This window comes from Rhinolophus sinicus, linkage group LG02 (assembly GCF_036562045.2).
Source record: "Rhinolophus sinicus isolate RSC01 linkage group LG02, ASM3656204v1, whole genome shotgun sequence".
Classification (NCBI taxonomy): domain Eukaryota; kingdom Metazoa; phylum Chordata; class Mammalia; order Chiroptera; family Rhinolophidae; genus Rhinolophus; species Rhinolophus sinicus.
In genome coordinates, this window is record NC_133752.1 from 33,407,119 (window position 1) to 33,551,297 (window position 144,179).

The 144,179-nt window shown below is 34.0% G+C and overlaps 1 protein-coding gene across 1 annotated transcript; it reads left to right on the top strand.

Moving 5' to 3' along the window:
- The first annotated feature begins 61,913 nt into the window (after positions 1-61,913).
- Positions 61,914-117,274, top strand: TACR3 (tachykinin receptor 3). Its single transcript, XM_019738891.2, has 5 exons — positions 61,914-62,806; positions 83,565-83,753; positions 85,860-86,010; positions 111,509-111,705; positions 113,191-117,274. The coding sequence occupies exons 1-5, from the start codon at positions 62,259-62,261 to the stop codon at positions 113,501-113,503; spliced, it is 1,398 nt and encodes a 465-aa protein (XP_019594450.2). The 5' UTR covers positions 61,914-62,258; the 3' UTR covers positions 113,504-117,274.
- The last annotated feature ends 26,905 nt before the right edge of the window (positions 117,275-144,179 follow it).

A 144,179-nucleotide genomic window follows, 5' to 3' on the forward strand; every position in this document is an offset into this window, starting at 1 on the left:
CAAATTAGATGCACACATATACACATTCATATATAATATTCCTTCTTTGAAGCAGATAGATTTGTAAAATTATCTATAATTATACATATTTAATGCAAGTTGGAAAAAATTGTAAACTTTAGAAAAGGTATTTTTAAAAGATGTACATAAATTAGTAACATTGAAACAAAATATAAAATTTTATCCTCACTTATATTACTTTCACATTTTTTTTCAGTCCAAGCTTTATAAGAACTTTAAAAAATCACCTTTGAAAAAGGTCTTTTAAAAAATTTAGTCACTCCTATCTTAATTCACATCGTAGGGTCAACTAGAATATGAACTGACCTGATTGATAGGTGGCAACTGAAATAAAGAGGAAGAAAAAAAAAAGGAACTGAGAAATCAATCTTTGAGTAATCAATATACACTTGACATTTGTTGGCCTTCCTAGACTGAAAATGAAACTTGATTTCTCTCTCTCTCTCTCTCTCTCTCTCTCTCTCTCTCTCTCTCTTGTTGCCCCTGCCTTCTCTGCTTCTCAGGGAAATTTAGGGATTAGTAGATTACCTACAAAATTTCCCAAACTTCCTTATTTACTTCTGCTGATTGTATTTACATTTACTAATACAATTTCTGAAGAGAAAACACCAACAATCAAAACAAATTATGACTTGTTTCTGAAAAAGACCAAGACAAGCTGTTTTTCTTATATTCACAAAATATGTCACTCAATTTCAGATTTTAAAATCTTACATTTTGATAATAATTCAGTTTTCACAATAGTTTCATTCAATGGTTATGCTCTTTGTATTTGCCTTAATTAAACTAAATTTTAGAGTAAAAATGAGACCTAAAAAGTGTATGTCAGTTAATTCTACAACAGAATAGATAGGTATTATAGACCCAACACAAACTTTTACTGTTGTTTCTTAATTCAGATTATCTCCATGTGAACCCAAATATCCCTATTAATGCACAAGAAGAGCAATTGTGAAATATGGTGTAAGTAAATATATAGATGGTATATAGATAGACCTAGATAATAGAATTGGTTTTCAGCATTATTTCATGTTACTTAAAAAAAATTAAAGTGACTTCCATTTACTGTTGTGATGATGTAGCTTGTAGCATATCAAAGCTCTTTCACAAACAAGAGCAAAAGAAAAAAATATATATATTAATAGTTCAGGGATGTCTGGTTAGCTCACTTGGTTAGAGTACAGTGCTTATAACACCAAGGTCACTGGTTCAATTCCCACATGGGCCAGTGAGCTGTGCCCTCCACAACTAGATTGAAAACAAGGACTTGACTTGGAACTGATGGGTCCTGAAAAAACACACTGTTCCCCAAAATTCCCCAATAAAAATTTAAAAACAGAAAATTAATAGTTCAAGAACTTCTCAAGTAGTCAGAATGTGATTGTGGAGAAAATGCCTAGTAATGTAAGAATCGCAATCAGAAAACTGCCAAAGCAAGCATAGATGAAAGCTGCAAGCTCAAAGGTAGCCAGCAGAGCTTTTGTCAAAGGTATGGGCCCAGAAGACATAAATTAGAAATCAGAGCTAATAAAAGATACCAAGACTGAGAGGAGACATAATCCCTGAGAAAAGAGAGATTCAGGGAAAAGATTCACAGAATTTTCATTCCTTGGTACTTGTAAAATTGTTAACTCAAAGTAAAAAATCAGGAAACCAGGCAAAAAAAAAAAACAACAAAAAACTAAAATAACAGAAGGTAATATTTAATCACCTCATAGTGGTAAGAAGACAAAAACTGGAGAGGAAAAAATGAGAAAGTTTGTGAAGTTTTCAGTTCAGAGGCATAAGCTCACTACAAGACTAAGACCTAACCACAGGAATATAGAACACTTCCACTCCACTTACACCTACCTCACCACAACACTAAAGACCTATTTACAGCAGTTCCTTTTACCCAGTACATCACATCCAGCTATCAAGAAAAAAATTACAAGACATGCCAAAAGGCAAAAACACAAATTGAAGAAACAGAGCAAGCATCAGAACCAGACGTGGCATGAATGGTGAAATTACCAAAATAAAAATTACATTAAATTATGTGATTAAGGGGTCTAATAGAAAACAGACAGCATGCAAGAACAGAAGGGCAAAGTAAGCAGAGAGATTGAAATCCTAAGAAAGAACAAAAATATAAGTACTAGAGATCAAAAACACTATAACAGAGATGAAGAATGTCTTTGATAGATTTATTAGTGTACTGTACACATTTGATGTGAAAAAATCCCTGAGCTCGAGGATAGAATCCTTGAAAAGCAAAGAGAACAAATATTGAAAAACATACAGGAGAATATCCAAGGACTGTGAGAAAACTACCAAAGGTATTACATACGCATAATAGGAATCACATAAAGAGAGGAAAGAGAGAAAGGAACAGAAAAAATCATTTAAAGCAATACTGATTCAGAATTTTCTCAAATTAATTTCAGACAGTAAATCCCAATTCCAGGAAGCTAAGAGAATATGAAGCAGGATAAATTCCAAAAACCCTACACCTAAGCATATCATTTTCAAACTATGTAAAATCAAAGATAAAGACAAAATCCTGAAAGACTAGAAAAATACATACCTTACCTATAGAGGAACAAAGAACAATTACATCCAACTTCTCTTCAGAAACCATAACAAAAATAAGAATTCATCTGACTATTTTCAGAAGCCATGCATGCAGGAAGAAAGTGGAATGAAATAATTAGTATTGAGAGAAAAAAAACACCAGTTCTGCAAAATTATTCTGTACCCTGCAAAATTATCCTTCAAAAGTAAAGGAGAAATAAGACTTTCTCAAATAAAATTTGTGGCAATATGTTGCCAGTAGACTTGCCTTGCAAGAAATTATTTTAAAAAGTTATTTAGAGAGAAGAAAAATAATATAGGTCAGAAATTGAAATCTATCTAAAAAAGGAAGAGCATAGAAGAAAGTAAAGGTAAAATAAAAACTTCTGTCTTCCTTATTCTTAATTGACCTAACAGATAACAGGTTTTTTTCTAAAATATTAATACCAAAATATTTGTATACATATGCTTATGTATAAGGGAAATGAATGACAAAAAGGATACAAGATACAGGAGGGAAAAATTAGGATTATTTTGTCACTACAAGGTACTCATACTACCTGTAAAGTGGTATATTGCTATTTGAAAGAGGACATGGATTAGCCATAAATGTGCATTGCAAAGTCTAGGGTAACCACTAAAAAGGTAAAAAAGAAAAAAATAGTAGTATAACCAATATGCTAAGAAAGAAGAAAACTTAGAATGATATCAAATGCTCAATTAAAACTACAAAAGGTAAAAAAAAGAGTGGAAGACAAAAATAGGAACGTAGAGCAAGGGCAATAAATAAAAAACAGGACTGAATTGGTAGACACGTATTAATTCAACAATATCACTAGTCACTTTGAATGTCAGTGGTCTTAGTGCACCAATTAAAAGACACAGATTGTCAGAGTGGACTAAATCACAAGACCTAATTATGTTTTCCATAAGAAACCTGCTTGAAATATAGAGACACGGGTTAAAAGTAAATGGTGGGGGGCGAAGGGGGGTGAAGTAAATGGATGGAGAAAACAGAAAGTCAAACTACGTGAGGTAAAAACTGATCGAACTGTAAGGAACGAATTAGATGAATCCACTATCGTAGTTGGATACTTCAATACCCCTCTCTCAGAAATGGACAAACCCAGCACACAAAAAATCAATAAGGACATAGTTGAACTCAACAACACTATCAATCAACACTACCAAAGTCTATAACATTTATAGACTACTTCATTCAACAATAGCAGAATGCATATTCTTCTCAAGCCCACATGGAACATTCATCAAGATAGATCACATTCTGGGCCATAAAACACACCTTAGTAAATCTAAAATAATAGAAATCATACAATGTTTGCTCTCAGACCAAAATGGAATTAAGCTAAAAATCAATAACAGAAAGCTAACTAGAAAATACCAAATATACAAAAATTAAACAACACGTTTATTAATAACACATGAGGCAAAAAAGAAATCAAGAAGCATTAAAAATATATTGAATGAAATCAAAATGAAAACACAACTTATCAAAGTTGTATGGGATGCAATGAAAGTAGTCCTCAGAGAGACATGTATAGTATTGAATGGATATATTAAAGAAGTCAAATTTAAAATCAATCATCTGAGTTTCCATCTTAGAAAATCAGAAAAGGAGGAGCAAATTAAATCCAAAGTAAGCAGAAGAAAAGAAAATATAAGAATTAGAGCCGAAATCAATGAAATTGAAAACAGGAAATCAATAGAAAAAAATTAATGACTGTTGTTTTTTTTTGAAAGATCAATAAAATTGGTAAGCCTCTTGCCAGTCTAAGAAAAAGAGAAGACATAAATTAATGAAGAGAAGACATCACTACAGATGCTATAGACATTAAAACAGCTGGTCCCTGGGCCTCCTGGAGGTTTATAGACTAAGAAAACTACATGCTGTATGATTACATTACTCTTCAAAAACAAACCAAGCTAATGGTGTTAGAAGTTATCATAGTGGTTATCCATGAAAGGTGCAGTTACTGAAGGCTGTTAGGAGAGAAGAGACTTCTGGGGTACAAATAATGTTCTTTTCTTATTAATCTGGGTGCTGAACTTTTAAAACTTCATCAACCTATATACTTAGATGCATTTTCTGTATCTGTTATATTGCAGTAAACCATTTTTTCAAATAACAACTGAATCTCAATCATTTAGTTACCTTCTATTGAATTGGAGGATGAAATTCTCTTTTTCAAAGGTTATTATCTAGCTAAAAGCAATTTCTTCAAGGAAAATTAGTATACTAAAAGGTGCACAAGATTTCTGTTCCCAAAACCTAAAAATCTGTAATGTGATTCTCCTATCTCCGAGCAGGGCTTGCCAAGGCTCTTTGCAACATCCTGACCTAGCACAACTACTGCTGTTATTTAAAGGTTAAATAACATAACAGACTGCTTAAGTTGCAGCATGTACCAAAAGATAAGCCAAATCCATATCAGAAAGTTCTGAGTAATACAGTAAATGCTCTGAAGCAAATGGATCATGCATTGCCCTAGAAATATAAAAAACAATGAGTCTTTTTTGTGTTTGTTTGTTTGTTTGTTTGTTTGTTTTTTGGTGGACATCAGGAGAGACTCTGAGCATTGATTTATGAAATATTATTTGTTGTGTGCCAGTCTCAGCCTATTGATAACCAGTGGTGTGGCTGAACTGGACCTTGCAGTTCTTTTGATTGCAAGATGCCCCCAGCAACAACTGTCAGGAAATTTTGGGAGGAAGAAAGGTTTATTATTTATAGGTCCTGGAAATTACATGGTATACCTGGGGTCACACAGCAAGTTTGGGGTTAGAGAGAAAAGGAGAGAGCACAAGGGCCTGGAGTTCTACTTTTGTTGGTGTCTAGTGTGGGGCCTAGGATTTCCCTGGGCTCACTCAGTATTGGTGAATTTAAAACATAAGAACAGGATTTTAAAGGGCGGGAAAAGGTGAAACAAGTGGCCCAAAGGGTAAATTATGGAAATCAACCAAGATCCTTGAAACAAAGGAGCCTCAGTTGGGGGAGGTAGTGAAACAGGTTAGCTGGCCTGTTGTTAGGTAAACAGGGAAGTCCCTGGTAGAATAAACAAAGGCAGCCATATCTTGGAACTCCAGGTTCTGAAATGACTTATTCACTCCATGGCAACAATGTAATTGTGCTCTGGGGATAAATTTTTTTTTTTCGTAAATCCCTTCAGGCTGAACAAACAGAGAAAATCTGATAGACAAAATCCATTAGAAGGTGCCAGCTCCCTCTCCAAGTGTACAAGAAAAAGTATAAAAATAAGAGCCTTTTGCCTTAGCCAGTGGGCATGCCAGTTTCAGGTACACCATCTTGTAAGAGAGTTGTACTTTCGTTTTAATAAAAATCTTTGCTCCTCTACCTCTCCTTCTGAGTCCGCGTTCTCATTCTTCGAATACATGAGACCAAGATCTCCGGCACCAGACACCAGAATACTGTAACATTCCTATATCAGTAGCCTGGCTCCTTATCTATTCCTGTTGCTGGCAATGTGTTTATCTGAGATAGCCATCATTGAAGGGCATGCATCCCTCTTCGAAATGGATGCCTCAGAAATCAAAGCTTACGTCAGGCACCTATATTACAAAAAAGAAAAACCAACTGTTATGGCTGACACTAAAGCATTGCACCCTCAGAGAGCAGTAGGCAACTCATTGCTGACAGAGCCGATGATAAAACTGAGAGTTATGAGACAAATAGACAGATTCCAGTCATAATGGAACGTGGTAACATATTAAGAAATTTATATTTTATTTGATAAGAGATGAGTCCTGTGCTGTTAGGGTTATTCTTATTTCAGAAAAAATTATAAATATACCTGCCTGTCACTGACTGCTAGTCAGCATGTAGCATGTTGATTAACTGGGTTGCTTTGTAGCCATCGGTCTTCAAAGTTCATGGGCAGTTTGTACCAGCTTCTAAATATTGTCTGATAATAATGAGATCCATGATTTTCTTTGTAAGACCCCTGAATTATGTATCAAGAATATGCCTACACAACCAGTAGGGTATAAGGAACCCTGACTGAGACTGAATTTTGGGTCCCCTTATACTGAAGAGTACCATTCACACACTAGTGGTTTCTGGTTCAACAAAGAAAGTTTCACGGTATGGGCCTTACAGAGGAAAGAGAGCTGGAGCTCACGCCTGGCTCTCCAGATATTTTGCTGTGTGACAGCCTTTGTCTGTGAGACATATTCTTGTATTAATTGCTATAACTATATTGTTCCTTTCTCCTGAAATAAACTGGAAATTTGTTAACATTGTCATTTTGGTGCTGTGTGTCTTTGCAGTTATAACACAGTTTGCTAGGTGAACTGAGCAGATCTGAGACGTTTATAAAAAAAAAAATCTTTTCTTAGTCTTTTTTTTTTTTTTTTTTTTTTTTCCTTTCTGGTAAGGGAAAACTACTCTGGCAAGGGAAAACTTCTAAAAAAGGAAAACTACCAATTTGCTAGTAAGAAATTTGCTTCATTAGTAAGACTAGTGAAGAAAGGAGGTAGATGGATTTTTAAAAATCTCCTGTGCCTTTACTGGGGAAGGAAGAAAAGCAATTTCCTGAGTAGAGGTCATACACACACCACCTCAAAATATGCCTCTTTGGCCTAAAGATTCTCTTGAGCTGGTTATTTTTAAGAAAGAGCAAACATAGGAACGTTTTTATAAAGGACATTTACATTTATAAGGAAAAATCTCCATTTGTAAGGGTGTCTTCCTTTCTAAACCAAGAAGAGGAGGAAGACTAAATCTCTAGAAACTCATATCAATGGAGAGGGCAACTGACTTAAACCTGCAGGACAGCCTTACCCTTAATTCGCTGTGCTTTGCCTGATAGCCTCCCATAACTGGCTTCCTTCTCACTTCAGCTTGTGTGTGTGTGTGTGTGTGTGTGTGTGTGTGTGTGTGTGTGTGTGTGTGTCTTTAGCTGGAGATGGTATTTAAGGTGGTTGCTTGGGTTATTTCAGAGAGTTACTCGGTTTTCCTGGCTATCTCTCATGTATATATGCTGTTACAGTTCTCTTTGTTTTTATCCTGTTAATCTGTCTTTTTATTACAGCAGGATTCTCAGCCCAGAACCTAAAAGGGTAGAGAGAAAATTAGTTTTCTTCCCCCACAACACAAAATGAAAAAGTTGGCATGTTCCAGTATACTCCTGGTTTAACAATATGTTTTTCGATACAAAATAACTTGTTAAAAATTAATACTGCCAGTTGGCTGGTTGGCCATAGTATGTGCTCAAGTCAAGTATACACGTAAAGAATAGGATAGCTAACTATGTGAGATGAAAATTAACCTTTTCCTTCATAAGCTCATGTCAAGAAAGATAAAAGTGTGCTTCTAACATAATGTTGATGTAGTAACAGAATATATTTGTTTTATTCAAATGAAAATGTACTGTCCTATTATATCTACAAGCATTTTGTTAAAAGTTTCAGAAAGACATATAAGGTAGAGTTACAACTCTCAAGAGTTTATAATAATGGCAAATGTGGGTTGTCAAGCAGAAAATAAATACTAATATTTACATAATTAAGTCAGAATGCTGAATAAAGTTAGTGCCAGCAGAAATGAGCAGGGATGTTAGGAGGATTTCCAAGAAACCAAAGTTTGCATTTAGTTATAGAATTCAGTAAAAGATAAAATAACATCTGAAGAATGGGTGTAGATCTTAAGGCAGAGATAAAAGAGCATGTAAAAAGCGTATGCTCAGTTGGTTAGAGCATGAGCTCTGATCAACAGAGTTGTCAGTTCAATTCCCACATGGTCCAGTGAGCTGCACCCTCCACAACTAGACTGAAGACAATGAGCTGCTGCTGAGCTGCCAGAGGGGCAGCCGGATGGCTCAGTTGGAGCACGAGCTCTTAACAACAAGTTTGCCAGTTCATGGGATGGTGGGCTGTGCCCCCTACAACTAAGATTGAAAACGATGACTGGACTTGGAGCTGAGCTGCGTTCTCCACAACTAGATTGAAGGACAACGACATGGAGCTGATGGGCCCTGGAGAAATACACTGTTCTCCAGTATTGCCCAATTAAACAAATAAATAAATAGAAACAAAAAAGCACATGCCTATACATAACAATGGGAAAACTTTAAGATCAGTTGAATTATATGTAACATGATTTTATCTTTTCAGAGAAGTGGTCAAACCTGAGGTCAAACGACCAATTAATATTTATGTAGTGGATAGTCTTAAATATGAGAGCTTTAGAATCAGTTCCAAAGGCAATTAGGGGTTAGTAAAATTTCTTAAAATAAGAGATAGCTTGTAAGCTGCTCAGTAGAATAACCCTATCTTATTCACCTCTAGATGAATGTTCCCCTGATCTAGAGCAATGACTCATATGATGTACCTGTGACATAAAACATTTGCTAATCAGTGAATGTGGGACGAGACATGTACTTTGAGAAAATTAATTTACTAGTGGTGTGGTGGATGACTTGGAAGGAGATTATCACACCACTTGTGTCACTATGATCATTGTTACCATAACCTGCTGCTAGCGAACATCTAGTAAGGACTTTACTCTGTGCCCAGCTTTTGTTAAGCACTTTACAAGTCTATCTCAACTAACATTCACATCAATTCTATGAGGTAAAATACGATTTTAATCCCCTTTTATAAAAACAGAAACTAAATTGCAGTGTTAGTAATTTATCTAACGTATTCAGAACCAGGTCACTAATTTTTGGTCCCCAAGCACTTATTCACAATTGTGCTTCATCTCTGAGAAAACTTCCCTGGCTCCTCAAATATAAAAAGTTCAAGGACAGCAAAGTCAGTCTCCCCAGTAAAGCAAGGAATTAAGTCACAGGCTAGAAATGGGGAAGTGGATGTGGCATTAAATTTGTGGAGACAGGTGTTAAAAAGTCTTGATGTGATTCTGTGAGGGTTCAACAAAAGCAAATTAAAATACTGTTATACATTTGGCCCAAATGATGTAAAAGAGTGTGGATCTTAATGGACATCCGCCAGATATTTAAACTTTTAATGCCAATGTTTTCTAAAGCAGAAACTGAATTGCCCTTTGAACAGCAGAACAACTGATGTCAGAAAAGAGGCTATAAACATTTTGTTAACATGACAGTACTTCAAATAAACTCTTTTTCAGCAGAAAAAAAAATAAGCACTTTGGATACTTAGTGGAAGCGCCCTACCAATCTGCATTTTTGACTCTGCAAACAACCTGTAGTTTCATACGTTATACACATGCACACAAAAACTTCCATGTTTTCACAGGAGTTATTACACAGTGCTTCTTCCTCTGTACAGCTGACCTGTGGAACTAGTTGAAAATATTACAAATTATGCCCCTCTCACTTTACAATGAAGATGTCCATACTGCATGATTCTTACTGCTGGAATGCAATCAATAAAACCCAGAATGTGAAAAACTATAGGATAGATGATGCAGTTACTTCAACAACGAAATCACAGGGGAAAAAATAAAATAAAGAAAGAATCTATCGGTTCAAAAGAACTAAGGAAATTTGTCAACCCAACGTAGTGTGAGAATCATTTCCAAACCTTATTCCAAAAATCCCATGTAATACACACACATGCTACAAGCAGAGAAATTTGATGCATGATTAGATATTGTGATATTAAGGAAATAGCATTAATATTTTAGATAAAATAGAGTATTTGAGCTTTCAAAGAAGTTTCCTTATCTTTTAAAGTTTCATTCTAAACATTTAAGGATGAAATATGTGTTGGATTTGATTCAAAATGATCTATGCAAATTAATGTAGATGGTATATAATTAAAATAAGATTGACCATGAGTAAATGATTTATGTAGCTGGATAATGAGATGTGGAAATTCACTGCAATATTCTCTCCATTTCTTTTGTTTAAAATTTATCAGAATGAAATATTTAAACACACATACACACACACACACACACACACACACACAATGTACAAACATGTATTTTAAACTATGTGAGAACTGAAATTCCCTTATAACATTCAAGTTCATTGTTAGTTTATATAATGAAGTAAAATATATCTATAAACACAGAGGGTGCCAAAAAAAATGTATGCACATTTTAAGAAAGAAAAAATCTGTATTAAAATTGCAATACTCAATATATACCGATAACAATAGATGCATACAAGTTATATATGACTTCTGCAAATACAAGAGGTGCTCAAAGTGGTTACCATCAGTGTAATTTTAATAGCTTTTTCCTTTCCTAAAATGTGTATACATTTTTTTGGCACCCTCTGTATACAGTGTTATATGTTAGGATAGAGGTTACTTCTGGGGGATAGTGATGGGGGATGGGGTCTTCCTACAGGACATGGATATTTGCTTTGTAATGATCCACTGAATTGAACATACATATTTTGGGCACTTCTCTGAATGTGCTCTACTTAAATCAAAAAATTATTTTAAAAGCATAGGTCTCATAAATTTAACTCAATATCTAAAATTATGGAGATTATTAGGTATTGTGAAAGCAATGAATCTGGAATTTCAATTAAACAATGGAGTATTTTCTAATTATTCTTCTAAATACTTTACAGGTAATAAAATTTACCATTTTATAAGGTAGTATTATTTTCTCCATTTTACAGTGGGAAACTGAGACATAACAAGGTGTATTATCTTGCCTGAGGCCACAACAATAACAAGTGGTGGAGACAATAAAAACCTCAGACATTCGAGAAGAGATCTTGCATATTTACATGAGTGACCTTGTACTACCACTTATATAGAATAAGACAGGAAAGGAGGGAGGGAAGAAAAACATTTACAATGCAGGAAGTGCATCAATGAATCGTAAATAATGTTTAAAAAGCACAGTATAATTAGGATTTTATCAAGTTAAAATATGCTTTTTAATTATGTGAAAACTAATTCTATTAGTACCATTTTATTATATGCAAATTCTTTGTTCAATTTTTGCACTTAATGCTTTCTTGGACTTTTTATTATGTGTATAAAATAATTCATACAATATTCTAGTCTCTGTTTAATCTTACTATAGTCCAATGGCTGAAATGATTATATTACACACACATCCCAAAAAAACCAAGATGAAATATTATATCAGGTTTCTAATGCCTGAAATCTTGGAAATGTCATATTGCCACCTTTACCAATGTGGATGACTTCCCAGTTGTGTATATTTGCCGACATTCATATTTTCCCCCGGAAAGTATTTACATATAGTCTATGGAGTAAAAAAAGTATTCTGCTGTTAAAGCAAATATCTGTATAATATTATAAACTAAATAGTCTCCAAGAATATATAGAACATAAAATCATTTATCATACAAGTATCCAAAGAATTGCTAACCTTTATCTTATTGTGTACCATGTAGATTCAGCCTCATATATGTCTATATATATGAAATACATATACCGGGGTGACAAAAAAAAATGTATACAAGTGGACATTTCAGTCAACGCTGCTCAAGCAGTCGTTTGCCATAATCAGAAGTGTCTGGACGCTGATGGTAACAACTTTGAGCACCTCTTGTAATTGCAGAAGTCAAATGTGACTTGTATTCATCTTTCATTATCTGTATATATTGAGTATTACAATTTTAATACAGTTTTCCTCTCTTAAAATGTGTATACATTTTTTTGGCACCTCTGTATATGAAATTCACTTGTTTCAATGCACCTCGGTAAATCTAAATAAATACAGGTACTATAGTTTTGACAATTCATATTTTAAACCATCCAAAATTGTATAATTGATAATGGAAATGTGAGACTGAACTATTATTTAAGTCTATTTTCCAAGACAAAATTATGAATCTTTCTCCAAATGAAGTGTGTAATTCAGTTACTTTCTATCATTTATAAATTATTACTTCCTTTTATCTTTTTCTCAAAACATATTTCTCTTTCAGAGAATCTTTAAACCATTGTTCTTTGTTTTTAGTAAGGTTAAACTTAAGTTTGTTTATCAACCATGAGGCAAGCTGGAACCAATTGATGGAGACACACAGGAAAATTAACCAGAGTCACTTTCCTCAAGGAATACTAGGGCAATTTACACATACACACACACACACACACACTCACAAGCACACACACACACTAGGAGCAATGAGAGCTAAAATGAATACATAAATAACAGTTTAAGTCAAAATCCACCTACACTTCTAGAGAAAAAAAAATCCATATATTTCAAATATATACAAAATAAATAGAAATGCTCTAAATAAGACACTATATCTCATAAGGGGATTGTGAGGAGTAAATGTGATACTCTACTCAAGGGAATTTGGCATAGTGCTCAACAGAGAAAGTGTTAAAAAATGTTAGTAATATAAAGAATTTGTTGTAAGACATAGTTCTTGTGTTTGAGAGAAAGACACAAAGAAGAAAAAAATTTGATAGTAAAGAAGTGTTATTTTTGAAGGATTTTCGGGGCCCCCCAGTTTTATGTGACATCCTAAAGGAAGCCAACAGGTTGAGTCAATCTTTTTTGATACAAGCATTTTGTTACCGTGTTTCCCCGAAAATAAGACCTAGCCAGACAATCAGCTCTAATGCGTCTTTTGGAGCAAAAATTAATATAAGATCTGGTCTTATATTATAGTAAAATAAGACCAGGTTATATTACAGTAAAATAAGACTGGGTCTTATATTAATTTTTGCTCCAAAAGATGCATTAGAGCTGATTGTCATGCTAGGTCTTATTTTTGGGGAAACACGATATGAATAAATCGAATCTGCTCCTAACCTCAGTCATTCTCATTTCTACAATTTACTCCACAATTAAGGCAAGGCTCAGAGAGGAGAGAATCAGGACATAATTCTGAAACTGTTTTTCTCCTTCTTCTTTACTTCGTTCTCACATTTCCCTTAGGAATTGAAGAAGAAAATAATTTCCTCATTCATCCTTCCATCTGGATTTCTGTACATAATACCATTTTATCTGGACCACTTTAATTTTGAAAAAATTAAAGGTGAAAAGAATTTAAACAATCCTTTCTTAAAGATATGAAACCAAACAAAACAAAAAGACAGGACTAGACCCACACCTTATATTGCACTCAAATTGATCTCATATATCAGGTCTTAATTAGACTTAATATAAGACCTAAAATAAAATTACACCTAATATAAGAACTAAAACTATAAAAGTCTTGAAAAAAACATAAAAATAATTTCCTATGACCCTGATTTAGGCAAAGATTTTTTTCAGATATGATATCAAAAGCACAAGTGATAAAAGAAAATGTTGATAAATTAGACTTTATCAACATTTAAAACTTTTCTGTTGCAGAAAACACCCTTAGGAAAAAAATTTTAAAAAGCCGCAGCTGAGAGAAAATATTTGCAAACAATATCTGATAAAGGACTTTTATCCAAGATGCATAAAGAACTCATTCAACTCAATAATAAGAAGAAAAATAACCCAATTTAAATCTGGGCAAAAGACTTGAACAGATATTTCACTAAAGACGATATATAAATGGTCAATAAACACATGAAAAAAAAATGCTAACATCATCAGACATTAGAGAAATGCAAAGTAAAACCACATTGTAAATCACTTTACACACACAGAATAGCTACCATCATAAAGGCAGACAATTATAAGCATTGATGAATTACAAGCTAATGAAACTGAAACTCTCATATATTTTTAGTGGGAATGTAAAATGGTGCAGCCATTTTGCAAAATAAATTGGCAGTTTCTTAAAAAGTTAAGCAAAAATTTACCATATACTGAGCAATTCTCCTAGGTAACTATCTGCAGGAAAGGAAAATATAAAGCCACATAAAGACTTGTGCCAAATATTCGCAGCAGTGTTATTCAAAGTACATCCATAAAACAGAATACTACTCAATAATAAAGAGGAACAAAGTACTGATATGTCTACAGAAGAATGAACATGCAATAGATCATGATAAATGAAAAAAGCCAGACACAAAAGATCGCATATTGTATGATTCCATTTATATGAAATATTCAGAAAAGACAAAACCATAGGAACAGAAAATAGGTTAGTGGTTCCCTAGAGCAGTAGACAGTAATTCAGAATGACTGCAAGTGGGCAGGAATGATCATTTAGGGGTAAAAAAATGTTCTAAAATTGGATTATTGTGATCAGCTAATTGTACATTTAAAACAATTGAATTTTATAGTACATAAATGATCTCAGTAAAACTGTTCAAAATAGCTTTATAGCTATAGTTCTACTGCAAAATGTCTTTTGATTACTAAAAAAATTACCTTTTATTTCTCTCTGCATACCTTTCACAAAAATTCCAGTCCTACCACAAGCTATCACTCCAACCAGGCATACCCATGCTTCATCAGGACAGGAGCAAGAACCCCATGCTAAGAAAGACAAATATGAAATACACCTAAGCTTTTAAAATATCATTACTACTATATACATAGATTTAAAAAAGTAATTTTTAATATGCATTTTACTGTACCAAGATGATTGCTTGTAGGAAGAAAATCACATCAGATAAGATTAAGCTCATTGAAACCAATTTAAGGTATGAAGAGATTCTGATTTGTTTTTTAAAGTTTCTATAGTAAATTTAAACACCAATTGTGCATTAAAAGACAGGTTTATTGAATATAAAATTCTCATTCTTGTCTAGAGCTCATAAGACTTCATGTTTGAGTATTGTCGGTAGTATTGATTTAGGTGGTAAAAGGAGAATGTTGTTCTTGATATCTAGTCAGCTGACGAAATGATATGAGGAAAGATCCTTACCCTGGGGTCCACAGATCCCACTATGAATATAGAAAGCAATCCACATTAAGTATTAACAGTGCCAGGGACTTTGTCACAATTAAAATGACTCAAATTTTCAAATCATACTTTAGTCATTGCAGATATCACAAAACATTGTTTATTCTCATCAATATTTTAAAAGTATAATAATTATACCCATTTCAGTAACTTATTAATAATTTATCATGAAATGTATATTGCTATATCATAAAGGTATTCTTTTAAATTTTAACAAGTGGATTTTAATACAATTTGTTTCTTTTATAATTCATGTCATCTATGTATTTAAAAACTTTTTTGCTAGGACTTCATTTTCTGGTTCCATATGTAAAGGCACTTGGGTGTCACCACTCTGTCTTAACAACAAGTAAAAGAGGAACAGACTGAAATAAACTCTTCTTGAATCCATGAGAGAGAGGATGAAACAGGGTAAACTTCTGTACCCACGGTTGGGGAGACAACAGGTGAATACAGGAAGTCACTGATTACCAGAGCAGAGATTCACAAGCAAAAATGCCATTAGAACCAGTGCCAGGCTAGGAAAACTGAACTGTGATTGACAAATTGGTGCAGGCTCAGTGGGGACAACTCTTAACAATTAAAAACTCCAGGGGCCCCATAAGAGGCTTCCACATTATTGTGAGATTTACCTCCAGGAACTTGACTAGATTCTTGACCAGAACATGAGAAAAGCCCCTTCTGCTTCTGGTAGGAGGAGGTGAAAAGGAACCATTCAGAAATACTCCAGAGCATTCTGTTTTTCTTAACAGGGTCTGCCCTCAGGGGAAACTAGTTAACCAGAGCCTAACCTTTGGGGTATTATCAGAGCCAAACAGACCTGGGGAAGAGAAATAGCAACTTTAGCCCACTCTAGCTTTTCACATGGGAGAGGGAAAACACACAACTCCAGCCCACTCTAGCCCTACTGCCCCACTTATGAGGGAGAAAAAAGTGAGAAACGCTTGTGAAATTCACAGTCTTGAGGCATAGGCTCACTAAATGACTAAGACCTAACCATAGGAATGTAGAAAGCTTCCCCTCCCCAAAGGCTCACCACCACATTACTAAAGGCCTATTTACAGTAGTTTCTTTACCCAGTATATCATGGTAGGCTATCCAAAAAAAAAAAAAAAATTACAAGGCATACCAAAAGGTAAAAAATACTGTTTGATGGGAGAGCAAGCATAAGAACCAGACATGCTAGGAATGTTGAAAATATGAGGTCAATAATTTAAAACAACTATGACTAATGTGCTAAGGGCTCTAATAGATAAATAGAAAACAAGCAATAACAGATGGGCAATGTAAGTAGAGAGATGGAAATCTGAAAAAATACCAAAAAGAAATGCTAGAGATTAAAAACCACTGTAATAGAAATAAAGAATGCCTTCGATGGTCTTGTTAGTAGACTGGACACGACTAAGGATAGAATCTCTGATCTAGGGGATATATCGATCTAATCCTAAAAAGCTGAAAAGCAAATAGAACAAACACTGAAAGAAAGAAAAAAGAATACAATAACCAAGGACTACGTAAAAACTACAAAAGATGTAATGGGAATAATAGAAGGAGAAGAAAAAGAGAAAGGAACAGAAGAAACATTTGAAACAACAGTGATTGAAAAATTCCCCAAAATATTGTCAAACAACAAATCTCAGATCCAGAAAGTTAAATATTGAAGAAAAAAAACAAAACAAAACAAAACACCAACTTAAAATTCTGTATCCTGCAAAATTATCCTTCAAAAGTGAAGGACACACTTCTCAGACAAACAAAAATTGCCAGTAGACCTGCCTTGCAAGAAATATTAAAAGAAGTTCTTTAGAGAAGAAATAATATGGGTGAGAAACTGGGATCTATATAAAGAAAGGAAGAGCAATGAAAAAGAATTAAGTAAAGGTAAAATAAAAACTTTTGTATTTATGATTCTTAGTGATCTAAAGATAACAGGTGTTTTGTTTTTTTCAAAATAATAACACCAACAATGTATTCAATTTGTATGCATATACTGGGGGTGCCAAAAAAAATGTACACAAGTGGACACTTTGTTCAACATTGCTCAAGCAGTAGTTTATCATAATCAGAAGTGTCTGGATGCTGGTGGTAACCACTTTGAGCACCACTTGTAATTACAGAAGTCAAACGTGACTTGTATTAATCTTTTATTATTGGTATATATTATTACAATTTTAATACAGTTTTCCTTTCTTAAAATGTGTATACATTTTTTAGCACCCTTTGTATATATAAGCTTATATGTATTTACATATGTAAATGAAATGAATAACAGTAAGAATAAAAGGTGTGATAATGAGGAATTAGGACCATATTGTTACTCAAACTACTTGTCAAATGGTACAGTGTTATTTGAAAGTGAACATGAAATAGCTGTAAATGTATATTGGAAACTCAAAAGCAATCACAAAAAAAAGTTAAAAAATAAATAAAATGGAACCAATATGCTAAGCAAGGAAATAAAAATGGGATCATATAACATACTTAATTAAAACCACAAAATGAAGCTAAGATGGGGAAGACAGAAATAGGACCAAAGAACAAGGGCAATATATAGAACACAAGGACAAATATGGTAGATATTCATTGAACTATATCAATACCACTTTGAACATCAACGACAGAAATTCAATTAAAAGGCAGAGTGTATCAGAGTGAATAAACAAATCAGACCCAACTATTTGTTGTCTACAAGAAAACCACTTTAAATATAAGGACACGTGTAGATCTCAAGTAAATGGATGGAGGAAAACATACCATGTTAACATTAATCCAAAGAAAGCAGGTAAAGCTATTTTCATTTCAGACAGAGCAGACTTTAAAGCAAGCAAAGTTATTAGGGATAAAGAAAGGCATTACTAATGATAAAAGGGTCAATTCTGTAAGAAGACATAACAATTTAATATACAGGCACCTAACAACAGAGTGTCAAACTACATGAGGCAAAATAATAAAAATACAAAGCGAAATAGATACATTCACTATCATAGTTAAAGATTTTAACACTTCTCTCTCTGAAATGGACAGATCCAACAGGCAGAAAATCAGTAAAGACATAGTTGAACTCAACAACATCATCAATTGAATAGAATAGAAATCAATAGACACTTCATCCAACAACAGAATACATATAGACAATATCAAGAGAATTAGAAGACAAGCCACAGATTGCAAGAAAATATTTGCAAAAGTCACATCTGATAAAGGACAGTTATCTAAATGCACAAAGAAGATCAAAACTCAACATTAATAAACAACCCAATTAAAATATGGGCCAAAACATTAATAGACACCTCACCAAGGAAGACACACAAACGGCAAATAAGCATATGAAAAGATGCTGCCCATGATATGTCATGAGAGACATGCATATTAAAACAAGGAGATGCCACCACATAGGTATTAGAATGATGAAATCCAGAACATAGACAACACAAAATGCTGGTGAAGATATGGAGCAATAAGAACTCTCATCCATTGCTGGTTGAATTGTAAAACAGTACAGCCATCTTGGAAGACAGTTTGGCTATTGATTACAAAACTAAACATACTCCTATAACATGCTCCAGTAGAGTGTTCCTTGGAATTTACCAAAAGGAGTTGAAAACTTATGACCACACAAAAACCTGCATATGGATTTTTATAGCATCTTTATTTACAATTGATAAAACTGGAAAACAACCAGGAAATCCTTCAGTAGGTGAACAGATAAACTGTGGTCCATCCAGACCATGGAGTATTGGTCAATGTTAAAAAGAAATGAGCTATCAAGTCATGAAAAGACATGGATGAAACTTAAATGTATATTGATAAGTGAAAGAAACCAATACGACAAGGTTACATACCATATGATTCCAACTATATGATATTCTGAAAAAGGAAAAACAATGCAGACATGAAAAAATTCAGTGGTAAATGGGGGCGATGGGGAGGGATAAACAGGAAGAGCACAGAGGATTTTTAGGGCAGTGAAGCTCCTCTGTATGATACCATAATGATGGATATATATCATTATACATGTGTATGAACCCACAGAATGTACAACACCAAAGTGAATCCTAGTTACTTAGGGTAATTGTGATGTGTCACTGTAGGTTCATCAATTGTAACAAATGTACCACTCTGATAAGGAATGTTGATAATTAGGTTGGCTATAAAAGTGTGGGTGTAGGGAGTATATGGGAAATCTCTGTACCTTTCCCTCAATTTTGCTGTGAACCTAAAACTGCTCTTTAAAAAAATAGTCTTTCATAGACACAGACAATAGTTTAGTGGTTATCAGTGGGTAAGGGAGGTGGGGGGTGGGAGATGAGGGTAAGGGGGATCAAATATATGGTGATGGAAGGAGAACTGACTCTGGGTGGTGAACACACAATGGGATTTATAGATGATGTAATACAGAATTCTATACCTGAAATCTATGTAATTTTACTAACAATTGTCACCCCAATAAATTTAAAAAATAAATTAAAAAAAAAAAAGAAAATAGGGAAATATAATACACAGAAAAAAAAAGTCTTAATATTAAAAAAAAGTATTCTCAAGAAGGATATAGGCTTCCCAGACTGCCAAAGGGATCATAGCACAAGAAAATATTTACAATGCCTGATATAGAATATGTAAGTGTGACAAAAAGATACTTTTCTTAGTAAAAAATAAACATTTTCTTTCATAAGCAATAATGTGAAGAGTAATGAAACTATAAAGTATTACCAAGGAGGTAGAAACCTAAAGAGAAGAGGCAAATCTGATTTGCAGGAACCCCAAGGAGACAGTGCAGAGTATTTTGTAAGACAGTAACAAGGATAAGAGATCATTTTAATAGGGGCAGGTTAGGTGGACTGGGAGATGAAACAATCTCAGGGTGGTTTGTGAAAAACAGGGTTAGACACACATTGCAGGAAAAGAAAAGTCTATTTTGGTTTATTTTTCAGTTAGGACATCAACTATGTTCCTTCATAAAACTTTGTTTATGTGATGGTGTTATTTATTTTTGAAGAGTTGCGATAAAACTATTCCCTGCTTTCAAAGAAATTTGAAATTGAAATGTTACGATTCTCAAAAGCTCAATAACTTGTTCAAAAGATCTGAGATGAAGAAAAAAATTTTCTAACCATATGTTCCCTAGGCATTCAGTATTTCAGCCTCTCTGATTCATGCTTTTATTAGTCCAAATTCTTGCTGTGGAAATAACAATAAAACTAGTCTAATTATTGACAGAGCACATGCAGCCAAGTGGCTAACTACTTTAATAAGGATGTTTGAATAGTACCTATGTCCCATTGGTCACTGAAAGAGAGTTCTTATGGTGTCACTGATTAAACTTCTAAATTAAGTACATTTGTATTTGCTATATTTCTGGAGTAAAGGAAATCTCAAAGGAAGTTATTTTTTCAGAAATATAAGTTCAATGATGCATTTAATAAACAACAAGGAGTGGGAATGGAGTTCATTTTCTTTAAGCTATGATATCTTTGACCTCAGAATTTGAATGATTCAGTCAACTTCTATGGGCAAATGTCCTTCCAAAGTAATTGAGTCCCAAATGCCAAACCAAAATGTTTTTTTGCCATAGCCTCAATGAAAATGTTCTGTTCTAAGGGATGTTCTGACTGATAGCGAATTTAATAAAGTTTAGAAATGTCAAGTTGAGTTTTAATTTCAAGTTTGTATTTACTAGAGTGTAATGTGTTACAAATTCAATATGTCGAGACTACCATTCTCCAGTTTTTTTAGATTTTAGCAATAAGAACTTCAGAGAGCAAAAATAATCAAAACTCTATTCTGCTTATGTTCTTCAGAAATTCAAATAATTAACCTGAATTACAAATCTGTAGGAAACTATTTTAAAATAAAAATAATAACAATAGTTATGTTCATATTCTCCAAATCAGGCTGCTTTTTATGATACCTTATAATTAGAATTAATTTTTACCTTCTAAGCTAGACTAACCATAGGATAAAAATAATTTTCTTAAATGGTAACACTGCAATATATCAATTATATATCTATAAAAGATACTATTTTTCAGTAATATTTAACTATCTTGCTTAAGAACAAAATAATGTATGTGGTAAATACAAGTGAATTAATAAATTGATATTTTAATATCTTAGCTACCAGAACAGTTATTATGTCCACAAATACAATGAGTCATAGCTTCATATAGACAACTGGTCTGGTTAATTAGACAGAAAAAGCAGAGAACCATGTGATTTCACTGATATGTGGTATATAAACCAAAAACAACAAAAGAACAAGACAAACAAATGAGAAACAGAAACTCATAGACACAGACAATAGTTTAGTGGTTGCCAGAGGGTAAGGGGGGCAGGGGGTGGGGGGTGGGAGATGAGGGTAAGGGGGATCAAATATATAGTGATGGAAGGAGAACTGACTCTGGGTGATGAACACACAATGGGATTTATAGATGATGTAATACAGAATTGTACACCTGAAATCTATGTAATTTTACTAACAATTTTCACCCCAATAAATTTAATAAAATAAAATTAAAAAAAAAAATTTAAGGAATTGTTTTGGCATCTATGTTAATATTATTTAGCCTTACTAAAATATCTTACACTTGTGTAGTTATACTCTGTAAAAGATAAGTAAAATCTGAAATTGTCTTTCTGAAATGTCTCTATCAGGCATTATTTACTTGATATATATCAAAAGACACTATTCCATTCGTTCTTGTATAGTGTAACTTTGTACCATCATTTTAGGTTTAGCTTTAGTCTTTTATTTATAATAAAATTTGTAGGCAGCATGTAGTTGGGTCTTGATTTTTATCCTGATTTTTTTATCCTGATAGTTCATACCTTTTAATTGTGTTTTTATATATATTTAACATAATTATTGATAATTTTTCCTGCCCACTTTTGAAATTGAGTTTTTCAATTCATTTTTATCTCTTTTGTTGACTAATTAGTTATAATTCTTCATTTTGTCATTTTGACATTGAAATAGGTATTATAGTATATACATCTTTAAACAATCGCACATATCACTTTATATAGCATCATTTAAGGACATTAATATAGTGTATTTCTCTTTGTCTCTTAGTTTTTATGCTATTGCTAACATTCACTTTACTTCTTCATATATATCGTTATGAAGAATATATGGAGACAGTTGCGAAAATCCTTTATTTTAATCTTTAACAGAAATTATACAATGTTAAATACAGTTTTGAGTTTAGCCAATCTTTAATATCCTTTTCTCTTATTAGTTACTTTTGTGATGGAAAGGCAGTATCTGTTTTTCTTATAATAGTGAGAAGTGCTTATTTGACTTTGCTGGCCCTTTTCCCAACATGAGTTTTGTCTCTCTGCTGGAGGCTTCCAATTAAAAAGAAACATGATGGAAATTCCAAGGCATGCAATAATCATTTCTCAAAATCAGTAATAAAGGAAAAAATTTTTGAACAGCCAGGGAAAAAAACAGATATTTTGTAAGGAACAAAGATAAGGAAAAGAGTAGAATGCTCAGAAAATATGAGTCAGCAAGAATATTTTGGCAACATCATTAAAGCACTGGAGAAAAAAAAACCTGTCAACTTAAAAGTATATATTCAGAAAAAAAATAAATCTTTCCAAAAGAAAAACAAAATAAAGAACTTTTCAGATATACAAAGGCTGAAAAATTCATCAGCAGCAGACTCACACTGCCAGAAATCTTAAAAGGAGTCCTACAGGCAGAAATAAAATAATACCCTGTAGAGATCTGGATTTACACAATGGATAAAGACTATTGGGAATAGTAACAAAATGAGTACACAGAAAAATATTGACCATTTAAACCCAAATAGTAGCAAAGTATTGTGGTGTTTATAGTTTATAAGGATGTAAAATGTAAGACAACGCAAAGATCTTAAGTAAAGAGATAGAAATACAATGTTTTACTTTTCTTATAAATCTGAAGTAGTATAATATCACTTGATAATTAATATGAGAAATTAAAGATATGTAGTATAAACACTAAACCACTAAGCTATAAAAATTTGTACTGAAGCTACAACCACTAAAATAACCACAAAAAAGTATAGCTAATAATATAAAAACAAATGGAAAAAAAAGAAAACAAATAGCAAGATGATAGATTTATAACTACATCAACAACCGCTTTAAAAGCTTAATTAGTCTAAACACTCCAAATAACAGATTGTCAGAGTGAATAAAAAACATAATCCAATTATACACTGCCTAAAATATATTATTTTATAGATAAAAGAGGAAACAAATGAAAGAGGGAACAGAAAACAATAAAGAAAATCAATAAATCCAAAAGTTAGTTATATGAAAAGATTGACAAAATTGACAATCGTTTAGCCAGACTGACTAAGAAGAAAGAGAGAAGACTGAAATTACTAAAATTAAAAATGAAAGAGTGGATATCACTACCACTTTACAGAAATAGAAAAGATTGTAAGGGAAGACTGTGAGCAACTATATACTAATAAAGTCAGATAACCTAGATAAAATGAGCAACTTACTAAAAAAAATAAACTACTGAAACTGACTAAAAAAGAACTGAAAAATCTGAATAGAACTACACAAATAAAGAAATTGAGTTACTAATTTAAAAATCATCATATAAACTTGAGTCCAAACCCAAATGGTGGTGAATTCTACCAAATATCTAATTAAGAATTAATGTCAATTAGTGACAAACTCTTCCAGAAAATACAAGAATAAGATCCACTTAACCAACACATTTGATATGTTGCCGAAACTAGACAAGAATATAACAAGAAAACTGCAGAACAATATCTCTTATGAATATAGACACAAAATCTTCAAAAAACACCAGCAGACAAAATCCAGCAACATATTAAAAGTATTATAAACCATAACTAGTGACATTTTTCCCAGAAATAAGGTTGGCTTGGCTTTTGACCTCCAGAACTATACCGTGATTAAATCTGCATTGCTTTAAGCCACTCTGAAGGGGTTTATTACAGCAGCAACAGGAAACTAATACAGGTTCTCATTGTAACATATTTTTTTATTAATCCTTGGCTTACAGAAACACAATCATGATCGCTCTAGTGCCTAGGCAGTTGAATCACTAATTCTTTTAATTTTAATAATAAATATGAAAGTTTACCTTCTTTTAAAGTATTTGTTAAGATAATTTTACTTAATGGTTTCATATTAATATTTTGTATGTTTAACAGTGTACTTCAGAGTATTACTATATACATACTGTTATAACAAACATTTTCACATGTTATTTTATGGAATTTCTGAGTCCCCTTAGGATAGACTAAAAACTGTCATTGCTGGATCAAAAAAATGCATCATTTAAAGTTTTTCATATGATGCCTACATTAACACTACCACAATCAGAACGAGAGTGCCAACATTCACACACTCTTTAAGACAGTAGCTGTTTTCCTTCCCCACCCCCCGCAATTGTGTAAGTAGTAAATAACTGGTCATCACTGTTTTACTCTACATTTGTCAGACTATTAGTGATAGAATCTTAATATAGATGGAACATAGTGATTTGTTTATTAAAAATTTGCTTTTTCTTCAACGCACCAAATAGTCAATCTCACATATTTGTAGAGCATTTGTTACATTCATAATATATCTGTGTTCAAGTTGAAAAAAACTAGTAAGTTCCTATCTTCACAGGGTTTATAATTTCACTGTGAATCACCAACTAGCTACCATTTAATGACCAACCACTACTAGGTACTATAATGAAGTCTTTTATGTGTATGTTCTCATTCAAACCTTATACCAATTTTATCATTACCTGTTTTATAAAGGACAAAATCAAGACCCAGAGATTTTACAAGACTTATACCATTTGCCTAATATGTACAGGACTAAAAACACTTTAGTGGGGTAAAATATAAATAATTAAATTTCAGTGTAACATAAACTTACATAGTACTGGGTGGCAGTCTGGGGAATGCAGTAGATTTGTAAGCTTAGATTTCAAACTCTAATATTTGATCCTTTCTGAACTCTATGTCATTAGTTCATACTTTCTGAATTCTATGCCATTATCTAAGTCACTTTTTCTCCCAAGTCTCATTTTTTTTCCTTGAAAAAGGGGGAATTAATAATACCTATATTAGTTTGGCCTTGATTATTAGGTTGGTGCAACAGTAATGGCGGTTTTCACAATTATGTTTCAACCTTTTAAACCGCAATTACTTTTGCACCAACCTAATATATATTATGCATGTAAAGTTCTAAAACAGAGCTAATCCCCTATTCATTCCATTGAATAATAAGCTATGAGAGCAAGGATCATATCTTACTGCTAAAGATTTTATCGACTCCGCCTAGGGTACTGCCTCCCAAATAGTAGACACTCTGAATATTTGTTCCAGTTTCCCTTGTTTTAGCTATCACCTAGTATTAGAATACTCTATAACTATCCATTAAAATCTATGTATGCATGTGCTTTTTATTTCAGCCTTCATGTAATTCAGTGTACTCTTAATAGATAGAAATATCTCCCAGTTTCAAAGATGAATCATATCTGAGAGAAGAATAAATTGTGGAAATTGTATATTAATCTGTGATTCATGATGGGATTCAACATGTAATCCATGTTGCTTCTACTTTTTTAAAAAAGTTTTTATTTATCTGTGATCCTTTGAAAAATGTCATAAAGCTCTCTGTATGTAGTTATTGTACTACTAAAAATACGGGTACATTTAAAATAATGAAAATAAATGTCACTTGTGATAATAAATCATAAGTCAATGAACCACTCATTTTTTTAGATCAGGTCCCCTCAGATTTATTTGGCTGGAAACATACAGGGGTTGATCCAAAACACATTATGAAATCCCTCAAACCTCTTCATCTTTGCCTGTCTCTACCATAAAGCTAACAAAGCTAAAACTCATTTTTCAGTCTTCTTTCAAACTTATGATCGTCTACGTGATATAGCTTTGCACACGGAAAGATTCTAATAAGAAGGTTACAACTTTCTTGAGAAAAGTATCAGATGCCACTGGAAGTCTCTTTGTTTGGTTTTGTTTTTTAGATGGTGGCATTTTTTTGTTTGTTCGTTTGTTTTTGCCTTGAATGAGAACAAGAAGTCTATAGCTGTAGCAACCCCCTTGGTACTGAATAGAGATCTTCATAAAAGAATAGCAGAACATAAAGGTGGAGATGATCTGGGTATTCTTATGGAGTATTGAGCAGAGAGATCATCATTAGCAAATGCCCACCTCTAAATTTTTTCATGCGGGAAAAATATAACAGGAAGTACTATTTGGGGATTTTTGTTAGTTGAAGCCATAGTCCTAACTGATACAAGTTGACTTTCCTGACAAGCAAATAGTACAACACTTATTGTTTATTTTTAGGATTAAGATAGTATTTAGAATTTTTAGACTCCTAGGTATTATTTTTATTATGGGAAGGGAAGAGAAAAATAGTTAATATTCAAATAGAACCTGTCCAAATAGAGAAAAGTTTCATCAAAATTCAAGTGATATGTGTGTGTGTGTGTATGTAATATATATGTAAAACATTTCAATAGGCACAAAGCCCAGTCCTTTTCTTCAAACTCTCACAGTAATATCACCTTATATTCTTCAGGTCCATAAAGGGTTTTATATACCATTTCACTTAACCATTAAAAGTCCTGTTACAGTGAATATTTTTACTCCATTTTTTTTTTAACAGATGAAGAAATATAAAAGGCTTTCTAATTCAAGCTAGCCAACAAAAAGAGAAAGTTTTATCTTTGCCTTTGTGAATCCAGAAATATAAAATTACAGAAATGCAAGTAATAAACTTCCTAAAAATGCTAAGATCAAATAACATTCCAAAAAACAAAACTATGAAGTTTTATTTAAAAACATAATAGAAGTCACAAATAAATGTAGGGCTTTCTCGTGTTTCTCTATGGACAAATTTGATATTTTAAAAATACAATTTCCTCCAAAAACAGTCTACTATGAACTCAAAGTAATTCTAAACAACTTCAAAGGATACCTCGTGGAACTTCAAAATTAGTCTAAAGTTTGTTTAGGGGGAAAAAATGTTCATGAACAGGTAATTTAGAAAATTAGGAATAATAGAGCAGTGAAAGAACTACCAGGTTATCAAAAACATATATATGTGGTTTGGGTATATAAATACAAACAGGATCAATAACTCAAAATGATGAACAGAGACACTAATTTTTGTTCATGTGAGAATTTGATATAAGATAAACAGGGCATTTGTTTTTATGAGGGTAAGAAATGACACTATTTACAAATGGTTGTGGGACAAATGGTTGTCCACTTGGGAAAACAATATTAGATTTTTACGTCAAGGAACTTATCACATTCTAGACAGACTACAAATGCACAATAAATGCAAATATACACACACAGAAGCACTCAAGAAAAATGCCTTAAGGCAGGAAATTTCTTCCTTGGACAAAATTCAACACCATCAAAGAAAAGATTGCCTATCTGACTACCAAAACCTTAAAATAATCTTTATAACAAAGATAGCACAAAGTTAATGGACACATAAGCACTTTGGAAAATATTTGCAACATAAATAAATCCTCAAAATCTATAAAAATCCCCATAAAAAATTAAAAGATCAATACCTTGATAGATAAATGCATTAACATCAATAGATAAGTACTTAAAGGTTATGAGACAGGTAATTAATAGTAGAAGAAATATAAGAGAGTATTAAAAGATAAGACACAAAAAATGGGAAGGTATTCTATGTTCATGGATTGGAAGAATCAACATACTTAAAATGGCCATATTACCTAAAGCAATACACAAATTTAAGGCAATCTTCATCAAAATCCCAATGACATTTTTTTGAAAAACTAGAAAAAATCAGATCTGTATGGAACCACAAAAAAATCCAGAATAGCTAAAGCAATCCTGATAAAAAAGAACAAAGCCAGAGTTATCACACTCTGACTTTAAATTATACTACAAAGTGACAATAATCAAAACAGCATGGTATTGCCAGAAAAACACACACACAAACCAGTGGAACAGAATTGAAAGCCCAGGAATAAACCCACATATATATGGACAAATAATTTTTGACAAAAGAGCCAAACACATACGATGGAGAAAAGAAAGACTCTTCAATAAATGGTGCTGGGAAAACTGGAAAGCCACATGCAAAAGAGTGAAACTAGACTATCTGTCACCACATACAAAAATTAACTCAAAATGGAGCAAAGACCTAAGTATAACACCTGAAACAATAAAATACATAGAAGAAAACATAGGTACTAAACTTATGGACCTTGGTCTTAGAAGGGATTTTATGAATATGACCTCAAAGACATGGGAAGTAAAAGTAAAAATAAACGAATGGGACTATATCAAACAAAATGTCTCTGCACAGCCAAATGGAAGAAGATATTTGCAAACAACACCTCTGATAAAAGGTTAACATCCAAAATATATAAATAACTCATACAACTCAACAACATACAAACAAACAATCCAGTTAAAAAACGGACAGAGGACCTGAACAGACACTTCTCCCAATAAGACATATAAATGGCCAACAGATATATGAAAAGATGCTCAGCTTCACTAGCTATTAGGGAAATGCAAACCAAAACCATAATGAGATACTACCTCACACCAATTAGAAAAGCTGTTATCAACAAGACAAATAATAAGGGTTGGAGAGGCTGTGGAGAAAAAGGAACTCTCACACACTGCTGGTAGAATGTAAATTGGTACAGCCACTATGGAAAACAGTATGGAGGTTCCTCAAAAAACTAAGAATAGAGCTACCATATGACCTAACAATCCGTCTTCTGGGTATTTACCCCCAAAATTTGAAAACATTTTCATAAAGATGTATGTACCCCTATGTTCATTGTAGTATTATTCACAGTGGTCAAGACATGGAAACAACCAAAGTGATCTTCGGTAGTTGATTATGCAAAGAAAATATGGTGCATATATAAAATGGAATACTAGTCAGCCATAATAAAAGATGAAATACTGCCCTTTGGAACAACATGGCTGGATCTTGAGAATATCATGTTAAGTGAAATAAGTCAGATGGAAAAAGTAAAAAACCATATGAATTCACTTACATGCAGGATATAAAACTGAAAGTAATAAACAAACAGATAAGACAAACAAAGAAAAACTCATAGATATAGACAACGGTATAAGTATGGTGGTTACCAGAGGGAAAGGGGGATGAGAGGGAAGTACAAAAGGTTAAACGGTGCAAATTTATGGTGATGGACAGAGATTTGACTTGGGTGGTGAACACACCATGCAATATATAGATGATGTATTATAGAATTTTACATTTGAAACCTATATATAATTATTAACCAATGTTATCCCAATAAATTTAATAATTTTTTTAATTTCCATAAGAAAAGAAGTTCAACTTTACTACTTATCAGAAAGATACAAATTAAAAACAACAAGGAAATAATATTCACCCATCAGGCAGGTGAAAAAAATAATAGTTTAATAATATCCAATGTTTGATCACAAAAATTGTTCCTCTCATGCACTATTGTTGAAAGTATAAAATAATAGCCTTTCTAGACAGATGTGACTTTACATAGTCCTAAAAATCATGTATTCCATTTGACCCAGAAAATCGTGGCAGATATACGTATATATCTTCCCAAGAATATTATAAACATAGGTCTATCTAGTTCAACATACAATGATACGTATATTAGTATTATTTGTCATTGAGAAAAAGTAAAAACAATTTAAGCATCCAGCCAAAAAATGTGGTAAAATTAATTGCACCTTCATCTTTGATAGAATCTGACTATACAAGTTGTATTCATTTGTAATAATTGTGAGATCAGAATATTTTAGAGCTTACATGAATCACAGAAATATTCTAAGGGGAGGAAATTAAGGCCTTTAAGAGACTTCTTTTTTCCTAAAATCTCAGAGCAAGTTTATGTCTGAGCTGAGATGAAAACTGACCCCTTTGCTCAATCCAGGAAGCTAGCTTATTTTCTATTACAAAACTACAAAGCTACATTTAAACAAAACTACAATTACTGTTTATGCCATCACACTGTTTATTGATATGTTAATTTGTCATTAAACATTTTCCACATTTTACTTATTTTTTCAATTTATTTATTAGACATCATTGCCAAGATTTTCACCTGGTGATAGCAGTAAAAATAATAAATTGACAGTTCTATTTCCTAAATATTAATTCTTAAATGAACCATTCTAAACACAAATGCCAGCTTAAAACAGTATACATTAGAAGTATTGTATGTTTGATTTCCCCAATCACATTGACACTGACTCCAAATGTATTACGTATGGGGGGAGTTAAGAGTGTTGATATGCAAATTACATGAATCAGCACTGCTTTCTACCATGTCCCTGACATATTTGCATAGAGCTGATAAAATATATTTGATAATTTACGTAACCTACTAACAGTCTCATGAGATCTTAGAGATACAACAGTGAGTTGCATTTAATGAATTCTACAGTTGAGAATGAAGTGAAACAAGCATTTTCACATAGGACTGGTAGATATATAAATTCATGTAAATTTTCTGCAAAGTAATTTAATAATATATATCAAGATTCTTAGAGGTGCTCAGAACTTTGACGAGAATTCTGTGAAAAATAATTAAAACTAAGGTAAAATCAGAAAAAAATTAAGATTTATGTACAAATATGTTCATCTTAATATTATCTGTAATAGGTGAAAATAAGTATTAACTAGTTACAAAACAATTATACAATTTTAGCTACATAAATAATGAAGAAAATAAAACAAGGCAAGGGGACAAAGCTAGGTCCATACCTAGCACAAAAACATATGTGTAAATGAGTGAAGATCTGTAAGAAAACATTACTGTAATTTGTAATGTTAACAAATTCTTAAAATAGAACTACCAAAATAAATATTCAGTGGAGAACTGTTTCAGAACAAAGATTCTGGGGACTTTTTAAAAACAAAACTTAACGTTATAATACATTATAAATGTATCATAGCTATACATTTTATATTAATGTATTATAATTTGTTTTGCGTCTAGTAAAACTACTGATGTTTTTGTTTCCTTGTCCTTGTTCATCATAGAGGCAATAAGGTTTAAAATCTTCCTTTTGTGTCAACTTAGCTGTAGCAGTGATTTCATCATGATGACTAAAAACTTAGGAAGTTAGAATGACTAAGATTTCATGGTTTAGTGCTTGAAAATTGCTGGTGTTTAACTTATGTGATGATAAAAAAGTTAGGTAGCATAATTATTATTAAATATATTGATGTTGTTGTTTTAATGATTTTTAATATTATGAACTTTAAAATGTTTTTTAATTAAAGTTTATTGGGGGACAATTGTTAGTAAAGTTACATAGGTTTCAGGTGTACAATTCTGCAATACTATATATATATATATATATATATATATATATATATATATATATATATATATATATCACATTGTTTATTCACCAAAAATGTTTTATTAAAGCTCTGTTGTTTAATTTAACTTGAAATATAAAAAGTCTCTTAAATACTAAACAAAATTTTCTATTTTCTAAACTGTCTGAAGGCAGGGTTGGAAGGGAGGTCCCAGATATTTCATGAAGTATACAAAAATGTTAAAGTAGTAGTGGAAAGGAAATGCCAAAAGGGAATTATGCCAGAATAATACAGTGAGCTTTCACATCTATTTTGTTTTGCTGACATTATTTTTAAATATATATGAAACCTGACAATTTCTCAGCATCTCCACCTCCATCACCATAGTCCAAGCCACCAATTCTTGCTTAGACTGCGGTTAACAGTTAGGGTCTCCTTATTTTCACTGGGACTCCTGTAATCCTGATAAACTGCAAATCACATTAGGTTCTAATCATATCACTTCCTGAAAACTATCCAATAACTTAAAATTGCCTTAGAAGAAAAGGAAAAGATCTACACAGCCTTTGTTTTCTGGCATCTGACTATATCTCTAATATCAATTTCCACTTTTATCGTATGTTTCACTTCACTTCAGCCAGACTGGCCACCTAGAGATGCTTTAAAAACTCCCAAGCATTTTCCTGCCTCTGGGCCTTTGCCAGTTCCTTTAACTAGAATGCCCTTCATCCAAATATTTTCATGATTCACCGACTCTTTTCCTTTGTTTTTTGCCAAATGTCATCTTCTCAGAAAGATAATCCTCTATCACCTTACTCTGCATCCCTTTTCTTTACTGAGTATCTTATAACCTGACTTTAACTGAATATTTATTTGATTAAAAATGTTTTTCCACTTGGGCAGAGAGAGACTTGTCCATTTATGTTTGTTTTAAACCACTGTATCTAAAGCATATAGAAAGATGCCTAAAACATAATAACAGTTGTGTTAGTTAAATCAATAATTGAATTTTACCCCTACTAGAGAATCATTATACTGACTTTATAGATAAGTGCACTGAGCCTACAGAAGATTTTCCTTGGTGAAGTGGAGAAACCCTGTCTCAAAACCCAGAGCTACGTCACTTCAAATGGTGTGCTCTTTAGCAAAACACTGGGTCGAAATCATTCCTCTTTATAGACCTGAATCATCTGTGGGTCTTTATAAAAAATATTTATACCTGAGTTTGATTTAGTAGCTCTGGATTGAGGCTCCATAGATGAATCTGGTATGCAATCAAGGTTGTAGTTATACTAGAATAATAGAAATATGGTACAGACAATTCATGTTTACTTTGTTTTTCTTATCAAAAAAATTTTACTATTACTGTAATGTACCTAATGTGTTGAGATAATCGGTGCATATATCAAAGCCACATGCTTTCAGGGAGAAAATTGCTCTGTGTCAACATAGCAACTACAAATATATATATATAATTATATATATACACATACATATATATACACTATGACATATTTTGGTTTTTGTATCAATAATATATATATAATATTACATATATTTATATAAGTAATATATGTTATAAATACACTATTACATATATATGTCAACATAGCAACTATAATTTTATATATATGATATTGTGTATATATACAAATACACATATGTAATAGTATATATACAATATATACATATATAAGTGTGTATATATACACTATCATATATAATATATAATTAGATACATAATATGTCACTATGTTGACATTTATATGTAATAGTGTAAATATATGTTACATATATACATACATGTAATAGTGTTACATATATGTAATACTAAATATTACATTCATTATATTATGTATATGATATCACATATGATATTATGTATATTAATTCACTTAATAGTCACAACAATTTCGATTATATATGTTTGTTGTATTCTATTTAAAAGTATGTTTTTACCTGGAAAGAAAGTGGGACATATAAATTTTCAAATAAAGAGAACTCATCTTGAAAATGTTTTTAAAAGCCAACAGCTGGAGATAAGAGAAAATGAACATGGAGTTTTAAAGGGAGTTTCAGAAAAAGTTGTATCTACTGGAGAACGAAGTTAGTAGGATTAATATCTTAATTTCAAGACCAAGTGACTAATCATATTGGAAGTAAGCATAAATTCACTACTGTAGGGAGGCCAGATGTATAGTGGTGGAGACCATGCTGACTACTGGTTCTGAGACTTGCTACTTCTGTGACCTTGGGCAAATTGCTCCATGCCTCTGATATCTGAATTTTGCCTAATTCAGCATTATTCTGAATATTAAATAATTAATACATGCAAAGTGTTGAGAAAATATTTGATGCACAGTGAGTACTACATAGTTTGCTATTTTAATTTTTACAAGCTGCATTGCTTGAGAAGTTATATCCCCAGAATAAAAAAAATGAATGAATGAATGAATGAATGGATGAATAAATATTCTTCCTCAGGGAGTATTAATTTGTGTATATCTGTTTTTTTATATATATCAACTAAGACCTGTTAAAAATATTAGAAGTGTTAGAAACTAAAATGATTATTAAAATTGAGGAAAATATAATAATGGTAATCATAAATTTGTCTTTTCTAACTTTAATATGATATGAATTTTTCACATTAAACATAATGGTGGCATTTTATGTATTAAAGAATAATAAGAATTTACCAAAAAAATACATGGTCAATCAAATGCCTTTTGGTATATGTAAACATGGTTCTGTAAGAGTATATGATTTTTCTCTATTGGCATATTTATATTATGAATTATGGAACTGCCTTTCCACTTCTGGAATAAATCCCACTTGAATGAATTATATTACACTGGATTACATTGCTAAAATATATTCTTAGATTTTTTGTATTAGTATTCATATTGAGTCAGATCTGTAATTTTTTTTTCAACTTTCTTTGTCAGTCTTTTTGTATGAACATTACGCTTCCCAATGAAAATAATGTGGAAGATTTTCTTCTTTTTCTATGCTTTATTATTTCATTCACATTGTAGTTATCATTTTTTAACAGTTTCATCGAATTCCCCTGTAAAGGTTTCTGGGCATACTTATTTTGGGAGGAGAAGAGAAGTCTGGATATTTACTTGATAACTTTCTTTACATTTTAAAATTTCTAAAGTCATTGATAATTGATCCATTTATTTAGTTTGTTTTCTGGAATAAGATTTAATCATTTAAAATCCTCTGATATTTCGTCTATTGAATTCAGTTCTTAACTGTATTTTGATAGAAATAATTTTATTCTCTACAGTCTCTTTTTGTCATACCATTCTCACACTGCTTAGCTCCCATAAGCTTTTTACACACCGCATTATGCACATCATTCAGAAGCTTGAAATCTCCAGAGATGTGCAGCGTGATCTCCATTACTAACTTTTTTTTCTCGGAAGAGCAAACCTGTGGAATCGTATTTTTCATCTATTGCAAATAAATATGAATATGAAATGCTAGAGTGTACAATATTTGTCAGGTTCTCAAAGGATTTCAGGACCTCCAAAAATGAAGAGCTAAGGTACTCAATCTAGTTCTTTAAGGCTTCCCAAATGAGTCAGTGCACGAGTCTATTAAGCAAGGCCTCATGTCCAGCTCATTCTTCACTAATTATCCTCCATTCAGCCACTGGAGTTTCATCATTACACTCCATTTCTTAAAAGTGCTCAATGTTTCTCTATTACTCTGAACTCCTTAGTATAACACACAGACAGATGGGGATCTGATTTATTCCTACATTTTTCTAGCTTTGACTGTTCACATGCAACCTTTTCTCTAAGAGAAACCATCCCATTTCATGGATCCATGACTTCATATACAGTATTGTCTCTCCTTAGATACTTTCCTGTTAAGTCTCTGAATGTTACAGACCTTAAGTTAATGTTAGGTCTCTTGAATGTTAGGTGTCAGAGACGTTGACTTACAGACAGAGCTTTATCTGCAAGAAAACAACAAAATGTCTGTTGGCCTACACCTGCAGACAGAGCCAAATTGCGATAACAGAAAATGCAACAAAACAGCTACTGGTTTGCAGGCAGTCAACATTTTCTGATCAAACAATGCTACCCTGTCAGCACAGTCCCTATAAAACTCTCCTCAGTCCCTCCTTTAGACATGCAGCCCAGGCTGTAGCCATCTTTTGCTCAGCTGGATAAACTTTTGTCTCTTACAATAAAAACTTTCTTAACTTGCCTGACCACGTGCGTTCCTTTATTGGTCGACCTATCACTTCCCCACTAATACATTCCCAAGTTAGTATTACTCATCTTCACATTGTCAGATTCTTTAGGAATGATTTCCTCTTACAAGCCTGAATAAAATTCCCTTCTTTAATGTTTCCAAAGAATCCTCTCCATATCGCAAACACAGCACCTTTCACACAACAAACTAATGTCAATTTGCTGTTCATTCTGTCCATTATACTCTGAGCTCTTCAAGGAATACCATTTTATATATATATATATATATATATATATATATATATATATATATATATATATATATATATATATATAGATATAGATAGATAGATAGATAGATAGATAGATAGATAGATAGATAGATAGATATAGATAGATATATGTAATATATATCTCAAAATTTCTTTCAGGTACATAAAATGGCTTCAAAAGTTTGGTTAAATAAATGAGTAAATTTATTATAAACTATATATCTAATAGGAATTCTGAAGGTGAAGCGAGCTCTGTTAGCTGAGGTGACCTGTGAAGATTTCAAGAGATTAGAAAACACAGTGTAGCAATTTCCAATCGTATCTAAGGGCCTTCCTTAATATATTCCCATTCAGAGGCAATCTGGACCAGTGCTTTAACAATGATAATACTGTTTTCTCCAGAGGCTAACACCTGGCTATAATGCAATAGATAGGAAATGCAGAAACCAGAAAAACTAAGAATATGTCCCGTTTTTATATGTTAAAGAATATTGATGACACATGCTTGTCCTTGATGCCAATCTTCCAAGTAGGAGTTAATTCCAAAATTACCTAACCTGGTGGGACTATATTCATCAAAATAGATGTCATTTTCCTATTGCAGGAAACATTACCACGACCCTATGTAAATCAGGTTGAATATTTCGTATAATTATTTTTCTCTGATGTAATTTTTGCCTATATCAATATTATACTTTGCCTATGAATTGATAATCTATTCATAGAGAAACATTATTATCTCATGATATATAGGAAACATAAGTCTATTATTTAATGTTTAATGCAAATTAATGCAGCTTATTTTTTTTAATTTTTAACTAAAATTTGCAGATGTTAATGAGGCCCCTAAAACTATAGACAGAATTTATGATGCCTCATGGCTCATTTAATAACTACTCATATAAGTAAAATGTTGAAATAATGGCACAGAAGTAGTACTAATGTTAATATACTTGAAGCCTTTTGTAATTTGGGGAGAAAAAATCAAGGAAATAATCATAATTTGCCCACCATTTATCATATTATAGACTTAAAAGATACCACAAGCATATCATGAATTATAGAGACATCATACACTGAAATTAGATTATTTTAATACTTCCCTCTTCATTGCAAGGATACTTGAGGAAGGAAAACATACAAAATCTTCAGTTGATAAAACCAGAAATTCAGATAATAAGCCATGTGTCTTTATCAATTTTAAATAATTCAAGAGCTTTATTTTAAGTGTTCGTAACATTTATATGGATTATAAAAATATTATTTTTCTTATTTTTCTTTCTGTGATATCCATGTGATGTCATTGTTTGTTCATTAGGATTTGTAGAATCCAAATTAGCTTATAATTTTATTTGTATGTGTTAACTAAATGATTTAAAGAAAATATCCTAACTCATCTTTCTCCCTTTAACTTCCGTGTAGCACTTCCTGCAACCAAGTTTACCTCTACTGCAATTATCAGCTTTCTAAAACTATTAAAAAGCACATATTTAATAGTATCATTCTACCTCTTAATCTCCTCCCCAATGGGAATTTAAAATCTAATGATATCTTTGCTTTGGCATTTTAGTTTCATCTATCAGAAATTTAATCAGGGCTCACTGCATTATTGCAGTGGATGACTATACATTTGATATAGTTATCACCTGCCTCTAAGTAACTCATTTCATTTCTCTATTCTGTGTCTAAATTCCCTCAACTCTTTGCTTTGCATATATAATAAATATTCTCTTTAGGATGAGGTTAGGTTGACATTAAATATATTTCGCTAGGTCAGTCAAAGGTATTAATACCAGTGAAGTGAAACATCAGCTCACACACCGCAAGATATAATCAGCTAAAGGATCAAAAAACTAGACTTAACAAATTGGTTTTGTGTTCAGTCTAGTCTAGGTAAACTCCTTTATGTGGTAAAACTCTATATATGCTTTGTACTAAAAATTGTAAATCTGAGCTTTCAGTAATAAAAGTACTTCATATGCAAATTGGTAGTTACAAAAGAGTTACAGGGATGTAAAGTACAGTATGGGGAATATAGTCAATAACATTGTAAGAACTATGTATGGTGTCAGATGGATACTAGACTTACCAGGGGGTCACTTCATAAATTATATAAATGTCTAATCGCTACACTGTGTACCTGAAACTACTGTGAAATAATAGTGACTGTCAAGTATAATTTAAAAAATAGTCACCGGGTTATATAGTACTGCATAGGGAATATAGACAATAATAATCTAATATTTATGTTCAGCGTCTGATGGGTAATAGACTTATATTGATTATTACTTTGTGAGGTATATAAATGTCTAATCACTATGCTGTTTTGTACACCTGAAACTAATAAAAAATAATAAAAAAACAAAAATACTTCATAAATGAAAATATGTTCTTACTCCCAGATTTAGTCTTCCAGTAAGATAAGATTTTCAGTCTCCATGAATGTGCTTGGAGATGTAAATAAAAAATTAAAAAATCAAATTTTCCAAAGCAATATACTTCCAGGTTAAACAAAATGCAGGTTGAGAAAATAATTTATTCTGGTCAAATAGCCTGGGTTTATTCTGATGCTGCTGCTCACTAGCTGTGTGACCTATAACAAATTATTGTTCCTTAATTTTCTCATGTCCAAAACAGAAATATGCCATCTGAAATATAATATCTGATAGCTATCATATCTGATAGCTCGGTTAAGGGAAAGAATACATGCAAAGGGTTTAGAAAGAAGCTGGCACATAGAAAGTTCTCAATAAATGCTGGATATTATTTTTGTCATTTTTATTATTATTACCATTTTTTTTCAAGTAATGTACTTGAAAGGTTAATGGATCATCTCTGCCTACTCTTGGAAATTAGAATTAGTAAGTAGTTTTTGACTAATACTCCTTAGACTTTGGCATATATACTCCTTCCATCAAGAAAGGGAGCGCCTCAAAAGAGTTGAGAGCACAGGATAATGAATAACAAAAGAAAACAAAGCACAATCTAGTCTAGTTGTATTTGAGCATTAAATCCTAATTTTAGGAATAATGTAGAAATGGGCTAGTGTATTGGACTAAATAAGGGATTTAAGAAACTTCTCTCCCTTTTAGGCCTTGACCTGAATTTTTTTTGTTTTTTGAAACTTACCAGAGTCTTGTTAGTAACTTTGAAGAAGAGATAGAGGTAAGTAAAGTGGCTAGGTATTATCGTATGTGGAAGCAGCCTTGGCCCTTACAACAAAAGACAGCGTCCATAACTACCTGTGTGCATAACCGTCTAAGTCAGCAACTCCACCAATTTATAATCATGGCCCAATAAGAGATTTCAAATCTGGACCATCTGTAATAACTCCTCTTTGGTTGGTGGAAGGTCTTGTGAGATGTGTAGAGCAAATTTCCTCCCTCATCATAGTACTACAGAAGACATAGAAATAAAAGCATTGTAATACATTCACCCTTCCCGCCAAAGCTGATTATGTAATTTAAACTTGCTCAAAATAGTATTGCTTCATAAGAAAATTCCTGAAAATTTAGATATTTAAAACAATTATTTTTTATTCTCATGGATTCTGTAGATGAGGAGTTTGAACAGGACACAGCAATTATGACTTGCTTCTGCTGGGAAGACTAGGTAACTGACAGCCTGGGACTGGAATCAACTGAAGGTTTATTTACTCTTATGTCTAACAATTGACTACATTATTTAGACCCATCAGAGAATTGATGTCATAGAATAAATGCCACCCCAGAATCTGGAGAGGTGTATTTGGAGAGATACAGCAATCAAGATTTGTTTACCTGAAGCAGAAGCATATAGAATGATAAAGTTGAAGAAATATATGATAATTTAGATGAATTTTTGAAAATTGAGGCTGGACAAGCATGAGAGTAGGGATACAGTCTTAGAGGAACTCACACTTGCATGGATTTCTCTCCAAGAATCCTACCTGGTATTCCTTGTGAGGATCAAGGAAAGAACCCCTCTGGCCCTGTCAGGGTGAGAGAAAGTGTGAAACACTCCCAGACCCTTTTCCAGACAAAAGCCTACTCTCCAGGAGAAAGAATTTTGCCTGAGCAAAGTTCCTTTCAGGTGGGTGAAAGGAATTCCTGCCCACTGCAACCCTCCTACTTTCCTGTCTCACTTGCAGGAGGAAACTACAGGGGAAAGCACTTTAAGGCTATAAATTAGGAACTTTGCAGACAGGGAAGGGAGTAGAGAACAAGGAAAGAAAGAAAGAAAGAAAGAAAGAAAGAAAGAAAGAAAGAAAGAAAGAAAGGAAGGAAGGAAGGAAGGAAGGAAGGAAGGAAGGAAGGAAGGAAGGAAGGAAGGAAGGAAGGAAGAAAGAAAGAAGAAAGAAAGAAGAAAGAAAGAGAGAGAGAGAAAGAAAGAAAGAGAGAAGAAGAAAGAAAGAAAGAAAGAAAGAAAGAAAGAAAGGAAAGAAAGAAAGAAAGAAAGAAAGAAAGAAAGAAAGAAAGAAAGAAAGAAAGAAAGAAAGAAAGAAAGAAAGAGAGCTATAAACTGAAGGAAGGTCATGAAGTTTTGTGAAGGCCACAGCCTGAAGCAAAGTCCCACTGAAAGACTAAGATTTAATCAAAAGATTATAGAAGGTTTTCCCTTCCCCACCATGGCAAAAGGGCTCCAGTATAATAAAATGATTACGACCAAAAGAGCAGCAAAGCACAGGTTATCTCTGAGGAACAATGTATAGAGAAGCCTCTAGGATAAGAAAGAAGACATAAACCAGGACAGTAAGGGAATTTGTATCCCCTAGTATCTATTACTAAAAAAAAAAAAAAAAGAAACACAGTCCAAGTCAAAGACAGGTGAACATAAATCCTCACATTAAGGCTGATTTACCTTATTTCCAATACAACATGTACAGCTCTCAACAAATAATAACAGGTATGTAAAAAGTCAAAAACAAACAGTTGGGAAAGATAACACAATCATCTAAACCAGATTCAAATATGACGTACATATTGGAGTTATCAGAAAAGAAATACCAAATAATCATGATTAATATGTTAAGACGTTGTGACGGTGTCCCCATGACCACCCTCAGGCTCACTGATTCACTAGAAGGACTCGTAGGCCTCAGAAAAAGCTGTTATACTCATGATTAAGGTTTATTACACTGAAAGGATACAGATTAAAATCAGCAAATGAAAAGGTACATGGGGCAAAGTCCAGGAAAAAATAGAAATATGCTTCCAGGGGTCCTCTCCCAGGAAGTCACAAAGCAATGCACTTAATTCTCCCAGAAATGATATGTGAGAACACATGAGAAGGGTTGCCAACCAGGAAATCTAACCTTAGACTTCATATCTGGGATTTTTATTGGAGATTAGTCACACAGGCGTGCAGTACCCACATGACTTAACTACTCAAATTCCAGACACCCCTCCCCAAAATGAACCACGACATATGTATTAGAATAGCTGCAATACAAAAAGCTAAAAATACAAATTGCTAACAAGGATGCAGAGCAACAAAAACTTCCATTTATTGCTGGGAGGAATGTAAAATGGTGCAGTCATTTTGAAAGAGAGTTGGCAATTTTGTACAAAGCTAAACATAGCATTACCATAATCCATCAATGATACTCCTAGGTACTTACACAACTGATTGAAAACTCATGTCTACATCAAAACCAGCACAGAAAATGTTTATAGCATCTCTATTCAGAATCACCAAATGCTGGAAGCAATCAAGCTGTCCTTTCATAGGAAAATGGATAAACAAATTGTGAGATATCCACACAATGAAATAATATTCAATGATAAAAAGGAATAAGCTATAGGAGAGATCCAAGATGGTGGAGTAGATAAACACTGTGGCTGCATCCTTCTGTGAGCTCATTAAAACTGCAACCAAATTATAGAACAATCAACCTGGAGAACCATCTGAAGTCTAGCCAAACAGAAGTCTTATAACTAAAAATATAAAAAAGCCATGTGAAGACTGGCAGCATGGGCAGAGACACTGAATAGTCCCCAAACCTCCTAGTGGTGGTTGAGAACCAGGAGGGAAATCTCAGCCATGGAGGGTCCCCCCAGAGGAGCGAGAAACTCCAGCTCCCAACACCAGGCTCCCCAGTCCAGTGTACTGGTTCCAGGAAGAGGAGCCCCCATAACATCTGGCTGTGAAAAACAGTGGGGATTCCAACTGTTTGAGTGGAACAGAAGGCTGTAGAAAACCCAGACATCCTCTTAAAGGGCCTGTGCACAGACTCATTCACTCGCAGATACTCACCTTGGGTTCCAGAGGAGGGATGGTAACTCAGGGGGTCCTCAGAGACATTCAGGGGGCAAACTGAGGAGTGTGGTTTCAAGTGGAGCATTGGAGGACAGTCGGCATTTTCCCAGTGAGGGAGCCTTCTTCTGTGCAGCTGGCAGGCAGGCGCCATTTTACCTGTGTTGAGCCCGCCCCCACAGGCGAAATCTGAATCTGATTGGCCTGGTGAGCTCCACTGCTCCACCTTGTTGACTCAGCTGGGACCCATTCAACTCATGCACATCTGGAAGCACTTTCTCCTCAAGCAGCCAGTCCCTCTTGCATCGCACTCTCCCTTGGAAAACTATCAGAGTCCACAGGCCCCAGGTAGGAGGCCACTGGCTTCAGTATGCTCTCAGACTTTTGCTGAGTCACTCCAGGCTCAGCACTGGCACCAGACCAGAGTCTACATTAACCTAGTGACCACAGCCTAGTGACCCCATGACCTCTTCCCACTCTAGTGACTCCCTGCCTCACCCAACTAGCATTTATCAATGGCAGAACCTTAAGGGAGCCAGCAGATGGCAGCAGGCATCCAGGTGTCCTGGGTTTTGGTGGAGCTACCCCAGACCTGGTACTGATGGCAGCCATCCTTGGTTCACAGCGTGTCCTTTCCCACATGCCTCCAGGGTTTGCACAGGCAGCAAACAACTGCAGATTATTTTATAGCTCCTACCCTGTAGGAGCCATTGACAGGCAGTGGCTGACCTGGGCCTGCACTAGAGCCCCTCCCAAGAGACCCCAGAACCAACATACTTGAAGGTTGGCTTCAGAACACAGCAGAGCACCACGCCATTAGCCCCACAAATGACACACACAAAGGATAGTCTCAACAGGCACCAAAGCCAAATGGGGAGAATCCCACTCAGTGTGGTAAGCCTCCCCCACAGCAGCCCATAAACTGTAGATGTGATCAAACCCCACAGCCAGTCAGCATGAGGGTCAATCCTACCAATTAATGTGTCAATAGCAATCAAGCCTCAAATATAAAGGACAGCACAACAACCCACGCAAGGGCTCAGGTGACCAGGGAAATTGTGCCAGGGCCCCACAGCCAAGACTGTGAGACACAGCAGATCTACCTAATACATAGAAACAAACACATAGACAGCAGCCAAAAGGAGGAAACAAAGAAATATGCCTCAAATAAAAGAACAGGAGAAAAATCCAGAAAAATATCCATAAGTCTATACTGATATAAATAATTTTTCTGACTAATGCCATTCCTTATAATATGTGTTGTATTTTTTTGTAAAGTCTTCTGTCCCCCACCATTTTTGTTAGTATTAAAGTGGACTCGTGATTTCTTTGTATTAAATATATCATGCATTAGTGTCATTATTATTTTTGCTGCTGACTTGGTCCAACTTGACCCCTTCAAGCTGGCTGACTCTCCGACATTTTTTTGTTATGATTCTATCAATGTTTGAAAATTTTTTTTCTTTCACCATAATAAGAAAACAATTTCACCTGTACTTTCCTTGTCCCAGTTCTGAAAGCTGTTAATTCTTTAAAAAACGTCTGGTTTCTTTTAAAGGAGAACGATATTTAGAAACCAAGATTTGACCTCTAGTTGTACATATTAACAGTGGGATATCATTTTTTCGAGGCTCCTTCAATGAGCAGAGTTAGGAAATTAAGTCATGAGTTCATACTAATACCACCAATTCTAATCCAACATTCTGAGTCCTCCCTAACTCTATCATTTAATATTTGCACTTCCCATCTCCCATCATGAGAGCCCTACTTCAAAGTATATTTAACATTTGTGTTTTCTCCATTTTACAGTTCTCTTAAAATATAGTTTTATAATTACACAACAATTACCACTACTAAGAGAAAATCTATGATGTAAAATTCAAAATTCTTTGCAGTTCTTTCAGTCCTTATAGTTTATCCCACTAAGGGTTTATAGTCAGAATCCAATATTTTGAATCTTGATATTGATTCAAAGTTATTAGAATAATGCAAAGGAAAAATTGATGGAGTGTGTTTATTATTGCAGCAAAATCTGGAACATCTAGAGCAGCTCTGATGTTCACTTGAGTTTCTTTCTCAAGCTTTTTTATAAATGTTACGAACAACCTGACAGCCTTCCAGAACAAACAAACATACAAAGCAAAACAAAACAAAAAACTCTTGCTTAAGTTAGCAAGAGTTGGTTTTGTTGCAACCGAAGAATCAAAGTCGAGTTGATACAAACCAAGTACACATGGCAGGACCGGTCAATATTCTCTAGTTACTCACATGCTTTTTTGTTGTTGTTGTCCAACTCACACTTGCTGTCCTCTCTATCGTAATTTTCTTTCTCTCAATATCCAGAATTAAACATATGATTGGTAGAGCCAGATCCTTCTTTACCAAATTATATAGCCATGAGTTACGTCACTTAACCTCTTTCGTCCTGAATTTTTTCTCATCTATAAAATAATAATAAAAGTACCTAACTCATAAGGTTGTTACAATGATAATAAGTTAATAAATGTAAAGCCTTAGAATAGCACCTGACAAATACTAAATACTTCTTGAGTGCCACAAATTGTACAGTAAGCAACGAAAACGCATGTGACTTTCCATTTCCCTGATTCCTATTGAGACCTCCCTTGGTATATAATACATTTGGCCTTTTAATATTACATTTCCTAAACAGTGACTGCCACATAGTGTAGATGCTCCAAAAGTATATATTGTAAAAGTGAATTAATTGTGCATTTGTTGACATAGTATTTAATTTTATTTCCTTTTAGGACAGATTCTGTGTAATATGCATAATTACTTTCCACAGTACTCGTGTAACTTAATCTAATTTATAACTAGAGACACAAAAATGCTGCATATTGCTCTGTTGTTAGCAATTAAAATTTTTATCATTTGTAAACAAAAAGTGTCTCATTTTTACCAAAATCTGGGAGTAAATTACTCACATCATTAGAGGCCTGAAATTTTTGACTCTAATAACCACATAAGTTTCACCCAATTCAACATCTGAAAGTCTCCTTTAATGGAGAGTATTAAAAATAACATAAAATTTGTTGAAAATTACTGAATCAAATTATAGTATTTGAGTTCTATATAGTTTTTTATGTGTGCATATAAAATTAATTATGAGTGGGTTTTTTAATCCTTTTTGTAGTATCAGATAATAATCCATTACTTATATGTTTCTATGTGTAATCAATATAAAATTATCAATGAGATATTTTATCTACTTTTTCTTAGCAAGTGTTGAGATCTAGTGCGTATTGTACATTTAACACACATCTCAGTTTTGACTGACTATATTTCCAGGGCTCACTAGCCATGTGTGATTAGTGGCTACTTGGTTGGACAGTGCAGACTTGGGGTCTTAATATTTGCTGAGGTTCTAGCTCAAAATAAAGGCTTTAAATAACTGTATGTTGTTTGTTTGCTTGTTCTGCCTATTGATATCTACTGAAGTTTTGCTTTAAACTAAGCAACTCTCCAATTCAAGATGTTAATTGCTTAGCAGTTAATGAAATCATTTTTGTTTTCCTGAAGCTCTCTGCCTTTCTATATTTGAGAATTCCATCTTATATCTGTACTCTCCAGTGGATTTGTAGTCCCTGTAATTTGTTTTTTACCTACATGTTTTGCAAAGAAATGACAAATAATGTTTAGTGGAAAAAATAATGTCCCAATCGTATAATGATCCTATGAGACACTTGTAAATAATGCTATTAAATATCTTCCTAGAAGAAAGAGTTCACTGGCATCATCTTGTAATAACTTCCCAGGAAGAATAAATTTGATCCAATTTGAGCTCATCTAGCTCTCCAAAATGCAAATTAATAATTTAGCTTTCTAGTATATTCAGAGCAATTAATGTGTATTTTGTTCCATGGGTCTTCTTACTTACTCAATCAGGACATTCTCTTACTGAAACCGGTCATCGTAACCTCTTTCATTTGAGATTACCATGCCTTCCAGAGTAGTTGTTTTTAAACTTTCTAATGATGGATTTTTTTTCTTTAAATAAAGTCTCTAGATATAAAATCTAATTTTACTGAAGAGAGAAAACAAAACCTCAATTCACTTTTTCCTACTATTTGCCTCTGAAGCTTCTGAGAAATTCTCTATGGCATCCCTATGGTAGTTGAAAAACACAGTGAGAAAATAAATAGTTTAGAGCAATTAAGAATATAATTACTCAATTCTGAGTTAGGTTTCTCTCTTACTTCATTAGAAATTCATGTACACAAAGAGATAATGTCTATGTTACCCCCAAACCCCCAATAGCAGTTGTAACTACATATGGAGTCCAATATTAAATCCTAGCCAATTAAATATAATCTGCAGACCTATACTTATTTATCACGCAATGTATCCACAAAAATTCACACTGAAAATCCTGAGTTTGCAGAAATAGAGGAAGTTCACATGGCATTACCACAAGTTTCTTTCTTTTTGCTATCTTGTTTTTGTGGTATAGTTCTTTTTATATTGCTTTTCTATGGTGTGCTTCTGCAAACTAATAAGAAAAACTTCTCCACTAAAGTAAGCTATATTCAGAGTCTTTGGTGGGTACTAACTACAATAAAAGACATCACACACAAATAGTTTTTAAAATACTATACAAAGTGGGGAGATAAAGTTGGCTATAACTAATGCCAAGGGTAGCCTGCATTCTGAGATCATAAACTCTAGCTTCAAAAACACTTACTACTATTTCTTTTCTTCACTATTTGACAGATGACTCCCTTTAGTAGAGCTATTGCAGTAAGTTAGTGGAAATATGATTTTGTTCAAAATATTGTTTAGTTCCAATTCCATGGAGCAAAAATATCTAAACAGAAATATCAGATTTTAAAAAAATCAAATTAGTGAAAAATTCAGCTCATTTTCGTAAGGAAATATTGAAGATTATTTCTTTTTATTCACATTATGGTAAGAATTTAAACACAAAATACACTTAAAATACATTTGTTCATGTAGTTTTTTGTTGTGCTTTGAAGCAAAAAAATCAGAATACAAATACTCAATGTATAGTTGTTTATATATACACATTTCTTTGAAATTGTTAACCTCTATTGTGAAAGTAGAGTGCAACCCATGAGACTTGAAGAAGGAGGAAGATTAAGCAAAAATAGTGGTGAGAAATAAATTTAGCAATGTATCTCAAGATTCAAAATATTGGATTCTAGGAATCCAATACAATTGGCTGTCAGCTTGCTCCAATTGTTTGATGAGATAGTTTAGAAATTTTATTTTAACATCCCCTGAGGTATAGCTCTCTGTTTCAAGAAAAGCAAAAATAAAGGAATATACAGTATATGAAAAATAATTTATATGAGGTAGCAGAGGCCTAATAAACCATTTTTTAAATGATAAAACATAGAATGATGTTTATGGGTGCTGTTTTCAAATACTGGCCTTTTCAATCAATTGAATATTTATTTAGCTCTTACATTGTGAACTGTGTATCTCCTACATTCCTTGCTAAAGAGATTTAAAAATAGTATAAAGGGGCCAGCCTGTTGGAGGGCTCAGGTCGTTGGAGCTCCGTGCTCCTAACTCCGAAGGCTGCCGGTTTGAATTCCACATGGTCCAGTGGGCTCTCAACCACAAGGCTGCCAGTTCGATTCCTCAACTCCCGCAAGGGATGGTGGGCAGCGCCCCCTGCAACTAAGATTGAACAGGACACCTTGAGCTGAGCTGCCACTGAGCTCCTGGATGGCTCAGTTGGTTGGATCATGTCCTCTCAACCACAAGGTTGCCAGTTCGACTCCCGCAAGGGATGGTGGGCTGTGCCCCCTGCAACTAGCAACGGCAACTGGACCTGGAGTTGAGCTGCGCCCTCCACAACTAAGGCTGAAAGGACAACAACTTGAAGCTGAATGGCACCCTCCACAACTGAGATTGAAAGGACAACTTGACTTGAAAAGAAGTCCTGGAAGTACACACTGTTCCCTAATAAAGTCTTGTTCCCTTTTCCAAATAAAAAAAATAAAATAAAATAAAAATAGTATAAAGTTCATTCTCCACCCTCAGAAAGATTATAAGCATATTCTGTGTAGCATGACTGTGGAATTTTCTGTATCTACTAAATAAAGTAACTGATTATGTTTGTGTATGAAGCTAGAAGAAATTGTCCCATACATGTTAAGTGAAAAAACAGCATATTGCAGTGAAGTATATACTGTATTTTTCCATGTATAATGTGCACTTTTTTGACGAAATTTGGAGGGAAAAATAAGTGTGCACATTATTCATGGGTAGTACTAATTCTGTATCTATATAAATGTTTATTCCTTTATTTATGCTTACGAGTTAAAAGTGTAACTCTAGAAATCAATAACAATATCCAGATGCAAAACAATACCTTGGAATTCGATAATCGGTTTTGTTGAACTTATGACAAACTTGCAACAACGAAGAGTTCTTGGCCTTCTATGATGCGTAAATATCATAAATTTGTTACCGGTACATAAAATTTCTTGTACCTTGTATCTGTTCTTGTGTTTTGTAATTATTTGTTACATAAAATTTCTTGTACCATAATATGTTTAAAAATAAATGCTAAGATTCCTTTATAACATAAAAAATGAGTACCAAAATGTAAACAAATAAAAAATTGAATTAATAAATTAAAACGAAAGACTTTTTCACTGAAAGTTTGGGCCCAAAACGTGGGTGCGCTTTATACATGGCAAAATACGGTAAATACCATTTTTTTTATCAAAATTAAAATGTGTGGGGAAGCCACACATTTTAAAAGTGGATATATTCTTGTGATTGGTTGCAGAAAGCTGCGGTATTATCTCACTGATATGAGACTGGAAAAGTGGGGACAAGGATTTATGAATATAATTTCCTTTGATTAATTTGATAAAGTAAAATGACAAACAAAATACATAAAATAATAATACAAATTAACTGGCACCAAGTTTACTAAAATGTTTATTTTCCTGTTATTCTTTTTTTCTGGAGGGTAAGAATAGTTCAATGAAGTAATTATATGTATATGTCTAAATATATGTCTAGTTGAACCAATAGGACATAAAATTATAGTAATTGTCTTTAATTGTCTGGAAAATCAGAAAGTCAAAGAAATATAATAATATAGTCACTAAAATATGGATAAAGAATTAGTTTTAGCAATAATAAAGACAAACACCAGATTATCTTACATATAGCTTTAAAAACTATCCTATCATAGCCGGAAAGAAAATGGCTCTAACTATTTTTTCAGTTAGCTATTTACTGATCTATTTTAGACAAGTATTAGTTAAGTGAGGAAAGAATGGTTTTATATTTAATCAGACCAGAGGCAGTAAATGCATAAATATTATGCTCTACAATATGAACACTTGTATTAAAATACTTCCCCCTTATATGTGCTTATGCTTTCCACGGTTTCAGTTTCCTGTGGTCATGCACAGTCCAAAAATATTAAATGAAAAATTCCAGAAATAAACAATTTGTAAGTATACACTAATCTCTCATTCTTCCCTTAAATGATAACAAATAAATATGTAACACAGAAATTAAATACCAATCGTGAAATTCTATAATTGTGCTGATTAACTTGATTTAATTAACAGATAGGAGCTCTCCAAGGAGCTCTTATTTTGAGGATTAAAAAGAAACTGAACTATCCAACTATTGCCCCCATTCCCAATTCAGCAGTTCTTAAATTTACAATAATGTATGATAATTGCATATATTATTATGTCAGCTTATGTCTCTTAATTATGTCAGCTGCATCTTTTAAATCAACATGGGAAATCCCAGTGTTTGCAGCTAATCAACAGATGTCTGACCTACCACCCCATACTTACTTGAATAGAACGCTTTCTCCTCTTATACAAAAAATAGGTAATCAAACACTAATGTTACTAAAATTATTTTTTAATGAACTTGTATAAATATTTTTTTGTTTGTTTCTTTAGAAAATTGTCTCCATATTTCTTGAGGGTAAAAATGCAGGTGGCAAAATGATCATTACTATATAATTCTATGAAATTACATCATACATGAATTTAATTTTCTAAAATTTCAATAAATATACTTGCTAAATAAAGAAGGAAACAAATAGAATGAGAGGTAGGGAGAAAAGGGCGAAAGGAGGGAAAAAAATAATTTATGTTGTTCGGATAATACATTTCCCATTTTCTTTCTTTTTTTAAATTTTTTATCGGGGAATATTGGGGAAGAGTGTGATTCTCCAGAGCCCATCAGCTCCAAGTCATTGTCCTTCAATCTAGCTGTGGAGGGCGCAGCTCAGCTCCAAGTCCATTCACCTTTTTCAATCTTTAGTTGCAGGGGGCACAGCCCACCATTCCATGCAGGAATTGAACCGACAACCTTGTTGTTGAGACCTCGTGCTCTAACCAACTGAGCCATCTGGCTGCCCCACTTCCCATTTTCTTGTTTTAACATAGCCCCAGGAATCAGGGGAGATGAGAGACATGAATCTTCAATTCAGTCATTCTCAGCTCTCACCATGAAAAAAAATTGCACAAATAAATATAATTCTTGTGTTTAAAATGCACATTTATGCCATCTGGACTCTGAATACAGTTTAATACTTTATCTTGTGCTAAAATGAAGAAGCAGCAATGCATTCCAGTTTAAAGACTAGCTATTTAGTGCTTAGAAAATACAGTGCGTGTGCATTTTATACTTTATAGGTGATATAGACGGTTCTCAAAGGCAACTTTGATAATATAGTCTCTTGCATACAGACTGCAGTATCTGATCTCTGTGACTGTATTGGCATGCTATGTTTAGAAACACTGGTAGTGAGGCTATCAATCACCTCTGTGTCATCAGTGTGGCTCACACCCACCTGTAGTCCATGGTCCCAGTCTTTAAACCATAGCTACTCCAGTCCGCCTTCGTTGGCTGGGTTTTAATTGCAAAGAGATTATCTGTTTGTTCATTTGCTTGCTTGCTTGCTTGCTTGCTTGCTTGCTTGCTTGCTTGCTTGCTTCTTGGTTGGTTTGTTAAAGAATTGTTTGTCTTCTACAAAACATTCATCAGTGCTACATACCTGAGTCCCTGCATGTTTGAAAATGACTTTCTGTTATCTTTATATTTGAAAACAAATTTAATCAATGAGATAAATTTATTGGAACACATTTTTCTTCATTCCCTAAGAATTTTTAAGAATTTCTCAACTCTCTCCCAGCAGGTAATGTTGTTGTATAAAATTTAGAGACCACACTGATTTATTAATCTTAAGGTGATTTGATGTTTTTTGCCTGGTACATGTAATATTATTTCTGTATCCAGAAGTCCAGTGGTCTAGTAACTTCACTTGAATATCTCTTTCTTTTTTTTTTTTTTTTAAGATTTTATTGGGGAAGGGGAACAGGACTTTAATGGGGAACAGTATGTACTTCGAGGACTTTTTTTCCAAGTCAAGTTGTTGTCCTTTCAATCTTAGTTGTGGAGGGTGCCGTTCAGCTTCAAGTTGTTGTCCTTTCAGTCTTGGTTGTGGAGGGCGCAGCTCAGCTCCAGGTCCAGTTGCCATTGCTAGTTGCAGGGGGCACAGCCCACCATCCCTTGCGGGAGTCGAACCGGCAACGTTGTGGTTGAGAGGACGCGCTCCAACCAAGCCATCCAGCAGCTCAGCGGCAGCTCAGCGGCAGCTCAGCGGCAGCTCAGCGGCAGCTCAGCTCAAGGTGCCGTGTTCAATTTTAGTTGCAGGGGGCGCTGCCCACCATCCCTTGTGGGATTCGAGGAATTGAACTGGCAACCTTTTGGTTGAGGGCCCACTGGCCCATGTGGGAATCGAACCAGCAGCCTTCGGAGTTAGGAGCACGGAGCTCTAACCGCCTGAGCCACCAGGCCGGCCCTTGAATATTTCTTGAATTGATTCTTTTGTGTAAACTTTGGTTGTGACATGATGAATCTTTCTGAACTCCTTTCTTTTAGGAATGGTTTCCTGTTTGACATAAAATTTTATGTCAAAATTTTTGGTAAAATTCATATAGAAAAATTCTATAGACTGGTGCACCAAATCCTTTATAATTAATTCCTAATCTTAGAACAGCACCTAGCATATAATAGGTGCTCAATAAATATTTTCTGACTGAGTAAATGCGAGTAGCTTTTCCTCATACCATTGGGAGTTTCTAGTCTTTCAAAGACCCAGAAAAAAAAAAAAAAAAAAGAAAGAAAGAAAAAATCCAATAACCTTATTTTTCAACTAAAGTCTATTAAAAAAAGATTGTTCATAAATATCCAAACTTTTGAGAATTTTTATGTCTTTCTTTTTTAAAAAATAAAAAAAGAAAGAAAAATTACACCAAAGGAATAGGAGTTATGTATTCAAAATACATCCCCATTTTTCAAACATCTCACTGTTCTTTTTACCTAACCTGTATGGGTCACTGTTTCCCATATAGAGGTAGTGGAGAAAGAAGTAACTATATAATAACAGCTCATTCCATATGTTATGAACTGAATTACAAGATAAAATGACAAAAATGAACAAAACAAGAAAGATTAATCTTCGGTTATTGTTTTAGGAAAGTAGTACATTTTAAGGAAAGACAATTGTAATATAAAGTTAACATATTTCTCTGTAGTACATATAAGAAACTTCTGAAGAACTTATTATAGTCTCCCTTCCGCAAGTGATTCATTTGGAGATTCTGGAGAACCAACTATAATTCCAAATGATTTAATTTCTTACATTCCCAGTCAGTACAGTACAGTGGGATTTTATATTTTTTCTTTAATGAGATTTTGCAAAACCTTCCCAGTTAACTGAATTCTGAAAGCTTTTTCAAAGTTACTGGTTGAAATGTAAACTATAAATATCTGAATTGCACTTATTTGCCTGAAATTTGTTAGAGAAAATATACACAAGAATAGGTAATGTTACTAGTAAAACTGGTAAATAAACCAATCATTTTGGGCACATTATATTTTCCATTGATATGTAATAAGAGTGTGTGAGAGAAATAGTTCTAGTGAAGTTACCCAGTAATAGAAAGAAATTGCCATTCCCAATTACATATTTTATATAAAAGAGGAACTAAAATTAAAGTTCTGTCGGGATTTAATATGGCATTTTGTTACAGGAATGAATGTGGTATTCAAATACTCTGTATGTGTGTGTAAATCTAATGAATACACGAAAGTCTATCATTCTATTAAGTACCTAAGAATATGTAAGGATCTTGAAGTAATTATAAACCTACTATCAAAATAAAATCTAATATGACCTTCTGTGAATCTAGTGATAACAGTAGATAGTATTAACCTCAAGATCTCTTGAGTAAAGGAAAAACACTAGAGTATTATTTCTTACATAAAAACAAAGCAGTATATTTTCTTACATAAAACATTAAAACTCTTTCTGACATGATTTAAAACACAAGTTAACTTCTAAAATCACAATTTGCAATACAACATAAATTTCACGTACAAATAACAAACCCAATAAAGTAAACTTTATTTCTGAAAGGTCACACTTTATAAATCATAAAAATGTGTTCTTAAATGATTCAGTGTCCAATTTAAAGTTGTTTATACTATTATATATAGAAAGAAGATCTGGTCTGCCATGCATTTAGTAATTCCTCAAACATGTATTTGTTATAGGCTCTATGCTAAACAGCAGAATAAAGCTCATACGAGGCTCTTAAATGTCTTTCAGTTTAGTGGAGGAGACATAGAGGTAAATCAATAATTACAGAATGGTATGAAATGAACCAAGCTAATGACATAAACAGGGTATTATGATGGCTTGCTCCATCATAGAAAGCTTCTACACAAAAAAAAAAAAAAAAAAATGAAAAGAAAGAAAGAAAGAAAGGAAGGAAGGAAGGAAGGAAGGAAGGAAGGAAGGAAGGAAGGAAGGAAGAAAGAAAAATGGAATAAGTAAGATGAAATAAAGAACACATGAGAAATACAAAGAACTCGGAATGGAAAGGGTATTCCAGGAAGAGGGAACAGAACTGTGAAGACATGGCATATGAAAGAGTAGGATATATTGGAAGAATTGCCAGTAGTTTCAGATAGTTAAAGAAAAGTGCAGTGCTAAGGAGATATGAAAGATAAAGAAGCAAGCAGGGAGCAGTATTGAAGGACCTTGTTGCTTTCCACTGAAAGATTTTTGGAGGGGAATGATTGATCTAATTTATATTTAGAAAGATCTCTCTGAACCATTGTAAAGCATAGTCGACTCCAGTGATGACTAAAATCAGCAGTGATCTATTTATCATGTGGTCCATTGGAGCCTGTCACAGAATCCAAGGGGGAAGTAATAGGGATTTGCCCTAGGGAAGTATCAGTGGGAATAGAAACAAGAAAATTGATATAAGAGCTTCTAAGAAGACTGAATCTATTCTAATGGAGTTGTTAAGTGATTGGATTGGTGGAGTAAGGAGAGAGGGGAATGCAAAGAGCCAGCTTTATTTTCTTACCAGCATGGGAAAAATAGAAAGAACAAGTTTAAGACCTTGAAGAAGAGTTCAAATTGGATCTTGTAAAGTCTGAAGTGACTGTAGGGTATCTGAAGGGAAATGTTCAGTAGGTAGTTGAGAATGTGAACATGGAGATTTGTTTGACGTCATGACTTAAATTTGCATGAAGTAGATCTCTCTGGGAGTGTATATAGAGTAATAAAAGCAAAGGTCAAGACAGGAATCTCTGGAAACACCAAATAGAAATGGTAGTCAGAGGAAGAGAAGTCTCAAAATACATTGTTTGGATGTAGGAAGAAATTAGGGAGCAGAGTAGTTCTACATCCTCACAGAGGGAAAGAAAGTTAGCAATGAAGAAATAAATAATAATGTTGTGGGTCAAATTGTGGGGAAGTAGGGTGCTGCTATAATAAATAATTAAAAATGTGGAATTGGCTTTGGATTTGGGTAATTGATAGAGGCTGGAAGAATTTTGAGGCACATGATAGTAAAAAAAAATCCTAGATTGCCTTGCAGAGACTTAGAAATATGGTCGTTAGAGGAGATTCAGGTGAGACATCAGAACAAAGTAAGGAATAGGTTATGGGAAACTAGACAAAAGATTATCCTTGTTAGAAACTTGTCTGGATTGTATTTTGATTTTGGGTGGAAAGTAAAACTTGTAACTGATGAACTTGAATATTTAGCTGAGGAAATTTCTAGCAAAGTTTGGAGAGGCCTGGTTTCTCCTTGCTGCTTGTAGTAAAATGCAAGAGGAAAGAGATAACTTGAGGAAGGAATCATTAAGCAAAAAGAAGCAGAAAATTCGGAAAAGTTTGTAAAATTATCAGCCTGCCCATATTTCAAGGATGAGAATGCTGTGTTCTGGAGAGAATGCCAAGAGTGTGGCTGAACAAACTATTCTTTGAGAGATTTAGGCACGTGATGCATTGATCCAATCAACCATTTCGGCAGAAACACTGCCATCTGGCCTGAAGGAAACAGAGGTCGGATGAAATGAAGAAACGCTGTTGGACTTCTGGATTTCTGTAGGCAGGAAAAAGAAAATGGCTACTAGAGATAATAGGACGTAAATGTGTTTTGTTGTTGTTGTTGTTGTTTGTTTGTTTGTTTTCAAGAAAAGGGAAGAACAACCCCAAGGATGGCTAAGAGGTCAGCAGGATGCCATGTGCTTGGCTCTAGAGGATGGGACTACCACTTCCTTGGGCCGAAAGGGTGGGACAAACTTGGGCTAAGATGGAGGGACCACCACAAAGGGCCAGAGGCATGGATAAGTGGGCTCTCCACAGAACCAGAGGACAGAGCATCAAGTCACAGAGGATAATTCTCAGGCAATTAAATCTAATGAATTTTATTCTGCTGGGTTGTGAACTTGCTTTAAACCAGTGACTCCTTTATTCCTTCCATCATCTCCCTTTTTGAATGAGAATGTCTGTCCTATGCCTGTCCCACCGTTACATTTTGGAAATGGATACTTTCTTTTCTACTTTCAAAGTTACATGAATAGAGAGGAATTCTGAGGTAGGATGGACTATACCTAGAGACTCACATATACCTGATTTACATGATTTAGACGATGAGATATGGGGCTTTTTGAGTTGATATTTAAATAAGATTTTGAACTCAGAGTTAATGCTGGAATGTGTTAAGACTTTGTGGCATGTTGTGATAAAGTGAATATATTTTGCATGTAGGAAGGACATGAATTTTGGGGTACCAGAGGGCATACTGTTGTTATTTGAATTGTGCCCCCCCCATCCAAAAAAATATGCTCAAGTCTTAATCCCCAGTATCTGTGAATATGACCTTATTTGGAAACAGTCTTTGCAAATGTAGCAAGTAAAAGAGAGATATACTGCTTAGGGGCTGGCCCTAATCCAATGACTGATGTCTTCATAAGAGGGTAATTTGCACACAGAGAAACACACAGAGAAGGTGATGTGAAGACACACAGGGAAAACATCATGTGATGACAGAGGCAGAGTTTGGAGTGATGCATCTACTAGCCAATGAATACCAAAGATTGCCAGCAACCAACAGAAACTGTAAAACAGGCGTGAAACAGATTCTCCTTTACAGCATCCAGAAGGATTAAACCTTGCCCACACCCTGATTTCAGATTTTTAGCCTCCCAAACTATGAGAGAGATTTTCTGTTGTTTTAAGCCACTCAGTTTGTGGTAATGTGTTATGACAGCCTTAGGAAACTAATACAAATGTCAAATGCTAATGCTACAGAGAGGTCATGGAAGTTAAAAATGGAAAGTAACTAAGTGGTTTAACATGCAGGTAATTGATAGGACAGAAGTATTAAGTATTTAACACTAAACGATAATATTATGAAGGAGGAAACGGAAATATTGAATTTAGATATTTTATTAAAGAAGCTCATCTAGGAATAGAAAAAGAGAGGTAAGAGTGGTAACTAAAAGGGAATGTGGTCAGGAAAGGGCTATGTTAATGTGGATTCTCAGAGACGTTTCAGTCCTAAAGATGAAAGAATAAGCTAATGAAGAGAGAAAAGAAAGTAATGGATGAAAGAATCAGTAGCATAGATGAAAGAATGACTTTTAGGAAAAGACAAACCACTTTCACAGAGACAATAACAAATGACTAAAAGATGGATCAAATGCAGAGAAATGTGAAATTCTTGGCTGATGGTCTCAATTTTGTCAGATAAATTGGAGACAAAACAATTTGCTGAGCATGAGAAGGAAGATGGAGAAGGAATAAAACTGAGGAACAGTTGAAATGTGGGGAAATGGTAACTGATCACAGACCCACATGGATAGGGTAAATGGTAGAGAGCAAGAATTTTTAAGGAGCCCCTGTCTACATAATTAAGTGGAGATGTATTGGTTGTTGATTGACTGCCACCTATACTCAGTAGCTATACTGTAGAAGCCCAAAACTCTGACGGTAGAACAGATCCAATGTAATTGCAAAGCAAGTATGATGAAATAACAAATAACAAAGCATGTATAATGAAATAACAAGTATAATGAAATAATAAAAAAAGTATGAAGTAAGAGTAATAGTGCAGACTATCAAGGTCTGAAATTAATAAGAAAGAAACAAACTCAACATAGTAGGAAACAATGAACATACTCAAACTAAAAGTGTGGGGAAACTGTCAAATAGAAGGTTGTTGTCAGAGACAGAAATCTGGAATTTTGACAAGCTCTTCTTTCCAAAAATAACTCCTCCACTAGCCAATAACACTACCTGAAATTCTGCCCTGTGATGCATACGTTAGGGAGGCCTGTGAAAATAAAAATACAAGTATAAAATATGCCATACTGTTTCCTTGAGTTGTCAAAGAAGAAAAACATAATTAAGACATGACCAGTATCTATTTTATTACTCTAAGTTGTGAGTAAATTACTGGGGCACATTACTAGCATGTATTCTAAGCAAAAATATGGACAGCGAATAAAATTTGGAAGAAAGGTAATCTATTAGGTAAAATAAAATAGGTAAAAATTTCTTGGTCATTAGGAATAAATAGCAAGCATTCACATAAATGATTATAATTTGTACTACACTTGTACAGTCAAACCAAGATTTAGTCACTAAAATCTAAATCCTATTAACATCTCGTTGGGTGCTGTGCTTGGTTTACATCCCAGCATCCTTAGACAATTGCATAGGTAAAAGCATACACACACTCCCAGGTTTTTTCCCCTCTCTTTGCCCTCCTACTACAAATATGTTTTGTTGTTGATAATGGTGTTTTCTTTATTGTTGCCATTACAACAACATCAATAAGCTTATATTCTTGGCAATAAACCTACATTATCTGTTAAATATTATCACCAGACATATGTGGATAACCCTCTTCCCTCTCTTTGTGTCCATCATATTACCTATACCTCAATGTGTGGTTCCTTGTACTGATAATCTTAGGTTAAGTTACTACAGCTTAAATAAAAGTTAATCATGAAAAGGCAAAAATTCTCTCTGAATGTTCTTATACTGAAAGAATAGTCCTTGGTTTAAATAGTGAAAATGTATCAAAAGGACAGTCAGAGTATTAGTCTGCAATCAAAAAAATAAAACAATAGCTTCAGTTTTTAAACATAAGATGATAGGATCCTTCCTAAGAGTCACCTGGCCTGTAACTATTTTCTCTGCCCCTTCGCAGACCACAGCTAAGGCTTCTGGATTCTTGGTAAGAGAAAGAGAATGAGGAAGAATGAGGAAGCCAGGGGAGTAGGCTCAGATAAGAGTAGAATTCAGATTCTGGAACTACAATGTCCAGATTATTTCCCAAATTCTCTTAGTCAAGAATCCTCCTTCTTAGCCTTCCCGTGTCTCCTAAACCTTCCCATTTTTTAAAGCATAAGCTTCTGGTAATCCTGTCTGTTTTTTTGGAACTATATTTCATTTCTTACAAAGAAATTTCTTTTTTTTTTTTATTAAATTTATTGGGGTGACAATTGCTAGTAAAGTTACATAGATTTCAGGTGTACAATTCTGTATTACATCATCTATAAATCCCATTGTGTGTTCATCACCCAGAGTCAATTCTCCTTCCATCACCATATATTCGATCCCCCTTACCCTCATCTCCCACCCCCCACCCCCCACCCCCTTACCCTCTGGCAACCACTAAACTATTGTCTGTGTCTGTGAGTTTCTGTTTCTCATTTGTTTGTCTTGTTCTTTTGTTGTTTTTGGTTTATATACCACATAGAAATTTCTGAGAGAAGTTAACAGAATCCAGTAAGCACAACATCCTTCTGTACTCAAACTCTCCTTTTTTTTTTCTGTAACTTCCTGTTTTACTACTCATAATACTCACTTTAATGTCAAAAATACTGTTAGACTGCAGACCCCAGGAGGACAGGGTTCATATCTGGTTGTTTCGTTGCCACATCCCTAGTACTTGGCACAGCTCCTAGAAAGAAGTATACTCAATCCATATCTAAGAAATGACTGAAGCAATGAATGAACAATGGCTACTCAACACTACTCTTCTGGGATACAGGGATATTCTCTCTACGTAAGGCAAATTTAAAAAGAAAGCCATGACCTGAATGAATTCTTCTCTTCCTCTGGGGGAAAAAAAAAAAAACGACCTCTTTAAGCCCTTGTACTATAACTGCTAATTTTATTGTTACCATTTATTTTTTGCCATGTCCCCTCCATTCATGTATAAGTCCATGGAAAACAGAACCACAGACTTATGATACTCTGTATGGGTAAGTAATGCAACAGTGTAAACTGGAGAGATTTCTACACAACTAAGTAATTTTACAACTTAAAATATATGATCAAAATATGCATAATTGCCAAACCACCACAATGACCCACTTCATAATCTTGATAAATGGTGGTATCATACAAAGGACTTTTTAAAAAATTCTGCCTTGATTTCGTTAGGGAAGAAAGAGGTTTTCATTTATAACTGACATAATTTCTAAATGGTAAATTGACATAAAGAAGAAATTTTCTTTCAAAAGAAAATGGTATAATTTAGAATTAATAAGCAGGAGATGGAATCCATATAAACTTTACTTATCATTTATCATATTTATCATATATTTATCATTTATCACAGGCCTCTTTGGGAAGAAATAGGAAATAATAACCTTTGATACATCACTTTCAGCGTGCATTTATTCTGAAGCACGGTTGTGTTGGTGTAATTCTCAGGATGCCTCAAACTTATTTTTATATATTACTGCTTTCATCATAAACACTATACAAAGGAAAACACGATTCATTACCAGTCACCCTATATCCATTTGTGCACTAATCATTGCAGGGTATTTGAAGAATAAGTTCTAAACTGGGAAACTAAATAATACAGTATATTCATAAATTATAAGCTACCATCTCTTGAAGCAAATGGAACTTTCTGTGATTTATTTTACCTGAAAACATTTAGATGAAATGCAGACCAATAACAAGGGGGAAGTAGTGAACGTTTATTGAGGTCTCCCTCTTGCCTGGTGTTGTTGAAGGAATTCTGTTGAAACTATTAGATTTTAAAGTTTTTTGTTTTGTTTTTTTCATTTTCAAATGAGGAAACTGAGAGTCAAAGACCTCAAATGTGTTCAGGAGATTGCTAAATTATGGTTAACACTAAAACCCTGCACACCTGCCCCCAAGAGACTAGTAAAAGAGGACATCATGATAAACTGTGGTATGATCTACCCAAGCACAGACTTTCTCCAGCGTGCACTCCACAGAGCACTCCAGCTCACCTGCTCCAGACAAAGCTCAGAAGTCAGCCCTGCACCTGCCTGGGAAACTAAGGATATTACTGCTCATCCTCATTAGTTTGTCCTCATGGTCAGGACCCAAAAATCGAAGTGCCAAATGTCTGAAACTGTATAACCAAGTTATGTATTTAGATTGCTTGCAGGGTATGTTTATCCCAGAGAAATAAAGAAATCCAAGCAAGTCTCACCGTATTTTAAGAAAACCTACATCTCGCGGTTTCTCACTTAACCTCTGTGCGGTTTGGCATTCCAACCTGAGCCATCTCCTCTAGGAAAAACCATAGTCTCTCAAGGTGATAGAGAGTAGAGGAAGAGGGGAAACAACGGGCTTTGGAAGTGAGAGTGAGAGTGGGAGAAAAGGGGATCTGAGATTGATAACATAAACACACAAACAGAAAGTTGAGTGAAATTCCAAAAGCCAGTGACATCTTACATAGTGTGTGGCTCGCTGTACGCACAGCCCGCAGCAGGCTACACCCACACACACTCTCAGGAAAATCTGCCGTCAATTTATGGGTGAATGGTTTAATTGGTTTAGAAAAGAGCAGCCCTCAGTAAATGTCTGAGAGCAAGGACATCAGCAAAATACCTTGAAGTTAAAAGGGGGGGGGGACAATCTTGGAAAGATTTTAATTACACCTGGGAAGTGCAACCCTTCCCTGGGGCACGTCCACCCGCCAAGCTCCAGCAGCTTGGCGACCAATCGAGAATGAATGAAATCTGAAGGGTGGGTGGAGGAAAGGAGCGCAACAATAGCCTGCGAAGGGGTTGGTCAGTTCCACGGCCCTCACCACGTCACCAACGCTGGGGACTATAAGGGACTATAAAGCGCGCCGCAGCACCCGAGCCTCACTCAGCGCTCCAGCCGGTGTTCCCACCGGGGCGAACCCCGACATCCCTGTGGGTGACAGCCCCTAACTTCTCTTCCGGACCACCTCATCCCGCTTGCCTGCCAGAGTCGCAAACTCCTCGGAGAAAGTGGCGCATTTGCTCCCCATCACCTGCTGGTTCAAAGCATTTCTTTACCAGCAACGGGAGCGGTACCTTCTCTGCCACGCGTCCGGGTCAAGGGACGGGCGCGGTTGCTGAGGACTGACTGCCCAGCAGCAAAGGGACCAGGAGGCAAAGAAGAACTTCAGGGGAGTCGGCTCGGGCTGAGGGCGGGGACTGGGCAGATCCAGGGCTGCAGAGCCGGGGCGATGGTCTCTCTGCCCTCAGCCACCAACTGGACGGCCGGCGTGGGAGGAGCGGGCGTGGACGCCGGGAACCTGAGTGCGGCGCTGGCGTCTGGGGCAACCGTGGGGGCGACTGGGGCTGAATGGCTGCAACAGCTAGTCCGAGCCGGCGATCCCTCCGCCTCGTCCTCCACGCTGGGAATACCCGCGACTTCCCCGGAGCCTTTGCAGCCCCGGGCCAACCTCACCAACCAGTTCGTGCAGCCGTCCTGGCGCATCGCGCTCTGGTCCCTAGCGTATGGCGTGGTGGTGGCCGTGGCGGTCTTAGGGAATCTCATCGTCATCTGGATCATCCTAGCCCACAAGCGCATGAGGACCGTCACCAACTACTTCCTCGTGAACCTCGCTTTCTCCGACGCCTCCATGGCCGCCTTCAACACCTTGGTCAACTTCATCTATGCGCTTCACAGCGAGTGGTACTTCGGCGCCAACTACTGTCGCTTCCAGAATTTCTTTCCTATCACAGCGGTGTTCGCCAGCATCTACTCTATGACGGCCATTGCTGTGGACAGGTGAGAATACTGGGAGGCAGCAGAGATAAAGGGGACAGACTAGCTGAACAAGGGGATAAGGTTGCAGAGGAAATGGTGACCAGACGACAAGACGGGTTTGATAAAAGGAAAGGGACTAGGAAAGCGTTATTGGACAAAGGAGGTCACTAACCCTGCATTGGCTGAACCAGCTTCCGCTTCTATGGCCTCTCCCACTCCCACCCTAACTCCTGATCCCTATTAAGGGCATCTAGACGGACTTAAGAAGGGGAAGGAGGGAAATGGGAAACTGTCATTCCAAGTAGGATAAAGTCAGTTAAAAACACTTAATACTAGCAAACATTCTGAAATGGCTTCAAACAATTGCTGCAAAACTTATATTCTCTGTAAAATGTACTTTTTGGCCTTCTGTCTCTCTGTCACTATTCTCTCAGAGACAAGGACGATGAGTCACCCTTCACCTTTCCCTCCTCTCTCTGATTTGCTGGTGCTCATCTCCACCCGTCACATTACTTATCCTTACCCCAAGGCCAACCCTGGTTTGGCATCCCAAGGAGGGAGCATTCTGTTCATCAGAGGCAACATGTTCCCTCCCAAAGATTGCCTTCAGCTAGCAGTTTCCACAGTGTCTCAGGTTAGATGTCACTTCTGACAATTTGTGGAGGGTCAGAGCTAGGTAGACCCTGTGCCTCCAAGATTGCATCCAAATCTCTCAGATAATGGGCAACAAAAAGCCCAAGGAATAAATGGTTAAGAAATGAAACGCACTACTTTACAGCTGTTTAAGAACTTTTTAGATTCTTCATCTGTAGTAGGGATTCTGAGATAGTCAAGCAACAAAAAAAAGCTGGATTGACCTTCAACATTTGTTCTCATATTTAAGTTTTGAAATTTCTTTATGTATTTGCTTTCTCATATTGAACATGAGAAAATATGCATGTTTGTGTTAAGACAATAGTAAATCACCACCTGTTATTGAAAGCTGATTACACTTTAATTCAACCTTATGCTAAAAATGACCACACCCGTTGATTCAGTTTTGTGGTTGGCAGCTGCATGGGGAACACATGGAGACTTTAATTTCAAGTTTCAATATTCTCACCTGTGGAAAATAAAGAGTACTTTTATTACACTAACAAGCCTGTTTCAAAATAAAATGAAGCTTAATATTAATTCTTACTACATTAAGCCACCACTATTAAAAAAATAAGAAAAAAATTTCTTTCCATAAGTCTATCTATGTTTACTATTTTGAAATAGTGAGTACAGAGGTATTTATCAACAAATCTTGAGAAACTATTTCAAATACCAAACCCAGAGGGTTAAACTGAAGGAGCAGTGGTTACTTGCCACTAACTAGGATATATAAGCACAAAATCACACTTTTTTACAGTCTTTGAAACTGTCAATCATCCCTTACCCCTTTATCTCTGATCTTCCACGTGTGTCTCACGTCTTCATTTTTGTAGGGACAGAAATAAATGAAAAGAAGCAACAAAATCAGCCACAAATTGGGGAACAGGTGAAATTGCTTCTAACCTTGATGTACCAAGATAAAAATGAATGTTCTTTTGGTTTGAACGTCTTCCTTTTTGTTTTGTCTTGTTTTGTTTTGTTTTTTTAGTTTTAGGTTTTATCTTTTTTATTTCTTGTAAGCACATGGTTTTTAATGTGATCAAGAGAAGTATTAGCATATCATGTAAAATTCTCACAATCAAAATGTTAGTGATGCATTATGAAAATTGATGAAAATTTAGTATGTGTGAAATTGGTATTTCAAGTAAGAGGAAAATGGTTATTTTTCCACTTATTTTCTGCCAACATTTATACAAAACCTGAAATGGTCTTGGAATTATTTGAATGGCTAATATACTGTTATTTCATTACACTCACTGGTTTGAAATTAATGAATACTTTACTACCTCTTTACTGGAAAACATTCAGTCACTAAAAGTATACAATATTTATGGAGCATACAATTTGCAACAAAATTTGAAGCATGCTCAGTTCAGTTCTTTTTAAAAACTGTTATTTAAAAGAATACTCTTATTTGAGCAGAAAACTGATAAAAAAAAATACAGAAATAGAGAAAAGCCTGTTTAAGATCATCTTTAGAATGAAATACTATACGAATATAACAGTTATTAGAACTCTCAGTAGTTCACAAGTCCACGGAATCTTTCTGCAGTGGTGTCTTATCAAACATGAAATGGAAAAACTTGTTTCTGCAGTTATTTTATAGACTTAAGTTTGCAAGGTAGACCCTTCTGAGGAAGTTCACATGAGTCATGTGTGCCTTTGGTTATGGTCACATGAACTCCCTGCACCATATAGAACATAGTTAATAGTATCTGCTCATAGAAATTATATTTTCCTATATAACTAATACTTTCTTGAAATAAACATAAAGGTTATATAACCCCTAATTAGTTCTTTTTGATAAAGGAATGCATCATTTAGACAGCATTGTGAACACTTGGCTTATTGAATTACGAAGGTTTTCTATCCCTATTTAATATAAACTAAATTGTATCTTCCCAGTCCACATGGAAAACATATCCAAGTCACTCTGTTCCTCTGCCTAGAATCAGAAGATCCTCTGAGCTTGAAAAGTACTTCTGCTTTGACTCAGGCACATCTGGCTTCCCTTTAGCTGCAGCAAAATGCTTGCAACTGCCTATGACCTTAGGAATTTTAGACCTGAGAAGGATTTTAGATGTTCCCTTCTGAACATCTATATTTTACGAATGGAGAACCTCAAGCAAATAGTCCCATATTCTGTTGAGTAAGAGGCATTGAGTTTTCCTTAAAGTGTTTGGCACTCCATTCTGCACTGGGAAAACAGCTTGCTTTCTATTTCCACTTTTATAGACATATAATATTGGTAATTCTACTAAAGATTTGAATGTGAGGTCACAGGTTCTGGTCTTATCCTGAAACATGTTACCTTCTGCTTTATCGGACACTCCTGCAAAACTGTGGTTTTATTGGCCAAAAGGCCATCTTTCAGTTCTATATAGTCCCTTCTTGCATGGAAGACTACTTCACCACACACACACACACACACACACACACACACACACACACGAATTATTTGTCAATAAGGAGTCACTTTTTCTCTCCACCATCCTCCCCAAATTTGCCATTTTGAAATGTAACATTTAAATGTAATATTTATCTAAAAGATGTGAAGTTTTCCCAAGATCATGCAACAGAGCCAATATTCAAACAACTGCAGTCCACTCTCACGCCCATGCTCTTCTGAACCTGTACATTATCATGGCTGCAAAGAAGTTGTGATGACTCCAGGTATTAATTAGACAGTTATTTCTTCAATTAAATTAGAATTTAGCACGTTTATGCTATATGTCTTACATGTATATTAGCACATTACACATATATTACCTGTACTTTAGTTGAGAATGTACATGCTAGAAAATTATTAATAGAACAGTTAATATAAGACAAATATTGTCATTTTTATTCATTTGTGACATGTACCATTTGATATATGAAGATATTAGAAAATAGAAAATATTTTTTTTCCATTTTCTAAGCACATTTTTCAGATTAAATTAGAAACCCTAGGAAAGTTTATTAACATAGAGTAAAGGATAATTTCAAGACACATAGTCCAATATTTAATTAAAGAATTTTTAAAGTGATATTCACTGTTTCTTACCTGAAAATCTTAAGGAATTAAATATGTTTTATTTAATAATTCAAAAGTGTTAACAAGGATAGCAAAAAAATACTTTACATTATTCAAATCCAGAGACAAAACTAACATGTATAATTATTAAAAGAAATATTTAATCTAACTGAACTAAATTACATTTTTTAGCCAAATAAAAATTGACCTTATATTCTACTCTTTATTTTTTAATTTATTTAGGAAGATTCTTTTACATAAAACTAACTGTCATGCAAAGTACTCATAGAACCTCTATTTCTTTTGAAATTTACTATGGGCAAATAAAAATATACAGTCATAAAAATTGTGAGGCCTCAATCTGGTAACAAATTATCTAAATTTGTTCTGGTAAATTTTATATCACTGCTACAAATATTATGGATATAAACACTTTGGTCAAATTTTTAAACCAGTCTTTAATTCTACTTACTGCCTTAAGCCAATCTCTTCATTTCTCTCTACTTTAGGGAAAGCTACTGCTCATACAGTTAGTATTCTTTATTTGTCTTACAGTAAGACTTAATATTTAACCCAGCTGATGAATAGGATGAGTTTAGCCTAAGATCAACTGCTTTATCTTTACAGTCTTTGCAAAATAGTAGCTAAAACTTATGTTTTGGAAAAGATTACTATTAGGAAATTCATTATCTTTGTCTCTTTATACAACTTGTAGGTCTTATTCAAGGGTTTTAAAATACATCATTTGCATCCACTAAAATTAATACTGTAGTAAGCTGTGAAAGTTCTGTTAAAATAATAGCAAATTCTTATAAAATTAATTATGAGCCCATAGTGAACGCAATAAATATATATATATATATAACTGAATGGATGAAATGCAAGATTATCACAGAGTAAGGTAATCAAAGTGGCTCATATATAACTAGCAGAACTAGAGTTGATATTATTCATCACAATAGGAAACAATATTTAAGAATATTTGGATATATTTGAGAATATTTGATGAATAATTTCCTCTAATAGACTTGTAAATACCATGAAGATAGGCTCATTTTGTTCTTAGTTATCTTTGTGTCCTATGCCTATCATAATCATACTGGCTCACACATAGTAAGCACACAATCCAGATTGCTGAATAAATGAGCCATAAGAGTAATCAAAGAAAATTAAAGTGATGAGACATACTTTTAATTTATTAAAATTGGCAGAGATTGGTAAGTATGTAGTGACCAGGGCATTTTTATATATACTTTTAGATTGAACCTTATGAAATTGCCATTTTTATAGTTTATAATGTCAATTAATATTTTGTATGGCATAACCTAACAGTTGGATATATATTGTCAAAATTGTTTCAGTAGTGCAATTTGCTGACATGTCCAAGGGTATTTTTTGAAACAAAATTTAAAGAACTGAAAACAACTAAAAGTTACAACAAAAGAAAATTATCAAATGAATAATGGGGCATCTAAAAATAAAATTCTATGTAGAAATTAAAAAGTCACATACTTGAATATACCATCAATTCTCCCAAGTCTCCAGGTACATGTGTATAAACGTGGTAACATTAATATGAATAACTATATTTTTTTAGTCTGTAACCTTTACTTATAAACCATTTCCTGCTAGATTCCCAATTATTTCAGAGTCCCTAGGGAGGTCTGATGAGAGTTCACTGGTAGTCCTCTTTAACACTTCCATTCTCCCCACCTCACCTGGCCAAAACGAAAAAACAATGTCAACTCTTTGGTACAGAGCATGACAGTCTGTATTCCAAATAGATTTGGAAGAATGATCTTGTCCCTGATCTTTGCTCCATTAACAATTTCTTAATGACCAGTGTCCTTTCATCTTCTACTTGAAACTCTCTCTCCCTGGGGCTCAGCTCTAAATCATGTGTCCAGGATGATGAATTGTCCATTCCTCTTCTTCCTTATGCCTCATGGCTCTGAGTATAAATTGTTTTTCTTGAAGCTTTGCTCACTGGTACATTAAATACTAAATGCTGCAAAATAGACAACTGGGGAGTGCAGCCCCACCACTTCATTAGACACAGTCAGGGTCTGAATCTCGTTTTAGACTCAGCAGGATCTCTAACACTTGAGGCATTTTCAGACCATGGGTTTAACTGTCTGATATGATTCTATATGTGCAATAGGTAGATATGGATTTGATATGCTCTGAACGGTGAGACATTGGATAATTTTATTTTATTTTATATTTTTGTTTTTTATGATTATCTACAACAAAATGCACTCCTTCAACATGAAACAAAATAAATTATTAATTAATTAAAGCTCTGAAGGTGGATGGTGGTGATGGTTATACCACAATGTGAATTTACTTAATACCATTGAACTTGATACTTAAAATATTTAAAATGGTAAATCTTACATATATTTTACCATACTTAAAAGTTTTAAAATTATTCATTGATTAAATAAATACTTTTTAAAGACCCAATAATGACTCTGAGATACCTGCCCAACAGTGTGGACTCCAGAAGATAACAACTTGATTAAAATTTATCTAATTTTGTAGTAGATGTTTTATGACAACATTTTAAACATATTTTGTAGGCTGAATTAGAAACCATGAAGACATCTCTGACAAGAGAGTACTATTAACATCATAATAGATTGTTTTGTAGGCTGTGACATCTTTTCCCTGGGAATTGTATAAAGATATTTCCCCCTTGTGAAGTAATTTAAAAACCTGCCTAAAAGTACAGGGGGATAAATAGCTCAATGTTTCTATTATTTAGTTTGGTTTGTGACACAGGTCTTTAAGTATTCAGTGAAGTCGCCTATTCTGAGCTTGTGTTATCATCTATGAGATTTTGTGGTTTTTTTACTTCACATCTGTCCATTTATCAAGGTTATTTAAAACTCTCTTTTATGCACTCCTGTAAATAAGAAAAATATGTATATGATTATATAACTAAGCAATAGTGGGCTGGAGCTGGTTTAGACTTACTAGGGGGAATCAGTTGTGTACATTTTTTCCCAATTTTGTATCCAGTGATGTTACTTTGGTGGCTTGAAATCATGGTAGGAGTATTTACATCACAGAAATCTGCAAACACTAAAAATCAGGAGTTTTCTCTTTTTTTCCTCAGAATGCTTATTTACCAACAAACGATTGTAGTCACTCACTCAATAGTTATTTATTGAGTACCTTTCAAGTACTAAACATTGTATAGATATGGAGCGCACTGGAATAAACAAAGTAGATATGGCTCATACCCTAGTGATACTGTAATTAATATCTCTAGCTTGAACGCCTCAAGCTGGAGTCCTGAATCCAAACACCTTCACAACTTCACCCTTCAGAATCATTAGGCATCTCAGACTTTACATGTCCCAAACTGAATTCCTGACATTTCTCTGAAACTTACTCCTCCTGCAGCCTTCTGAGCCTAAGGTCAAAACTCTTGGAAGTACTCTTGACTCATCTCTTCTTTTGTACTCCATATCCAATCCATCAGCAAATTAATGACTCCTACTTTCAACATACAAGTATATGCAAAATCTAACTTCTTAAGATGTCTACTGCTGCCTCCCTGGTCCAAGTCAACATCATCTCTCACCTAAATGGTTCCCATACTCCTACTCTTCTTCCCCTTTAGTTTATTCTCAATGCCACAACCAGAACGATCCTGTTAATAATGATCATATCATATATTCCCTCTACAAGTCTTCCAATGGCTCCACAGTTCTCTCGGGGTAGAAATCAAAGTCCTTACAATAGTCTAGAAGAATTTCTAATAAGCAGTCATTTATTACTCTGACCTCATCTCCTTCTCACCACTCTGAGACTACTCAGCTCCACATTGCTGATCTCTTATTTCATCAATATACAAGGCGTGTTTCCACCTCAGGATCTTCCGCTTTGTGTGAAACACTCCCCCTCCAGATGCCACAGCACCCAGTCCCTGCCCTACTTCTAGACTCTGACTACTTTAAATTACCTTCTTTTTATTATATGTATCACATTCTAAAATACCATATAATTAGATCATCTGTACAGTTTGTTTGTTTGTTGTTGATTTTTGGTCTGCCTGCCCTACTAGATTGTAAGTTCCATGAGATCAAGGCTAGACCTGTGTTTCAGTTAAATAAATGAATAACAGGCAGTGTCCATAGTAAGTATGAGGACACATAGCTGGGGGAAGCCCATTTACAGTGTTAGAGGAGAAAAACACAAAAATTGTAGAAGCATTTTAAAGTTCTTTATTTTACAAAAGAATACAAAATATCTCCTAATAAATCAGCTATGAGTAGCTAATATCTAAATAAAAGTAAAACATTTAAAATAAAACATTTAAAATTAAGTTGTATATAGATACAACTTAATACATGATTAGCATATTAAGCTACATCATCTATAAAGAAAAAGATTTGGACATTTTCAAAATAGTATAAGGAACAATTTTGAAGAAATCCAAGTACTCACAAAATTGAGTGTTTATATTAAATAAGTACTATTAAGAACAATTCAGAATTCCCAGATAAACTTACTGAATTTAAAAGATGTCACAGTACCACGTGTATTGATTTTTATACCTTCAAATTGAAAGGATATATGGAGGTAGTTTTTTTTTTTTTTTTCCAAAAAGCAAACTACATGGTGTAAAATAAATTCAAAATTCTTAAACATCATGTTTTCATTAGTTTAAAATATTTTACTCCTTATATCAAATTTTTTTCAACAAAGATGTACATAATCTAAATTTCAAGTTGAAGGTTATATTATTTCAGAATCAAAGAAAACTAGTGTAATCCAATATTACTTTTTTAAAGTAGTAGATTAAAAAGTCTTTCCTATGTAAGAAATTACTGGCAATCCCCATTCACCAATTATAGAACCATTGCTGATGAATATCTTTAATGAACAGGAGTGAAACAGGTCTCCTTAGAAACATAAAAAGATACCAGTTTTAAAATTTTAGCAGCTCATAAATAGAACACATATGCTGAAGATTTTATTATAATATATAACATATATCAAGGGTGCCAAAAAAATGTATATAAGTGGGCACGTTAATCAACGTTGCTCAAGCAGTGTTTCACCTAGACGCTAATCAGAAGTGTCTAGATGCTAATGGTAACCACTTTGAGCACCTCCTGTAATTGCAGAAGTCAACCGTGACTTGTATTCATCTTTTGGTATTGGTATATATTGACTGTTACAATCTTAATACAGTTTTTTTCTTTCTTAAAATGTGTATACATTTTTTGGCACCCTCTGTATGTATATAATATACACAGTTGACCTTTGAACAACATGGGTTTGAACTGTGCAGTTCCACTTATACATAGATTTTTTAAATCTGCATTTACGCTAAGTGAAATAAGTCAGACAAAGACAAATACCAAATGATTGCACTTATATGTGGAATCTAAAAAAAACAAAACAAACAAACAAACAAATGAACAAACAAAACAAAACAGAAATAGACTCATAGATACAGAGAACAAACTGATGCTGCCAAAGGAGAAGAGTGTGAGGGGATGGGTGAAAAGGGTGAAGGGGAATCAGAGGGATAGACTTCTAGTTGTAAAATAATTAAGCCATCTGTTATTGGGGTGTAATGTACAACGTGGAATACAGTCAATAATATAACTTTGCACAGTCATAGATGGTTAATAGACTCATGAAAATGACATCATAAGGTATATAAATGTTGAATCACTATGTTGTATGTACACTGTAAACTAATATAATATTGTATGTCAATTATAATAATTTTTTAAAAAATCTTTTAAGTGGGTCCGCACAGTTCAAACCCATGTCTTTTAAGGGTCAACTGTATTTTTGACCCATGGTTGAGAATCCACCTATGGGGAGGGCTGCCTTAAGTTATACGAGGATTTGCCAATTTTCAGTTGCATGGGTAGTCAGCACCCTAACCCCTGCATTGTTGAAGGGTTAACTGCATATCATATATTTGCATAAACAGATTAACAATTCTATATGCACAGTTCTCACTTTGCACAATTTATAGTTACTAAGATTTAGTTATATAACACCAGTCCCATCAACAGCATGGCTAAAATTTTCATTACCATATCATATTAGCTCTGTGTACTTGCATAAAGTACAAAATTAGCTGCTAGCTCTTGAGTCCATGAATTGCTACACAAATAACAGACATACTTCATAATCAGTAACCAATCATATTGCCTTTTTCAAAATCTGTTACTGATTGGTCACTGATCAGACAGCACAGCACAGCACATGGTTTCATTGACTCATTGACTTAGAGTAATAAACTCAAATGACAGAATGGCTAATTAACAGAGGGACTTGTCAGCAAAAATGAAAGTGTAATGAAGTGACAACACTGAAAGTAATTTTCCAATCACACAGTTAGCTACCTCAAGGTTGTGAAGATTCAGTTCTATGTTTGTTTTTTACTGATAGTTTTATATCTCACATTTATATATGATCTTTTTGGAGATACTTTTTGTTTATGGTATAACAGTATAATTCATCTATTTGCATGTGGATATCCAATTGTCCAGTGCTGTTTGTTAAAAGACTGCAGTTTCCCTCTATTGAATTGCCTTGACATATTTGTCAAAAATCAATTGAACATAAATGTAAGTGTTCATTTCTGGACCCTTGATGTTTCTGTTTCATTGATCTATATGCCTATGTTTAATGCCAGTACTACACATCTTTTTATTTTTATTTTTAAAATTACAGTTGACGTACAATATTGTATTAGCTTCAGGTGTACAACATAGTGATTAGACATTTATATAACTTAAGAAGTGATCACCCTGAGAAGTCTGGTACCCACCTGATACCATACATAGTTATTACAATATTATTAACTGTATTCCCTATGCTCAGTACTACACTATCTTGATCACTGTAGCCTGGTAATATGTTTTGAAATATGGAAGTTTAAGTTCTCAACTTTATTCTTATTTTTAAAAATTGTTTTGACTATTCTAGGACATTTGTATTTCCAAATTATTTTTAGAATCCACTTCTTAATTCTGGAATTAGAATAGGGATTTTTATAAGGATTGTGTTGAATCTTTTAATCATTTTGGGAAGTATTTTCAGCTCAAAAATATTGAGTTTTCCAATCCATGGACATGGACTGTGTCTCCATTTATTGAGGTCTTTCTTTTAGTAGTTTTCAATGTACAATTCTCAATTCTTTTATTAAATTTATTCCTAAGTATTTTATTCTTTTTGGTGCTATGAACAGAACTTTAAAGTTTATTTTCAGATTGTTAATAGCTAGTATATAGAAATTGATTGAAATTGTATCCTGTGATCTTGATGACCTTATTTATTAATTCTAATGGGTTTTGGTTTTTGTGGGTTCGTTAAGTTATTCAATATGGAAAATCATCTAATCTGCTAATAAAAATTATGCCTTTTTCAATCTGATGCATTTTATGTTTTTCCTTTTTTTTTCTTTTTTGCCTAAATGATTACCCTGTCTAGAACCTCCAGTATAATTTTGAATGGAAGTGATAAAATTGGGCATCCTCGTCTAGATTACAGGGGGAAAGAATTAGATCTTTAACAATTAATTATAATATTAATTGTAGTTTTTACTAATGCACTTCATCAAGTTGAGAAAGTTCCTTTCTATTCTTAGTACATGGAGAGTTTTTTGTATGAATGGGTGTTAGATTTTGTCAAATGCTTTTGCCACATGATATAATCATGTGGTCTTTATTCTTTATTCTATTGCTATGGTATATTCATTAATTGATTTTCAGATCAACCTTGAATTTCTGAAATAAATCCAACTTTTTTTCAAGATGGATAATACTTTTTGTATGTTCCTGAAATTGTTGTTTGCTAATATTTTGTTTAGGATTTTTGCATCTGTATTTATCAGCGACATTTGTCAGTGATTTTTTTTCCTTGTGATATCTTTGGCTTTTTTTAAATTGAGGTATAATTGACATATAGCATTGTATTAGTTTAAGGTATACAGCATGATTTTATATTTGTTTACATTGCAAAATGATCACAATATGTCTAGTTAACATCTGTCACCATACATAGTTACAATTTTTTTTATTGTGATGAGAACCCTTAAGATCTACTCTCTTAGAAACTTTCAAGAATGCAATACAGTATTATTAATCATAGTCACTAAACTGTACATTGCATCACCAAGACTTATTTATTTGATAATTGGAAATTTGTACCTTTTGACTTCCTTTGGCTTTGATATCATAGTTCATAATACTAACCAATACAATGGATAAGACGGGTTCCCTCCTCTATTTACTGGAAGACTTTGTGAATAGTTGGTAATACTTCTTCAAATGTTTAGACAAATTTGCCAGTGAAACAATATTTCCTTTGTGGAAATATTTTTACTTACTAATCTTATATTTTTACTTGATACATATATTCAGATTTTTTTTCTCTTGATTCAGTTTCAGTCATGTTTCTTTTTGGTGAATTCTTCAATTTTACTTCAGTTTTCTCGTTTGTTGGAACATAGTTGTTCAGAAAGACTTGGAAGAGTTATGGCTCACAAAGAAGAAAGACTATTAAAATAAAATTATCTTACATTGTAGATGTGTTGCAAGAGGACAGAATAGCAACTCTTACAAAAAAATGAATAGCTACTTTCTCATTTCTCAGTGTATTTCATGTATGAATCGATCACTGTCTAAAACATTTGTCTCATGCCATTTTCTATCTACTTATTCTGTTTTATTTTTCTTCATAATATTTACTAGTATCTCTTTTGTTTATATTCATAGCATCTAGGATAATGACTTTATATATTTGGCACTCAATACATATTTATCATATGACTAAATGAATGAATGAGTAAAGGCAATTTTTTAAAACTTTGCCTATCATTTCTTATCATTGAACAATTTGTGCTCAAAATATAAATACCTTAGCATAATAATCTCAAGACCCATCCATGTTGTCACAATAGACTTTAATTTAAAAGGAATAAAAAATACCTTAATAAAATATGACAAAAAACATAATTAAATAGAAAAATATGATGAAAAAAAGCCTTTCTTCCCCATCATTGTTTTCCATTTGCGCTGTTAAATAAGCATTTATATCATCACAGCTTAAATACTCAACTATTTGGAAATCCTCCTGCTTGATGGGTACCATTATCTCTATGAGTTTAAAAATAATATAGTGGAACTACCACTAGCCACTATTTACTTCAGAAAGGAGTTTGATTTGGTATAGATCCATATTACACAAAACTGAAGGAAATTAATTCCTAGTGTACCCAAAGAACTTACAAAATCTCCAAGTGTAACATTGAATATTTCCATTTAATCACTGAATCACTGAGAACTATTTGCCCTTATTGAAGTTGCATAGAAAATCTCATTACTTTCTACACAGGACATTATTTTAAAAGGAGAGATTTAGAGAAATAACCTATACCATACTACCCGGGTGGAATAAGTTTCTGTTGAAAAGCCAGGGACTATATTAAAAGAATTTTTTTTAATCCTTAGATCACGATTTTGGAATGAATTTATTTTTCTTTCCTTGCCAATCCGAAGTACCTAAGAACCATTTTAAATAAGTCATTTTTGTTTGTTTGTTTTTGTCTCAAGCTTACCACTATAGCTGTTTCTTTTTTTGTCCCAAGTGTTAATTTCTTTCTATTGAACATAGTTTAGCATAATTTGGTTGAGTGTCTCCTGTGCCTGACATTCTCAGTCTCTTTATATAGATTGTGTCATTTAATGTTATTTAACCTTATAATCATACTCTATGTTATGTTTACTATTTTCATTTAGTAAAGTTAAGAACACTATTCCTTTTAAAAAGTGTATATGTGCTGAAGTTCTCTTTTGCAAACAATTATTCACTCATCCATCTGTCTAAATATTCAACAACTATTTGCAGTCACTATCCAACAATCATGTTGACTGTTATACTTTGTTAGGTGTTACACAATACAGAGAAGAATAAATCAGTATCTCCAATGAGCTAAAAACAAAGTGAGAACATAGTGTTATTGGAATACGTAGGAGGTAAAAACTAACTCTGGACAAAGAGAAGGGCAAGAATCCACAGAACATTCTGTAATCTGAGAGGAAATTAAAGGACAGGTAGAAGTTTTCCAATTGTAGAACTTTAGAATAAAGTAATCTATTATGTTCTGATTTCTAAATTATTTATCATTAGAGATGCTTTAAATAGCAGACACTAATCTTTAACATTGAGTTTTATATTGTCAGTATAGAAAACCACTTTTAAATCTGTGTCTGAAATTTTGAGGAGAAATCGTTTCATGTAATGCTCACCGCATTTTTATATAAATCATTTTATAGTTACTATAAATAATTAGAATTTAAAGATTAAATGATTTATGTATAAAACTCTGAGAATAGTGCCAGGTAGATAGTAAACATTTAACAGGTGTTAGCAATTATTGCTTTTATTGTAAAAAAACAATCTAAATTTATGTTTAGATTTTTTTCCCCTCTCTGTGCTGTACAGAAGCTGGACTTCTCTAGTGCTTCAAAAATCTTATGCGTTCTCCAACCTCAGGACTTGTGTTCCACTTTCTCTTCTAATTCCAACTTCATTCTAATTAATTCCCACTTATCCTTCTAATCTTATGCTGTTTCCTTAGGGGAGGCCACACCTAATTCTCTTCCATCATTTCAATCTATACCCCTCAGGTTAGGTCAAATTCTCTCTTTTATGTTTTATAATTACTAGTACATGTCCTCATAACATCATAGTGTATACAATGTGAACAGTTTTATTCAGCAGAATTCCCAAATGATTGGGCTAGACAGGTTAGCCTAATGAGGCTAATGAGAGATGGGGGACTAGGCTAAACTTCTCAAGGGATTGTTAAGTGACAGGGTCACCCATGGTGCATGTAGGATTTTAGAAAATGCCAGAATATAATGTGAATATAACAAAATGAATAAACTCAAGTTTGGAAACATCAGGATAAATAATAATGGTGTATTCTCACTTCCCCTAAACTTGCAAATCCAATACAATTTTGAAATCTGAAATGCTTTCTATAATAGGATTTCTTGTGGAAATGACAGTACAACTTTGCATCCAGGTTCACACGAGGTGAGATGAATATATTTTATACAGATTCAAGAATGGAAACAAAGGGAACCCAATAGGTCAGGTAGGAATTTTTAGAAATCATGGGGGAGAGTACTGAACTCACACAGGCCATTACACTAAAGCTCCAATGGAACTTGAACCTAATATCCAAGAGGCAATGTTGTCCCAAGAGACATTTAGGCAACAATTTCTGACATATTTTCTGATTATTTTAACAATGTATTTCTGCATTGGACTCAGAACTCCACGAGAATAGGAACCACACCTATTTTGTTCATCAGTATAGCCAAAGAATGTAACACAATCCTGGAAAATAGTCGGCATTCAAAAAATAGTTGAAAATAAATAGTTGATATTTAATAAATAAATAGTGAATAGATAAGCCTAATTGCTAAATTTATCTTTTAAAATAATTTCTTATTTTTAAATTACATTTGACATACAATATTATATTAGCGTCAGGTGTACAACATAGTGATTAGACATTTATATAATTTACGAAGTGATCACTTTGATAAGTCATTACCCATCTGATACCATACATAGTTAGTACAATATTAATTACTATATTCCATATGCTGTATTTTATATCCCCATGACTGTTTTTATAACTGGCAATTTGCTCATCTTAATCTCTTCCCTTTTTTCTCCCATATCTCCAACCCCTTTCCCATCTGGCAACGATCAAAATGTTCTCTGTATCTATGAGTTCATTTCTGTTTTGTTTTGTTTATTTTGCTCTTTAGAGTCCACATATAAGTGAAATCATACGGTATGTCTTTCTCTGACTTATTTCACTTAGCATAATACCATCTAGGTCCATTTATGTTGTCACAAATGGCAAGATTTCATTCTCTTTTATTGCTGAGTAATATCCCATTGTATATATGTACCACATCTTCTTCGTCCACTCATCTATTGATGGACACTTAGCTTGCTACAATATCTTGGCTATTGTAAATAATGCTGCAATGAACATAAGGGATGCATATGTCTTTTCAAATTGGTGTTTTGAGTTTCTTCAGATAAATACACCAAAGTGGAATTTCTGGGTCTTTGTTTGTTGTTATAGCCTTTGTTTTAAAGTCTATTTTGCCTGATAAGAATTGTTACCTCAGCTTTTTTTTTTTTTTTTTTGGTTTCCATTTCATAATTGCTAAATTTAAATTGATAGCATATACAATGAAAGTCAAATACTTTCACTATTTTTGTATTTTATTTTTTAAACATAATTTTCCTAAATGTCAATGTATACATTTTATGTATATAAATCAAAAACTTTGAGTAGGTGAATAAGTGATTTGTTTTTTGTTGGATAATATTTTGAAGTTCTTACAGTACGTGTACATGCATATTAATGCAGTCTTATTTTCATGAATGCTCATTCACTTTAAAATTCATTGAGATAATATTTATAATTAATTAATTGACTCAGTATTAAGTTCATTTAAACTATTTATGAAAAGGCAAACAATAAAATTTGTCTAAAAAATGCAATTTCAAAAACAGTTTTATTTCTATTGAATTGTCAAAATAGAAAATGCCCTAGAACCAAAGTCCAGAGGTTGAAATTTTATGGGTCATGAGCAGCTATTGCAACTAATCTGTATTTTGCACAGACGATAACCAGACAGTATTTTATATTTGGGATTTACAGACTAACACATTGTCTGCTGTAGCCAGAAGCAAATTGGAAAACAACTATCCATACCACTTCAGGCAAATATTCTTTGCATGGTTAATATAATCAAGTAAACATCTGAAGACTGCACTCTGTCATCATGCCAACATGTTAAAATGTGTAGACGCACACGAAGATCCAGAAACAGAACTTAATAAAAAAAGGTTATCAAGAGGGAGAAATATACCACACATCAAAACAATTACAAAATATAAAAGTTTTACTTATTGTGAGTAATGTCAAAAATCTATTGTGCAAAAGACATCAAAGCAAAGAGAAAACACTCCTTCAATTATATCAGAAAAAAGTAAATGGCAAAGGAAAGTGGTTTAATATTAAAGTGGAAAGGAAAACTGTTAAAAATGTCATTAAAAATATGAGCTTCCGATGGATGTTTCTGAGAATTTCAGCATCTATAAAAGAAACTAAAGTGGCTTTAGAACTTGTTTAAGTGATGTGCTAATTGGTACAGCAAAGAATTCAATCTTTGTTTTTAAAAATGCTGTTATTTATGAAATGATCATACTCAGGAGACTAATATATTTGAGAATCTAGGGAAGAAAGAATGGTAGTGAGAAGCTCAGACAAAAACTGGGAAAAGCTAATGTGATCACATCAAAGACACATATTTCTTTAAAGGGAGAATAAAGTACTGACAATCATTTGAGTGAATTTATATCTTGTATTCCATTATTTCTTCTCAAGGTCCAGGGGATGTTTATCTGGATGAGCCTAAGAATCCATTTTCTTTATGCCTACTGTTGAGCTAATTATTATTGCTGGACAGAGTCACAAAATAGGAAATTCTGAGACCACAAGGAATTCCTAATTACCCATTTCAAAGTGATCTTCAACAGTGCCTGCAAATCTGCCTACTTCTTTGGCCAACAGGCTGTCCCTTTCTGCAATGTTTCAGCATTTTTTTAATTTTCCTCAAACCATACTGTAATTCAATCTTCAGTTGTAACACTCTGTTTCAAGCATCACAATCATCTCTCACCCACACCAAAACAACAGCCAGGTAACTTGTTTCCCTGCTTCCATTCTTTTCCCCCGCCAGTTCATTCTCCAGACTAAAACTGATTATTCTCCTTCTCTGATTCAATCACCTCAGTTACTTTCCATTAAACAGAAATCTGAAACCTGTGCTACATTGTCCCAAACCACTTTCCCCCTTCACTTTCTGTATTTCAATTACAGTAGCCTTTAATTACTCAAGTGCACAGTGCTTCCCCCACCCTTATCCATCATATAGGTTTCCTAGGGCTGCTGAAATAAAGTACTACAAACTGAATGACTTAAAACAACAGAAATCTATTGTCTCACAGTCCTGGAAGCTAGAGATCTGAAATCAAGATGTTGGTAAGAGCCATGCTGCCTCTGAAACCACTAGGAAAATACTCTCTGTCCTCTTCCTACTTTCTGGTGCTTTGCTGGCAGTCTTTGGCATTCCTTGGTTTGTAGAAGCATCATTCAATCCTCCATCTCTACATGGCATTCTCTAAGTGTTTCTCTCTGTTTCCAAATGTCTCTTTTGTACCACTCATTGTATTAGGGCTCACCCTAATGACTTCATTTTAACTTGATTATGTATAACTACTTAAGACTATTTCCAAATAAAGTCACATTCTGTGATATTGGGAGTTAGGACTTAAATACGTTTTTTAAGGGTCACAATTGAACCCATTAAAACCCATCATTAACACAAGAGTTTTTCACATGCTGTTTGTTCTCCCAGAAATCTTCTTTGCAACCCTCACCTCTCTGTCACCCTTCCAACTCTCAACCCAGAATGACTTTATGTTAGGGAAGATGGATTCACAATCCAAATATGTTTTCCAGTAAACGTATTCAGTTGGCCATATATCTTGCCTTTGTAACATTCATCATATTGTAATCTTACATTTTTTGGTGAGATTTTTTTCATTAGCATGTATCTATTTCACTAGACTGTGAGCTCTGTGAAGGCCAACTTTTCTCACTGTTGTATCACTACAGTGTCTAGAATACCACACTGGGCAATTGATATGTGTTTGGCTGAATAAATAAGTAAAGATCAAGCCAGAAATGACAAAAATGTCACCTTGAAATTTTAAAATTTCTACTTTTACTGAAGTGTTATTGAGAACTTGTTTCCTTATAATAGTCTACCAGTAAGGATACAATTTCTCTATCATTAAACTAATTGGCTTAAAAAATCAATGTGAGATTTGCAGTTTATTTTGAATTATCCATGCTACAGAAGCTGTGTAGGACTCTAACCCTGCTCATGTCACTTAACTTCTCTTTTTAGTCTCAAAAAATCAACTGTATAATTATCCAAATTGCAATCATAAATTCCAGAGCAAGAACAAAAAGCAAAAGATTGTGATACAGTTTGAGATATATTCAGTCCAGTAAAAAAAAATTATATTGATAAGTGCTGTGGTTGATTCTGGAAACACCCCCAAACAATAATTCAATATAATGAGAAGTATTATGGTAAGTTATAATTAGCAGCATTGGAAACAAAAATGCCCAACTACAATTACTGCCCTTATACTCGTATGTTTCACTTTTATTTTTTATATTACTTGTAAATGCTTTTACTTTCATAAGGCAAAATGCAACATCTCATTCTTTGGAATATATATATATATATCTACCATATATATTTTTCTTCTTTTCCATGATTCCTTAGGTGAATGGTTATATTCAAAGCTACAATCTATATCTACATGGCAGAACTGGTTTAGAATTTCAGCTCTTACCATCTGGGTCATTTTGAACAATTTGCTTAATTTCTCTGAGCCTCAGTTTTCTTTTCTGCAAAGTAGAGATAATATTACTTGATTGATTGGATTATTCTGAATATTAAACATAATGTATGTAATAAATTGCCTGGTCATGGTTAGCAATCAATACATTTTCTAGTATCATCTTCATCAACATAAGTATGAGAAGTGAATTTTAAACAGTTTTCAGTTTCAAACACATGCATTTTATATTTTTTCTATGGTTTACTTTATTTTCTTAAACCAAGGTATTATTTTTATAATTATTTCATATATCCAACATTCACTATTACCTATTAACTGTCGTAGGTAATAAGTTAAGACTATTTTCTTAAAGTAAATAACAATTAAGTTAATATGAATAGTATATAGGTAAGTTAATTAATTTTAGTTAATTAATTAGATCTACTGAAGATCTAATTCTGCCTAATTATTACAAAAGCACAAAGCAATAAGGAATAAATTATCCTCATTTTGAAGTATTTATTCTAGTTGTTAAAATGTTTTTGGCTTGAGTAATACTCATTCTTTGATGAAAGTGTTGCCTTTGAAAATTTTGCATAAATCAAAATATATTTGAGAAACATAAAATAACCAACAGTAAAAATAAAACAATTTAAATAAAGTGTTTTATTGATAGAAATGCAAAAATATGGTTAATTTGTTGTACTTTATTTTCTGCTCTATTAGCCATAATTTGGCAATTAGCCATATTATCCAATTTAAAACTGGAATTATCCAATTTAAAACTCTCAGACATATTGCTACTATTTTACCAGGTGAATAAAGCTTGACTTTTGTTACCACATTCAGAGACTAAAATTTACCCAAAAGTTGCACTCTAAAAATTATATGTGTGTTTTTTAGAGCCTGAAGTATATTTTTATAACAATTATGTTATATATAGTTACACAGACACTGTGACGATTTTCATGATGCAGTCTGAATTCAATTTTGGAGGTAACAGGAAGGCATATAACCTCAATCACCCTTTCTTCACTCTTATCTGAATCCTGAACTTGTGTCTTGATGCTTTAGCTGGAAATGTTGATAGTATCCTTCATATTTGTTCCTCATCTTTGTCAATTGTATACTAGATATTATCCATATTATATCTAGAATTTTTTTAAAAAAATTAATCATACAGAAGAAAAAAATGGAAGTCTTGAGGTACAGAATTCATATTTTTAAGCACTTATCATTCACCTTTCCAATTCCATTCAGCAGACATTTATGAATTCTGATCATGTGTGAGGAACAGCACCAAATAATCAATATCTTTCACTTACATTATTTCTATTGATCTTGACTGCACCCCTAAGAGGTGGGTATTCTTATTTCTATTTTTAAAATAATGAAGCTGAGGATCAAAAAGGTTAAATAAATGATAGAATAGGATCTGAACCTCAATTTGCCTGATTCCTAAGATTATGCTCTATCATTCTACGCGGTTTCTACACAAGCAAAATCCTTATCAACTTGTTTACCAGAAGAAAGGTAACCCTGGCCATTGAAACACCTTTGAAATTCCTTTTTAGACTTTGCTAACAAGAGACCAACAAAATGGTTTTGTTTGTTTTTATATAGGTATATGGCCATTATCGATCCCTTGAAACCAAGACTGTCTGCCACAGCAACCAAGATTGTCATCGGAAGTATTTGGATTTTAGCATTTCTACTTGCCTTCCCTCAGTGTCTTTACTCCAAAACGAAAGTCATGCCAGGCCGTACTCTTTGCTACGTGCAATGGCCAGAAGGTCCCAAGCAACATTTCACGTAAGTTAATTCTCTATTATGATTTTCAATTCAATTTATCAAACACTTAAGGACTATAGGTTGGGAGCAACAATTAAGCAAATAAGACATAGACATTTCTCTCAAGGGCTCTATTCTTTCTCTCAAGGGCTCATTCTTTCACTATGTAAAAATGCTATCATGTAGTATGTTATGGTCAATAAGTAGGCTTAAGTTATAAAGGTTTCTAATTCGAAAAATGTGATAACTTCTATATGAGATAGCTCTGTAAAGTTTCCTGGAGATGATCAGCTCACTGGAGATGAAAGCAATGCACCACGGAGAGGAGAGTTGTTATTGATTGAGAAATGAATGAGAAGGGTGGAACTGAAGCCCAAAGGTGTCAATTGCTCTTTTAAGAAGACCAGCTGAAGGGAAGGGGAGTCCTGGTAGATTCTTGGTTCTTGGTTGTGTTCTTTTTTTTTTTTTTTTTTAATGTTAAAGAAACTTAAACACTAGGTTAGAAAGGAAATAGGAATACTATATGACAGAATTTGGAATTCATATTTTGGACCGACCTTAGGAAAAGCAAATGGAAAAAGAATTGTGCAAGTGTTCGCATACTGTGTTTTATTCTGATCATTTAAATTTTATTTGAATACATTTCCTATTTAGTGACAAATTTTTCCCTTTAAAAATAACAAGTAATACAAATATAACGGTCATCTATAAAAGCATCCATTTTATCACACTCTGCTCTATCCAGAGTCCAGATTTTTTTAATTAGTTTCAGGTATACAAAACAACATAGTGATTAGACATTTTTATACCTCACAAAGTGATAACCCCAATAAGGCTATTACTCATCTGACACTGTAAATAGTTATTACTATATTATTGACTATATTCCCTATGCTATACTTTACATCTCCGTGATTATTATTTTTTAATTATAGTTGACATTCAATATTATTTTATATTTCAGGTGTACAGTGTAGTGGTTAGACTTTTATATCATTTATGAAGTGGTCCCCCAATAAGTCTAGGACCCATAGTCCAGAATTTTAAAAACATTAGGAAGTATTTATTGAAGGAAACACAGGCAGCAGTTATTAAACTGAGTACTGCATTCTATTCATTATTGCTAGTAAATCTTAGTGGTATAACAAAATAAAATTGATTCTAATAAAAAATGAAATTATTTTTTGATTGAATCATTTCCTCCAATGATTTTAAGTCAATATTTAATAAGCTATCAGGAAATGGGAAAGCAAGGAGGTTTAAGACACAAAAAGACACTGATATTGAGAAGACTAGTATACCAAACTCTTTAATTACTTTAAAGCCTTCCTAAGACAGTGGAAGCCATCCAAAATTTATACACATTCTAATTGGGCTGTTATATCATTGGTTGCCATCCTATTCCTGTCTAATTGTATCCTTATAATTTAGACTGAAAGCTATGAAATCCTAAAATTTAGCTTGATAATTTATAGTATCATGACTTTGGTGTGACTAACAAGTCTGTATGTTATTTACCAAGTTAATAATGGAATCAAATGTGCCATGGCTTTGGAAAAAATGCATGTAAATATCTTTATCTGATTTTTAAAACCATAGTCAAATAGCTTATGAATCCAATGCGGTTCACAGTATCTGGTAACATTTTTTTGTTGTTGTTTTTGTTTGGATAAGAAAACATTTATTTCAAATATGACTGATGTTACAGGGATATATGCAGTAGTTTTACATAGGAGAAACTATGTCAGTTCATTAGTTTTTCTGTCCCATCTCTTTTCCTCTGATGAGACATTTAATTAGGTTAGCTCAACAATTACCACGCAGAGGAAAGTCGTTCAGCCTGAACCTCTAGGCAAGGAGGGGGCCATGTGTAGTTTAAAAGAGCACTGCAGCTCAACCATGGTTTTCAGGTATAAAGTAAAGATTGACAAAGATCAACTGGTAACATTTGGACAACTGTAGGTGACAATAACAGGCTATTTTGATAGATTTGTTAAATGAGGACTTACAGAAAATGTAGAAATAGTCTTTGGAGTTTTCAATTACGATTTACAATGGAATGAATTCAAAGTCTCACTATTTCCTCCCAATATGCTCCTCAGCAAGTGTTTTTCTTATTTCTTGCAGTTACCACATTATTGTCATCATACTGGTGTACTGTTTCCCATTGCTCATCATGGGCATCACATATACCATTGTTGGAATCAATCTTTGGGGAGGAGAAATCCCAGGAGACACCTGTGACAAGTATCATGAGCAGCTAAAGGCTAAAAGAAAGGTACTGTTCCATATAATTTACCAGCATTTGTGTAACTTGTGGCACATCAGAGGGAAAACAATCCTACTTATGTCATTTTAAAATAACATGATTCAATGCTTTCCATCAATTTTATCTTTTACTTCTTTTTTGTCTCCTATAAGACACTGACCATTTGCAGTATCAGTCTGTGATAGATTAGTTACTTCCTTACAGAAAGACTTCTCATTATCTTTTGCTAAGTTTTCTCAATTATTTCACCAGAAACTTCTGAAACTCACATTATAAATAGAGTCCCAGTTCACTGTATTTCTATAGTTCTACCTATCTTTGCCCTTTATTGAGCAGAATACTTCTGATGTACTCTATAACCTTCCAAAAGCTTCTGTTATCCCAAAGAATGGCATATCTCTCAGGATATGCCACTTCCTTCCCCACACCCCTCACCCTTCTTCCACTCTCCCCACATCTAGTTTCTGCACAGCCATCGTATGTCTGATTAAAAGATGAGAGTTGCATTAATACTCTTCTACTACTTATTGGGCGACATTATAAAGCTTATTCCTGAACATTCACATTAAACAAGAAAACCTCTAAAATTACTATATTGACATTTAATACAATTTTTAAATTAAGATTCTTTTTCTGACTCATTCTGTAACTGAGTGAGATTTTTGATAAATTTGTGGAGTTAAAAGGAATCTTAGAGTCATCTATCCCATCTTCCTCTCTCCAGTTGATGTGAACCTAAAACAAATTGGAGAGGATTTTCCAAAGATAAAAGAGTCATACTAATTATACCAATTATTACTTATTCCATTTATGGTTCATTTATTTGTGTAGAACTCTTACCAACTACATGGACACTTCCCTTAAAAACCATTCAACAATTTTAAAACCACTTACCTACAAATATGTAACAATTATCAATCAGGTTTTAAAAATCTAATATAGAAAACGGGTTCCATTTTAATACTAATATATTTTTCCTCTGTTATTGACAAATAATGGTAGAGAAGACTTACATTCTATTAACAATTTATCATGATCTCTAGTATTTGAAAACAAAAAGTAAGCATGATCTTTTTCATATCAATTTACTCATTCCAGCCTATAAGATATATAATTTCATTTTATTTCTCTTTCAAAAAAAAAAAAAAAAAAACTTACCTTAAAAATGAACTGCACAACCAACCAAACCATGCCTTCAGCACCTAAAAAAGAATCCTAAAACTAAGAGAAATTCAATAACATGGTCATCGTAAATAAACAGTTTCTCTGTCTCTTTTGTAATTTCAACACTCATTTTGTAACATTTTGCTCAGATTGCAAAGGTACTCTTTGGGGGGATGTTGTTATTTTTTTTTATAACTATATTTTAGGTATCATCACATTAAGTAACTGATGTGTTGTTCTATGTACTTCAGAATAATTTCTGTCTTGGTATTACCCACTGAGTTTCCTGTCTTTTGTTTCTTTCTTATTAGCTTAGGCATTTTTCCTTTTCCTTCTTTTTTTTTTAAACATTTTTTCCCTGTTCACTCCTAGACAAATTAAAATAAATTCAGTAATTGTACATTATAGTTATCTTTTCTCCATACACGTGTAATATTTTTCTAGCAAGAAATGAAAATTCAATCTGAGTGTTCCTTTTTATTTTTTAGTTGACTCCCAGTGAGAACAAAAGGAAAAAAATATTTCTGCCTTTGCCTCTATATAGCTGATAAGAATAAGGCATAAATATTTTTTATTTATTTCATTACTCTACAATTTCAAAGTATAAATATTAATTCAAACTGAGAGTGTGACCCTGCTAGAATATTTCAAAAAAGTAAGACATTTAAAATTTCTAGTCCATATTTCTTTCTCTCAGATTGTATTCTGGGCTGAAATAATAGAAAATGACATTCATACCATGGACTTCTCATAATAAATTGCCATGTCCTTGGATATCTTTCATATTCACTTATTAGTATGACTATCAGTATCTTTGAAGAACATATATTTGGTCCAAAAATTGTTAATTTCAAAATACAGCTAGCTGTTCCCTTCATTTCTTTTTTTTTTTTTTTTATCTAAAATTAAAATGTTGTCTGATGTGGTTTGGAATACAGTTATTTTTAGTAACCATGCTATATTCATATTTTAATATGACTACTTAGGTCAAAGACATAAAATTCTACCCTGGATGGGCCATTTAATTAAATGCTGTCGCGTAGATAATGAATTTTTGATATTACAGATTGGACTTCAGAAATAAAATAATAGCGTATTGGTTAAAATAGTTCAAATTCATCAACTGTGGGGATAAACAACTCTATAAACACCCTGAGCCAGCTTCCTAGTAATAAAAGAATTGTGAAGTTGATCGAGTCCCCAAATACACGTGAACAAGAATAAATAAAAATTTAAGAAACTTTAGTCAAATCACTGAAAAGATCATTGCAATTATTGAGAAGCATGGCTTCCATTTCTCTTTCTCTCACAATCTTTCAGAATTGTGCTTCATTTCAAACATTGTAGATTAAATTCTTTGAAGAACAGCAAATAGAAATAAATTACATGTCTAAGTTATATATAACCTAGCATGTCTAAAAAGTAAATACCTAACTGTTGGATCACTTAGGATTAACCACCCCCACTTGATTGTTACATATCTCCTGCCTAAGTTTACATAGAGTTTGAAAATAATACCAGTGGTTCTAGCCAGCACCAGATAAAAAGACTAAATATTATTCATGAGAAATAAGTTAATACCTCTAAAAATATTTCCTTATTATTAAAATTGGAGTGTTGAACCTAAAAATAAGTATTAAAATTCAATGGTCCAAGCAGTTTACTAATCTCTAGGAGTCAATCTGTAGGGTTGACCAACATTTGAGTCACATGTATAGAACTAGTCTTTCAAAAAAATGTTAGTAAGCACATTAACAAACTCTTTCTTATATAATGTATTTTCTAATTTCAAAGCACTTTGTATACCTCATAACACAACCAACGATATCCTCAGTTTATAGTAAATGTTCTAGGTTTTAAAATCCTGCATGTAGTATATCCATTGGTTTTAAACATGTCTATTTAAATATGAATATTGAAATAATAATGTCTCTTTAATATAACAAAGTAGTTAAGAATCCCTACATTTTAAATAATAGTATCCTCAGATAGTAGCAAAATATGAAATACCAATGTCACACAATCGCCAAAGTTTTGGCTAAGGTTAGTTCTATTTTTGAGTGGTAATTGGTTAATATTCTTGCCAAAGATCTCCTTAAGGAAATGTGTACAGACTACTGTAGGATTGATTTAAAATATATTTGCAGTTTGAAAAATCTATACCAGAATAACATATATGACCAGAACCTAAAATTTCATGAATCACATACTTTACTGTTATTCTGGATTAAAATTAAATGCAGTGTAAAGAGAAAATGAATAGAGGGTACTAATAGAGCTAATATTTAGAATTTTTTCTTGTAAAATAAATCAAATGTGTACTTTAATTTTTTGCAGTCTTTCCAATATCATCCTGTTTCCTTAAGGAGCTAGAAGAAAGACAACCACAGATAACTGGCTCACAAAACGTTGTAATGCTTACCCGAGTTAGAGCCTTGTCTATCTATAACTATATCCGTAGAGCTACAATTTGAACTCATTCTCTTTGGAAACAGAGAAGATTTGCTATCCACCTCTCCTAATAGCCTCATAAAAATTAAGAGTATTTTCTTGGCAATTTGGGTAAAAGAAAAAATGGTGCCATTCTCCTACAAATATTAAAATTCTTGTTAACAACAAAAATATATCCCAAAATATATGTGTTAGTCCATTGGCATCTTGGAATTATTGTCTAGAGCATAAATGCTAGAAGTTCAGTGATTAGCAAGACAGAAAGAAAATAAATTATACCAATTAATGGATGTATGAGTTGGACATAAAACATAGCTAGTATTTTAAATGACTATAATTATTAAATTCATCTATAAGAAAAGTAAATTAGGGCTATATAGAGAATGGGAACAATGAGAATAATTATATCAATTCATTCATCAAGGGTTATTTATCAAAAGTTTGTATTGTGGAAATACCATAGACAAAGTTGGTCTGATATCAGGAAAAACATTTGCAGTTTTGTGATATTCTTAAAAATCAGGTCAAGAAAACTGGAATCATTGTAAATTGTATTAATGTTGATTGAACACTCACACTCTACTTGTACTGACAAAGAGAATGAGGCTCCAGATGGAGGGTTCGGGGGATATGCCACAAACTCTTATGTCAGTATGAGCTTGTTCAAAGTGACCAAGATAAGTAAGTCTATAGATACAGACAGAATATTAGATGACTGAATTAGAAACCAGAAACACCAAAGAAAATAAATTACATTAATTAATAGACATGTAGGAGTTGGACATAAAACATAGCTAATATTTTAAATGATTATAATTATTAAACTCATCTGTAAGAAAAGTAAATTGGGGCTAGATAGAGAATGAAAACAGTGTCACACACATGATAGGCTGTATGTGCTATAGGGTCTTGATCAAATGGTTGACTAGAAAGAATGGGGTCTTGGATATCAATAATCTGTATTCTAGTTCTCGCCCTCTCTAGGTGTGATCTTAGACATATCTCTTTAACTTTCTTAGGTCCTGTTTACTGGAAACTGTGGAGGTTTAAAGAAGGACCTTTGGAATTAAAATTCTATAGTTCCAATGCCTAGCACCATGTCTTTTATATAGCTGACACTTAATTCAAGTTATTTCCTCTTTCCCTTGCCATATTTTTTTTTACTTTTGTCAATATAGAGAACCTAAAATTGAATGCTGAACTTATGTACAGACATTTATATCTGACTCTCATTTTATTTTTTAATTAATCAAGAATTTGTATTTAAGACAGCTGTAGATTTTATCAATATTTATAGTTAAGAAAAATTACATTAATGGTAAAATTAATTTCCAAGTGGCCTAAAGTTTCTTGTTTTTTTTATGCATTAGTTTAGCAAGAAATATAAAAGGCAAATTCCTGTGACAATATTTACCCAAAATAACTATAACAACTCAACCACAAGGAGGGAAAAAAGTTATTTTCAATTTTTCAGATTTAGCCTATTAACCTCATACCCTTGGAGAATATTCATTAAAAGAGGTGAATCAAGAATTTGATAGCACATTTCCTTCCTTCTCTGTGTTTTAATTTACATGATCTTTTAAGCTATTAATCTGAATTTTTGCTTAACGGTTGTCTTTGTTAGCCACTCAGCTGTAGCTAATAAAGGAACACGATACGTACACATTTTTCTCTATGAGAGCTCATTGTCCCATATCAGCAGTGGTAAGTGTTCAGAATAATTGGGAATCTGCTGAAATGCTGGCTTTGTGAATGAAGTAGAATTTTTCTGTCTGACACTTTCCCCAGAACCAATTTCTTTATCTCTATGTACTTCACTTACTCTGTTGCATTTAACGAAACCTTGATATTATCCATATAACTTAGATGTTTAATATTAATACATTATGTAGATGTAATAGCTTGTATATACTGCAGTGTGATTTACCCACCTCTGTGTCTCTCCCTCATTTCCATGTCTCCATGACACATTTCCACTTATTTCCATGCATCTTTCCTCAATAATTTGTCATCTTATTATTTATATTATTAATCATGAAACCATATATCCTTTTGAAATTATCTTCATATTTTAACATACATATATATCTCATGTATTTACTTTCTTTTAAAAATGTATATTATCATCTAGGTATAAAACCAACATTTTAGTAGTAAATTTTCTAGAGAAATGAAAGTCAAGAACTATAAAATATCTTCCTAAGTTTCTGTCATGTATCACAATCTATTTCCTCAATAAGGAAAATAAATATTATAAGCAATTTTATATAAAAGTTCATGATTATTTACCAACTATTTTTCATTCAGGTATTTTGAGGAAAGTGTATATTTTGGCAGATAAATCAATGGACACCATTAGAACATATCTGTTTTTTATATTTCTGAAATTACATAAATACAGAGGGTGCAAAAAATGTATACACATTTTAAGAAAGGAAAACTATTAAAATTGTAATACTCAATATATACCAATAACAAAAGATGAATCCAAGTCATGTTTGACTTCTGCAATTACAAAAGATGCTCAAAGTGGTTACCATCAGCATCCAGACACTTCTAATGATAGCAAACTACTGCTTGAGCAACGTTGACCAACAATTTTTTGGGATCCCCGGCATTTTAACCCATCAGGATATAATGAAAACTTATCCAGTTGGGTCTTTAAAAGCTTCATTGTCTTAAAGGAAAAGAACTAAATCAAAACAAAGTCAAAAATACCTGAGATTTATGATAAATATGAGTAACACTTCTAATTAAAACACTGAAGCTTAAAGAAAACTAACAGATCTTTGTTCCCTCTCACTAACTTCCACCCCACTCCCTGGAATAAACTTGCACTCAGGAGTACCTCCTACCTCTGAACTTTTCATCGACTGCAAATCCCACTTGCTTTAAACTCTTTGATTAAATCTTCTCCCTGCTGCGTGTGCGTGTGTGTGTGTGTGTGTGTGTGTGTGTGTGTGTGTGTGAGACAGTGGGTGGGAAACATTTTGAAACATCTAGAAACATTTCTATATGTTTCTTAATGTCTTTCCAGTAGTATTGGAAAAGTGGAAGTGTTTATTCTTTTTTTAAAAAAGATTAGAAAAGATAGCACTTTAGAAGAAAATACCTGCAGTTCTTGAGTGACTTCAGTGCTTGACAATCACCTGAAATGGTTTCTGTATGGATTACCCTTTAATATTTCTCATTCCACGATCACAGGTGCAGGAAATATTGGAACCAGGTTCCAGCATCATGGATTTCTGACAGGAAAATGAAGCATAACATATGAAATCTATAACGAGTACTACAATTCTCAGTATTTCAGGAAACACTCACACACACAAGAATAGTATCAATTATTGTAGACTGTATAAAATTACTAAATGCGTATGTTAGATTGCACCAAACTCTTCTAGTGTTTTTATAATATGTTTGTGTGTTATTAAATCTTAGATCCATCTGAAGTTCATTTATTTAAGTTGTGGGAAGAGACTCCAGTTTTGTCTTCTATATGCTTCTTGTTTTACCTATCACCATTTACTGAGTAACCTATCTTTTCCAACACTAACTTAAAATCTCACAATTGTCACATTCTAAACTCTCAAATGTTTTTGAGACTCAGTCAATATTTTCTATTCCGTGTATAAAATCTATCTGGCTGTTCACGCATTATCACCACACTGATTAAATTAATGAAGTTTATAATGTATTTTAATATCTGTCAGGGCAACTGTCCACCCTTATTTACTCTTAATTTTTTCCAGAATTTTCTTAGATATTCTTACTTGTTATCTTGCACAGCTATCTGAGCCTCAGAAAGGTTACAATCCCTATAAAATGAAATGAAAAAACTAATGCATTCTTACATGCTGGTATAGAGATTAAATGAAGCAATACATGTCAAGTACTTCAAAAGTGCATAGCACATAGAACTGATCTCAGTAAATGGTACCTATTACTTCAGGCAATTTATTGTGAATATATATACCAGTATTGTGAAGATCAGAAAGCATCATGTGGTTAAAAAATGAAGAGTTATAAAACTGTCCATTTATCCTTTTAAACATAGTATTGACCTACATTTTATAGTGAGTCATAGTTTGCAAATAACTTCCACATATATATTACTTACTTCTCACAATATCTATGTGAATTTTTCTTATTTTACAGAAAAAAGAAACTGAGTCCCAAATTTACAAAATTAATAAGTAGCAGAACTTGGATGTGAATCCTGGACAAAAGATCTTAGGGTTCTTTTCCATTAGAGAACTAGTTCAATGGACCAGGTTTTGGAATGACATTTTATGTCTGAGTATTTGTATTATACAGGTGCTTTCTCATATATTGTCTGTGCTGATCTTCACAATATCACTGGGAAATAAGCCTGGGGGAATTTTTTTTTTTTTTCCATTTAACAAATTAGGAAAGTGAAGCTCTGGGAAGGTGCAAGTTGCCCAAACTCCTACAGCTGGTAATTGTGCAAGAGAAGTCCATTTGGTCCCGTGGAATGCAAGACAACCATTCTTTCCATTACACTGAACTGCAGAGAACTAGCAGCTACCCTTAGCCAATCTCTTACCCATTAAATTTTCCTGCCCATTATTCCATTGTATATCCTGACTTACTCTAGAATAGTGCTGTCCATTAGAAATTTCTGCAGTAATGTACGTGGTCCATTCCCAAATGTCCAATGTGGTAGCCATTAGTTATATGGAGCTAAATATTGAAATACAATTTCTTTTCTTGAAAATGTTTGATGAGGGTTAATCAAGATAATGTGTGTGTTAAAGTTTGTCATACCTAATGCTGGTAAGTATAAATTCCAGTCTGCACTTATTTTTGTTTCTTTGTGAGACAAAAATAAACCTAATTATAATCAGTAATAATAAGAATAATGCTCGTGATAGCTCTATAAAAGCAACTGGCATGTATTGTGCTTGTTAAAATGCTAGATACTTGATCCGTGTTCTTTAAATAGATTCGCCAGTTGAATTCTGACAAGCACAGCAGGAAGGCACTATTGTTATACAGATGAAGAGTCACTAAATGGGTTAAGTAACTGCCTAGTCTATTGAATGATAGTGTTAGGATTTGAACCCAGAAAGTCTGATTCTAGAGAACGTGTTCTTAATCTCTATAATATACTGGTCATGTCTATACTTTGCTCAAGGATGGGGGTCAAGAAGTAAATAAGATAAAGTAATTTCTTACTTATTTTTTTATTTGTTTAATTACCAGTAGTACAATTGAATTATATTATTGTATTATTTTTTTAATCTATTCTGAGTTTAAAGGCTTTTGTATATTAAATTAACCAAGATAGACAACATTTTTTTTAAAGATTATTATTTTTTTAACTTTTATTTATTTAATGGTGTTTATCCAAGACCCATCAGCTTCAAGTCAAGTAGGTGTTTCAATCTAGTGGTGGAGGGCACAGCTCACAGTGGCCCATGTGGGGATCGAACTGCAACCTTGTTGTTAAGAGCACCGCGCTCTAACCAACTGAGCTATCCAACCTTCCAACAGACAACATTTTTATTTTTAAGGAAAAATTATTTTCCAATACCAGTGGTCAACTTAAAATGCATTTTTAGTACCAGCAATCAACTTAAAAATTAATTTTCAAAAAATGATTTATCAGTAAACTGGGAGTGCATGTCATTACCAAAGTGTGGAGAAATCTATTTTAGATATGTAAAAATATGCACTGATATACAATCTGTTTTTGATTATTTAAAAAATTTTACAGAAAAAGGAAATCAGCTTAATATATAGCTTTGTTTTGTTTTAGTTCAAATGAGCTTTTTTTTAACATTCTAAAGCTCCTTTTAATACCTACTGAATGAATGTATTAAATACAGAAATCCCCTTAACTATTTTCCATAGTTAATATAACACCCTAAAGTATACTGATACTAATTTTTTTACCACAACTAAAACAATTCCACAATAATTATATTGCCATTGCTAAATAGCAGTAGACAGATATAAATATAATTGTTTCTTGTATTTAGAGAAAAATCTAGATTTGTAAAGCCAAATGAGCACAACATTTTTCATGTGCCTGACAGAGAAACAGAGACAGCATTATCTTGTTTGAATCATCATTTTTCTCTGGGCTCAATTTTATTTGTAAAATTAGAAGATTGAACTAGATTACCTCTGAATTGTCTTCCAACTGTAAATTTCCATGATAGAGATTCATCAGATATTTATTCAACATCTAATGTGTACCAGGCATTGTGCACAAGTAGTTTTATTTCAGCCTTATAAAATCCTATAAAATAGGATATATTTCAGGTCAGGAGTATTAGTGGGTCAAGCTCATAGGATATTTTCTAATGGGTTCTATACAGCTGATTTTGGTTAGAGCCAAAGTTTTCCCTCATACCTTTAACCCCATAACAATTAACCAGTTGTCCATATTATATTGTTGTCTACAAGTGATGGATTCTGCAGGTGTAGGAATGGAAAAACCCAAATTTAAGGTCAGTTCAGCACGGAGCCCCTTCCACTCAACAATAAAATTTATTCTTCCTGTAATTTGTAAGACTTCAGTTCTTATACTTCCTCCTCCCTAGTCTCAGACACCCTTCCACCTCCTTCTTCTCCTACCCCTAGTCCTATCTAGTTAGGGGTGTTGGGAGGGCAACATTTCCCCTTTAAGCGTCTTGCATTCTTATGGCTGAACTAATAATAAAATCAACAGGACGGATTAACAGGAGAAAAACGAGTTAATCAAACGAGTATAGGTGATGATAAAACTGATATTCAGAGAGTGACAAAACAGCAGGCAGATTTTATATCTTTTTACACAAAGAAACCATAAGTTGACAGGACAAAGAAATTTAGGTTTGGGTGATCATTAATGAGGAATCTGAGCAAAGTTTGGACTTAGATAGTAAATTAGTAAAAAAGTAACAAGGTTTGTTTATACAGGCTTCTTGGCCCTGAATTCTCTAACTCTGGTGATAAGGTTGTCTCTCTTAGTCTTTAGGTGCAGGAAGGGTGACACCTTTCACAGGTGACACTTATTTTCTGTATTCAGGGAGACAAAGGAGGGTTAAGGTGTCTTTGTACAGGCTGCTATTCAAGCAACTATGGTTTAAAATAATCAATATGCCAAAGTGGCATATTTGGGGGTGGTCTACCCTGGACCCCAACAGTGGAGAGAAAAAATATGTGTTCTGACATATGTGTAGGCAAATGTTTCATAGGACTACTCATGGAACAGAAAACAGGAAAGACAATCACAGGAAACATTAATATTTAGAGTATCTACATATAATGCAATGTTATGTTGTTTATATAAGTAGTTCTGTGTCCATTTCCTATATAAAAATGTATACATATAGATAACAGATATGCATATAAAATATACATAATACTTTTATACCTCACAGCAGCAATACACTAGATGGTGAGGAAATGGAGCCATAATGGAGTTTGAAAGCAGCTCAGAATCTATGGTGAAAAATTTCCCACTTCTATGACACTTTATAGCACACAGTCTATATATTATTTTATTTTAAACTCACAATAATGGTCTGAGATAAATAAGAAAGGTATTATCTTACTTTAGAGATACATTGGCAAGCAAGTTGAAGCTAGAGAAGGTAAAGGAGTCAATATGAAAAACTTAAAATAATTATCAGCGTATGATGACTGATTAGATATGAACACTGAGGGAGAAGAAATGAAAACTTCTACTTAATGATGCAATTGCTGAAAAAATATGGACACTACTGACAGGAAATAGAGAGCCTGTGAGAAAGTAAAGCAATTCTGATGAAGAAGATTAATTCATTTTAGGAGAATACATTAAGGTGGAAATGGTCTGGATGTAGCTGGAGGTATGTTCCAGCAAAGGGAACACTTACTTATGCTGATGAAGATGACAACTAATGTTAGTACTGCAGGAAACATTTCACACTTCTGTTATCTATGACCACAGGTTTATATGAACCTATTCTGTACTCTGGTTAGAATTTTACTTAAGAAAATTCTATCACACCCTCTGAATGACATAACAGTGAATATAGGCACAATACTTACTGGGTATCATTAACACAAATTCCTCTGCTCACTTCTCAATGTTCTTTCCTCCCACTCTTCACACTGCCAACCTCCTGGAACCCAAATCAGAGGGGCTGAGAAAAATTATTTTGCCCGAACTGCCAGTTTCTATTTATATTTATTTCATTAATTCTGCGTTTTATTATTTCTAATTTCATAACAAGATTTTCAAGCAATGCAGAAAAATCATTGATAGCATTGTTCCTCTCTACTGGAGGTTGCCAGTTAATAACAGGTTAATAAAAATAATAAAATATCCTTTGAAAAAGATGAGTTCCTAACTGACAATTCATGCAGCTATTTTTGTGTGCTCAAAAAAGAGTGCATGCCACCTGTCCTCTTCTATTCCTGTTTCATTTTGCATCCTATTTATATGGCCTGTGTTAATAATTATGGGTAATCTTTTAGCTTCTGACCATTTGTCAACAGGAGATGCATTTGTAGCTGTTCATTCAGCACCATGATTGATTGATGCTGACTCATATTTACATACTTTCTCCAGTTTCTATTTTGAAAGACCCCATTTGTTCAAAAAGAGCCAACTTAGGGATCTGTGCCCCAAAAAAATACAGCAAAACAATTAACCCTAGGACAAGGAGCTTAAAAAAATACCTGGCTATTTTTTAAATGATTCAACTAAAGACAGAAATCATCTCATTTAAATTCATAGTAAATAAGCTACCGTGGACCTCTGTTACTTTGTTCACTTAGAAACAAGGGGTCATTAGAATGATAAAATATGCATTTTCTTCCGAAGATACTTTCTTCCAGATGCTCCATGTTTCATTATTTAATTATTTTTAGTTATAATAAGGCCATACGCCTAAGCATTGTTAGTCATGTGTTGTCTCATTTAGTAACCTCATTAACACTCTACGGTATTATTGTACTTATTTAATTAATGATGTAACCAAGGCTTAGAGAGTTTAACTTGATTTTAAAATTCGTGTCAAGTAAGAGGAGGAATGTGGTTTGGATGCCAAGCTGCCTTCTTGCAACCCGTTCTTGGTCCGCTTCTCTGCTCCAGAAAGACCACGTACCCACAATTTTTCAAGACACATTTAACACTCTTCCTACAATTCAAACTGTAGCACTGTTCTTATAATTCAAATAATTTTAAACTTGTATTAGGTTAGTGCAAAAGTAATTGCAGTTTAAAAGGTTTAAAAGAATTGCAAAAACCGCAATTACTTTTGCACCAACCTAATAAATCCCTACCTACTTCTATTACCCCTTCATTGAAGAAAATATCCTTCATCTACCCAATTTCACTCTCCCTTAAGTCAATAGAGCTTATAAATAGAAAAGTAATGTTTTCTTTCACATCGTGTTACACAAACCTTTTATGTATGTGATTCTAATTACTGGCTCTAAGTCTTTTCAGATATCTTTTCATTTTTATTTCGTTTCTGAAAAGATTTCAGAGATATTTTCCTCTACTACTTTGCTTAGGTAGTCAATCACAAAAGGACTGTGAGTGTCTGTACTTCTATATGCCTTACTCTGTGTATTTCCAAATTTATGGATTTTTCAAATGATTTCTATTCCTCCTAAAACTGACCTTAATCTTTTTTTTCAATATTTAGAACTGGTGAAATAATACATTGTGAATACTTCTTACCTTTTGATTCTCAGGTATTATCTTCATATAACATCTACTTCATTATTTCATCATTCTCTAACATGACCTGGCAGTATTTTACAAATCTCTGAAATAGAAATTTCTAAATCTTTTGCCACAGCCATCTAAGCCTAGATGAGAATGATTGTCACTGACACCTTAAAGGAACACAGACATGCTTCACATACTCGTATTACATCTGTAAAGGAAAAGAGTATCCTAAGAGAATTGAAAACAATGAACAGAATAGTTTCATACCAAAAGAAATAGGATCGCCAATATTAATTAGAAAAAAACAGTTTCTTTATATACAACCTATGCTGATTAAAGAGCAGATCAAGTAGGAGGTAAGTTCCTACATATACAGTGCTTCATGGAAAATTAAAAACTGATTATTGGTGGCCAAAAGCTTATATGCTACAGTTAATCCAGCTTGAACAAAATAGAGTGTTTTATTTCAAAACAAGGTTTCATGGAGATCTAAAAGATACTGTTTCATTCATTTGTCTGAGAGTAAAAACCAGGTCTCCATCATCACAACACCAGTCTACCTTCTAGCCATAATATTTCACGAGGTATCTCCTGGAACATTTCATTGCCAGACCACAGATTTCTACTAGGAAATACTCTGTACAGTGAGCTCCAACTCTAGTACGTACTAGACACCTAACAGTAATAGAAACAGATTTATCAGAGCACCTCCAAATTTCACTATTTTGTACAAATTGCATTAATTAAATTGTAAAAATTATACATAAATTAAATTGTACAAATTGCACTAATTAAAGTGGCATAATACATATAATATATGTAGCACAGACCTTGCATATAACAGGTCCTCAACAAATTTTAGTTTCCTCTCTGCCTTAGGAGGCAACTTACTTTTGCCCTGTACTTTTACATTTTGAGGTGTTATTTATTCACTAATCATTATCTTTTTAAAACAGTCTTATAAAATTAAATGTACCTAAATATTACTGACCCTGTCTGAGTTATTCCTTACAATAAAAAGCAATTTCTTTCTTTTTACCGTTGAAGCTATTAAGGGAAGAAAGCACATGCTTCTAGAATATTTATTTTGACTTATATTTGCCTTAGGGTATTAATAAATCTACACTGACACAGGATCACACTCTACAAAAATAAGTTTATGTATGGAAATAGTTTCTGTAGCCACCATTGAAATTATTCATGGCATTATTCATTACAGACATATATCAATTTTTCTCTATTAATAGCATATCAAAAACCAACTCAATAGCATAATGAAGGGTATGCTATTGTAATGGTTAATTTCATGTGTCCACTTGACTGGACCACGGGATGCCCAGATAGCTGATTAAACATTATTTCTGGATGTGTCTGTGAAAACGTTTCCGGATATTAGCATTTCAAACGGTGGACTGAGTAAAGCAGATGGCCCTCCCCAATGCAGGTGGGCATCATCCAATCTGTTGAGAACTTAAATAGAACAAAAAAGCACAAGGTTGAATTTGTTCTCTAACTGACTGCTTGAGTAGGGACATCAATTTTATCCACCAACTTTCCTGAGTCTCCAGCCTACAGACGGCAGATCATGGGACATCTCAGCCTCCATTAATTGCGTAGGCCAATACCATGTTATACATATATGAATAGATAGGTAGATAGATAGATGACAGATAGATAAATTATATATATTGTTTTCTTATCATTCAACCCATTTCTCATCAGTTTAGCTTATGACATTGCTTCATACATAATATTCATTGAACATTTACTATATGCTAACTACATGTCTAGGCATACTAAGCGCTGGTCATTAGAAAATAGGAGCCACCAGATGAAAGTACTCTATATCTCCTACATTGTAATCCACAAAACCACCTGTATATACCATCTACATTCTTTCCTCCTATTACAGTGAGGAAATGTCCCATTTCTCAAATGTTTGTGGATTCCATCTGCTCATTCTCTCTCAGACAACTTGAGCATTCTGTTGTGTTTGATGGCCTATTCCAATGGCATTCATGACTTTTCTAGTATGTCTAATTTTAAAAAATTATCTTTTAATCTCCCATCCCCACACCCCCTAGCTTCCAACCTATATCCCTGCACCATAGCCGATAAAAATAAGCAAAAGAGTTGTTTATACAAACTTTGTCCACATCCCAGTCATCCTTTAACCTTTTTAATTTGTATTTTGCCTCCACAACTCCACTGGAACTGCTCCTGTCCAGTTCATCACTTGTCTCCAATGAAAACTGTAATTTCTTATCTTGCTAAAACTTTAAGCAGCATTGTACAGGATTGGTAATCCTCCCTTTTAAAGGAAGGGTAAAAAAACAACAACAAAAAAAAAACGCTTCTCTTGCCTTTCCTGACCATATTTTAGTCATTTTCTTGCCAAATCTTTGATTGTTTTTTTCTTTATATCCTTTCCAACTCTTTGCCTCTATCTGATTTCAAAATGTTTGAGTTACTTGGGCTTGTTCTGGGCCACTTTACTCTTCATTCTCAGTAATTTCATTCATCCCATGACATTAAATAGCTTCTATAGATCACTGATTCTGATATATATATTCCAAATCAATACTTCCACTATGAGCTCTAAATTTATATAATCAGCTGCCTACTTTGGTATTCCTCAGGTATTTAAAGTTATAATATACAAAACTGGTCTCTGAGTTTAGGTCTTTATATCCGTAAATGTATATCCAAATATCAGTAAATGGTCCTTCCATTCACCTGGATTGAAATTCTGAAAAGAGTGATTATTGAAACCTCCCTTTCCTTCTCATCCTCATTTGAGCCAGCACTAAATCATAATGATTCTCCTCCCTAAATATATTTCTGCTTCTCTCTATGTCCATTGACATAATTCTCCAAGACACAATCGCTGATCCAAAAGCCACAAAAGAAGCCTGACTGATTTTCCTCGATCTATACTGTTCTCCTCAAATTCATTCTCCATTTGGTATCCAAAATGTTATTTTTAAAATATGAATCAACTCCTGCAATCTGCTTATAATTTCATAATGGTGGTTTCTTAATATGTTTAAGAAAATAAGTAAAAGAAATTGCAAACCCTGAAAATGAACTTGAAGGTCCTACAGAATTGTGCTACCACTTACTCTGCCAATCTAACTGTGCTACTTTGCAATGCATACTCTGTGTTCCAGTGACATTTGCACTCAGTTGCTTGGACACATTGAACTTTATCCCAAAACATTGGTAAGACAATGATAAATGATGGTTCTTCCATCTAAAGTGTTTGCAAAATGGATGGGAAAATCAGATACCCTCAGTCAACCAGTATTTATTAAATTGTCAAGAACTATGCTAAGTTCCATAGACACGTGATGAGTAATGCCTGTATCCATATCTGGACCGAAGGAAACAGCACATGCTTGATTATAACACATACCTGTGTTATAAGATATAATGATATGCTAAGTCTAATTAAGACGTATCTAAAACTACCTGCATGAAGAAATAAAGACAGCTACTCGGAGAGGTGAACTTGAGGTGACCTTCCAAAGGATGGATAGAGAATTGTACAGGGAAAGAAATTGGATCAGGGCATTTCGGGCAGAAGGATAAGTATGTGCCAATCACATACATTTATTTCAACGTAACTACAAACCACAACAAGATTATTTCTAAACCATGCTTTCTTAGTTTGTCATGTATTGTAGAGAAATATATTAATTTTCAGTGGCTGATCTTATTTTCTACTAGATTCAGTATAGAAAAGAGTAATCTTAAATATTCTAGATTTAAGCCTTTGAAATATGTACTCCTTCAAGATAAAAGGCCACAGCAAAAGTATCTTGAGACACTGTCGGGCTCAGTATTTCAGACCACAATATATTAATAACACTGTGTTTTTATAATGACAAGTTACATTAACAAATAGCAAGAAATGAAATCTGTTGGTCTGACAAACGATCACAGCCTAGCACTTTTCACCTGCCCAGAAACTCTCTGAAGGTACCAGATCTCTCCTTGCAACTCCTGGAAGAGAGAAAGACGAGATGACCCTATGCCGAGTTGCCTATAGGCTGACGGTTGAGTGCAGCTGTTTCCTCTTTTACACTTTCTTCCCCAAAAGGTAATTGAGGCAGAAATCCTCTTGACTTTCTCTCCTTCTGTGAATGTCAAAGGATCTTAAACCCTAACAGTGACAATTTATTTGGAACTAAAATAGTCCTTAAAGCAGACCTGTTTTATAGCTTCTAGGTATAATGAACATAAGAGATTGTCAAGGATTTATACTTTCTTTTTCCATTTGTCTTTATATGTGCTCCACATAAATTGAGAATGTGGAAGTAAGTGGTACCATATAAGCACATAAAATATTTGAAGTACTGAGTCCCTATCTTATAGTTTGAGTGCAGATATATCTGTCCATATTCACATAGTATAAAATAAGCCAGATACCAACCTCTAGTTCCCAGGCTTACTCCACCATTCCAAATTGTTTTCTCACTCTTTCACCTTCCTGCTGTAGGAAAATATCTCATCTCACATGAAGGTGAAGTGGGCTGTTACTTGGAGGAATAAGATTCGACTACCCCTTCTTAAGCCTCCCTTGAGCATACTAAATGAGGAAAGAAGCAAGGGCTAGTTCTAAGGACCTTGAGAAGCAGAACGTATACAAAATGAACCCTGGTTAATGAAGAATTAGAGACTCAATAATTCTAGCTCTGAACTTGCTTTTGGGATTTTGAGAAATCACTATACCGCCTTGGTTTTACATCTCTCGTCCATAAAATGGAGAGATTATGTGGTCATGAAGATTAAGTAAATTAATACATATTTGTAAGTTTTGTTTTCATGAGTATAAAAAGCACTAAGCCTTTTACTAAAACAAAAAATGGATGCTAGTCCACTGAGTCATCCATCAGTGTTGCCTCAAATGTGTCCACTCGCCTTGCCTCTTTCAAAGGACAGTGTAATGTTTTTTGGTGATTCTCAAAATGAGTGTTGGAACTACCTGGCTGGGGCATAGAGTACAGTACTTGGTCATGCTGTGCACTGTGGGCTGTAGCACTGAGCCTGTATCAACAGACACTGGCCACAGGAAGGTAAGAGGGAAAAGACAAGGAAATGGAAGTTTTGAAGGGTAGGGTGAGAAAGTCCTTAAGTAGAGCACAGGGTGAGGAATTTGAAAACATTGCTGTACTATTCAGAATATATAAGAGAGAAATTTGAAAAGCAGAGTCATGAATGGGCTTTCTATTGCTGCTAGTTATTGTACAATGTAACAACGCAGCCCATTTCCATCGTAAGAGCAAAAGACAGTGAGCAAACCATTTCAGACCCCATTCCCATTACCAGACTACCTCCCTATAGTCCATTTGAATGGTTCTTTTATCTATTTTGTCTATATGGTGTGTGTGAATAATATATACTTTATTACATTTTTGTGTTAATTTTCTAGATGTATACCTTCAAAGTAAACCACATTTTTTAAAACCATATTTTGATATTCCTTCCTATTCTAGTATAACAGATGCCCCAAAAACATGAGTTGGTCCCAATAGTCATAATAAATGACAATTACTTTTTAAAAATGCTTCTTGTTGAAATAGGTCTTGAATACCTGAAATACTGGTAAATAAATCTATTGTTTGTGTAAACCATAGAAGTTCATTTCTGGCTATTTTCTATTTTAATTCTCTTCCTCTAAAAACTGATAAGCCAGCTCGGCTCCTTCAGAGGTGAATAAGTGTCATAATAAAGAAGACTTTTGCCTTAATCAAAGAGACCACTCTTTAAGCTCAAGTGACAGAGACAGCTGGATTTTTGAGTTTTATAACAACCGAGAAGAATCTATGACTTCAATTAGCAAGAAAGCTTTCTGAGTGCTTCTCATTATTTCTGATGCAAAGGAAGTATAATGGAAAGCAGTGTTTGTAAGGAAAACCATAATAAAACCTAAGAGAGGCTCAACTGATGGAAATGGAGATCCTGGTTTAACCTTTACGTCACTGAGAACAATTCTACAGGCAATCGATACCTCCCCAGAAATCTCCATTTTTACTGGGACCCTGTAATAGTATTTTGCCTCCTACTTTGCTGGAATACAGTTATACAATATACTGTTCTCAGCATTTCAAACATTTTATTAGTCTGCTCAGGCTGCCATAACAAAATACCATAGACTAGTGGTTTAAACAACAGATATTTTCTCCCCGTTCTTGAGGCTGGAAGTCTGAGGCTAAGGTTTTGTCAGTGTTGGTGTCTTTAGGTTTGCAGATGGCGGCAACCCTCTGTCTTCACATGATCTTCCCTGGGTATCTGTATCCTAATCTCCTCTTTTAAGAACACCAGTCATATTGGATTAGAGCCCACCATAATGACCTCATTTCCACTTAATTACCTCTCTGAAAATCGTATCTCCAAATACAGTCACAAGCTCAGGAATGGGAGTTAGGACTTCAAATTACAAATTTTGGAGTGTGACATCAGCAACACATTTGAATGAGATAAGATGGTCCACATCTCTCTGCTCAACAATAATTTGGCATCCATCCATGGAGAATAGTGCCTTTGTGGCAGCAGAGGGATCCAGGTAAAAGATTGTTCAGGCCAAGAATGAGGAGACAGGCTGACCCTAGGAGGCTGACTCCCTGACCATCAATGGTCCCAGATGGAGACCCAGACACAGCTCCATACCCCTGACGACTTGGCTACAGTGCCCTTCGGCTTTGATTCTGTTGCCAGCACCATACACCAAGGGATCCAGGAAAAGTATCCCCCACTGGGAGTCAGGTAATAAATATACAGACCTCAGTCCAGCTGCCTGTAAAGCAGCTCCAGCCCTTCTCACCATGGTCACAAGTGTTACTACTGAATTCTTATTTTCTCACTTGGTTCTAAATTTTTAAGCAAATCTTTTAAACTGAAGCGACAAAAGCCCATGAAGTAGTGCTTGGATTTTGATGCTTCATTAATTTTTTTATATCTTACTCTTGAAAATATTGTTTTGATTTGCTAATATGTGGTTAAAATAAGCAGGCCTGAAATTTCCACTTAAACAAACATAACGGTCTATTTAAGAACATTTGGGCCATCAAAACTTAGAGAGAAGAGGGAGGGTGTTGTCCACGGGATGTTTCCTCCAAACACAGGCTCTGAGGAGTTTCTAATCAAAACAAGAAATGTATTGTCACATACAGTTGACCATTTCCAGTTCAGACATTTAAAAAGAATAAATTCTGCCCTGAAAAGTATGTTACTAGATTTTTTTTTATGGTTGGCAGTATTTTATTTAATTTTCCAGACTGATATTCTTTTTATTTTATGACCTAAACCTCAATGTCACCCACTCTGACTAATTTACTATGATAGATAAGAACAGCTGCAAGCATTCCAGTCTAACCCGTACAGGATACAAAAATCAAAGATTTTTTTCCCCTTTGATACATGTAGAAAATGTGCCCAAAGCTTCTTCTCACTAATATATGACACACATTTCAATCCTGTCGATAAGATTAAAGTGGATTCTTAACTACTAAAAACATGCAATATTACTGTAAAAACTACCTCACTTGTCCCACCTCCTTTCTGCCTCCTGCCAGTGAATCCCTGTTTCAAGGACAATGGGTGGCCACTACAGCCTACGTTGCCATGGAAAATAAATCCCATTGCCTCAGAAGCTGGATAAGTCTTTCAGCTTACTGAAATACCCAATGTCAATCAATCTTTATTTCAAGTTACAATAAAATTTGCTAAGACGTGGTAAAACATTTGAATCTCTATCCCAGTCTCTTATCTTGCCTCAAAAATCTCAGTTGCTTCAAGAAGTCTACCAACTTTTCTGCTTAGCATTCATAGCCAGTCTGTGCTAGTGTCACTGTCCAGCCAGGAACCACACAGAATTTGCACATTTATCATTGCTCAAGGTTTGTGCTTCAAATTGATCTTTTTTTTTAACACTTTATGAGGAAGAGGATTATAATTTCATGGTTTCAGCATTTCTCAAAGCCAGGCAATTTTGTTCCAAGAGCTCGCTTTTGCATTTACATCAAACCTGGGGTCCTGAGAGTTTGGTCTCTGAAATTACTCTACAAGATTTTGTGAGCAGAACCTAGGGTAATGGTTAAAATTAACTTTGTAGAAACAAACAAACAAATAAATAAATAGGATAGCAATTGTTTCATTGCAAGAGATCCTTCCTTTTGGGTCTTTCAGATTTTTTTCTAAAAATCTTCAAATAAGTTACTAAATATTTTGCAACAAGGTTCTTAAGGCTGTATATACGTGAATAATAAGTTATCTAGTACCTCTGTTCCAGGTGCATTTTAATTTAATGAAATTCTGCACATTCATTTAATTTCCCCATATACTGAACCTCTTCCACATTGGTTGTTAGAAGTCACTTGAAAAGACTCTGAGAGCCTTTGTAGCTCTTCAGCTTTTGTTGGAAAACAAGTTCATGTACAAAAACATCCAAATAAGCTTTTATGCACATTTGCTGATACTTTATTTAACATACTAGCCTGCACCGTGTTTACATACTCATAGATACTATTTTCTTGCCCCTAACAAGGGCAATTTCAGAATGAAATTTTTTTAAAATATTTATTGGGGTGACAATTGTTAGTAAAATTACATAGATTTCAGGTGTACAATTCTGTATTACATCATCTATAAATCCTATTGTGTGTTCACCACCCAGAGTCAGTTCTCCTTCCATCACCATATATTTGATCCCCCTTACCCTCATCTGCCACCTCCTACCCCCCTTACCCTCTGGTAACCACTAAACTATTGTCTGTGTCTATGAGTTTTTGTTTCTCATTTGTTTGTCTTGTTCTCTTGTTGTTTTTGGTTTATATACCACATATCAGTGAATTTGATACCATGTATCAAATGGTTTATATACCACATATCAGTGAAATCACATGGTTCTCTGCTTTTTCTATCTGACTTATTACGCTTAGCATTATACTCTCAAGATCCATCCATGTTGTCACAAATGTCCCTATATCATCTTTTCTTACCACCTAATAGTATCCCATTGTGTATATATACCACAACTTCTTTATCCATTCATCTATCGCAGGACATTTTGGTTGTTTCCATGTCTTGGCCACCATAAACAAAGCTGCAATGAACATTGGAGCACACATGTCTTTATGTATAAATGTTTTCAGATTTTTTGGGTAGCTACCCAGGAGAGGGAATGCTGGGTCATATGGTAATTCTATTCGTAATTTTTGAGGAACCTCCACACTGCCTTCCATAACAGCTGCACCAGTCTGCATTCCCACCAACAGTGTATGAGGGTTCCTTTTTCTCCACAGCCTCTCCAACACTTGTTACTATTTGTCTTGTTGATGATAGCCACAGAATGACATTTAATACTTATGCTTTCATGCACCCAAAATAACCTATATTGTTTCTGTACTCATTCTCTTTAGTTGCATTTGTTTGTCTAGAAAAGGGAAATAGCAGTAAGTATCAGGCTCATTTTAAATCCACGTGCCCATGTTAAACTTGGAGGACAAATGAGACCAGTAATTAATGACGGTAAACTCATGGACATCACTTAACCAACTATATGTCTTTTCGTTTCTTTTTGTATTTCATTTATTTATTTATTTATTTATTTATTTATTTATTTATTTATTTATAGAAGTTTCGAGTTCAGTCTATATGCCTGAAATGCATCAGTAAACAAAACAAGCAGAAAATCTTTGCTCTTTTATATTCAAGCATAAGGAGACACAAAGTAAAGAATAAACAACAAACTGAAACTAAAGAGCAACCTAAGAGGTTTGGGGAGTGCTGGGAGGACAGGTTGCAATTTAAATTGATTGGTCAGTTCAGGATTTATAGAAAAAATAAGAATACTGCAAAAGTTTGAAGTACATTAGGGGAGAGTGTTCTAGAGGGAGGAGCCAGGGAGAATAATGGCAGCAGTAGCTTACTCTACTGTGTCCAAAGAGTAGAATGATGGTCACATGTTCAAGAAGGCAAAAGTCAATGGCACGCATTTCATTTAGTTTAATATCTGCTGTGCCTACAGTTAGCATGCACTGAGTCATTCATGCTTATAATAAACAACTAGTTTAACTAAAGTTGTCATAAATATTATTTTCAATTTTATTTACACATTTATATTCACATTTTTATGCATTTTTTATAAATCATTTACATTTTTATCATATTGTAAACTTATTCAGGACAAGGAATTGGTCTTATACTCATTATTGTTTTCTAGACCCCATAGACAGTCAATAAATGTTATTAATTGTAAGCAGAAAAACAGACTTAAGAGTCTGAGGTGTAAAGACTCTTTGTTCCATGAATCGTAGTGGTCAAAGTTTTTGGTTTTTTTCCTCAGTTTCCTAAAGTGCAATTTAAAACTAGTTAATAAGTTGTAAATATGTGGAACATTGTATAAATATAAATTATAATAAAATAATGGCTCTTAGTTGTATTCCACAAATATATGAACAAGAAATAGGAGAGATAAAAAGGCAGAAATCTAAATGTAATTCTTTAGAAAACAATGCAACCTAAAGAGTCCTGAGAAAATCAAAAGACTTTACATGATGTGGCCAATGATGACATTCTGTGAGCTACTGACCTGGATTTTCAGCTCTGGTGGCCAATTTCTACCAGCTCAGGACTAGTCACCCAGATGGTACAATGATTAAGCGCGTGGGAAAGCGTCTCTGTCCACATTGATCCATTTTATGCTTTGTCTATTTCTAGAATCATGTCTCTTATGACTCTTAACCTTGCCAACTTTCATCTGAATTTCCATCTTGCAGTCAAATGACAAGTCTTGTACATAAATAACGTACTTTCATAGTTCTAAGGTGCCACATAGGCCATCTATGTCAACACTCTGATTTGTGTTCTGATCTGACTATGGTAAGCCTCAAAAGTATTTATTTAAAATACAGAGGGTACCAAAAAAAAGTATACAATTTTAAGAAAGGAAAAAATAATGTGTATTAAAATTGTAATACTCAATATATACCAATAACAAAAGATGAATACAAGTTACGTGTATACATTTTTTGGCACTCCAGTACATTCTTCTAAACATTTTACTACTTCTAAACTCCCAAAAGAAGTATGAACAAACTTAGTAGACAGATTGATAATGAGAGATATTAAATGAGATAATCATAAAATATTATTTCCTTTCATACACAAAGCCAAGCTGCTCCATGTTCAATAATTTTGAGTCTACCTTTCTTATAGACACAAACAATGGAACCTGTTTCGCTTAGAGACACACAGAACATCCTCTCATTTAACTTCCTGTTACAAACTGTACACTGTCATTCATATTCATTTATTCTATATCCAATTATTTATCTCCAGCTATATCCTAGGGACTGTGCTAGATGCTGGGAATATTAAGATAATTAAGACATTCTTTCTGCCTTATAGGTATTTAAGTGCTAGTGCAGGAGAAGCAGAGGTCGACATTCTACTTTGGTGGGGCTTTCCAGGATATTTTGTTTCAAAATTATGGAAACAGAAGAAATGAGCCCTGCTTACCAAATTCATAGAGCTAACGTATAAACTAGCTGTGGAAACTGATTGCCTAAATTATGAATTTAAAGTTAGTACTATTTCCTCAGACTAATGTGAATATCACAATCACCATCCAGAGAAACTTTTCCCAATATCAGATTATAAGAGAAATCGAGTTAATATTCAGAAGGTTGCCTAGTTAGCATGGTATTAGAGTAAAGAAATCTGAATAGTATTATGCTGTAGTCAAGCTATAATAAATACTGAGGAACCAGCCCAGCCCTTACAGCCTAATATACCCCACAGTGACTCAACAGTTTCTCTCAATATGACTCTGCTATTTAACAGTGAGGCGAGCACAGCCAAATCCTGGCTCCTGTTTCTTTGTCTCCCCAAGGCTCTTTGGATTTTTGTAAGCACTTATGTTCTTCTGGCCAATTAAAACATATTTGTTTCTGTTTGAGTTTGTACCACCCATTCAGTTGGGTTAGTTAAAGATGGAATGGTGACACAAGTATGCTTCCTGGAGATTTACATTAGGCCACTGTCACTTTATGAACTCACTATTTTAAAAACTACATTGACTATTCCTTAGGCATGACATGTGTTTAACTGTATTGGCAGGGAAATATAATATGCAACAGCTATTGCAACTAATATATTTAATGACTTTTAAATTTTCCAAAAAATGACCTTTTCCTTCTTTTTTTCCAGGTTGTAAAAATGATGATTATTGTCGTGGTAACATTTGCCATCTGCTGGCTGCCCTATCATATTTACTTCATCCTCACTGCAATCTATCAACAACTAAATAGGTGGAAATACATCCAGCAGGTCTACCTGGCTAGTTTCTGGCTGGCAATGAGCTCGACCATGTACAACCCCATCATCTACTGCTGTCTGAATAAGAGGTAAAAACAAAATTGCTAAATGTAAATTTCTTCTCACTCCTGGCTTCCCTGGAAGCATATAATGTTGTTCCAGTATCTTGGTGCAAATTAAAAATTCAAAAGAAAGTGAAAGTTGAAAAATTCACTGAGAGGGGCACAAAGCTGGATGTTTTTCGAGACTCCCCCATACTTTATGAAATATCCCACATTAACAATTACATCCTCAAAACAATGTTCCTAGAATTTCTCACTGGTCAGTTTTTTTGGGAGTCAAATTCTCCCTCCAAACCCTTCCCAATTTTATCTGCCAAAGAAAAAGAAATGCCCTCCTGACTGAAGCAGGTAAGTTGAAACTGTGCTCAAGTCCTCAAAGAAATAAAGACACTTCATAGAAATTCATAGATGATGGCATATGAGAGTGTGCTCTATGAAAAAGGATGTTTTAAAAATAAACTTCAAAATTAAAGATGTTGCTATGAGAGTGATAGGGGCCAAGGGGACTTACAATCCACCTTCCTACCTAGGAGGTCAGTGAGTAGCAGAGGGTGCAGCCTCCACGGGAAGGGGCTGTAAAGAAATTGAAGTGGTCAAGGAAAAGCTATTTTTAAAGTGAAGTTTTAAAAACATGTAGGCATATTTACAGTTAAATTTAAGACTGTAAAATAAATATATAAAATGTGGTTTCCAGATAAAAAACACCTTAGTTGTTGTAAAATAAATATATAAAATGTGATTTCCAGATAAAAAACACCAGCATATAGAGGGGTAGGGTTAAATTTCATAAAGTTGCTAATTCCCATAACAAACCAATGTGTTCTGAGCTATTTCAAGTAAAGTAGAAATGGAACTTCATGTAAGTAACTGCACAGCTAAATCCTAAGCTCTCTTTCCAGTTGGACCTCCACCATATTGTGCCTTAAGTTTGTTAAATACTTAATTCTTACTTTTTTCATTAATTGCGTAAGCCATGTATCAGTTCAACCCACCCCACAAGCAGTACACCTGTTTTTAACCAACTTCATTCAATGGTTTACAAAGCGATTGTGTACTTTCATATATGATTAACTAAAAACCCTTAATATTAGCAATTAATTCTAACATTAAGATTTTAATTTATAAGTGTGTAATTATGTCTGAAAGAAGCTGTTTTGAAATATGTAATTTTTAAGTGCCTTAACCAGCAAGCCTAATTAAATTACACTTACACAAATGTATAAAATTACTGAAGAAACGTACACTGTTTCTTTGGCATACTGATTATCTGATGCTGTGCTTTTACTATTTGATGACTTGCTTCTTATTGATGAAAAATTAAGCTTCAGTGAAAACAAGAACTTAAAAGACTAACAACAATACAATGACATAAATTTTAAGAGTCTGACTAGAAAATCAAATTAAAAAACCTGCGCTGGCTTACGTGCCATACGTAGGATTTTCTGTGGCAGTTGAAAGACATTTCCTCTTGAAAACATGATTTTTTTCTTCCTGTATCCTGCTTCTCCTTAGATTTAGAGCTGGTTTCAAGAGAGCATTTCGCTGGTGTCCTTTCATCCAAGTATCTAGCTATGATGAGCTGGAGCTCAAGACCACCAGATTTCACCCCACCCGGCAAAGCAGCCTGTACACTGTGACCAGAATGGAGTCCTTGACAGTGGTGTTTGAACCCAGCAACTCTGAGAATGCCAAATCCAGTCGAAAGAAGAGAGCAACTCCAAGAGACCCAAGCTTCACTGACTGCCCCCGCAGGAATTCCAAATCTGCCTCCACCACTTCAAGTTTCATAAGCTCACCCTATACCTCTGTGGATGAGTGTTCCTAAATCCATTTCCTGAGGTGAAAGAGTAGTGTGAGGCCACCACGGTGCCAGCGGGGTGCCCATTGTCCTAACAGTGTACCAGTCCTGGCCTTCCTACTCTCTGGAAACAGAAGGGCAAATCTTAGGCAGCTATACTTCAATTGAGAAAAGGCAGCATATAAATATAACACAGATACTATTAGGATATTTGCCTCCCTCAAAAATAACATGAGTTTTAAATTTATTCTTTGAAACCTCTAAATTATTATATGTAACAGACAAAAATATATCTGAAAAATACTTGTAATATGTTTCATTTTTCTCATTTAAAAATTGCAGTAAACATTTGTGACACTAAAATGACATATGATTTTTCCAAAAGATTAAAGAAGCTTTAAAATACAAAATGGTGAATCATGAAAAACAAAACTTACATAAAATGAAACAACTTCATCTACAGCTATAAAACAGAATTATAAAAAAGCTAAATGACTAATTTTCCCACTAGAATGATGGAAAAATAACCTCAAAGCGTAGGAATTAATGAAAAATTTTTCTCAAGAGAACTCATTTTGTAGAATGATTTAAATTTTTTAATTTAAAAATTTAATATTTAAAATTTTTCTCCTTGAAATATAACTGAAAAAGAAATCTAGTCAGATTACTAAACAGCTGTATGTCATCCTCTTTAATGTTTTTTTCTGAGAAAGTGGCTTCAAAAGAAAAAAAATAATCATTTACTTTTTGACCATTACATATTTTAAAGTGACAAGCTAAGAAAAAGGACAAAGCAAATTCCTATTATCTTCTTTATTTATATTTTTCTTAAGTATTTTAAATTGTTTTTAAATATGTAGATTAGAAAACACTTCCACTGATGGAAAGAATCCCATTTGTCTCTGAAACTAGTTAGGGAAAAATTCGAGATAGTAATTCATAGTTACGATGGCAGACAGGAGCATCTACCAACGCTAAAGGAAGATGTGTTTCTCCTCCATAACCCAAGGAAAAAGTTCAAGATGGACATTAACTTTATCAGTTATATAGAGACCTTTTCCTCTCCTCTCCCCCCACTGAAGAAAAGAGAAAGGACTAGGGGAAAGTATCAGAAAATATGTTTTAAGGCAAATCCTTAGGAAAAAAGTCTATGTACTACCTATGTGTACTAATATTCATATAGGTAAACCAGGCAAGATGTAGAAAGATGAACCAACTATTACAATAGAAATCTGGACAATATTTTGAACTAATACCAGACAAACAAGAGTGTAATACACACCTTCCCACAGAAAGAGCTTGCCTTTTGCCTGCTTAGATATTTCAGAAAGAAATGAACTAATGGTCCTAGGAAGCATCTGTTTTACTACAAGAAAAAATATACCGACATATTTCTGAAAGCCATAACAAAACAAGGTACACCATTAAGTTACAATTTATCTTCTACATGTCAGTGCTTATAAATCATCTTTCCTTGAGTTAGAGATACTGTCAATCCTGCTCAAGAAGCAGAAACCTTCTGAGAATGTGGATGTATAGTACAAATTTTTCCTTTAAAATATTCAGTTGGATTTTTAAAGCTATCCAGCTAAAATAGTTACCTGTAACACTTTACCAGATTGTTACGTCTCCCCCAACTATATTGAGGTTCTATAAACCGACTATTGTTTTTTGAACAAGATCTAAAAGCAATTATTCAAGAGCAAATCATGGTCTGTTGCTGCCGAGACACTAAATTTTCCAACCTTCCTCTTTGTTTTGGACACCAAGCCATAAATATGTAATTGTTACAAAGTTAAAAGTCTAAACAACCTCACCATGTATGTTTAAGCTGAATTTCTTCTGATTACACCAATAGACACACATACATACACACACATACAAGTGTGCAGGCATATACAATTATTTTAATGTATATAACAAATTCAAAGAATTAAATTCTAAATTCAAAACCGAAATAGTAAGTAGTCATTAACAGAGTTGCCAGAAATAGCTCAATAAAGTCTATGAAGTTTGTGTGCATGCTTTAGATAAGCAAATGTATTATTATTTAGTATTTAATCATTGAATACAATGTTTTTAAATGTTCATTACCAAAAAAAAATGTAAATGCTTATCATACAATGTGAAACTGTCAAGAAAAAGCCTAATATTTTAAAGAAAACATTATCTTCTCAAATTTTTGAATGATTATGAGACTAGCATTAATGAGTATTCTAAGTACATGAGACCATATTCAGCTGCAGAATGCAAATGTGAAGTTTGGCCCTCAGATTCGATGTAGTCAGTTACCACCAAATACATCTGAAAAACAACTCCTGGCCTTCACACACACCTTTTTTTTTTTTTTTTTTTTTAGATTTGTTGTTTTGCTTACAGAGTCTCATCATTCTAGCATGACAGAAATACCTGAGTTCCAGACCGTATCTTTTTAATACTCTTTAGGGAAAACTGACATCAATCACCCAATACTCATGACTTAAACAAAGACTTAAAAAAAAAAATTTTTAAGTTTAAAATTTGAAAAAGAATAATAATAAAATAAATGATTACAATATGAAAGAGACAGAATATTTTTCCTTCTGTATGAATTTTGTCACTGAGAATTATAGAATAATACATATGGAAATCAGCTTCAGTAGGAGTCACTTTAAATAAAGCTATGCCAGTGTTTTCGTATTTGTTAGGGTTTGGAAGAATTTGTGTCCAAAATTCACCCTACACTATGATGTTAAGGTTCACTGTCAATCTTTGTCATTGTTTGCAAGCAAACACTGGCTAGAAAGACAAGGCAGATGGTTAAAATGCTCTAGGTTTTTGGATTTATATCAGTGGAAGAAAAAATTTTGAGAGAAATCTGAAAGAATCAAAAAGGCTTAAATCATTTTAAATATTCTCTTTTTGAAAGATAAAAATAAATAAATAGTAAACGTATTTTTATTATGCATCTGAACAAAGTAATTTTGAAATTATTTATATGGGAAGAAACTAAAGCAAACATAATTATTATAGACTCCAATCCAATCTCCTACTTTATTAGCTACCTCAGTATGATGCTGCCTTATTCCATCTCCCAACTTCATGGCAGTGACATTTCTGACACAGCAGCCAATTCATATTCTCTTCCAGATCTTGCCAATCTCTTATAAACAGAGATCTTACCACCTCCAAAGTGAAATCCACCCTTACAAAGCACACAGAAGACTGCTAAGAACCTTCATATCAAACCTCAGAAGCACAAAATAAATGTGAAAAAGCAGTGCTGGCCAGCTCCGAATTTGCATTTGATTTTGTGAATGTAGAATTTCATTAGAAAACTTCCAATTAGTGTCTAGTAAATAATTCCATCAAATACAGAGGCAGGAGAATTACAATTTCTCACTCATTTTACAGGAACAGTTTTCGTTCCCACTCATTGTTGAGTAGCAAAAATTAAGGAACTCAAAAATGACACTGGCCATATAGAACAAATAAGGTTGTAATAATTTCCCCAAGGGCAAAGCAGAAATGGAGAATAAAGTCTAATGGTTCTATCCAAGGTCAGTAATTGTGTTGTGAAATAGCTTGGTGAAAATTCTGTGTACATAAGAAATAGATATATATAAAGTTTGTAGCTAGTGAATAAAGTATTTTCAAGTTGTGGTAATTATACTGAACAGATTTAATATATTCATATTCTTTGTATATGTGGTAATATGTAACAGATTTGATTTCGCTTTTTTCTTTAAAAACATTAAAAATAATATTAAAAATAAAAGCATACCTACTATTTTCCTACTGGCTAGCATAACATATGTTATGAAGGGGTCTATGTTACCTAAACACATTCACCCAACCATACCTCAAAACTATTGTGCTTCCGCTCTTATTTTTCCTCACAGAAAAAATAAAGTTAATTTTTCCAAAGTTACCTTGATTCCAAAAAAAGCACGTATGGGGAGCAAAATCATCAGAGTGTAGGAAAATATTCTGTATAGAGAACAGGAGCGAGTGGGTTGGCATGTAAAGCTGAAACCGCATGTAGTTGAGTGTACAGCATAGCATTTTAGAGCTTAGGGTGTCAGGATTTCATCCGCAGACAGACAAGAGTTTCATCCAGGCCCTACCAACTGCCAGTTGGGGGACCAGGGGCCAGTGATTCTCTGCTCTGAGCCTCATTTAACTCATCAATAAAAAAGAGAAAACAATAGTTACTTCAAAGTGCTAATGTGAGGACTGAATGCTCTAATGCCTGAAGGGGGCAGAGCCAAGCATTAAATAAATGCTCAAAAACATCATTAGCGTCATTGTGTGCATATGGGGAGAAAGTCAGACAAATCCCTTTTTGCCTGCATCATTCTGCCCCCATCCAAAGTTCTTGGAGGGCCATAAGTAGCCTTATAGCTTCATCACTTAGCCCTAATTTGTTTTCAGTCCCCACATGGTCTTCTGGATTGTGTATGAGTGTTCTGAGAATTTGCTATCTGGGCCTGGACCCTGAGTAGGAAAAACTGTACAGGTGAAGGGTTAGAAATAGCCAATTAATAGAAGGAGTGGCTTTGGACATGTGAAGCTAAACTCACTTCTTAGGAAAGATACAGTTATTTTACATTGAAGAATAAGAACGCTAACTTTCAGAAGCTAATAGTTGAGAGAGGGAAAACAGAAAAAATTTTCAGGTTTTCCCAGCAGTATCACTGACTGCTCTCTCAGTGCCTCCTCCCCCATGCTCTGAGGAAGAATGGCCAGGAACCAGGGACAATTCCACGTCAGGTGGCAGCAATGACCCACACTGCCTATCTCTTTCCACCAGATTCAAGGACATCCTCTCTAATCCAGTCCCTCCACCCCACTCAGATACAAGCCAAGCATTCCCCACCCTGTTCCACCAACTCACCAGGGGGAAAGACACAAAGAAAAAGGGTATCCTCACCAGCCTATCACACATATCCAAAACACCAGGAAATCCTCTAGGCTCTTGAAAGAAATTCATTGTTCTACTGATGCACAATATATCTCCTGCTACAAACCTGGTCCAAGCTACCATCATCTCCCAAGATGTTACCAATAATTACTTTCAATGTAAATGGATTAAATGCTCCAATCAAAAGATAGAGTGGCTGAATGGATAAGAAAATAAGACTCTTACCTGTAAGTATGATGCCTATAAGAGACTCACTTCAGATTGAAAGACACACACACAGACTGAAAATAAAGGGATGGGAAGAAGATATTACATGAAAATGAAAACAAGAAAAAAACTGGGATAGCAATACTTATAAAAGACAAAACAGACTTTAAAACAAAGGCCATGACAAGAGACAAAGAATGACCCAATGATCCCACTTCTGGGTATTTACCTGAAGAAACCCAAAATATTATTTCAAGGGAACATGTGCATCCATATGTTCATTGTAGTATTGCTTACAATGGCCAAGACGTGGAGGCAGCCTTGGTGTCCATCAATGGAAGAATGAATAAAGAGGAGATGGTACTTATCTACAATGGACTATTGCTTGCCATGGGAGGGAATAAGTTCTTGCCATCTGTGGCAGCGTGGATGGACCTGGAAGATACTGCACTGAGTGGAGTGGCAGACAGAGAAAGACAGATGCCATGTGATTTCACTTTTGTGGAATCTGAAGAACAAAATAAACAAACAAGACAGAAACAAACTCAGATACAGAGAATATTTTTATCATCGCCAGATGGGAGGAGGATTTGAGAGAGTAGGTGAAAAGGGGAAGGGGTTAAGAAGTACAAATTGGTTCTTAACACAGTAGTCATGGGGATGTAGAGTATAGCCTAGGGAATATAGTCAATTATATTGTAATAATTACTTACAGGTACCCGATTTATCAGGATTATAGATGGAAGGGAATTGGGGAGCAAGGTGAAAAGGTAAAGGTATTAAGAAGTACAAATTGGTTGTTACAAAATAGTCATGGGGATGTAAAGTAAAGCATAGGATATAATCAATAATATGGTAATAAGTATGTATAGTACCAGGTGGGTACTAGACTAGTCAGAGGGATCACTTCTTAAATTACAAAACTCTGACAATTAAGTTCACAAACTTGTTACAATGCTGTTTCTAACCTTTTATGATATTAGAGGGATTATTCATTCTGAATTTGTACCAACTGAACAAATAGTTAACCAAGTTTACTATTTGGCAGTGCTGAAAAGGCTGTGTGAAAAAAGTTAGATTAAAATGACCTGAACTTTTCACCAAAAATTCATGGCTCTTGCATCACAACAATGTACCAGCTCACATAACACTATCTGTGAGGAAGTTTTTAGCCAGTAAACAAATAACTGTATTGAAACACTACCACCCCCACCTCCCACTCACCTGATCTGGCCCCCAGTGATTTCTGTCTTTACCTGAAGATAAAGGAAATATTGAAAGGAAGACATTTTGATGGCATTCAGGACATCAAGGGTGGTAATACAATGACAGCTCTGATGGCCATTCTAGAAAAAGAGTTCCAAAATTTCTTTGAAGGGTGGACTAGGCACTGGCATAAGTGCATAGCTTCCCAAGGGGAGTACATCAAATGTGACTGTAGTGATATTCAGCAATGAGGTATAATATATAGCACTTTTTCTAGGATAAGTTCACGAACTTAATTGTCAGACCTTTGTAGCATATAAATGTCTAACCACTATGCTGTACACTTGGAATTAATATAATTAATATTGAATTTCAACTGTTATTGAAAAAGTTTAAAAAGGGGGAAATGGTGAAGGGGAATAAGGGGCTTTAATTTCCAGGTATGAAACAAATAAGTCATGAGAATATAATGTACTGCATAGGGAATATAACGAATAATATTGTGATAGAATTGTATATGTATAGTGTCAAATGGTTGCTGGACTTACGGCGATCATTTTTTTAGGTATATAAATGTTGAATAACTATAGTGTATACCTGAAACTAATATAAATTGTATGTTAGTTATATTTTAATAAAAATCTTTTTGAAAAAGAGAGAATAACAATCCCTCTCAAACTCTTCCAAAAAATAAAAGAGGAACGAATACTTCTTAGCATATTCTATAAGGCCAGCATTAACCTGATACCAAAGCCAAGTAAATAATCTCAAGAAAAGGAAACCACAGACCAATGTCCCTTATGAATAGTGATAGAAAAATCCTCAACACATTTCTAGTAAACTGAATACAACAACATATTAATGAAGGAAATGAACACCTTGTTCACTGAAAACTACAATAAAATGCTGAAAGAAATTAAAAGAAAGAAAATGAATGAAAATACATCCTATGTTCATGAGTTACATCCTTTTATAATAAACCAATGATCTAGTAAGCTAAATGTTTCTCTGAGCTATGAGCAACTCTAGCAAAATAATTGAACCCAAGAAAGAGGTCATGGTCACCTCTGATTTACAACCAGTCAGTCAGAAGTATAGGTAATAACCTGGACTTGCCATTGCCATTCTGAGTTGGAGGGGGTTGTTGGACCCTCCAATCTGGAGCTGGTAGGTCAGAAGCACAGGTTACAAACTGGGCTTTCAACTGGTGTCTAAAGTGGGAGGTGGGGATGGACTGGCAGTCTTGTAGGACTGAGCCCTTTACCTGTGGAATCTGATGCTATCTCTGGGTAAGTAATGTCAGAATTGAGTTGAAAGAAGTTGAATTCTCAGATCCCCTGTTGGTGTCTAGAATTGCTCGGTGTTGTGTGGGAAGCCTCCCACCCACATACATATATTGGAATTGGGTCCAGGAACCCAAAAGACCCTGAAATTGAGAATGAGAATTTCCTTCAGAAAATCCTAGTCCATGAGTAGAATTTATCCCACACTTAGAAGTATATTGAAACATAATTCCAATCACATCATAAAAAATAATCTACTGATTTCATGTTTTTAGTTGGAAGCAATGGAAACTAACTCAGGTAATGTTAGTAAAAAGAAATTTTATAAAACATGTTAGGTAACCCACAAACTCTCTTTGAGAGCTGGAAGAATAGACCTGGGGCCATGCAGTCACTGACAATATACAAAATAACATACCAGAGCCATTAAAGTAGCCACACTGCCACCAGAACTGATGGACTTTTGTCACTGTTACTTGCAAAATTTTCATCACCAAAACCGGGCACCCGGTGCTGCTGCTGGTACTGCTGCTGTTTCAGCCACTGAAAATTGGATGTTAGGCCAGCACTGCACCACCCTCATTGGAAGCGTTTCTCCTGCATCTCTACAGCTTTGCTTCACTGGCTTCCAATTCAAAGCCCAGAGTGGTTACGTCAAATTGGTGCAATCTAGGCTGTGTGCTTGCCCTTAGATCCAAAGAGAGCTGAAAATCTGTATTGAATGTTGTGCTTCTAAAATGGTAGGCAGAATCTGCCTTATAAGGTGGAAATTCTCCAAGCATAGGTGCTGGGTGTTTAGTAAGAATGGCAGACGTCTGTTTCAGGTGTCTTGAGTAAAGAAAATACATCTAAATGTTATGAAGAGTCTTTGGTTAGTAGAAGCACAATTTACAGTTTTTCTTTTTTTCTGGGTGTTAACCACATTTTCCTTAATAAGCATGTAATGTACTGAATAAGCAATAAAAACGTTAAATAGCATTATTCTGAAGAAAAGAGTGAAGCTTTCCGTTTTAACTGAATTCACAGGAAATGTCTCCATTTTTCCAAGGTTTTTGTTACCATGCCTTGCAAACATGAAAAACAATAGCTACAGGTTTATAAAGGTTTGAGTAGTTGGCTATTGATAGACAGGTGATATCACAATTAGGAGAAATTAACATAATTGCTGTCTAGATATAATGTCACATTCACAAAGGCACTGCATGAATTAAAAAGGAAGTCCTGTAACCGACAAGCCAAACTAGCAACCACAAATGGCCCAATCTCCTCCTAAAGATCTTGCACCTCTGACTGGTCTGAGATTTCAGGAGGAAAAGGTGAAAACCTCTTTTAATGAACTTTATATTTTATTACCAATGAAAATTTTTTTTCAGTATATAACAAGATGCCCACAGTTCATTCTACAATGTATTGGGAAGGCTATATAAAAGGTTCCTAGTGTATGAATGAAACAGCGTTAGAATATTGTTCTATGTTCTAAATCAGAATTTTCATCTGTACCAGAGGTCTCAATTGTTGGGTTTCCTCTTCCTCCCATCTCCAAATATCCTAAACGTGAATGTGTATGGGCAGGCCTAGGTGGCCTGAGATGACAAATCCATTTTAATACATTTAACCCCTGAACATGTGTTGATATACCAGGCTAAGGAAAGCATTAAAACACAGAAAGCTTCGACTTTGTGTTCCTAAAAGACAGAATCTAAAAGTATAGGATCCTTTATTTAGCAGAGCACCATTAAGATTTACAATAATGAATGCCAACTATAATTATATATATATATATATATATATATATATATATATATATATATTCACAAGAAGCAGAGTACAGCATTAGGAATAGAGACAGTGGAAATGTAATGGCTCTGTGCGATGTCAGAGGGATAGTGGATGGGGGGAGGGGGGTTCACAGTGTGAGGGATATAAATGATAAACGTCTAAGTATTACTTTGTCTTGTGCACCTGAAACTAATAAAAAAATAAAAAAAAATAAATAAAGATTTAGATATGCAAGTGTAGTGAGTGGAGACAGTTTGCAGCATACATGGTTAAATGAATTGATTTCAAAATATGCAATCATGATAGCAACAAATTCTGAGCATCCAAAAAGCTACTGAGAACCTGAACTAGTCAAGGAGAAACCAAGTGCAACAGACCTAATGAGGTCAAGTGGGAACCTAGGCTCAGTGAAGAATACTGTGAGGATTTTAAGTAAGATAAACTGACTCAAAAATGTTGAGTACTAGAAAAAGAACCCAAGCATCTCAAAGACAATTTTGCATACTTAAAATATGCTTCTATATTCAAAGAATTCATGCTAAAATGCGTTTTGACAAATATAGCTAGTTACTAAAGAATGAAGTGATTTTGTGGAAATTAAACTTCCTCTGCTTACACACTAAAGGCATGAGAAGAAAAGCATAAATCCCCTAACAATACTCTTTACCCTTTCATGTCAAGGCCTTGCAAGTACAGGTCAGAGTAACGTTGTTACTTTATTTAAGCATAATCATTCAGGCTAATGTGATCCAAAAACATGAAATTTACCTCCCTACTCACCGAAGTAGACCCTACAACTACCCAAGAATTCCATCTCATCCCACCTCATCCCTTCATGCTGCATCTTGTCCGTCCCATCCATCCACACCACCCCTGGCCAAGTCAGTGTCTGCTTTTATCCTACCTTTACATTATCCCAGGGTGGATCTGAATACGAACAGTAGGAATTGCAAAGAGATAATTGTCTGCAAATTCAAAAGCTTTAAGAAGATGAGGGACAAATGATTCCTTAGTCCTACAATTTAAAGGATGAGGTGATAGTATGGCAAACAGGTCCATGATGAATTTACTAACATTGACAGCGTAACTACCTCAACAAACAATTAAGCAGTTTTAAAAATCAGATGTGCCACTCATTTAAAGACAAAAATTGGAAATAGTCCTCACAAACATATAGTCAATTCAAAGTGCCCAAAAAAATAAAAGTAATTTCTTTTGAGAATTTGACTTTTAAATACCAAACACATATTTGCATTAAAGGAATGATCAGTTAAACGTATGATGCCAAAAATGTGTAATATTTGAAACACTTTGTTTTTCACACACAAAGTCCAAAGATAGAATCCCTGCTCTTTGGATGTGGTTCTCCAACTCTGAGTCAATGAGCTGAGCTCTTTTCCTCTGTACGTTCAGTATCTTCATAACCCAGCTTCCAATGTGAGCGTGTTTTCTTAAATCAAAGCATGAGGGGAAACGTTTGGGTACACCTAACTCCTAAGTGTATTCCACTGACAAGAACTAGATGGACAGTAGAACCTAAATGCAAGGGAGCCAGAGAAATAAAGACTTTGGCTAGGCAGGAACTTCTCAGCAAAAACTTTGCACTATGGGAGGGCAGCATATACCCTCACAAACTATAGACATCACGAAATGGCACCCAGTTACTGTATCCAGCTCAAAGATCACGATATCCAGGTGGTGTGCAGCCATCTCCATCTGGCCTAAATGGGGTTGCTCATGGTTCTGCAATCTACAATCTAAAATGACAAGTCATATGTCCTACCCCACATCCAATGTATAATGCCAGAGAAGAAACAGAATAAATATAATTACAAACTCAAGTTCAGAGAAGGGAAGAATGGGAAGCACACAGCAGGTACTGGTCCTTAGAAATGATGACATTCTAGAGGAAAAGTATTGTCTGTACCTTCCATCCTGACAGTGGAGTATTTCAATATCTGATTTTAATGACTGTCATATTTGAAAACACATGCGTCACAAACATATGTATAGATTTAAATGGAAAAATGAGATATCATTAGCTCCCTTTACTATTGGCTATGGATATTAAAACAAAATATGTAAAATACTCATTTTAAATATAAACACACAGGTCGGGTGGCTCAGTCGGTTAGAGTGTGAGCTCTGGGCAACGAGGCTGCCGGTTTGATTCCCACATGGGCCAGCGAGCTGCACCCTCCGCAACTACAATGAAGTCAATGAGCTGCCGCTCAGCTCCCAAGTGGCCAGATGGCTCAGTTGGTTGGAGCGCGGGCTCTCAACAACAAGCTTGCTGTGTTTGACTCCCTCAAGGGATGGTGGGTCGCGTCCCCTACAACTAACAATGGCAACTGGACCTGGAGCTGAGCTGCGCCCTCCTCAACTAAGATTGAAAGGACAGCAACTTGACTTGGAAAAGTCCTGGAAGTACACACTGCTCCCCAGTAAAGTCCTGTTCCCCTTCCCCAATTAAAAAAAAAAAAAATCTTTAAAAAAAATTACGTATATATGAACAAACAAAATAATCACTACATTTATTTGTTACTAAGTATACAGAAGTTTTTAATATCGTGATCTGTAAATCAATCACTGACTCTTACATGCTGAAAGGTGCTATATCTTTTTAGGTGATTAACAAATATTTTAATGTCTTATATAAATGTTGAAGCATGAAACTTTTAATATAGATTTATTAAATTTTTTAAAAATTAATTTCCAGATTTTGTAAATACGCATACAAGAAAGATTTTATAGGAAGTATCCCTCTTTGTCTTTGAATTATGGAAAACCTTCTTTCATATTTGGAACTCCAAATTTGTAGTGAACCAAAATCAAGCGAGACCTTTGAAAGTTCTTTTGACCCTGAATATGACAAAGCACACAAACTAGCTTCTGGGATTGAAAAACCTATCACCCCATCTTAAGTTCAAAGAGATGGCTGCTTCCTCTCTCTGACTTAACCTCTCTGAGATTTGACCTCCTGATTTTTCTCAGGACTCAAAGGAACTTCTATAAATATTAATCAGCCACTTCACTTTCATGCCTGTCAGAGTCCATGGAGATCATGGTCAAGTATAAAATGTAGCTCACCTTCCTCATATGATAACAGAAGAACAGACTATTAAGGACAGTGCTTTTTAGATAAAGATGTGAGCAATGAAAAATATCTAAACATTATATAATTGCATTGCTAATACTCTTCAGTGATAATGTGAAATTTAATTGTTCAGAATGGGGTTGAGACAATTTTAATGTTTCAATTTATCATTATGATTATCCTTAGAGAATGTGAGTGTGCATATAGACTATTATGGCATAGAACATTCACAACAGCCCATAATATTATAACAAGAACATAAGGATTTCATCATAGACTTATGAATTGCTGATGAGAGCAAGTACCTTGATTGGTTTATTCACTAGTGTCATCTCAGTATCCAGGGCCAGACACATAATGAGAATTTAATATATGTACAATGGTTAAAAGAACAAATGAATGAAACAAAGAACTGAAATCGCTGAAGCATAAAGCTTGGATTCATTCAGGCCATTGTTCAAATCCCACTAGCTGTGTGATTTCTAAATCTTAGTTTTCCTCTGTAGAATGAGAATAACTACTTCATATGGGTTTGGGGGGAATTAAATTAGATATCAGGAGTTTTAAAATCTAAACAATTTCTAGAATGTAGTACCTACATCATAATAAAAGCTATTATTAAACAGGCATGACCTACCTTCCTCAGTTTCTTCTAATATATCTTGAGACAACACATAGAAGGAAGTAAAATCAGAATCACAAACTCCAATTCACTGATTACTCAATTGCTTGATAGTTTTATAAAGGAGATTCAACAGAAATTGTAAAACTTCCTTGTCAGCTTCTAGTCAAAATTCATTCTTCAGTTATAGCAAAATGAATAAACTATAAATAAGAAGCATAGAAGAGAGAAAGTCTTCCTTTTATGATTTGACTGAGTCGTAATTTTATTGTTTATTTTAAATCATATCTCAAACTACGCTTAAGGCTCAGTACAACTGTGTAGAATTATACAAAAGTCTTAGTGCCACAGTACCTTATTAAAAATGTGTGTTGATGCTTTTTATCACAACTGTGAAACAAATATATGTGTGGTTTTAAAAAGCTGAAGCAATTTAACTTGCCTCACCCTTTTGAGCTACAAATGCCATACATTTTACATTATTGAGAACTGATCATAATACGTATCCAACAAACTTTTGTTAATAAGAGGAAAACAAATGTTATCATGAAACATAATTTTCTCTATAGATTTGTGTACAACATTTAAACCAAACATTTATCAGAAACATATGTTGAGCCTTTCCCCAAAATATTTCCCTTCACACCATCTCCAACATATAACATGTGATGTATTATATGATACTATGAAGCACTCTATTTTAGGTTATAAAACTATACCAAGTCTAATACTCACCACCAAGAAGACAACTAAATATTGGACTCAAGACTTTAAATAACATTTGAAAACAGCCACTAGGAACTTGTTTTGCTGTGTGAAATTTGAAAATTATGTTAGGCTACTGCTGTATAGTTCTCCATTGTATGCATTTACCAAACCTTATTCTATGGTTGAACATTGGGCTGTCTCTAGTGTTGGGCCATTACAAAGAGTGATGCTATGAAATATTCTTATATTTGTCTTTAGGTGCATTGGTCATAGAGTTGTAGGGTATACATGTGTTCAGCTCTAGTAGGAAGAGCCAAACAGTTATCAAAAGTGGTTACAGTAATTTACATCCCCACTGGCAGTACATGAAAGTTCCAGTTGCTCTACGTCATCACTTTTGGATTGTCTGTCTTTTCCACGTTACTATCCTGTCAGGGATGTAATAAGCTACCTTATTGTTTTAATTTGTATTTTACTGATGATCAGTAAAGTTCAGCACCTTTTAAAACAAAAATTGGTTATATGGATTTATACTTTTATAAAGAGCTTGCTTGAGTCTTTTGTTCAAATTTTTATTGGATTACTTGTTTCCTGTAATTGATTTGTAGTATATCTTTTGATGTATTTTAAATATGAGTGCCTTCCAGTTATATGCATATTCCTCCACTATGTAGTTTGACTTTTCTAATATTGGATTGATATATTTTGATGAATAATAGTTCTTAATTTTATCGTACTACCATTTACTAATCTTTTCCTTTATGATTAGTGCTTCCTTTGTCTTTTAATAAAATGGTTGTCTACCCCAAATTCATGAAAATAATCTCCGTGGATTTCTTTTAGAATCTTTAATGTTTTACTTTTGACATTTGTATCTGCAATCTGTATGAAATTATTTCTGTGTATGGTGTGAGGTAGGTATCATGATTGATGTTTTCCTTATATATATATCTAGTTGCATCAGCACCATTTATTGAAATCATCCCCCCACACACACACTCACACACACACTAAATTGAAATGGAACTTTTGTTTTAAATCAAGTAGTAATATGAATATGTGCAGATGTTTTTCTGGATTCTATTATATTCCATTGGTCTATTTGTTTATGTTGTCCAATACCACACTGTCTTAATTACTATAGCTTTTTAGTAAGTCAATACGTATAAGTGAAATCCTTCCTATTTTTTTCCTCCTTCATGACTGTCTTGGCTATTCCATGTTTCTACAGTTTTAAATTAGCTTGTCATTTTCAACAAGAAAATTTATTCAACTTTAAATGAGATTGCACAAAATTTAAGGAATATTGATATCTAAATAGTAGAGTTTTTAATCCACAAACATGATTATAAACTACTTCTTTTATGTTTTATTTTCTTTTATTCAATAATAGCTCATAAGTTCTCTGTATAGAAGTCATTAGAATCATTTGTAAGTACTTGATGTTTTTGATATATTGATGGTATCAATTTTTAATTTTATCTTATAATTATCTGCTTCTGGTATAGAGGTACAATTGATATTTATATGTTGTTGTTGCATCTGCATGATTTTGCTAATTCACCCTATGTTCTAAAAATATGTCTATAAATTTTTTGGATATTCTACAAATAGAACCATAGCATTTGCAAAAAATAACAGTTTTATTTCTTCCAATTCTTTAACATTTAATTCTTTTTCTTACCTTTTTTTTTACTTCCTAAGAACTCCAGTAAAATATTGAATGAAAGTAATGATAGTGGTGATATTTGTTTTGCTTCCAACCCAGGGGGAATGCTCCAGACACCTTCAAACATATTATTTTTTCTATGACTCTTGTGATTACACTAGGCCAATGAGCTAATTAATGAGTGGATAAATAAACGGATGGTGAATGCATTGGCTACCATCCGAAGAAACAGAATTTTATAAATTCCAGGAACAACTCAAAAAGGTTTTTAACTACAGAGAAATGTTGACAGAGTCAACAATTTCATCCAGCAAGAACTCTTTTCACTTATTTTTTTTTTTAAAAAAAAAGATATGGCCAAATTGGAGAAGGCAAATGATCCATTTTACAATTGTGATTAGCACCAGGACACAAGAATATAAAAAAAAATCCTTGCCTTTGCTGTAGGAGTAGGGACAATTGGAAGAAAGAAAAGGAAATAATCAGCTGTTGAAATTTCTAGCGCTACTTTATTCAAACATATACTACAATAGCTTTGAAAGATGTTAATTTTTTATTAAAATGTAAAATTCCAAGAATTATTTTTTAAAATACATATAATAATATATACATATTATATTTTATATATACTAGAAAGATGTCTATAGTCTAATATCATTGGAAATACTTCTGTCCTAGAAGAAAATGCAATTCAGGAGACATATCTTTGATTTATTTTTTGATGGAATAGCTTACACTAACTTTCAGAAAAATGTTTGACCGAACTTCTGCAAAGACCTAAATTTTTGATGATCTCTCAGGGTGTGAATGCTAATGTGTTTATTTTAAAAGCAGATCCTCTACAACAAGTCATCTGACTTAACCTTGTGGAAAAACACTGCTTACTACTAAAGTCATTGTCTCAATCATTCAGGCTGCTATAACAAAGTACAGAGGACCAAGTGTCTTATTTATAACAGAATTTACTTCTATAGCTCTAGAGGCTGAAAGTATGAAATTAGATGCCAGCATGGCTGAGTATTGATGAGAGCTTCTTTGGGTTTGCAGACAGCTGACTTCTTGTTATAGCAGAGAACAGGTCTCTGGTGACTTTTAAGGGTGCTAATCTCATCCATGGTGGCTGCACCCTTATGACCTCATCTAATCCTAACCACCTCCCAAAGGACCTACCTCCTAATTCCATCATCTTGAGAGAAGAGGAGGGTTTCAACATATGAAATTGGGGGAACACAAACATTCAGCCCATAAAAAGCATTTACTCTATTTATAATACTTTGATTATGTAGCTTTATAAAAATTTAGAGGGTGATCATTTTTCCGAAGAGTTTTGAGTGATATTGGGACAGACTGTATAGATGGCCACCAGTTCTTCTCCTCCTATCAAAGGGGAGAATCCATTTCTCCAACCCTTAAATCTGGGTTAGCCATGTGATTCGCCCCATGCAACATTAGCAATCATTATGTAAGCTTTCCAAGAACTTGGTCTGTTTCTAAGGCTTAGAACAAGAATAAGGCTTGCCATATATTGTATTTAGAACCATGTTGAGAGATAAGTGGTTGCCCAGTTGCTCCTCTGTCATTATAGGCAATAGCCAGACTACAAATGAGGCCATGAAAACCAGTCAGCCACACCACCACACCAGGGGATCCCAACAAAGCCAACCCAGAATAGAACTACTCAACAGCAATGAAAGCTAAATTATTATTTTAGGCTACTTTTAAAGCTATAGGAGAGTGTATTTTTGTGCAAAGATTGTAGTGGTGGTTGTTTATCTTTTTCTTGTTGATTTTTTAAAGAAACGAATCACTGTTATTAAAGGGAAATATCTGGTCTCTGTCATAGAGAGTTTTTGTGTTCCTTGAATACTACATGAGTGAAAGGATATCCAAAATCCTTTTCAAAGTCTTTTTCTAAAGGAACTCATAACTTGTCCAGATAATTATTTTGAGTCAGTTTGTGAATAAATATGTGATTAAATATTCTAAGAGGGAGTCAATAGAGTATTTTATTCAAAGTTGGTTCTTGATGCTTACATATTTTCTATTAGAATGAACACAGTTAATAGTGTTGTATATGGCTGTACGTACATTAGGAAAAAAAGAAAAACATTTTGGAAATGAGATGAAAAGGTATTGGTTTCACTAATATCATTTTTAAATCAAACAAAAACTCAATTATCAGTTTTATTTACTGCTTATTAGAAATAGTTACTCAGAAAGTCTTTCGAGGTGCTTGCAGCAGTAAAATTATTCACTTATGTTCAGCAGTAAGGGACCTGAATACAATCTTAACTGCTTCATCAAAAAAAAAAAAAAAAAAAAAAAGGAGAAACCAATAAAGATTTTAAAAGAACCGCACAAATATGTTTAAGATAAAACACTCAGGTCATAAAAATGTCCTTAAAACCTCATACCACAAAAGAGCTAATTGATATATCAGAAACACAGGAAAAAAATTCAGACAAATTCAAATCAAATATTTCAATAATTCAAGATAAGAAGATGTCCAAAATGATCAGAAAACAAATGTAAAATATTTTAAAGACTTGAAGCATCCATATAATTTCCTTAGTTTTTTACTGGGCTAAATCGGATGGCACTTAACCCACCATCACACCATTTAGAAAAAAATCATACTGCATCATAATACTTTCATTAATACGGTTTTCCAAATAAGCATACAGAGAAAAATGAAACTATAACAGAGATGGAAATTAAATTTTCTTTTAGGTTACCAAATATTTATTAGCTTTACCATAGGTTAATACATGTGCCTTTGTGTTTGTTTCCAGTGCTAATTATGTGATCTTGGAAATAGGTGCTTCACTTAAAAAAAATCCCTAAGATTTGCTCATAGAATAAATTTTAGAGACTAATGATCACATAGTTCTTTACAGTTTTTAAAGCTTTTAACAGAAGCTATTTTTTGTCTCTTCACAACAACTATATTTAATAGGTATTAGTGTTTATATTTTACTTTTATGCAAGCTGGAAGTCATTAAGGTTTTCTTTTCAGTGTTCAAATAGACAGTAATGTATATTGAAATACACTTTGAGAGGACTCGGCAATAAGAAGTATAGGTGCAATGATGTCTATTTTGTAAGCACAGTAGGAGAGGATAGCTGCCCAAGATTAGGAGCAGACGGTTATCAGGAGTATAATTTCTTAAAAAGTCACATGGAAAAAAGATAATATAACCCACTATACTGGTCAGGTTTCCACTGCTAAAATATAAACTATTCTACAAAGCAATTTAATTCTTTGAGCTTTCCAAATCGTTGGACTACTTCGAGAACTAAAACCACAGAGCACAAAAAAAGTTACAGGAGTATCACACAATGGAACTCCAGTATAGATGAAGTATATTTATATAATTATGAATTTTGATTACTTTGAATTAATAAATCCCAAGATAAACCCTCATATGGCTAAATGTGTATTGCAGGATCGTGAACCAGGCCTTGAGAAATTAAGTTAAAAAATAATATAGTCTTTCACAACAACAGAAAAATCCAATATACAAAACTTGGTGATAATTTTTGTGCTACTTATTATTGTAAAAGGAAATTTAATAACACTCTTTTGGATGCCAAACCCAATGGCTGTCTCCAGTCTGGACTAACCTTGAGATCAGGGGTATATGTTTTGCATAGCTATACTGCTTACAGCTCAAGGAATCCACTTCGGGAAAGCTGTTTCCTTCTCATCCTATCCCAACTGACAGGACCATCTTCATTAATATAATTTCTTAATCTTGTGAGGTCCTCATTATTGGCATGTAATTGGTATAGAGAAAAAAAATCCAAGTAAAGGAGAGTAGCCACTCTAGAAACAGCTGTCAGTTTCTTCTAAAGTTAAAAAACACTTACTACATGACTTGAGAATCCTGCACCTGGCTATTTATGCAGGAGGAAAAAAATTACACACACACATACACACACACACACACCTCATTTGAAATGGACGCAGACATCAATTTCACGAAGCCCTAATTGGAGCCCATTGACCAGTGTAGTCACACTCACAGGACTGTGGGAAGACCAGAATAGAAATATTATAAGCTTATTGGCAGTTATAGAAAACCCAAATGTGGCTTTTCTAGTTCATTTTGAGTCTTAAGAGAATCAGAAAGCAAATAATGCTTTCAAATAGGTTGTGAATTATCTTTACTTTAGAAATTGACCCTAATGAGGCTTTTCCCTGCAAAACAAACTCTCAGTAAGAGCAGAACAGACCAGTATTTTGCTCCAAATGGTTTCCAAGGGAGATCACACTCAAAGACTGGTTTTTCAGGCACTCTGAATACCTTCATCTCTCTGGTTTGTAGGAGAATTCTGTGAAACTCAATTTTGTGAGAATTTTGTGGAAGAGATAAAAAGGATTTAAAGATAATTAAAATAATATCTGAATGCCTTTTAGAGATTATATAACTTAATCCTTGATCCTTAGATGTTTATCCAGTTCTGTGACATTTTATTCATGCTGAGTGACAGGCTTAGTTTTAAATTTGGCTTGTTTTGTCTTAATTAGAATTTACCTTCTAATCTCTCTATCTTTTCTAATTTTTCCCTGGGTGAACATTAATAATTATCAATTATCCAAAGTTGGTTCCCTTTGAGAATCCAAAAGTATATACTTCTAAACTGGAAACATAATTACTTATCTACCCCTATCTGTTCATAATATTTCAAATATAAACTTCAGGGAGGTGGGATTATGTAGTGAATTAGAGCCCAAGCTTTTCATTAAAATACCTATATTTTCATCCTTCTTTTACTAGTTATATAAACTTAAGTGGGTTAGATGGCCTCTATAAGCTTTAGTCTACTCATTTGCAAAATATGAATATATTATATAATATATATAATTTAAATATCAGGTTGTTGTACAAATTAAATAACGTGTAAAGTACTTAGCACACAGAATACATAGTTCTTCTTCCGTAGGTATTATTATTGTTGTTGTTATTGCTATTTTTTTTAAGGACAGGGTTCATATCGGTAATACAGTATCTATTCACATGTTCACAAATATTTAATGATTAAACTATTTATTAACTAATGTCTAGTACAAACACACATTATCTCAATGAAAAACATCTAAGAAGGAAGTTAATATCTATTGATGAAGACCATCTTAGTAGCAGTTATGATACACAAAATGTCTAAACCACACTTTCAAGCCTGTGTTCCAAGACAAGGATTCCAAGCAGAAGCTTCCTAATGATCACCTCCAGTCTCACTGACCACACTTTGCATAAGTTTTCTAACATATATTAGTCCAACATTTGCTTTTATAAACAGAGTAAAAGACTTTCACAGTCCAGCATTAGCTAAATGCCTGATTTGTCGTTTATGGCAAAGCATAAAGGTGAGGGTCACTTGCTGAGGACATAATGCATCATCAGTGGTGCCCTCTGGAAAACACAACAGAAGTCCTCAGAGACCCTCTTGGAGGAAAGTTAAATCATCCCATTGGATGACTCACTGAAAGGTGGTAGGTCAATACTGGTAGTCTGAAGGCAAACTTCTATTCCTTTTGACTGTAAATAATTCTGTGACATTCTAATATGCCTGGGGTGATGCGGGGGTGAGAGGGAGGGAGAGAATACTTGACTACATACTTGTCCAGTTTTACTGTGAGAATAGCTTCCAGAAATTTTAACAGGTTTGGAAACTATTCTCTGAATGATCAAATCTCCTAAGCTATTTCAGGTAATTTTTCCCCTGCCCTTAGTTAGAAAACAGTCTACTTTTGAAAAGTCAGTCTTTATGGAAATGACAGAAAAGATTTATAAGCCACTGGGAAAGCAAAAATTGCAGCAAACAACATTAAACACATAAGACTTTATTCAAGTCCATTGCAATAGGGAAGAGACTGGAAGTCAGTCTGTGCTAAAATCCCTGAAACAAAGGGTAGGATCATTTTCTGCAGTGGGTTGAGAGGGAGAACGGTGGCCCCTGAGTCTCTTAATTGGCTTTACCCAAAGAAAAAGCAAACTTTCTCTCATCTTCATGACAGAAGATAGTTTTACAACTTGGAATCAAGTACCCACTGAAAATAGGCTCCTACCTTCCCACAGAGGTTGGGAAATAGGGGCGCTATTTTTATAATGATTATATTTACTGAGATGACTTCTAAGTCCTTGAAAAAGGACTGTCAAAACTGGCCAGAGACATTTAAAAATATGTACATCTCAAAAGAGCAGAGAAAGAATTTGCAATTACAAGTGTTCTAAATTCAATGCTTTAAGAAAAGGAAAGGGAAGGATCTCTGGGGTTAGGCCACGTGGATTCTGTAAGGGCCAGGGGTGAGAGGGAGGGACCAAAGACAAAAAGAAGCCTGTCTAAAGTTTAGTCAACCTGAAGAAAATATTAAGGCCGTCTTGATCTCTACAATGTCAGTGAGTAACACAAAAGATAAATTTATAAAATAAAGAGCTTATGTTAGTTTTTTTCATTTCTCCCTCAAAATTATCATGCCCTTTTAAAATTTATTCCACTTAGATAAACTTTAATTTGTATTTTTATCCAAGTTTCTTCTCACTCCAGTAGCCCTATATGTTATTTTGCAATTTGTCTCTTGTTTTTCTGCTCCCGTAGAATGCTTGGATCTGAATTAGCAGCAGCCATGAAACAACTTCCTGTTAAAGACTCAGGTGGAACCCTGAGCCTAGTTAGTTACTTTCAAGTACATCCCATCTTCCTCTGTATTGCTTGCCTTTCTAGTGCCCTTGATCTATAATCCACATTGCAAAATGTCCATCTAATTTCTATCTTCTCCCTCCCCAAGCTATCCGTCTCTTACTGATTCTACTTCTACCTCGTTTTACTGGAACTACATAGAATCCCATCCTATTTCAAAGAAACGTCTCTTTGATACACAACATCTTGACTATTCCCTCCACCTCTTGGCCCTGACTATAACCTCGCTCTCTTCTAATGTATAATTTTGCTCAATAAGTCCTCAAAATAAGCTGTTAATTCTCCCTGCATTTTATAGTGAGGAGATACGTTTATCTTTCTCCTCACCATTCATTCTTGTTACATTTCATTCTCATTGCATTTGATCCTCATCCAAAAATCGTTTCTCACTTGAGTCCCTAAAATTCTACTATACCCTGTGCTCCTCTTAATCATTCTCATCAACTGACCTCCGCTTCCTTATGTCACATTTCTTGAGGACTGTCGTATCTGGATTATAGTCTTTCTTTTCACCAATTCCTGCCATTACTTCGAAACACAATGTCCATGTGGGCAGTCATTCAGTGTGGACAAAACACTCTTAAGGTCTATATTCTGGACCTCATCATCTTACCAAATTTATTTTCTGGTCTGAGATTTGAAAATATAATTTGCACACCTATTTTTACACCTCCACCACTATCTCTTCCCACTAAACATCCACAGGACCGTATAACTTCTTTACTCAAATTGACCCTAGGAACCAGCACTTTAAGGACACTCTCACAGCACCTTTAATTTCTTGTCACATTCACACCTCTGCCAGCCTACTTTGTAAATCTCCATCCTGGAAGTCTAAGGCATGGGTACAAATAAAAGCTCCTCTGATTGACAATTATATGTCCTTAAGCCATTTACTTAAACTATCTGATCTTTTGTTTCCTTATCTATAAAATAAGAAAAGAGTTGAAAGCATTACACAAGAAATTGCATGTAAAGTGCTAAACACATACCTAAATCAATATATTGTAGCCATTATTAACCATTATTGTCTCCAAATGAATTTTCTCTGAAACTAATGCTGGATAAAACCATAATGGTTGATCACCACTACAGAGCTGTGATTTTCAACTACAATTAAATATTCAACATTGTCAGACAATTATTTTTCCTTTTCTCATTAATCTCCCTTCATCATTTATCTTTGTAGCTATCCCAAATTGTACAAGTCTTCTCAACTTTTCTTTCTGCACCCCGTTACCCTGTTTTTATAGATATTGTTCATAGAAAAAAAGCAACGGCATCACACTGGGGTTATATCCGCTTATTTCCCATTCATCTCTGAATTTACCTATATTTGCACTGTCCTTATCTCTCCATTCATCGATCCATATATGCATTCACAAAATATTTAATAAGCATCTGACAAATGCCAGATAGTGGGGATTTAGTGGAGAACAAGACAAGGATGGGTGTACAGCCCACAAGGAAGTTCCTCTTCTCCTGAATCCTACACTCTAGCATGACAGTCATTGAACAAGGTATTACAAGTTCTCCTAGTGTTACAAAGGAGACAACAACTTTCCCAGGGACATAAAGATTCTTAGTTCTGAATAATAATTTTTGGCTAGTAAAGAAGAGGATGAAAGACCTAGGAAGCAGACAGAATGTCATGTGCAAAACCCGCAGGGAAGGAAAAACACAGTCAAGGAACTAAAACTCAATGTCTCTGAACCACAGAGAATGAAGAAGAAAAGAACAACAAATGGAGCTAAGACTGATAGTGGTTTACCAAAGGTCTCGCCATTTCTTCCATAATTATTCAATATATGAGTGCCCAACCATATTACATTTCCCAGCCTCCCTTGCAATAAAGTGCAGTAAAATAGTACCTCCTTATCTAAAAGGGATATGTTACAAGACTCCCAGTGGATGCCTGAAACTGCATATACTACCAAATCCTACAGATAACATGTTTTTTCCTATACCTACGAGGTCAGAAAATTAAGTTCGCGAACTCATCCTAGAAAAAGCGACACATATCTCATTGCTGAATATTACTACGGTCACCTTCAAATACTCCCCTTGGGAAGCTATGCACTGACACCAGCACCTAGTCCACCCCTCAAAGCAATTTTGGAACTCTTTTTCTAGGATGGCCATCAGAGCTGTCATTGTATTACCCTTGATGTCCTGAATATCATCAAAATGTCTCCTTCCAATATTTCCTTTGTCTTTGGGTAAAGAAAGAAGTCATTGGGAGCCAGATCAGTGAGTAGGGAGGTTGTTCCTATACAGTTATGTGTTTAGTGGCTAAAAGCTCCCTCACAGACTGTGCCGTGTGAGCTGGTACATTGTCATGATGCAAGAGCCCTGAATTGTTGGTGAAAAGTTCAGGTCATTTTCATCTAACTTTTTCATGCAGCCTTTTCAGCACTTCCAAATAGTAAACTTGGTTAACTGTTTGTCCAGTTGGTACAAATTCATAATGAATAATCCCTCTGATATCAAAAAATGTTAGCAATATCGTTGCAACAAGTTTGCGAACTTATTTGTCAGACCTCATATGATAAACTTAAATTTATAAATTAGACACAATAACTAATGAAATGGAACAACTTTAATAATATACTGTGACAGTTATATGAATGTGGTCTCTCGCTCTCTCTCTCTCTCTCTCTCTCTCTCTCTCTCTCTCACAAAATATCTTATTTTACTGTACTCACTCTTCTTCTTGTGATGATGTGAGATGATACAATGCCTATGTAATGAGATAAAATGAGATACGGTGAATGATATAGGCATTGTAATGTAGCATTAGGCTATACTATAAGGGTTACTTGAACACAAGCACTGAATTATACAACAGTCAATCTGATCCTACATGGCTACTAAGTGACCAATGGGAGAAGAGTATACAGCATGTATATGCTGGACAAAGGGATGATTTATGTCCAGGGTGGGAGGGAGTGGGATGGCATGAGATTCCATCCCACTGTTCTGTTCCACATTGGGACCCAAGCTGATGAGCTCAGCTATTTCTCATACTTAACTTCAAGGTTGTTCTGGATATTGCCTGACAGTCATCCTGAAAGAGAAATAGCATAAAGAAGGGTGCATGGGGGTGTTTTATGGGTAAGGCATGGAAGTGGAACATATTTTTACTCTTACACCAATGGGAAAAACGTAGCCACTACAGTAGTCCTCTCTTATCCAAGGTTTTGCCTTCTGTGGCTTCAGTTACCTGTCGTGAATGGCAGTCTGAAAATATTAAACGGAGAATTCCAGAAGTTAACAATTCATGAGTTTTAAATTACACGCCATTGTGAGTGGAAATTGTTTTCTTACTCTGCCTTTCATATCCTCTGCTCTGCAGTTTAGTATATATTGGAACTTAGTTTTAATAAAAATAGCACACTTTCACATCTGTTCCTAAATTGCATTTTCTTCTCCAGTGCATGTAAAAGAAGGATATTGTCCCTTGACATCACCCTTATTTGAAGTTATTTGTTTTATGTACTGAATGCTTTTAGTGGGCTAATTTCATATTTCACAAACTGAGAGGAAATGTTCCTAGACTCATATAAAAGGAAAAAAATGTTAAACACAATAGATATATAATTTTAATATATTGCAAATTTCAAGGCCCCAGGCCTAATAACATCATCTCCAACAAGTATTCCTTTATATAAATGGATAAAATTAAATGAAATGTTCAGAGATAATGAAATTGACACATCCCAGAAAGGTGTTCACTGGACTATAAATTGATAACCTATGTAACAGAATCTTCAACTACATATTTCCCATAATCTAGAATTTCCTCTGTGGTAGGCAGAATAATGGCTCCCCAAAGATGTCCACACTCTAATCCCCAAAACCTGTAAATATGTTACTTTATATAAGAAAAGAGACTTTGCAGATATAATTAAGGTTAATGATTTTGAGATGTAGAAATTATCCTGGATTATCTGGGTGGGTCCAACCCAATCACATAAATCCTTAAAAACATAAAACTTTGCTATAGTCACAGAAAGAGATATGACTACATGTTATGGACTGAATTGTGCTTCCCCAAAATTCATATGTTGAAGCCGTAATTCTCAATGTGACTATATTTGAAGATAGGGCCTTAAGAGAGGTAATTAAGGTTAATGAGGTCTTAAGGGTAGGACCCTAATCTGATAGGACTGGTATCCTTTTAAGAAGAAAAAGAGACACCAGAGATTATCTATTTATCTATCTATCTATCTATCTATCTATCTATCTATCTATCTATCTATCTTCTATCTACCTATCATCTCTCTCTTCTCTCCTCTCCTCTCCTCTCCTCTCATCTCATCTCCTCTCTCTCTCTTTCTCTCTCTCTCCCTCTCCCTCTCTCTCCCTCTGTGCATGGATAGGGAAGAAACAATGTGAGGATACAGAAAGAATGTGGTTGTCTACAAGCCAGGAAAAGAGGCCCTAAACCTGAGGGCAGCTTGATCTTGAACTCCTAGCCTCTAAGACTGTGGGAAAATAAATGTCTACGTTTAAGCTACCCAGTCTGTGATACTCAGTTATGGCAGCCTGAACAGATTAATACACTACAGAAAAAGGGTAAGAGAAATGTGACATTGCTGGCTTTGAAAATGGAGAAAGGGTTATGGGCCAAGGAATGCAGACCATTAGTTAATACCTGAGGAACAACTAGCAAGCAATGTGGCATACTACTGTTTCTCTTTGCATTCATTCATCCCTCGCCCTCTGTCTCATCATCACCTTTTCACACTATCTACTGATTTATTACTATCATCATACAAACATGCTGCAACATTTCCCATTAAAAAAAACCCTCCCTAGATTCCATATATTATTTAAATTACCATTCTGTTTTTGATCCTCTTGATAACAACACTTCTAAAAAGGTTTTCCAAACTTGCAAACTCCACCTCTTCCTTTCCCTCTCCTCTTGAACCTGTCCCAATTAAACTTCCAAAGCCAGCCACATTGCCAAATCAAATGACCAATCTCTTCTTACTCAACTCTCAGCAGAATTAGACATAGTTAATCACTCCCTCTTACTTCAGACACTGTCTTCACTTGACTTCTGGGATGCCACAAATCCCCGATGTTCTTCCTACCTTATTCATCACTCTTTGTTAGCTTCCTTTGATGTATTTTTTGTGTACACTTCGGTGTCCCTGAGGACTTTCTTTGTATGGCTTTATAGCCAGGTTTATTCCCTCATATGCCATTTGCACAGTAATGAAGGCCAAATTTTTAGCATCAGCCTACATCTCCCACCCACGCTTCTTACTTTTTATCCAATTCTACATCTCCACCTGGATTCATAATAAGTGTCTCATACTTAACAAGTCCATGTCAGAATTCTTGATCCCACTCACCTGAGGCTGGTGATCATGGATTTCAAGTGAGATCAGTCACTTGAGAATGCTTTTGGTCTTGGGGAAGTTTCAGCTGAAGCAATTTAGGCTTGGAGTAGACAGATATTTGAATTTAACTAGAATGTGATTTTTCCAAACAATTACAAAGAAACAAAAGAGAGGCAAAGCAGTTAAAGTTGCCTGTGTTTGTGTGATCCTAACCTACAAGGCTTTTGATCAGCTGATACCTGGCTATGTCTCTGACGTCATTTCCTACCACTTTCTCCATGCCTATTCCTCTCTAGCCGTCCCGGTCTCCTTGCACATTACAATCTCTGAGTCTGTGGACTTGCTATGCCTACTTTCCTTAACACTCTTATCCTAAATACTCACATGACTTGCTCCTTTACTTCACCTACAACTCTACTCAAAATGGAATATCTCAGAAACAACTTCCCTCACTAACTTATCTGAAATAGCATGCTTTATCACTCACTATACCCTCACTTTATTTTATTTCCTTTTATAACATTTATTACTACTTATCATATTGTATATCTATTTCCTGTCTTGTCTTCTAGAATATATGGTACATGAGGACAGAGATTTAGTCTCTTCTATTCACCTAGAATTGAAACAGTATGTGTTATATAGCTAACATTCAAATATTTGTTGAATAAATAAATTATTACTCAACTGTAATAATTGTGGGGCAACTCAGATATTATCTGTTTGATCGTAACATTAACATTCTCACAGGAATATCTATGGAAGTTTATGCTAATAACAACAGACATTTTAAATGAGAAAATCTATATAGAGTGTTGAAAACAGTGTCTGGCAAATAATGATCATTCAATACATTCAAGTTATCATCACTAATTATTAATAGAAATAACACTTGGAAACTCAGAGGTGCTCAGGTATATTTTTGGTTTCATATGCCCTAATATTTTGACTAATAACAAAGAATAAAAGGATTTAAAATGGCCATTTACTCTTTTTATTTTTGATCATCTTGTTTATTTCTGCAGTTCTGTTTTAAATATATGAAGGACTTTAAAACAAGGGAGTTAGACTCAATGATCTCTACGATGCCTCTTATACTCTAAAGTATAATAAGTACATCATGCCACCAACTCCATCCAGAATATTGTTCTCAAATTGATGCCTTGTATTTTCCCTTTGTCTCTAATGGAGTTGTGAATGCTAAAGACTTATTTGCTTTCAAATACATATAGAGCGATCAAACCCCCTATGAAAGTAAAAAAAGTAATTATTTTTTGAGATACACATCCAGAGAAAGAAAATATACCTAGAACTGACAATTTAAATATGGCCTCTTTAGTTTGAGGATATAGTATTACATTGTGATAACTCTGGACTGCTTCAAGTCTGAATTATGAGACCATTAAATTGCCAGGTTTCTCATCACCATGTTGCTCCAAAAAATATCAAATTTACCATTTTGAGTTTTCCCATAGTAAGTAATCCTGTATACAAATAAAAAATAAATAAAAATTCTAATTCATTCTATTTTATCTTTGAATAGTTATATGGAATATTATAACTTGGAAACGGTTTACATTCAAAGCAATATCTATTCCAGTATGTTTTGTTTCTTGTAATTGAACATCAAATGTAGGACTCTCTTGCTAACTACATCATTATCTCACTAAAAATACTATTTAGAGAAAATTTTAATAGCACATTTAATTACGCAAACATAAATGCTTCAATTTCTTCAGTGAAAACATTTTATTATTTAATTTTTAATATAAGGAAGCCCAAATATTTAGTATTGCTAGTTGTCTTCATAGGTATCTAGTCTATCACCCAACTCTTAGAGTGCAATTTTTTTTATTTTTTTCTCTTTTAATAAAAATTCTAATATTTCTAGTATATAGTACCAGAAAGTAATAGGAAGAGTTAATAATAAACAACACTAAAAAGGCATAGACTTTAGAAATAATTTAAAATTGAGTTTCTCATATAAAGTCAACTGCAATCAAATAGAGTATAGAATTATTACCACAGATAAAACCTAAGCCAGAATAGAAAAGAAGATAGGCATGTTCCAATCAAAAAATTATGAGTGCATGCATTCTAGAGCACTTCTGGAATGACTGAGGTCACCTAGAGAAATTAGTTCCTGTCTCTAGGAAATACTTAGGCTTAGGTGAGGAAGATATAGAATGGCTACAACTGTGATTTTAGTGTAGAAAGTTTAAAGTACCATTTGAGCAATCTAGTATGTAAAATGGGTATCTGGAAATACAATGCTAGGAATCAATCATGTTGTAAAATGATATTGATAACTGGTAAGCTCTCTGTGCTAATATCAGGAGGAAACACAGCAAACAGGACCTTTAATGATAGATTGAATACAGAATTAACAACAACAACAACAACAAAAATCAATTCTCTGTCAAGTGTGCTTTGTGTTATTGAAATTGATTGCAAATTTAAAAAATTTTAAAAACAGTGGAACCAATGTTTAGTCCATCGATTAAAGGACCAATTCTAACTTCTTTGGGTACCTTTTAACAAATGTGGATTTCCAAAAATAAATAGAGGAAGAATGAAAGGAGTATGTAGAATGAAAATAATTCTGAAACCTCCAACTTCCTCTGACACTTTAAATAGTGAAGAAAAATATTGTACAAAAATTTTTCTTGTGTTGATGTCCACTTTCATTTTTAAGTCTTTCATTGGAACCATGATAACTCCTTTTGTAATAATTTTTAAATGTTATTACTATTTATTTTAATAACATTTTAAGCTAATAAAATATTTCATGAGTTTCAATACACTGCTTCTTAACTTTGATTAGTATATTAATTTCCAGTATATTTGGCAGAAAAAATATTTTGCTGATTATTCTTTTAGCTAAGACACGAAAAACCAAACTATTAAATTTACCATGTAATAAAAATGGCTCCTATTAATAATAGCAACAAAAATATATAAATATAAAAATAAATCTAATAAAAGACATGTAATAAATTAAGAAAACTATGAAACTTTAATAACAGACATTAAAGAAGTAATAAGCAAAGAAACATAAAGTCATTTTTGAGGAAGACAAAAAAACTGAAAAAATATTACTTGTCTCTGAAATTATTAATAGAATCAATGCGATTACTATAAAAATGCCGAATTTTTTATAAAGCTTGACA

Coding starts and splice junctions, on each gene's coding strand:
- TACR3 (XM_019738891.2), top strand. CDS start 62,259: ATGGTCTCTCTGCCCTCAGCCACCAACTGGACGGCCGGCGTGGGAGGA. Junction 62,807..83,564: donor ACGGCCATTGCTGTGGACAG/GTGAGAATACTG, acceptor GTTTTTATATAG/GTATATGGCCATTATCGATC. Junction 83,754..85,859: donor GGTCCCAAGCAACATTTCAC/GTAAGTTAATTC, acceptor TATTTCTTGCAG/TTACCACATTATTGTCATCA.